Here is a 134,333-nt window from a genome sequence, read left to right on the forward strand (position 1 = left end):
CCACAGGTGGACATGGACAGTAGACAGAGGCAGCAACACGAAGTTTCTCTGGAAGGACACGCAGCAGAGGGGCCTGGAATGCCGGCTGTGCTCCAGGCCGCAGAGCGTTCTGACAACACGCAGCACTGAAGCCATCGCAGCTCCGTCTGGGAAGCCAAGCTGTTCTGTGGGGCCTAGAACCTGAGGAAGAGGCACCAGGAGAGGAGCATGCCCACCACAAGGGTCCTTTTGTGCCGTCGGATCTGTCCCACGGCCACTGGCGCCACCACCACGAAGGAAAGCAGATTGTAGGGATCCTGGGGACAGTGAAGGGACAGTTCTGCAAACAGCGCCAACGAGGACCTCAGAAGGCAGGAGCTGTAAGGTTAGAAGAAGTGTTGGGGGGACGGGAACATGATCCCACAGAGGTAGAGGAGGGCCAGCTCTCCCATCCTGGCTGGCCCTTGGCAATGAGGACCAGGGGGTGTGGATCGAGGGGGCGGACTAAGCAAGCAAGCAGGGTCACGCCCAGGTCTGAGGTCACAATCTGACCTGGGGTCACGTGTGGACCTGGGATCCATTGGACCTAGGGTCACACCCCAGTCTGGGGTTACACCTAAGATCTGTGGTCACACCAGACCTAGGGTCACACTGGACCTCAGGTCATGCCTGGACCTGGGGTCACACTGGACCCAGGGTCACACCCCAGGCCTAGTGTCACACCGGACCTGGGGTCACACCAGCTCATGGCCTCACTTTCTTTCTGGTTGCAGCCCAGGATGATAAAAGACAAGCTGTTCAAGAGAGCCTCAGACTTCTCTTTTCAAACTGGAAAGGGCATTACTTGTCAAATTTCCTATGAATTTGCACCAGCACACTCACCGCACTCGAAGAGCCTGGACAACTCTGCCTCTCACACCCCCACCCTCTGGGCAGAGGAGAGAGAGGCTGAGACAGAGGTTTCCACTCTTGGAAGGCTTATTATTGTCCGGAAAAGCCAGGGGAAGGGGCTGGGCCTGGCAGCTCCTGATGGCCACCAGGTGGGAGGAGCTCCAGCCTGGGCTGAGTGACCAGGCCAAAGAAGAGACACAGGGTTGCCAGCTTCCGGAATCTTCTATCCCCGCCAGGAGCCTGTGGGGCCTGAGGAACGGCCGCCCAGGTGTGTAGTGGTGAGCCTTGGCCAAGTGGCTGAGGGCTGCATGCACCCTCTGGCAGGAACAACGTCCTCCTTAGTCACTGCGACATCACTAGATGCCAGGTTGGGGCTCAGGGAGAGGAGCCCTCCAGAAGACAGCAGGGGACCCCAGGCTCCCATTCCTAATCGGAATGAACCACGTTGATGTCACATCCCGGAGCTTGGAGAGGCGCTTGGATGAAAAGTTAACTTCTGAGGGCTGGTTTCTGAGCGGTCCACACCTTATTTAAGGCTCTGAAATTTGGAAGGCTCCAGGTTTTTCTCCCAAGGTTTCTGGGGTTGCCTCTCTGGAAGGCTTCCTGTTGGTGGCCTGGCAGCCTTCCTTTCTCTGGGCCAGATCAGAAATGAACATGCTAGAAGGGGCGTGGGCTGGGAGCTATCTCCACCTGAGTTGTCACCAAACTTGTGAAAAACGTTCATCTCTCTTCTAAATGGGGAAGCTCGGCTCAGTTCCCACCTCACTGGCCCAGCATATGTGCTAAGGCAAACCTGACAACGTCTGGACTCTGTAAATAAGGAACTCTGACCTAAAATTTTTTATAGGCTTAAAAGTTTTAGTGAAAATACTTGGGCAGTAACATTTCTCAAGAAGCAGGGTGTAAGAAAAGAGCGTTTATTTTGCTTAAACGGAAGCAGGGCCTCCTAGGCTATTTGTGTTGGTCTGTGCTTTGTGAGCCTCAAACCCAGTGACTTGGGCTATTGAGAAGCCTTTCAATGGAACAGAAATGGTCTGCGATGCCTCCCTCCCCGAAGAAGAGAGGGCTCTTGTCTGAGAGGGCTGGCATGCCCTCCGTTCAGTCGGAGGCAGGGCCCCTGGAGCCTGAGTCGGCCCAGGGGCAGGTGCCCACGCAGAGGTCCTGGCAGCCTGGAGACTTTTCCACAGTCTGAATGGGAGGAAAAAGCCTTGCCACCAGAGCGGGCTTTATTGGACTGAAAAAAAAAAGTGACATCCACTTAAAGTATGTCATAAACTCCTTTCACAGGATGGATGGAATGTGGTCGGCCACACCACCAGGAGTCAGAAGACAGAAAAGGGCCACGAGGAAGCAGCGCCCACGCGTGTCCATGGGCCATGTGCAGCACGTGCACAGTTTTTTCAGGGGCCTGTATGCGGCCAGAAGCGTCGGACAGCTTGGCGGCAGGACACCCCCAAGGAGTGGCTGTGTTTCCACTGTGCCTGAGCGCGCTCCCTCGGCACAGTGACCCTTAGAACACACTGCCGTCAGCCTCCTGAGACTCTGGAACTCCTCCTTGCCATTTAAAACAAGAATCAAAACAAAACCCACACATTTTGTCTCTCTGACTGTGGAGCATCAAAGCGCCTCAGGAGAAACTGAGGGCCCTTCAGAAGAGTCCTACACAGTCCCTGAGACCCGCACGCCCGGGTCCCCTCACTTTAAAGATAGTCACGGTGAAACGTCCAGGATTCCCAAATAGCATCAATGCAGAGTGAGTCCTTCCCGGATGGTGAACTCCTTCACTGTATTTTTTAAATTGTGATAAAATTTGCCATCTTAACCAGTTTTAAGTGGACAGTTCAGTGTATTGAGTCCATTCACATTGTTGAGCAACCATCCCCACCATCTGTCTCCAGAACTTTCTCACCTTCCCAAACTGAAATTCTGTCCCCATTAAGCACCAACTCCCCATCCCCATCCCCATCCCCTGGCACCCACGATCTACTCTCTGTCTCTACGAATTGACTGCTCCAGGGACCTCGTACAAGTGGAATCACACAGTATTTGTCCTGTTGTGACAGGCTCACTTCACTCAGCATAAGGCCCTCCAGGTTCATCCATGTTGTGCCAGAATTTCCTTCCTTTTTAAGGATAAATACTCCATTGCATGGATAGACTACATTTTGCTCATCCATTCATCTGTCAGTGGAGACTGGGGCTGTGAATATGCTGCTATGGACATGGGTGCAAATCTCTCTTCAAGATCCTGCTTTCAGTTCTTCCGGGTGTAGACACAGCCTGCACTGTATTTTAATGCACGATTCTATCTTTCTCTAAGCCACTTTTTACACGTTTGTAAAATTTAACTCTTCATTTAATTGAGATATACCTGTAATTACTCTTTTTTACATTGATAACCAGTGTCATCTCCAAGTAAGTTTTCCGCTGACAAACTATCTGTGATTGGAAAGAGAGAGAAAAGAAAGCAAAGCTCTGAAAATCTTCTCAGCCTCCCAGGCCCAGGCTGCCACTCGGTTTTGCTCAGCCTCAGCTGAGTCCCAGCCTGGTGACAGTCCCTCAGGGCAACACTTTCCACAAGACCCCTCTCAGCCGCCCGCCCGCCACTGCAGCAGGAATTGTCCCCTCCGTGGCCTGCAGACCCTGTTCTTGAGTCTCTCTGGTGCCACTTGAGCTTGGGTCAGGCTCTTCTTCAGTAATGACTGATAACCTCATAAGACTTCATAGGTGCTTAACTCAGGGGTTCTTGTCATCGCAGGGGTGGCTATATCCCTTTGGGGTGCCTTCTTAAATCTTCACCCCATGCCTCCCAGCTCTGCTGTCACCCCAGGCCCCACCACCTTCGGTTTTGGTGGTTTGCCCACTTCTCACCCATGTGACTGACCTCGATTAGGCCACTGAGATTCTCACCTGCAGGCCTCCTGCCCTCCACGTGTCCCACCTCAGACCCTTGCGCTTTCTTAGAACCAGGGGGGCTTATGAGTTCTGTCTAAACCAGGGCACTTTGGGGGTGAGAGGGGCACTGATCCTAATCACACGGGCAATGGGCGTAGGTCCAGACAGCAGCGAGTCAGCCCACTGCAGGTCCTGCCGTGGCCCCTCTCCCCACTTCTGCCACACTCGTCGTCATTCTGATTCCCGTCCCCTTAAAGGACACCTGGTCTTCACACTTCTACACACTCTGCACCTTCCAGCTCTTTTTTAAACCCCTTTCCACTTTCATTCTTTGGATAAGATGGCAGCACACCTCTCTCGTTAAAGCTGACCCCTTTCTTTCCCTGTTTACTAAACAGGGTTTTGCCGTTTTTGTTTGAAGGATGCTATAAATATGGAAAAATAAATTTCATCCTGCACATATAATTTTTAAAGGTCCAATTGTGCCCCAGTGTGGTGACAGAAAAGAATGCAGACTAGAGAACCTCATATCGACGTGCGAGTCTGACACGCTTGCTCAGGATCTTACAGCAGTTCCAGGAACTGGAAAGAATTAGAGTGACAGTCATGCCACACCAGCTTCTCTGTAGAACTCTGGTCTTTGTAACGCTTGATAGAAGATTTTATTAGCTTGTTAATTCTTTAAGACCTGGTACTATGTCTATTACCTAATTTATTCATTTATTTATTTTCTCAACAAATATTTCTTAACGCCTTTTATATTCTCCCAAGCATTTTAAGCAGATGCTTAATAACAGGAAACAAACACCCCTTTTATGCAATATGATTATACAACACCACAATTTGTCCTCACAAAGTCAATTGCTTAGTACATGAATTCCCTTCCAAAAAATGCAACACTTCATGACATGAAGAAATCCTATGTCTAGGGTTTCTTCATTCCAATTTTTTTACCCACGAAAAAGCTGGCAGTTACCATGATAGAAGAAGGCTAAGTGTACGTATTTGCGCAAGCAAGTGCGTTATCTTGCTGGGGTGAAAATAATTCTGAGAAAGCATAACATGTTGAAAGAAAATCTGGATTTAGAAGACCAAAATTCAAATGCCACCTCCAGTAACCAGTTAAGTTGCTCAGCTGCTCTAATGCCAGTTTCCTCATCTAGAAAACGGGGATCATAAGACCTCTGACCTCAGGGGCTGTGACTAAGATAAGATACGAGGTGAGGATAGACAGTGGGAGGGCAGGGGCTCACTACAGGGGAGATGCAATGGAGAGGAAGAGCTGGAGAGCACTGAGCGACCCCAGCTACCAACGTTTGTTTCCAAAATCCTTGTCTCTGGGTTTCAAAATTGTCAGCTAAGCCCCACTAACCGCTATTTGCCCACAAAGAGCCTTCCTGTCCCTGCTCTCTCTCTGTCCCTACTGTGCACAAGGCGAGAGACCTAACTCCAAGCTCGCACGCGTGGACCTCTAATTCTCTAAGGCCCCACTTCCTGATTGCATTATCAGCCTGAGCAAGGCCCCAGCTCCGGAGGGGCGGCTCTCCCCACGCTCGGCTCTCCAACAGCGTAAAATAAATCCAGGCCTCTTCTTCAGAGGCCTGGGAGAGCAAAGGAGTTGGAATTATTCCCTGCTAATCAGCAGGTGGAGGACTCCCAAACCATATGTGGCACAATAGTTTCTATCTGCTTCTGGAAATGGAATTTTCCCTTCTCACCAAGGTTAAGGGATTTATACTGAAGCCTCCTGCAATCACTCTTCCAGCACTGCTCCCAAACACAGACACTTGAGCACCCCACACAACTTCTGCCATATCCACATCACTTGTACTATTAGTCACTCAATATTTTTAATTTTAAACATAATCTTTTTTTTTTTCACTTGGCCTTGTCCTAAGTAAAACAAACAACACACGGGCTTAATGTAGTTGTTATATTTCTTCTATTACACATTCAAATGAATATATAATAATTATTTAACGGGTAAAATAAAAAATATTTTTCCATATGCTACCTAACAAGCCTCTCCTGTACCAAAGGATTTAGTGCAGCAAATTCAGGAAACTGGCTTGAAAAAGCAATGTTAGCCTTTGGAGAAGGCCCCTCCCGTCCCCGTTTGCTCAAGGCGCCCACACCTGGCACAACTCAGGACAAAGCTTGTGCAGGAATTTGCTGAAGGACTACCTCCATCTAGTGGCCATGACCTCTCACGACACTGAGAAGCAAGCTCCCAGGGTGATGGGCACCGGGCTTCCACTTGGGGATGAAAGTGGTCTGGAATTAGATAGTGGTGATGGTTACATGACTTTGTGAATATACTAAAAACCACTGAATCGTACACTTTAAAGGGATGAATCGCATGGTGGAATTTATACCTCAATTTTAGAAAAAGAACTATTATGAAAGGATTCAATATGAAGAGAGAAAACACTGCCTTGCCCTCTTAGGGGAAATTAAATTATGTAGAGCAGACGTCTGTCTGTCTGTTCCATCTTGGGGACATGAAGTTTACATCCAGAGGCCAAAAGTCTTAAAAGTAGAAATCGAGAGCCAGCCCTGATGGCCTAGTGGTTACAGTTCAGTGTGCTTCGCTTCCGTGACCCAGGTTCAGTTGCTGGGCGCAGAACCACACCACTTTTCTGTCAGTAGCCACGCTGTGCCAGCGGCTTACATAGAAGAACTAGCAGGACTTGTAACTATGTACTGGAGCTTTGGAGAGGGAAAAAAAAAGAGAGAGAGAGGAAGATTGGCAACAGATGTTAGCTCAGGGCAAATCTTTTCCGGCAAAAAAAAAAAAGAAATCGATTCTTTCATTTGGGTGTTTGCAAACCACAGCTACAGTTCCTATTAAACACCATTTTCCCAGGATTCCTTTATCTGATATCCTAAAAAACTGTTTCTTTTTAAGGCCATTTCTCCCTAAAAAGTGCTTTCAAGCTGCAATTACACAGATCTGAGATGTGCAGCGTATGCCTTCGCTCCTGCTTTGCAGTGGAGTTTGTAGGCGTGGTTAAATTATGATGTTTTATCTTAGGGGGCTAAGAAACATCTGCTGCCTGACAGAAACCATGTGTTATTACAAGACGCTACGTCAGGCACCCTAACACGATATATGCCTTACAATTACACTTACCACACAGAATACCATTACAGAATTCCCACTAATGTTCCCATCACACACCAACTCAAGAATCTCCCTCTGTAACTCACAGGAGATTGATCAGTGCAATTATTTTGTAAAGGTCTTTGTCAGTGGATGCAAAATAACCAGAAACAGTAATTATTATTCTTTAGGATTCAAGTGTTAATTTTCCAGCTGAGATGCAGCCTCAGCCTCACACAGCTACACGTGTGGATCAAGTGGAAAACAAAGCCAACTGTGCACAGCCGATTTTGTAGGAGGGAGAACACTGAGTGGTTTCTCGTCCTGCGAGGAGCGTGCTCCACTAAAGCGTGTTGGAAGTACGGCCCTGAGATCTCCAGAGAACCCAGTGTGACCCTCAGGTCTGCCACTGCCACAGCTCGAGTCTTCAGAGCCCTAAACTCACCTTCCTCCTCTGTAAGCTTCAGAGAGAAAGGGCCTTCTTGGGGTAAGCAGAAGCACCAGGCCACCGGCCCCCAGCAAGAGCAGGGTGTGCCCCCGGCCTCAGGGCCTCAGCTGCAGACAGCCACTCTGGGGCCTGGCAGGGCAGGAGGAAAAGCCTGAGCAGCATTCGGGACAGCAATGGTGGCCACACTCCCTCTGGAGCTCTGGTCCGGGCAGCACGGCCAGTGGGGCCAGCACTGCGGTCAACTCGTCCCTCTGCCCATCCTGCTGCCAGTCCTCGCCTCTCACATTTTGGGCTGTTGGCCCAAAATACATCTCACACCTCCAAGTCCACCTGCATGTCAGCCTTGGTCTACAACACGCTGGACAGCCCTCCACACCACAGAATTACTCAGCCCGAAACGCCAACAGTCTGAGGTTCAGAGAGCCTGAGCCAGACGGACCAAGAAAAAGGAGAGGAGACACGGTTAGCAAAACGGACAGTGAGAGAGGGAATATCACCCCAACCACACAGAGAAGAAAAGGATTACAAGGGAATATTATGAACAACTTGATGGCAATGAAGACAAAATGGACAAACTCCTAGAAAGATACAGATGATCAAAACTGACTCAGGAAGAAAGAGAAAATCCAATAGGACCTATAACGACTAAAGAATTTCAGTCAGTGATTAAAAATCTTCCCACAAAGAAGAGCCCCGTCCCAGACGGCTTCACTGGTGAATTCTATCGAATATTTAAAGAAAAAATCATACCAATCCAAACAACTCTTTCAGAAAAAAAGAGGAGGTAACACTTCCCACCTCATTCCATGAGGCCAGTCTCACCCTGATGTCCAAATCAGACAGAACATTATAAGAAAACTTCACACCAACGTCTTCCAGGAACAGTGACACAACCCTGACCAAAATATTAGCAAACCGAATCCAACAGCATATAAAAAGGATTATAAACCATGACCAACTGGAATGTATCCCAGGAACGTAGGTTGGATGAACATCTGAAAATAGATCAACCAAGAGATGTAGAAAATTATCACCGACAAAATCCAACAGCTATTCACGATAAAAACAAAAAAACCCTCTCAATATACAAGGAATAAAAAGGAACATCCTCAACCTGATAATGGACATGTAACAACCCACAGCTAAAGTCATAGTTAACAACGAAGGACTGAGTGCCCTCCCTCCTAAGACAGGGGACAAGCAAGGATGTCTGTTCTCACCACCCTACTCAACACTGTGCAGGAGGTTCTAGTCAGTGCAACACCACCCCCTCCCCCAAAAAAGGAAGGAAGGAAGAGAACGAGAGAAAGGAAAGGAAATTAAAGCCATAAATATTGAAAAGAAGAACTAAAACTCTATTTACAGACAACTTGATCCTGTATATAGAAAACTCTAACAAATCCACACACAAAAAAACTACTAGAACTAATAAACGAGCTTATCAAGGTCCCAGGATACAAAACCAACATGCAAAAATCAATTCTATTTCCATATACGATCAACAAACAACCGAAAATGAAATTAAGAAAACAATTCCACTTATAAAAGCATCAAAAAGAATAAAATACTTAGTATTAAATGTAACAAAAGAAGCGCAAGATTTGTTCACTGAAAACTACAAAACATCATGGAGAGAAATTATAGAAGATCTAAATAAATGGAGAGACATCCCATGCTTATAGTTTGGAAGATTCAATATTGTTTATATGTCAATTCTCTAAAAATTGCTACAGATTCAACACAATCTCAGCATGCTTTTATAGAGAATGACAAACTGATCCTATTATTTATATGGATGTGAAAAGAACCCAAATAGCCAAAACAATTTTGAAAAAGAACAAAGTTGGAGAATTTACACTATTGGATTTCAAACTCACTATAAAGCTGCAGTAATCCAGATCATCTGGTGTTAGCAGAAGGACAGACATAAAGATAGGTAGAATAGAACTTGAAATTCTAGGACGTTCAAAATCTGTCATAAAATGTGACACCAAATAACATTTTAAAGAGTCATTGCAGAGAGGTTTTCCTCTATTAAGGACTCTCTCACCCTATAGTATATGCCCATGTCTATCTTGTGCTGGATTCAGAACAGAGAAGGTTGACAGGCAATGACTCCAACCCACTCTGTTTTGAATTACACTAAGATGGTCATCTTGGGACCTGCTTTTTATAAACTCTCTCTCCAGTGGCTGTAATGGAAACTTGGCAGTTGTAAGACGAAAAGCAAATTAGAAGGTAATTTGTACATAAATTACACGTGGAATTTATATAGGAAGATTATTTCCTCTAACACATTAAAAATTTTTTTATTATGACAGGTTTCAAACACATGCAAAAATACTGATGTTCCTATTACCTTTCTCCAGCAATCATCAGTACAGAACCTGTCTTGTTTCAGTCATATCCACCATTCCCTAAACCAGGTTATTTAGAAATAAATCCCAGGTATCATATTACTTCAACTGTAAATATTTCAGCATACATCTCTAAATGATAAGGATTCTTCTTAAACCAACCTTCAAATAAATCATCCGTAATTTCCTACAGGAATTTTTAAAAAATAAACAGAAGAAATCCTCCCATAAGCTGCATGGACTATCTGCATTCAGCCTATAAAGCCTTTTAAAAGTCTATTTTACACCCATCTGATAATGTAAAATCAAATAAGTCATGCTCATTTTTCAAAACAAATATATTTTTTCCAGCTGCAAAGCATATGTTCCAGTACGCAACGGTCAATAGCCTGTTGCTTTGTTATGCCAGGGTAAATATGTTAGACAGAATAAATGTGTTAGAGTCCATTAATTTATTCACTCCCATGAGATGTACTGAGTGTATCTTAGGTGACAGCTAGTAATAGAAGGGCTGAAAGTTGCCTAGAAGCTCTCAGGCTAGGAGAAAGGCTTACTATCCAGTTCTAAACCTGAAAGACTGAATTTTTAAATAAAAACGTGTGGCTTAGAGATGTGAATAAGACTCACTCTAAAATACGTTTGCTTAATGCCTGACTTGAAATAATAATAAAAAAATTAAACCCAAGCTACGTAGGAAGGCTCAGAGAGTAAAACGTTTCAATGCCATCTCTGCCCTGCTGTAATTAACAACATACTGGTGAAAATTCTGAGACAAAATCGAATCCTAACTCCGTGTACTGTCACTAGAATCATAATCCCATAGGATATTCCAGTGGAATGAACCACAGACTTGATAGCGTCTCGCTTTACCAGAAGTGTAACAGTAAGAAGAACGAGCAGAAAAAATTAGTCTGTTTACTTCTTCTCTCATGACTACCTGGTTGCTTCAAAGTGCTGGGAAATGCTCCTGGAAAAGTCACTGTTAGCATAAAACGCATCCTAGAAGATTCTGACCCTGCGTGTGCACAGGTCCTAACGGAAACCCTCTATTCTGGTCGATTTGTGGGATTATTTAAAGGGAATGTTTCTGACTGATGGTTAGAAATCAGCATGCTCTATCCTTTATTCAAATCAGCCCCCACAGCACACCAGCTACTCTCATGAGCAACAAAATCACAGATGTTGTCTTCACTCCTTATGACTCTGCCTGCTCCTGCAGAGCATATGAGCCATTTAGTCTTCCCAGTAGTCTTTTCCTTTCCAAAATTCACAGAACCTGTACTACTGCCTCCTTTAAGGAAAAAAAAAAGGAAGTATGTTCCTTTTAACCAAGATACATTTGTTTCCATTATTCCTCCCTTCTCACAGCGCCATTTTTACTGAGAGCGCAGCGCTGTGTGGCCCAGCTCACCAGGTGGTAGAGCCAGTAAGCAGCTGATCCAGCAAGCACAGTCCTAGCACTCACACGCCCGACAGAACAGACTTAACTGGTATGTGTACTGTGTTCACAGTGCAATGCTCTAGGGGGAGTCCACCATGTCATGACATCTTGTATGCAAGTGCTCTGTTTGTGGACACCTTGTCCTATGGAGCTCTCTCAAGAGGACTCCACAGTCTTCTGTCCGAGTCTCTCCAGACACGTCCACAGTGCTTTTCCACCAGGAGGAACTTCCCGGTCTTCCCCTGCCCACTCATCCAAACAAAAGGACTACGAGCATGTGACTCCTCTCAGATCAGTGCTGCATCTTGAAACACAGGCCAAAAAGGAGGAGGAGGAGGAGGGGGAAAGGAGGAGGACGGGAGGAGAGGGAAGGAGAGGGAGGAGGAGGGAGGGGAGGAAGGAGGAGGGGGAGGAGGGGGAGGGAAGAAGAGGGAAGAGGAGGGGGAGGGGAGGAAGGAGGAGGAAGAGGAAGAGAAGGAGAATGTTTTCCCTTTTGGTCTATTTGATCCAGTTAAAAACAAACAGAAAAGAAAAATCAAAGAGAAGAATTTCCACTCCAGACAATATGGCATTCTAGCTACTCTGAAGGGCCCTCACACTATAAAACAATTAGATTCTGTCTAAGCCTTAATCTTCCATGCCAGAAGTGGGCTTGAAGGAAGTAAGGACATCTTGAAGGTTCCCTAACCAAGGAAATCCTTATGAGCTGAATCCAGGGGGGAGGGAGAATTCCAGTAAGAAAATAGAAAAAGCAGGGTTGGCCTCAGAGAACTTGCCAATATCAGAACCACTTAACGTTGTAGAGGCAGGGACAGTAAGCCTCAGGCTCCTGGTACAGCAGGAGAGGAGAACCCTAGACTCCTACTCTGGAAGGATTCAAAAGCGCCCCCACCTTGGGCCCTCTGGTCCTTGTCATAGCAACTGTCACCAGGATTCCCACAGATTAACATCAACCAAATACGGGCTCACAGTCAAAGAGCACCGACAATCAAAGGAGACACACTTCTATGAACAAGAGTCAGCAGAAACAACTACAAACACAACACAGATTTAGACCTACAAAGAATTCAATTATTCAAATGATCAGATTCAGAATCTGAAAAATTAGGTGTGAACTATTAAAGAAAAAAGATAAAGTTACAAAAAATGAGCAAGTAAAAAGAGACTATAAATGAACAGGCATATTTGAAAAATATCCAAATAGAACTTTCATAAATTAAAAATATAATTTTTGAAGTAAAGCCTCAAAAGATGAGTTAGCAAATTACACAGATGAAGAGAGATTAATAAACTAGAGGCTATATCGGAAGAAATTCCCCAGAATGCTGAAGAGAGAAATAAGAAGAGGAAAATATAAAAAAGATTAGGGATGAATCATAGAATAAGGAGGTTTAACAAATATCTATTCAGAGCTCCAGGGAGACTAAAAGGAAGAAGAAATATTTAAAGATATAATGCTTGAGAATTTTCAAGAACTAATGAAATTCATGAGTCCACAATATGTTCCAAACAGAATAAACAAAAAGAAATCCACCCTTAGGCACTGCAATGAAATTACAGAACCCCAAAGACAAAGAGAAGACAGATCACCGACAAAGCCATACAATCAGACTAACAGATTCTCAACAAAAAAATGGAAACCAGAGTTCAACGGAACAGTCTTCTAAATGAAAAAAAAAATCATTGTCACCCTACAGCTGTATGTCTACCAAACCACCTTTCCACAATGAGAGCAAAATAAAACATTCTCAGATAAACAGAAACTACGCGTTGTACTCCAACAGGACTTTTCTCAAGGAGTTCTAAAGAATGTGCTCCAAAAAGGCTAATCCCTGGAAGGATGATTTACTTACATACAACATATTATACATAAATATATACTATATACTACTTCCCTCCTCTTTTTCTTATTGCTTTTGTCATCTTAAATTGGATGTTAAAGCATTAATTTTAGCCTGTCTTATTTTTAAGTAAAACTTCAATGCATAAATGTCCTACTAAGTATTGCTTTTGTTTCATCTCACTAGTTTTGATATGTAGGCTCTTCATTATCAATCATTCAATTATTCTTTTATATCCATTATGATCTTTTTTTGACAAATGAGTTATTTAGAAGTACATTTTAAAATGTGCAAAAGCATGGGAATTTTTCTCCATCTTTTTATTGTTGATTTCTAAACTAATTGCATTCTGGTTTGATAACATAACCTGAATGATACTATTTCTTTGAAATTTAATGCAGTTAACATAATTCCAGTATATGGTTAATATATGCTTCAAAAGAATGCGTATTTTTTCCTTATTTGATTCAGGATTCTATATCTACCCAATAAATTAAGCTTGTTGACTGTGTTACTCAGATTTCCTATGTTTACTTTTCTTTTTCTGATTGAACAAGCAATGATTGAGAGGCAGATGCTGACATCTCTCACTATGATAGTGGATTTGCCAATTTCTCCTTGTAGTTTTATTTATTTTGTGTGTGTACACACACACACACACACACAAAATGTAAACATATATATACACCAATAGAGAAAAAGAGGGGGGCTGTTATTAAAAGCATACACATTTAGAATTTTTATATCCTTGATGAATTGAACCGCTCATCAAGCCGTGCTGTGGCAGCGTCCCATACAAAGTAGATGAAGATGGGCTCAGATGTTAGCCCAGGGCCAATCTTCCTCAGCAAAAAGAGGAGGACTGGCAACAGAAGTTAGGTCAGGGCTAATCTTCCTCACCAAAAAAAAGAACTAGAAATACAAAGGAGGGAAAGCTCCCCAACCCATCCCATAACTCAGTATGGCCTTGATGCCAAATTAAGCACGGGTGACACAGGAAAGTAGATTTAGGGACTATTCTCACTAATAAACAGGGATGTAAGAATAATACAAAATGTGTTAGTAAATTAAAACCTAGTGACTGAATTGGGTTTATCCCAGAAATGCATAACTTAATTTAGCTATATGAATGGAATTCGAATATATGTATGTGTGTAGATACATATTTTTCACTATTTTAACAAAAGAGAAAAACCATATGATCACCTCAATAGATGTAAACATTTGAGAATACTCTAAAATAGTCATAAATTCTTTTAAGAGCGTAATGATAGAGTGAAGTTTCTTTAACCTGATAAAGAACATACCAAAAAAAAAAAACCCTCAGCAAACATTTTTCCTAATGGGGAAATGTTAGAAACAGCCCCTTTAAAATCTGGAATAAGACAAGGATACCCACCACAACTGATCTGGTACATCAGTGCAGTGCAGGGATAAGCTAGCACAGCCAGGCAAGAGAAGAAAGAAAGCTATAAAACTTGGAAAGGAAGTAATAAAATAGTCATTATTTTAAAATCATATGATTTTCTACATAGAAAATGCCAAAGAAGCTACTGATACACTATTTAAAATTAAAGAACTTAGTAAGGTAAATGGGTATAAGACCAGCTCACAAAAATCGATTGCATTTTTATATACCAGCAACAATCAATTTGAAAAAGTTATTTTTTTAAAAAAGTATCATGTACCAACAAAACAATAAGGTAACTAGGAATAAATCTAACAAAAAAAGTGCAAGTCCTATACAGAGGAAATTATAAAAATCTTATTGGAAGACCTTAAAGAAGACCTAAATAAATGGAGTGATATACTGTGTTTACGGATGGAAAGATTCAAATAACAAAGATGTCACTTCTCCCCAAATTGCCTTATAGATTTCACACTGTTCTGATCAAACTCTAACAGATTTTATCAATAAACCTGACGCACTAATCCTAAAATTTATGAAACAACAAAGGCCAAGAATAGCCACTAAACTTCTAAAGACAGACTATTGTGGGACACTTGCTCTCCCAGGTATCACGACTTACTGTGAAGCTACAGCAGTTAACAAAAGAATAAACCAGAATGGAAAGTCCAAAATAGGCTCACACACTTATGGAGACTTACTGTGTATCAGAGACGGCCTCATACATCAGTGAGAAGAGGACGAGCTCTTCCACATACAGTGCTGGGACAACGGGTTACCCACGTGGCAAAGAAATCGGATCTCTGCCTCACACCATACACAAAACATCCATTTCTCATTATTTACAGACTTAGCTGTGAAAGACAAACTTCTACAAAGCCCAGGTTAGGGAAGGCATTCCTAAAATTGAGAACTTCTATTTATCAAAAGATCTCATAAAGAAAATGAAAAAGACAAGCCAAAAATGGGTAGACGATGTGGGTAACAGATAATAAAGGCTCTGTATTCAGAAACCATAAGGAACTGCCACAAATCCATAAGACAAAAGCCCAACAGAAAAATGAGTGACGAGCATGAACAGGGATTTCACAGAAAACACAAGGCAAATAAAAAATAGGAAAAGATACTAAGCCAAAATGCCTATTAGGAGAATTCAAAGTAAAACCACAACTTTTAATTTTAACACAGATTTCCACCTAGATTGGCAGAGATTAAGGAGTCTGATAATACCAAATTGTTGAGGATGTGGTGGGAGTATAAACTGAGACAACCATCTTCAAAACTAATTTGGTGTTCATTATCTCATAGATCTGAACATGTGAACATCCTACGACCCACGGTTGCACACTCAGGTCTACACCCTCAGGCATTAACTCCTGTGCCCCAGGAAACACGCAGGATGCTCACTGCAGCACTTCCCATAACACCACAAAGTGAAAACAATTCCAGTCTCCATCTACAAGAAAATGGACAAATACATCCTGCTACATTCATGCAACAGGCTATTACACAAGAGTCACAATAAATAAACTATAATCAAATAAAATAATAAGAACTTGGATACATAGTGATGAACAAAAAAAGCCATTCACAGATAAGAAACATACATACGATGCATTTTTATAAACGTGGAAAACAGGCGTAACTAAACGATAGCTTTGTGTGTACATAGACACACACACAGCAAAACCCCATATAGAATAATGGCAACCAGGAGACTGAAGCTGGCGGCCACGCTGGTGGGGAACTGAGAGGACAAGATGGGATGGTGAGGTAGTTATAACAACACTGGTAATGTTCTAAACTGTAGGTGGGCTGACGGGTTCATTCTAGGATCACAGTCTTTGGTATGTACACAGTTTACGTAGTTTTTAAAGTGGGGAGAGAAGAACACAGGGAGAGAGAGATCCGAGTAAAGCTATGAGACGTGACCACCGGGCAGAGATGTAACTGTAATCCTCACCCATGTCTTTCCCCCATCACTTCTGTTTCACAGAAACATTGCCCCTACTCCCTCAAGGACCAGCTTGCTCTTCACGTATTCCTGGCCCAGCCTGGACCTTCCAACACAGCCCCTCCCTACTGGAAAAGTCAGCCCTTGGTCTCACCTGAACGCTCCACAGTGGTTGACCCACTGACCACTCCCTGCTCGCTGCTCCTCCCCCTTCTCTGCCTATGACATTACTGTAGCCACCTCCCCACAAGAGAAGCTCCCCTCACTTAATGTCATGTACACTGTCCCCCCAGAACCCCCAGGAACCTGCTCACTGGCCCTGCTCTCCCACCAATGGCTGACTTGACTACATGCCCAGGCAACTCAGACATAACAGATTCCAAGGGGACTCATCTCTTCCCAATGTGTCCTGTCTCCCTTTTCACTAACCCATCCAACAAGTAATAAAACCCACTGGTTAACTCAGAAACTCTCCCTGCGACCCTCTCATCTACTGAGATAATCCCAGAACTGGGACATCTACTTCTGGGCTCTCTCTGCCCTTAGCTGCTAGCTTTGACTTAAGCACAGATTGGGTAAGCACATATGTCAGCTCAAAAATTTTTAATGACTACCCGCTGCCTACCAGGGTGGTTCTCAAACCTTGATACACATTAGAAGAACCCAGTGAGCAAAACTCCTGATGCTCCAGCCCCACCCAACACCAATTAAATTAGAATGAGGGATGGAACCGTGGTATCAGTAATTTTTCAAACATCCTAGGCCTGTTCCTCACATTTTTTCCACAAAGGACTCTATTAAGAGAACGCCCAGAACCTCAATCATGATGGATGGTCCTTATGCCTAGAATGCCCATCTCCTCTTCTCCTCATGCCAAGACCCCATCCACTTCTTCTTCCAGGTAGGATGACGTAGGTAGAAACCAGCTATGGCTCCTGCTGCAATAACTTGGGAAAAATAGATAAATGCAAATATCAAGACATCAGATAGGTCTGGAAAGTAACAGGACTGAAAGAAGATTCTAGAGGAAAGAACCATTCCTAGACAAACTTCTTTCTCTCAGTGGCCCTTTCCTTCTCTAAGGCATTTGATGAGTCTGAGCAGTCTGACCTTGAGCTTGACAAAGACGGGGAGACTGGACTAACATGAAGATAACTCCTCTGCTTGGGCTTGCGCGACAGACTGGAAACAGATGAGCCCCAGACACCCGGTGGCTTCCTCACAGGACATTTGCTTACTACTAGGGACACATGCAGGATTGGGGGTATCGCTGGGTTGGCAAAATGGTGTGAAATCTCCTGCAGTTGGAAGTGATTCAATTCCCACTAACAGGAAGGGCCCACAACAGCACACAGGAAGGCTCACTTCTGAGACATCTGAAACCAGGAGTGGACTGAGTCATACCTAAGACTTGAACACAGCCCTGCCCCTAATCAATTCTTGATGGAATGGAGGTGATTGGCCCTTCACCCTGTATGCCTACAGAAGAAAGGCTCAGGCATCCTGTTCCTACGCTTCTTCGGTACAGCGTCTGGCACACTAGTAAAAACAATCCCAACAGCTGCATCCCGTGTTTCTCTAGAAGTCCTGGGGAGAGCACCGGGCCTCATGGGCTAGTGCTGAAGGGAGCGAGCAGAACCAAGGAGTGAGTCCTGAGGATCTCACTGGGCAGCAGCTGGGAGGAGCCAAGAAGGCTCTCTGGAGCATTGCAGATCCGCCTCTTGAGGCTTCTAGACTGTTTGGGGTGACTTTAAGGAGGCGAGGAGCTGGAAAACTTGCAATAGCCAGTGAGCCTGAAAAAATTTGTTCTTTGTGACAGCTAGAGTGACCTGGGCGTGGTGAGAGGGACTGAGCTCCTTTTGTCAGCAAAAGGATTCAGGCAACAGAAAAAAACAAAACGCCAGCACCGCAAACAGGTCAAGATAAGGCCTATACAGCTAATGCGTGGCCTTCTGGCGTCCATTAGGATTGTGAAACACCAACCGCCCCCACGGCAACAATGTGAAAACTGTGTTGCTACTTCCTAGGGAGCAGGGTCCAAGTCACACTACTAGAAGATACATGCTTTCACTCAACAGCGCCAGACTGTGTTAACCCCAGAAAATGATGCTCCTTTGAGTGAGGGTACTTGCTTCCCGGACAACCAGAGGAAAAACCAGCGACAACTCTGTCTTGCTGGGCAGTGTGGCTTCCTTCAACACCCAGCGAGCCTGGACCTGGGCTTTGAAAAAAGCTTCTAGAGAAGGCTGTATGGAGGCTCAGAGGCGGGAGTAAGAAAGCGCTGACGAAGAAAATCCTCTTCGAAGGGTCCGGAGTCCACGAGGCCCCCATAACACCGAGATGAAATCATTTCTGTTTACCTGGTGTAGGTCTACTCCTATTTTCTACTTCCTCTTGAGTCAATTTCCGTATTTTGTCTTTCTAGGAGTTGTTCCCTTCACCGGTTACCTGATTTGTTGGCACACGGTCGCTCATGACGCCCTCGCGCTCCTTTCCACTCCTCTAAGGCCGGTAGTACTACTTCTCCGTCTTGCTATCCTGACTTTAGTCATCTGACGTCCCCTCTTCCTCCATCTAGCTCACGGTTTGTCAAACTTGCTCACGTTTTCAAAGCAGCACCTGCCGGCCTGCAGATTTGCTGTTTTCCGTCGCATCCACTCCTGCCGTGATCGTGACTCCTGCCTCTGCGCCGGGTCGTCCGCCGTTCCTTCCGACGCCGCAGGTCGCCGCGGACGCGCTCCTCGGGGCCCGCACCCGCGCGGCGCAGGCCGGGCGCGCCCGTCTCCCTCCCCCCACGGGCGCTCGCTCGCTCCTCGGCGACCGCGAGCCCTCCTCATCCCGAGCGCCGTCCGAGTGCCGCAAACCGGGATCCGGCGGCTCGCTTCCCGTTTCGCTGACCCGCCCCTCTCCCGCTCCGCGGGAACGGTCACCGGCAGCACACGGCCCGCCCGGAGAAGGCGCGCACACGGAGAGACGGGCGCCCCGGGCCCCCGCGCGTCCTCACTGACCCGCCCCTGAGAGCGCCGCCGTCGAAGCGCCACCCCCCCCCCCCGCCCGGCCGTTTCTCCGCGGCCTCCGGGCTCTGCCGTCGGGGCTCCGTCAGGATGCGCCTGCGCGTGAGGCTCCACAGGGGCCGCCCCGAAGGTGACCTTGAGGGCCCCGGGCGGCCCCGAGGGCACCTCTCCCCTGCGGGCCAAGGCGGGAGGCCGCCCCACGGGGGCACGTCGGCAAGGCGGCGAGGAGGAGGCCAGCGTCGGGGACCCCGAGACACTCGACCGCCGGGGCACATGAGCGACCCGGCGCCCTCCGCCCTCTGACCCTGGACGGCGCGCCGCATGCCGGGACCGCAGCTCCACGACGCCCGCGTTGTATGCCGGGACCAGCCGTCTAACGACACCGAATCTCAGCGCCTGACGAAGCCGTGGGACGGCGGCCCGCATTGCATGCCGGGCCTCGTAGTTCTCACGTCGCCGGGCCTGAGCTCGTGACGGGCGGGGCTGTGGGTCGGCGGCCCGGGTTGCATGCCGGGACCCGTAGTCCCAGGACGCCAGCGACCCTAGGGCAGATGGGGCGTGTGGTGACACTGTTCCTGCCGGGCCCACCCCGCACGGTGGTCCTAGGACGCTTCCGGTACTCGGGCCGGCGCAGCGCCTCTCGCGCCCGCGTGGGCGTGTGTTTACCCGCAGGCCCCTCGGCGTACGCGCACGTACGCGGCGTCACGTGACATCGCACGCCGTCCCGGAAGTCGGCGCGGGCCAGGGCGGCGGGTGGAAGCCGGTGCCGGAGCGGGAATCGCAGCGCCGCCGCCGCCGCTTGGGCCGGGTCGCCCGCCCGCGATGGGCGTCGGGCCCTGAACGCCCGCCCGCCGCCGCGTTTCCTCAGCGACCCGCCGGCCGCGATGGAGGCGCCGCTCGCCGGCCGCCTTCCCGCCGAGGGCGCCGCGCCGGCCGCCGTGGCTGAGGTGCGCTGCCCGGGCCCCGGGCCGCTGCGCCTGCTCGAGTGGAGGGTGGCGGCGGGCGCGGCCGTGCGCCTCGGCTCCGTGCTGGCAGTGTGCGAGGCCGCCGCGTCCGCGCAGCCCGCTGGGCCCGCCCCTGCCCGCGCCGGCGCCGGGGGTTGCGTGCGCGCCGAGCGCCGGTTGAGGTCGGAGCGCGCCGGCGTGGTGCGGGAGCTGTGCGCGCAGCCCGGCCAAGTGGTGGCCCCCGGGTGAGTGGGGCCCGGGGGAGGGGAAGGGAGGGGATGCCGGACCAGGAGAGGGGATGGGGCCGGGGTCTGGAGGGGGTTTCGGGCCAGGAGAGGGGAAGGGAGGGGGCCGGGGTCTGGAGGGGGTCTTGGTCCCGGCACTGGGCGGGAAAGGGTTCCCAGGACTGCAGCTGAAGGGGCTGTGCTCACTGTGCGTTTGCGGGTGTTTCTGAGGCTGGACGACAGTCACTGCTTGTGATTTTATCAAATGCAGGTGTTTGCCTTTAAAAGAATTCTTGAGCCGCCGAAGTTGCACTCTAGGAAACAGTGCGGTCGTTCCTCTTTTTCTGTAGTAGGTGCCTCCCTGTCTCTGAGATGCCGCGTTTGTAAGTTAAGAAAACTCGGGCAGCTCCACGCTTCTCGCGGTGTAAACTGGGGGGGGGGGAGTGCGTTTCTTTAGGTTTGAGTAAATCTTGTGAAGCGCGGTTGTGAAACCTGGCGCAGTTTTGCATCAGAGCTCGGGAAGGGGGTGCAGTCTCCCGCGAGTGGTTCAGGGCGACAGAATAGAAGCACACGCTCCCACCGTAGGGTCTAGCTCTCTGTACGTGCGTTTTAACCTCATAAAGGGCCTTTTTTCTTTTTTTGCAGTGTGTGAATCCGATAGTCTACCTGTCTGAATTTACCGGTGTTGTGCTCTGAGATTTGATTGATGTGTGGGCACAGGTGTGTGCCCGTGGCATGACTGTGGTTGTCATTGTCAGGAGCAGAAAGCCAGGGTAGGTGAGCGTTCCTGCGTGTAGTGATTGGTGCGCAGCTTTCCTCTGCGGAGCCACAGGGTGTCCTGGGTGTTCAGGCCCTTTCTGCCCACGTTGGCCCTCCTCTGGCGCACGGTGCCACTTGCTCTGGTCTTGGCTCCTCTCCCTGTGGCCTGCACTGATCCTCTGGCTGTTGAGCATCTGCCGCCTGCCCTCCACCCCCCAAGAAGCTGATGACCAGGATAGGATGGGAAAGGACTGGTCTTTATCTCAGCCCCAGAATCCTCATCCTGTGTTCCCTTTTCCTAGGTCATTGTTTGGAGACAGAGTCTGGGTCCTCAGCCTTCAGCTCAGGCACCCACGCCTACCCACGGAATGCAGGTGGGGTGGAAGGGGAGCTGCCTCGTGGCACCCTCCACCGGAGCCCCCTGCCTGGCTTCTCGGAAGACAGGGGCTCACTGTGCCGTACATGTGACACTCTGGTATGCTGCTGTTGTTATCTTGGAGTCAGATCTTACCTGACCATCGCTTGCGCCCTAATGAGCCCATAAACCCGTCAGTCCGTAAATTATGGAGGTGAAGCCCAATGCTGTGTGTCGCTGTGTAGAAAACCCTGAAGTGAAAAGCTCTTCTCCGTGTTGTTCTGTTTCTCTGGTGTAGAAGGCTACCAAGGCCCAGACAGGGCAGTGACAGGTCACAGCTGGTGAGAAACACCACATGCATGCTTTGACCCCATCAGCTGGTCTGGCCAATCGCAGGAGCCCAATGCATTGATCTCACCAATCAGCCAGTTCCCAGCTGTGAATAGTCTTTTTCTTTTTGTGTGTTTGGTGTTGAGATCCTGGGGTGTCTCACTGCGGTGGTCTGTCATGGGTTCCTTGAGAGCCTGTTGAGTGGCAGCGTTTCTCCTGGGATGCAGGTGTGAGTGAGTATGAGGAAGGCACCAGCACAGAGCCAGGCTTACCTGGCTGGAGCTGTTGTTGCCATCGTCATCGCTGTCATCAGCAGGATTCATCCTGACCGCATCGGGTTATTCTCTGGCAATGAACAGTTCTAGGAGCTTAGAAATGTTGCATCTGGGTGTAGTGGACATGATCACCCCATTACCGTTGCGACCTGTGGTAAGATTGTATGTGTTTGTAGTGCTTCATGCCATCAGGTAGAGGTAGGAACTATCCTTACTCCACAGACTGAGGAGGGGACTGAGGTCCCAGAGGTTTTGATGTGTGCAGCACCTTACCTTGCTGAGGCCTGCCTCGTTTTCTCCTCCGTGTTGCCCTCTCCTTAGGCCATTCTTCATCCGGAGAGTCTCAGTGGGGGCAAGTAGATAGAATGACGATTTATGTTTTTGTAATATTTGTGTGGGTTAAAATTATCTTGATTTGAAAATATCGTGACAGGGTACCATTTGTCAGAAACCAACTCTGTTAGTTATTAGTTTACCTAATGATGTCCGTCCTTGTTTGCTCTTTTGTCTGTCGTCATTGACTGGGAGATGCTGAAGTCCCCAAAAAAAAGGAAGATACGTAAAATAATCAGGGAATGAGTTACCATCGAGATGGGTAAGGAGGAGGCTGTGGGAGCGTCTTTGTTCTCAGTGGGCGTCTGACCAGCTTTGTCTGTGCCCCGTACCTGGTTTGTCTGCAGGAAGAAAGTCTGCCTCAGCCAGTCTGGGGTGAGCGCCGCCGGAGAGCAGGAAGGAGGATTGCTGGATAACGTGAAGGCCCAGCCGTCGCAGTATTGCTGTCTCCCTTGCTCTGTAGACTGAAGAATAAGGAAAACAACCTGCGATTAGTACCCGGTTTTAGGGTTCTAAAATTAGGTAGTGACGGTTTTTATTAAATTCTAAACACAGTTCAGTCAGTGCACTAAAGTAATCATGTAGAGAAGTCTTGCCTTGGAGTCAGGAAATTACTTTCTCATCCTGATCTCAAGAATCTTGAAGAATTAGTAGATTCTTTTAGTTAAATCATGTTATCCTTCCCTGTTGACGTGTGCACTATTTAAATATTAGTCAGTTAAAAAGACATTTTTGTCTAAAACTGGGGAAATTGTCACTTTGTTTACTTGAACCCATTAAACTTAATCTCTACTTCAAACGGATTCCTGTTTTGTTTTTCTCCAATTTTCACTTAACAGAAAACCATTGGCCTTTTTACTCCCTTAGTTCTCTGTACATGCGTGATTTATGTTTGCTGCAGTTGTTTTGATTTTTAGGTATCTTGCCTGATCTTTTAAATAAAGGCCTTTGAACCAATGGCCTTTGAAGCGTGTCTGCCTAAAAAATGATGTGTAGGTTTAAAGAAATTGTAGTGTGCGTTGTCAGATTTATCTCCATTTTCATGTTTTCTTTAAAATTAGTTTTAAACTGGGTCCACGAAATCAGATATCTGGTTAGAAGAATGGGTAAATCTTCAACTTTGTATGTGTTTTAAAAAACTGCACAAATATTGATATTAAAGCTGTAAATAACAACAACAAATAATGTACTATGTCAGTTGTCTCAGAAAAAATGATGCTTTTTATATTTGGGGAGTGAGCGAATCTAGAGAAAATACAGCAAATCAATTTCACAGTATTTGCATAATATCTTAAAAGACAGGTATACTTCGTAAAGATCGTAAATAGGTGTTAAATGTTACTCGTTGAGCATTTTATATTTACAGAATTCCTTATAATTTCCAGAAGAACTTGAGCTAAACTTTAACTTATTTAATCTTTGTATTTTGAAGTAGCTTTAAAAGAGGTTCATGGTTTTCGTGTAGTGCTTTCAGTTTTGGACGCTGCTGGCTCCATACTGTCTTGATGCATTTCGTGTGCTGGTTCTAAGGTGTGGGAATGACGGAGTTCAGTCCACCTTGTGCGTTAACTGATAGATGTGTGCTTAGCCCGCACTGCTTTTCACCTGAGCATGCCACGGGGATGGTGCTGCTTTTTAAGGCTGGAAGCATGTAAAATTGCTGGCATGTTATTTTGAAGAATTTCATGGCCCTCCAGAGTACGGGCTGGAGACACTACGGCTGTGAGGCTGTTGACCCAGCAGTCGGGGAGAGCCTGGGTGCATGTGGTTCTACCTGCTTTTGAAACATGTTAGGAAGATAGAGTTTGTCCAGTAAGTCACCCTGGAGCACACTGGAATTGTGTGCAGTTTTAAGAGGGCTCTGTAGGACTTCCTTTGTCGAGTCTCAGTAGCGGGCCTAGATTCCGACGCACTGGGAGTGGGTAGTCCCATCCTCGTTAGTCTCTTCTTCAGACGCTGTGGCCTTTCCTCTTAAAACCATGGATTCAGAGGCCAGGCCAGAGCGGGCCCAGGTTCTCTGCGGTGGCTTTGTCTTAGCTTGGGGTGGTGTCCAGCTGCGTGCCCAGCTTGAGTGATGATGGGGTGTTGATGGCCATGTCCCCCCCACCCCCACTGCCCGCAGTACTTGCAGACAAAACAAGTACGCCGTGAGCTCCTTTTGGACATAATTTCAGACTTAGTGGGACCCTGCAAGAATAGTACCAAGAATTCTGAAGAGCTTCACCCAGATTTCCCAAATGCTGACGTTTCACCATATTTATTTATCCTTCTCCCCCCTTGCACACGTTATTTTTTTCTAAAGGTGAGGTGTAAGTTGCAGGCGTGATGTCACTTTACCCCTGAATACTTTGATTTCCTAAAAACCGAGACATTCTCCTACCCGACCGCAGTGCGGTTCTCAGAACCAGGGTGACTGGTGCAGGGCTTTTCTGCTCTGCAGGTTCCCTGCTGGGCCCCAGCGTCCTTTGTAGCGCGAGAGACTTTGTCTGGGTCACGTGGTGTGGTCAGTGCCAGGCTCCCCAGTCTCCTCTGGCCTAGGGCAGCTCCTCTGTCTTCTCCCTTTATCTTTGCATTGTGGGCTGGTGGTTTTGCACAGTGGCCGTCAGTTAGGCCCTGGTGTGCATTGGCCAGGATGTCACCGGGGGGTCCGTGTGTGCTCTGAGCAGCCCTCCTGGCGGCACATGGTGTCAGTTTGTGCCATTCTGGTTTGTTTGCTGTTGATCCCTTGGTTAAGGTGGTGTCTGTGGTGGAAAATGACTAATTTTCCTGTTGTAAGTGTCAAGTATCTTGTGAGAGATACTTTATTACTCAGTGAGTATCTTAAATTTTCATCAAACTGTTACCCACCGTTTTTGGCATCTATTGATTCTTGTCTGACTCTGCTGGTTTTATCAGGATTGTCCAATGGTGATGTTCTTGATTCCATTCCTTCTGCATTTCTTGGTTGGCTTCCTACTGTAAAAACAGTTAATTTATCAGTGTGGACTCACAGATTCATATTTTATTCAAGGATTGTAGTCCATTGTTATTATTTGCCTTGATGCTCAGGTTATCCCAGATTTGGCCAGTGGGAGCCCCTTCAAGCTAGCTCCTCTGACAAGGCCCCTTCCGTCTTAGAGCGTGGCCCTGTTTCTGACACAAATGGCATTTAGCCTCCTCCTTTCCAGCTGTAGTCCTGGAATCAGCCATCTCGCCAAGAAATCCCGCTTCCTTTTAGTGGAGAAGGGCATTTAGCAACCAAGATCTGGAGCACGGCATAGTCTCTTCTTCCCCAGTATGTGTCCACACTCAGACATCAGGAGCCTACAAGGATTCTTGAGCTCTCCTAATCCGTAAGGGGAAGAGGGAAGGCTGGACCCATCCAGACCCAGTATTTAATAGCAATTGCTTGATGAGCATCGAGTTCAGGCGCTCAGCTCCTTAACACTTGGCTGATGTACCTCGTGCCCTCCGATCTTCCCATTAGAGCAGACCCAAAAGCTGATGAGTACAAAAAATTCAGGGGAGTTTGGTACTTGTATATTTTGGGAGAAATAGCTTGTTTAGAAATTGCATTTCATGATTTTCCTGTGGATTTTCTTCAGGGACAAACCAGAAAGTTCTCATTTGTTTGTGAATGGACGTTCTGGGGCTGGTATCTTTGGTGGAAGCGCTGTGTCAGAGTTCACGGCACGTCCGTCCCTTTACAATGTGGTGGCTGTTTTAGGGGTTAAGGGGAGAAACACTCAGATCCACTGAGTGCCTGTCACCCCTGGCTTGTGTCCGTGTCCTCAGAGGTGAAGAGAGGGAACATCTTGCACCAAAAAAGGACATTGCTGTTATGGTGTTTGTAATCCCTTTCCCTCTCCCATGGCCACTCCATCTCTGTCTTTGAGAGTTGTTTAGCTGTGCAAAGATGCGGAAGGGGTCTGCTGGGGTAGTGTTGTACCTAGCTCTGACCCTGAAAGGCAGCTCTGAACGATCTTTTAACTGAGACAGAATAAAGGCTGTTTCCCTTCCTTTTAACTTAGACTGCATGTTTCTGAGATGCTGCGCCCTGGGCCTCATGCAAGTGTAAGTGAGGCAGGCAAACAGCTGGTTGCCTCGGCCACACATCTGAGCCTTGTGTGAAGGTCACAGACCATCACGGGCTGCAGTCGGGCAGTGCTGTGTGTGTGTGTGTGTGTGTGTGTATGTGTGTGTCCCGCGGGGTCCAGTCCAGCAACAGCTCTGAGCCCCAGGCCTCTCCTGCCATCCTCCCCAAGCTGCAGAACTCCAGAAACTGGGCTTGCCAGGCAGTTGGGTGAGCAGACTATGCTGTGCAATATACAAGTACCAAACAGCCCTGAATTTTTTGTACTCATCAGCTTTTGGGTCTGCTCTCTCTACTGGGAAGATCGGAGGGCACAAGGTGCATCAGAAAGAGCCAAGTGTTAAGGAGCTGAGCGCCTGAATTCTATGCTCGTTGAGCGATCGCTATTAAATACTGGGTCTGGGTGGGTCCGGCTTTCCTTCTTCCCCTTATGGATTAGGAGACCTCAAGAATCCTTGTAGGCTCCTGATGTCTGAGTGTGGACATGTTCTGGGGAAGAAGCGACTGTGCTCGCCCCTGCCTGCCTTGGGTGCCTACTGGCCGGCCAGGCTTTGCCCAAGACTCAGAAACAAGTTAGGGCCAGTGCCTCCCTGCTCCCTCAAGGACTCTGCGTCTGGTGGGTCTTCTAGTTACAGCTTAGCGAGGAGGGCATGCCACCTGGGGCGGTGGGAGCAGACTTCCAGGAGGAAGTGCAGCACTGGGTGCAGGAAGGTGCTTGGGTTGTTCAGACAGAAAGATGAGGTGGGCGTAGTGAGTAGTAGGTGGGGATCTCCAACAGTGCTTGGAGGCACATTATTGGCCAAGCACATGCGTCACGGTGGCCGTGGAGTGGCGGAGGGGCTGCAGCACCAGCCCCCTGGGACTTGGCCCCCGCGCTCCTCTGTTCTTGCTGTGGTATTCTGTCAGAAGGCCTTTCTGGAAGGTCACCAACAACTCTCAACCGCCAAATCTGATGGCCTTGGCCTCTTTGTTGTAATAACTAGTGCAGTGCCCGAGTTTTAAGTGCACAGTTTGGTGAGTCTTGATGAACGTATGTGCCTTGGAACCAGCACCCACAGTCAGGATGCGGACGCCTCCCTCCCTGTCCAGGCATCTGGTTTCTCTTGGGGGCGTTGAACACTGACTCTTATTTCGTTTCTTAAAACGTCCCCTCCATGTGTCTGTCCTGGGCCTGGCTCTGCAGCCTCTGTGAGCACTGATTTTTTTTTTAATTGACATTCTTTTTTCTGCACATCCCTTAATTGTTGGGGTTCCCCAAAGGCCCATTGTTGTCTGTTTTCTCCTTGGTGGTTACGCCCTGGCCTGGCACTCGGGCGTGTCAGGCCTGCATCCCAGCCCTGGCCCATCCACGTCCGGCGTGCATTCAGCTGAGGCGCCTGCGCCTCCCTCGCTCTGTTTCCAGGCGAACTTGCTGGTCTTGTTTGTACCTCGCTCCTGTTTGTGTCCTCTCTCCTTCCGTGTGTCTGGTCAACCATCAGCCTGCAGGTTCATTCCAGGGGTGTGTGGGGATGTCTGCCTTCCTACTTGGTTCAGGCATCCCTTGGTGTCTCCTGCCGTCCCGGTGCAGTCAGCGTCTGTTCACCCCGCTCCCGCTGCCCAGGCCCTTCGGTGGAACCCTCCTGTGGGTCCTCTGTGCTGCCTTCAGGCTCGAGATCTCTGCTCTCAAATCCTCCGCTCCCTCACTCCTGTTCTCACGCCGGGAGGGAGGCCTGAAGCCCCTTGCACCTCGCCTGTGCTGCCCGGCCGCGGCTCTTCTTCTCTCCGTTGTGTGTCGAAACCCAGATATCACCTGTCTGTGAGGCTGTCCTAGGAGCTTCCTTCCACCTCAAGTAGAGTTAGTCATCTAGAATGAGTCGCCCCACCCACTCTGGGTTCCTGTTGAATCTTAGTGACCTGGGTAAGACACGGATTTCTTAATAAGGATACAGAAAACTTGATAAATTGGACTTTATCAAAATTAAAAACCTGGTCTTCAAAAAACACTGTTAAGAAAACGAAAAGGCAGACCACAGCCTGGAAACACGTACGTCACATATCTCCAACCTGGTTGTTGGTTGAGCTAGAGACACACCAAATTTTCCTTGAGGTTGATGTTTTTCGGGGAGATTGGTGAAATCCTCTTAGTACATTTTTGAGATTCCTGAGAAAATATCCCCAAAGCCATAAGTTTTAGTTTAAAAATAAGTGAAGTGAACGAATGCAAACTCTGTTAAGTCTCCCCCATCAGCTGTGCCCACAGAGGAGAAGCGGCATCTCAAGGCCCAGCCCCTAGGTCACACACACCTGAGCCTGGAGCCCACCCATCACGCATGCTCGTGCGGCCTGTGTGTGCTCATGTGGTGGGTGGGCAGCAGAGCCTGAAATTAGAGTGTCGTCAGCATCAGTGCTTTTAAGAACTTGTCAGTTGGTGGATGAACCAGTTTACTCTGTTTCTCATAAAACCTACCCCGGCATTCCAAGGGGCAAACAGCAGACTTTTACCAGGTTCCAGAGGACCCCGCAAGCACCCCTGATAGACCCTTTAAAAGACTGATTAGTGAATGATTGAAATACGCCTTTGATGACTGTCAGGAAAGTGCCTGGGGTCCTTTTGCGGCTCTGCCAGTGTAATCCCAGACAGTTTCGCGTCATCTTCCCCACGTGCGTTTGGGATAGCAGGACAGGCGAGGAAGGGGCCCCAGTATGAGGGAGTCTGAATTACAGGTGTTTTGAAGTGGGGTCTGGGCAGGTGGGTGGGACCCCATGGACAAGGGCGTGCCCTTACTGCGGCAGGAGCGGGGTGTCCTCGTGAGGGCTGGTTTGGAGGTCCTGTGAGTGGTGAACCGAGGGACCCAGACCGGGTGGCCTCTCGGGGGTGGGGGGGTGATTAGAAACAGGTGAGGGAGCTCCTGTCCGGGGACCCGGCGAGCCTAGATAACTGGAAGAGCGGTGTCTGAGTGAAGGCATTTCAGGGTGCCCAGGTGGTGGGCTGGGTTTTAGTGTGCGTGGGGTGCTTTGGAGCCAAGTGAGTAGAGAAGGCCAGCTGGGCCAGGGTCCCGAAGCCAGACCCGAACGCCCGCTCTGGAACCAGAGGCACAAGCCTCAGTGGGGAAGGGCTGAAGAAATGCAGGGTGCCCAGAGGAGGTGGACAGCAAGCCAGGGCAGAACTTCCCTTGGCACGTGGATCACCAGGGGCCACAGCTGGTGGAAGCCTGGAGCACGAAGACGTCCTTGACCAAGTGCTGTAGGGAAGGAAAGGTTGCCCTGAGGAGCCATGTGTGGTCTGGTGCAGGGGTTTATCCATTCCTCTTGTTTATTTAAGATTGGGGAAATTGAGGCAGATTTTTAGGTAGATGTTTAAGTGGCATTAAGGCAGGGGAGAGCACGCCCCAAGTAAAGGGTGTGGACTGATGGAGCACATCCCTGGAGAGCGAGCAGGGGAAGAGGTGCCCCGCCATGTGACCCAGCACCGTGGTGTGGGGCCGAGCACCCGGCCAGGCTGTGGATACACAGTGGATACTGAGGTCCCTGGCCGCATCCAGGGTGCCCTGAGCAGCTGGTTGTGAGTGCTAGGGACAGAAGGGAGGGGAAGAAAGAGGCTCCTGCAGGGAAGGAGTGTTGCTCCCTGGTTGGAGGTATATCCATTTGGTAGCTCTATCAGCCCTGACAATCAGTTGCAGCCGGGAGCCTCCAGGATGCACCTGGGCAAGGAGGGCGGGGGCATAGCCAATATCTGACTGTGAGGCCCTGGCTGGCCCTGACTCTTCAGACTTCAGAGAATGTCTCTGTCTTTCGTGGCCTGATTTTGTGAGGAAAGGGCCCGCTCCACAGACACTGGCCTGACACGTGGCCCCAGTGCCCTGGGTCTGAGCGAGGCTCAGCTGGGTCGGCAGTCCCCACGGTCCTGAGTCGTGGGGCCTCTGGGGCACTGACTCGACAGGTGCTCTGATCACACAGCCTTTAGGTTCACACGCCGATTGGCTGCCTTCTAGGAGTGCTGCCAGGTGACCAGTGTTTGATGTGAACATACAAAGAAAATAGTAATTTCTGTGTTTATAAAAACTAAAAGTATTACAATAGTTCTATCAAAAAAACGTAGATGAATCATAGCGTCTTTCTAGACTGGGAGGTAACAATCACTTGTTGCTCGGTATTAACAAAGTTGTTCCTTGTTGAGGTAACCAGAGTTTCAGTTTTTGTAAATTGTTTATCAGAAATAAGAGGATCGCATATAAATATTTAATACATTTTGAGACAGCTTTCATGTTATCCCCAAGTCTCTCCTGAAGGATGTCCTTAGTTCTTTCAGCTGTGTTGTACGCACTTTTGTTTTGTTTTACGTTAAGGGACTCCTGGGTGAAAAGGCCCTTCATTTTATAGCCTGAGAAGTGGAGCCCTGCAGCGTGATGCAACTTGCCTGAAGTCACACGGGGGTCCCTGGGGGGCTGGTGCAAGACTCCGGTGCCTGTTCCCGCTCCGGTGCTTCCCTTTCCAACTGTGGTTGTCTTCATCCCTGTTTCTAGGGCGGTGCTGGTGCGGTTAGAAGGATGTAGCCACCCAGTTGTCATGAAGGGCCTGTGCGCCGAGTGTGGCCAGGACCTAACCCAGTAAGTACTTGCAGCTGGAGCACGAGCACGCGGCGCCTCGCGGTGTTTGAGAGGAGGTGCCCTGGGGGTGCAAAGAGATGAGATGTCTGAGGGCCAGGGTGGAGGGCGAGGAGCCCCACCGCGATTGCAGACAGCAGACACCCCTCCCTTACCTGGCCGTGAAAAGTCAGTTAGCTTCTGGCTGTATTTCTTTAAGTTCTGAAAGCACTAAATTCTATCTGATGCTCATGCCAGGTATGGGAGGAAAGTGCTAGCAGGTTGAGCTTTGCTTCTCGCCCCAGCCGAAAAAGCTGCGCATCCCTTAATGTCTGGAGCAGCCATCCCTGAAGGTGGCCTGTACTTCACAACCCCCAGGCCCCGTCTCACACCTGGGGCTACTTTACCACCAGTGTCAAGGGGTTACCCTCAATTACACATGTTGAGCCTTGGACCGCTCTGTGTTTTCAGTTTGAGGGCCTCTGTGTTTTGGTGTGACCATCAGTTTATTTTCACAGAGAACTTTGTGAATGTGACTGTTACTTAATTTTTTACCAGTTTTCCTGTCTGTTTTCAGACAGTGGTGGATATTTTAGCTGTGGTCAACAGAGTAAAATTCTGCAGTTAGCTAGCACTATATGTCAACTAGAGTATGAATTGAAATCATGTCACCTACAATTCAGTGTGCTTCCTGATACAGGTACTCAGTTCCAGGCCTTCATCTCACACCCCTTCTCGCGTCCACAGGTTGCAGAGTAAGAACGGGAAGCAGCAGGTTCCGCTGTCCACGGCCACCGTGTCGATGGTACACAGTGTCCCGGAGCTGATGGTGAGCTCCGAGGTAAGCCCAAGTGCTCGAGAAGACATCTCCTGGGGACAGTGGAGCATCTGCGGGCCTCACCTACTCTGTAGAGGGATGTTTGGAGAAAATGTCAGATGTGTAATGGTTGTTATTTCTGAAATAACCACTGAGGGGACAGATAGTGCTTGTGGAATGTGTTGTCTTCCTGCAAAACCCAAGGCTGCACTTCTTCCTTTTTCTTTCCCAAACCACTGCTGCGCCTGCTCTGGAGGCATGGAGCTCTCCAGGGTGCTGCTGCTTTGCAGGGCTCAAATCCAGTGTGGTCAGGGAGGGTCAGGGAGGCTGACAGACGTGAGACGGGGAGCTGGAGCATGTCTGGGAGCCATAGGAGCACGTGAGCAGGGACAAGGGGAAGGTAGCGTGCAGGCTGCCACGTGGAGAACAGGTGGCAGGGCTGGGACCGAGTGGGCATAGGCCATGCGAGAGGTGAGAGTGTCAGAACTGAGAGGGGTTTGGCGGTGCCAGGCACGTGGATATGGGGTGGAGGGAGAGGGGCACCTCACTGCAGTGCTCCTGGGGGCGAGCCCCGCGCATCTGTGTACCAGCAGACACAGGCACACAGGAATTGAAAAGACAAGAAGCTTGGGGTTTTACCTTGAGTGTCTGTTACCTTTTATACATTCTAAGGGTCCCTAGGCAGTGTTGGTCGGAGGCATCCTGACAGCTCGTGTTTTCATGGGCTAAGGGTGTAAATGGCGTGAGGAGCAGGAGGCCAGCACCCTTCTCCCAGGGTCACATAAAAGCTGGGTTCTCGTCTTAGTTATAAAGCAGTGTTAGAGCTGCACATTTTTGTGCATAGGCAGGCAAAACGTTTTTCTGTGTTATAATTTTATTGGATTTGTGCTGTTAAATGGTATATACCTTGTTTGTTTTTTGTAGGAAAGACAAATGTGAGATGCATGATTCTAGTTTTTCTGACTTACTGAACTTTAAACAAATATAATACATGAGAGAGAGAGTGTGTGTGTGTGTATAAAACAAAACTAGGAAGTTTGGGATAAAAAGAGAGGAGAATGTTCCCCACTGTTTCTGCTATAACAGAGTAACTGTTGGCTTTTCTCCATAATCCCTTTCAGGAACAGGCAGAATTCTCCTGTGTAACCTAATCAGGAACAGGAGTCGGTCTGTTGATAGTAGTAGCTGAATATCGGTTACCATGAGAAATCGTAAAACGATACACACTGTGAGGCACTTGTCACTGTTATGTGTCTGGTCCCCTCTGTTGGCTGATGTGAGGTAGGGCCAGGGCCCCACCAAGAGGAGAGCTGGCGCTGGCCCGGTGTGGGTGACATCTGTGCTGCGCTGTCTCCAACCCACCCGGGTCTCTCCCGAGGTGACGAGACAGCGCTGAGCGTGCAGGAACCTGAGACTCGTGCTGCCTTTCTCCCGCCTGGCCCTTGTTTCCCATTGTCCACCCTTCTCCCAGCTCAGCTTCCTGCTGTCTTCATTGATTCTGCAGCTCTTTGTGTTGAGTTGCTCCGTAGCATTCAACTGAATGTTTATAGATACAACTACTCTATTTTCCCCTCATTTTTCATCGGTTTGTGTTTTTAATTAGATTACAGAATTAGGATCACAAGGGATTTGGGCCAGAGTGAGCTAGCTGTGGGCAACTGCGGTGTGGCCCCCTGGCCCCGTGGGATACATTAACTTGCAGCAGGTTTGGCTGGCCAGGAAGGCAGTGTGGAGGGTGGTGAAGGACATCTCTCAACTTCTTCTTGTTTTTCTTGATAAAATTGAACTTTATTTTGGATCCAAATATACTTACTTTGTCATTTTTCTTTTTTTCTTTTTAACTTTAGCAAGCTGAGCAGCTGGGAAGGGAAGACCAGCAACGACTGCATCGAAACAGAAAGCTGGTGCTCATGGTCGACTTGGACCAGACCTTGATCCACACGACAGAGCAGCACTGCCAGCAGATGTCAAACAAGGTGAGGGCTTGGCGACATCTGGAGGCTTCTTCGGGCCAGCAGATGCAGGAGCAGACACTGGCTCCCCGTCAGCCCTGCCCATCTGGGCCTCCTCCAAGGCCGGTGCTCTGGGGGTGTGTGGGGGTCCTCCGTGCTGGTCCTCGTCAGGAGGCACGGCCAGCTCATGCTCACCTCCTCGTTCATGCGCGCCTCTTGTGTGCCAGGTCCACACGTGGCCATGTTAGTTAGCAGGGTTTAGAATTCCGAGATCTGGAGTTTCTTGTTCCTGCCTCTCAAGGTGGAGTGGAGGGCAAAGGAGGAATGGTCTTGGTGGAGAAGATGAGCTGATTTTGGATGTTCTCCAGGAATATCTGGCATACTCAGGGGGAAGGGGGAGCAGGTGGGTACCTGGGTCTGTACTCGAGAGAGCTGGGCTGCAGAGAAAGGCTGGGCATCACCTTGCCTGGATTCTCCAGGGAGATACAGAGAGAAATGAAGGGGTCAAGGATGGAACCCTATTTAAGGACAGAAAACTTGCCCACGTTTTAACTCTGTCCTAAGTACAGAGCCCGAGAAGTTGAATTTCTGGACCCTTCAGAAGGCTTTGAATGCCTATTACAAATGGTTCTCCGAAGGGAAGGCTGGTGCCAGCTTATACTGTCATTAACTAGAGAGGCCTCACCAACACTGAGGTTATCATTTTTTAAGGTTCTTAGCTGTTAGACCATTGATGTGAGGATTCACGTTAGATCTTGGGTTTTCAGTGTCTACAGATCTCACCAATTCCTGATTATGACTGAGCACAGTGGGAAGGTGTTCTCTGACGAAAGAGGACTGACGCCAGGCTGGGCAGTGCAGCCCCGGGCCAGCAGGGCGCCTGCCCCAAACCCCATCAAGGGTGAGACCACTGGATGACAGTGTGATGGTAACAGGAGAGGTTTGATGGAAACAATTCAGTGACAGCCACGTGTCTTCAGAGTTTTGTTACAAACTTCACCTGAAAGAAGTTTGGTCAGTTTAGTTTGGCTTAGTCCATGAATCAGGCGATACAGATGTGCATGCAGATCCTCTGTGCAGTCCCTAATGCAGTAAAAATCACTTCTCTCGTAACTTGCGTCATTAGTGGTATGGAGAGAATTGAGTAGTTCTGTTGAGCGGTAAATTTTCTTCTTATGGCTAGAATTCATTCCTCGCCCACAAAACAGTTCACATTTTTTAGTTGTATTAGTCACTTTTATATATCATGGTGTCCTGTAGGGAATATTTGGTATTCTTTTGTGTAATGTAGGCTGGTAGTAAATACTTTCAGGTTGTTTCATTCATAACAACTACTCTGCTCATTCATTGTCTTAAAGAGTTCGAGGCCTTTATGCAATATATGTGACACGTATGTACCTGCATATATCACCACAGCTGTTTCTGGGTTTTATTGTGCCTTTGAAGTTGGGCATTTTTAGTTGGTTTATAAAACACTTTAAACAAGTTATAACATACCTGTTTCTCAGCTTGTGTGGTCTAGAGGGCAAAGGTGTCCTCATGTCTGCATGGATGGTCCTCAGCTATTCCTGCTGGCTTTAGTGGGCCTCTGCCCACACCCCGGCGGCCGGGCTCCTCTGCTGGACTCATTAACAGCGTAATTACAGGGCTCTGCCTGGTACAAGGAGGAGTGCCCACCCACACATCACAGCTCCTAAACCTGGACTCCTGCTGGCGGCATCTAGAAAGACATATTTAATTCTTAACTTTGAAGATCCAAACTTGTGTTTTTAAGGATGTTTATATTGCAACTTCTGGACTTTTTAACTGTGGACTAGGGTCAAATTGTTTATAAAATTTCACACTCCTGAATGTCTTAACAGGATGGTGTGACTGATTTAGAGCTGGTGAGAAATTCACTAGGCCTGGAGGGTTGTACCTTTCTTCTTCAGTTGTTGTTTAGAGTATTTTTACTGAGAAAATTAATGATACACAGGATGAAAAGGTTCAGAGTTTAACTTCCTAGGGAAAGTAAACTTCTTTACATATTAATCGTGTAAGCAGGTTGGTACAGGCGTACCTTGGGGATATTGGTTCCAGAGCACCACCGTCCAGCAGGAACTATGTAAAGCGAGTCACACGGAGTCTGGGTTTCCCAGTGTATGTGGAAGTTATGTTTATGCTAACCTACAGTCTGCTAAGTGTATAATAGCATTATATCTAAAAAACAACATACCTGCCTTAATTAAAAATACTTCATTGTTGGGCCGGCCCCGTGGCTTAGCGGTTAAGTGCGTGCGCTCCGCTGCTGGCGGCCCGGGTTCGGATCCCGGGCGTGCACCGACGCACTGCTTCTCCGGCCATGCTGAGGCCATGTCCCACATACAGCAACTAGAAAGATGTGCAGCTATGACACACAACTATCTACTGGGGTTTTGGGGGAAAAAAATAAATAAATAAAAATTATAAAAACAAAAATTAAAAAAAAATACTTCATTGCTAAAAAATGCTAACCATCATCTGAGCCTTCAGCGAGTCGTAATCTTTTTCCTGGTGGAGGGTCTTGTAAAAACTGCAGTATCTGCGAAGCACAATGAAGTGAGGTCTGCTGTGTTACTAATTTCATCCATCTACTAAAGATGATCTAGGATACTGTTTCAGCTTTTCTCTTGAGGGTGTGAGTTAATAAAGCTGTCTTAAAGGAGTCCCTGAGTTAGACCAAGTTATGTGGGAATATTTGGTTTCCTTTCATCAGTAACTCAGGAAGACACTGTGGGTAGATTACTGGAGATCTGTTCTAAGCAATCTGCTGTGGCTCTGCTACTTGACAATACTAGTGTTTGAAGAAACAAAGACGTGCGTGACATCACTCAGATCCTGCTTTATCCGTTATCAGACAGATAGGAAGGGTGAGGATCTGCTGCATAGCCCCTAGTGAAGCCCATAGCAGCTGGGCGGTTACCTTCATTTCGTTAGAGAGCTAAGATACCATAGTTATCATCGGTAGTTATCATGGGTAATTACCATAGGTAGTTATTGTGTTATCATAGGTAGTCATACTGTGGTTGGTTGTCATAGGGAGTTACCATAGTTATAATAGAAGTTACCATAGTTATCATAGGTAGTTGCCATAGTTATCATGGGTAGTTGCCATGGTTGTCATAGGTAGTTGCCATAGGTAGTTACCATAGGTAGTTGCCATGGCTGTCATTGGTAGTTACCATAGGTAGTTACCACAGCAGAGAAGGCTGCACTAACTCTCGTAGAGCGTGTGAAGGAAAGCATTTGTGCCACATGAGTTTAGCACACTAAATTGACTCCTTGTCCGTGACAGTAGAGCACATATGTGCAGCTCTGGGGGACGGTGTGGAAATGCTGTCTCGGGAGCTCCTTTCTTCTGACTGGACACCACCCATTCTTTTCAGGGCATATTTCACTTCCAGCTGGGCCGGGGCGAGCCGATGCTGCACACCCGTTTGCGTCCCCACTGCAAGGAGTTCCTGGAGAAGATCGCAAAGTTGTACGAGCTGCACGTCTTCACTTTTGGTAGCCGACTGTATGCGCACACCATCGCAGGTGAGTGGCTCCAGTGCCGTTCAGTTACCCTAACTGAACTGAGCATTGTGTGGATCTGAAACATGTGCGTATTGTTGACAGTGGGTTTGGTTTATTTCTTATTTTCAGTGGTGTTTTCTTGAAGATGAAGGAAAAAATCAAGAAGCTCTCCCAAACTAAATTTCAGTCTTACTTATAGCTGGCAGTTGGGGGTGGCAAGGCAAAGTTCAGTCCGTCTGGTAGACGAGAATGGCCCAGCCCCTTGTCTCCTGGGAGGGTGCCTCCCTACTCTGCCGGGACCCCACAGGCTGTTGCTGGACACACTCCAGCCCAGATGGGCAGGCTGCTGTCATTCTGGCCAGATGTGCACTGCAGACCGTTTTGGAAGTTGGCCAGGACCACAGATATGTGGAAAGGTGGAAACTTTCTATACAAGCGTACTTAAGATATTTTAGTAATTGGTTTGGAAAGAGTTCTGGAGCAGTGTCATGCTTGTTTGCACTTGCACTTGAAGTGCAGACAGAATGGGTAGCTCTTATCTGGGAGTGGGCGATGTCTGATTCAGCTTGACTTGCTATCTTGGTAGAGACTCTAAGCTGCTCTGCTGGCCATGCTCGAGCAGCGCTTGTACACAGGAATCCCTAGGCCGCACGGCATTGCCCACTGGTGGTAGCTCTGGCTGAGGATGGAGTGTAGGGCTAGGCTTCACCCTGCCTGAGGACAGCCGGGCTCTGGCCTCTCTGACCCACTGGTGGATGTTGGCACCTGCGTAATAATGTGGTCACAGCTCCTTAGTATTAGATACTGTGTGGTTAAATTTAAGTACTTTCAAATTCAGATGTCTTTACAGATTGATCTTGGTCTTTTCTTGTTGACAGCGAAATGAATTTTGAATCCCCTTTTAACATTTAGTACTTTTGTAGGAGATTTTAATCATGAACACGTAAGCAACGTATTAAAGTTAATTCATCTTGTAACTAAAATTCAGCATACCTGCCTTTAGTATATGGCTGCTGTGTGGCTGCCTGAGAGACATGATTTGAAGACCAGTGTAACTACTTTCTAGTATTCTTGTACCAGTGAATAAGCAGCGCCCCATGTGAAGGCTGCACATTAAGTCCTTCAGGTGCAGACCTCAGGGGTAGCCGTGTGGCCAAATGAGGGCTTCTGCCTTCCCCTCTGGAAGCTTGGTGTCTCTCTAGGAATCGATTAGTAATGCAGGTAGAGAAATAGTGAAGATAATACCACCTGAGATAGAAGTGCCCAGGGAGGTGTCCCTGGAGGGTTAGGAAGACATCCCAAGTAGAGCATGTCTGCACTGCCCAGCAGACCTGGGGAGGAGCGCTTCCTCCTGCCTGCAGTCAGTGTGAGCCTTCTCCATTCAGGCTGTGCTTTGTACCTTAGACTTCCCACGTTCCAGCATGTCTAGACAGATAGCACAGGGAAACTATAGGCTGGTATCCCCGTCAGGAGGGTGCAGAGACCCTCAGTAGAACAGCACCGTATTCAGCGGACCTGTGGCTGCTGTGTGGCTACCCCCCAGCACTGGCTGGGACGTCGAGACCGACAACATGTCACACCGGGGAGGACTTGGGAGGCAGTCATCACTCACAGGACGGATGCCCTGGGTGGCTCTGAGAGTGGTTGGGCCTTCAGAGGGCTGGGGGTGGGGATGGAGAAGTTCCCGTGCGTGCAGCAGGGGTTCACGGAGTTTGAGCTTGGCGTCTGCACGTGATCGTGGCGTTGGAAGGAGTCAGCAGATCATCTAGGTCCTGTGATTATTCACAGATGACAACCAGAGGCCCAGGCTTTCACTGATTCCTAACCGTGGTTTTGAACAGGCATGGTTTCTATAGCTTCCTCTTTCTATCAACTTTTAATTTTGGAAGTTACCATTTTCACAGAATTTGTGTGTTTAGTGTAATTGGGATAGAAATATTTTCATTCGGATAGAGCTGTTAAGAGCTTTGGGTGCTTTTCATGTATTTTATTGTAGAGACACTAATAATTCTATTAGTAAATTTTAGGTTTAGCTACTGAGTGGGTTCAGTGTTCATATAAAACTTACATTCTGTAAGAGCAAGCATTTTCTGTTCATGAAGTGCTCATGACTCAGTACCCCAAGGATTGAAGCATCTGGAGGTTACTGTATAGAGTGGTCCCCAGGGAGACCACGTGGACTCCAAGCGCAGTGCTCGTGACCAGGGAGACCATGTGGACTCCGAGTGCAGTGCTCATGGCACAGCGTGTGAGAGGACTTCGAGGTGCACAGACTTGTTTTAACCATGATGTGTGTATTGCAGCTGATAGTAGCAAACAATAAAACCTGTGTATCAGATTGGTGATTTCTGAGACAGACTGCGGCAGAGGGTGAGGCAGGGTGTGGATGGGCACAGGGAGTAGCTGACTGGACGCCAGTCTGAAGAACGTGGCGACTAAACACAGTGCATTGGGATGCACATCAGGTCAGGAAGGCATGCTTCCATGTCTGTGTTTGGGCAGTGCTGATGGGATTTAACCTAAAAATGTCTTGGGAAAGCACGGATTAGGGTGTGAGTTTAAAAGTGCTGCTGAGATGTCCAGCTCACCCCTCTGCTTCACAAGAAACTGAAGGTACAGGGTGACTGCACATGGTGGCACAGCCAGAACTCAGCTCCCATCTCGGGTCTGCCTCCTCGTGTCCAGTCTCTGGGCTCCTTTTGGATCCCAGCTCCTTGGACACAGTGTGTGGGTGGAAACTATGTGTTCCTGTGTTTGTTGTGGGTGGAAACTGTGTGTTCACTTGTCTGTTGTGGGTGGAAACTGTGTGTAGGTGTCTGTTGCCCCGCAGACTCTATTTCCTGGGGAGGTGACACTGAGGTTTGTTCATCCTGTATCTTCTGTTCTTAGCAAAATTCCAGGTAATGTTAAATCAGTAATTTTTAATGAGGATATGCCCTTAAACGCGTTAAAATAAGAGAAAAGGAACCGGAAGTGAGTGACAGTCTTACCTGAAAAGAGAAGCGTATTTGATGCCGATATGTGATGCTCCGAGTCTCTGATGTACAGACACTGTGAGAGGCCTGACCGTGTGCACAGGGGGATGGCAGTGGATCTTAGACACGTGACCTTGTCTGTTTTCTTTTCAAAGGCTTTTTAGATCCTGAGAAGAAGCTTTTTTCTCATCGAATATTGTCAAGGGACGAGTGTATTGACCCGTTTTCTAAAACAGGCAACCTTAGGTATGTACCTGGCACGTTCACTGCTGAAGCTCACTCTTCATTCTCACTCTAAAGACTGGCGTTTTGGGCCTCAGAGCATTAATCCTATACTTAGTCTCCTGGTTTCTTAGGAAGCCCGCTGTCTTCTAACCAGACCCCTTCCTCCCTGCCTCTCCCTCAATGTCCAGGCTCTGGGGGACTCAGGCCAGAGCCCAGGAGGACAAGGGCATGGGGAGAGGGAGCTGAGGGCAGGGCCGGGGTTGGGGACGTAGGAAATGGAAGGTGACGAGTGGAGAGCCGGTCTGGACAGAAGAGTACCCAGAGCTTCCCCCAGTGCAAGATGGGCTGTCTGGCAGAGTCGTGAGTTTGAGGAAGGTGTTTTTGGCATTAGTGTTGGCGTCTCAGGTTTATACTTCCTGGGGAGCTTGTATGTTAATCCTCATAGTAAGTCATGAAACCCTAAGTCATGGCGCCTTCTGCCCCACCCTGCCTGTTTCCACGTCCTTCTCATCACTGTGTGCCCCTTCCTGTCCTCTGCTTTTAGGAGGGGGCTCTCCCACCGCTGATCAAAAGGCTGTTTTACATTCTCGGAAATTTCTGGCTTGCTCTGTACAAGGGATTTCCCCATTTCTACCCAGAAGGGTAGGTCTGCCCGTTATGATACTATATCAGACGTGACTTGTTTTCATGGATGTTGATTCCTGACGACACTTGGACAATAACAGCTGTAGTCTCGGTGGCCTTTTGGCTGGTGTTGGCCACTCTCAGCTAACAGATTTAGGGTGTCCACGCAGACTAAGACCTATTCAAGTCCATATGAACTAAGAAGAGTGTCTGCAAGGACTTGTTTCAGAAAACGACCTTGTGTTTGCTAGTTAGCGTTGGAGTGAGCAGACTGACGATGACAAAGGAAAATGAAAGACGGTGTCAGTGATTTATAATGGGGACAGGCTACCCAAAAGTGAGAATGTCAGAGCAGAATGGGCCTCCTCCCCAATAGACACAGTGGTGGGTGCTGGGCTTGGTGGATATAGGCAGGCAGGTCTGCTTTCTCAGTCTGGATGTGGTGTGGTTTTTCTCTCTCTCATCTGGAATTAAATGTGCCAAAAGCACTAAATCTGTAAGTTATTTTAGCTACCTTATGTTTCGCCTATGGCAAACACACTCATAGAAAATCATGTTAATTTTGGACACACGAACATTTTTTTCTGGGTAGTTGTGGCCTTTATTAGCAGCTGGAGAACCTAAACATGCAGGCATTTCTCCTGGGTTTATTTCCTGATCCTTAAAGACAGGCGAGAAGCCTTTGTCACTCTCAGTTTTGAATGCTACGAGCTGACATCTCTGAATCTGAGTTGTGGACAGAAATTGAATTTCACAAGACACTTGAGGGTGGCAGCGCATGCCTGCGTCCATTAGGTTGCGTTTTTAGACCTTGTTAACATTTCTGCTCACCCCGTACATCCTAATAGCTGTTGGGAATAGAGCAGTCACTTTTTTGGACTTGAAAAGATGTCACGTAGGCACACTGCAGGAGATGGTGGTTTATTTCAAACTGCTCAAGTTTGAGTAAGGTCACAACCTCCTGCCTGTAACTGAAAGCCCTCACCTTCGGGAGCAGCCTGTGTTTGTAAATAAAGTTGCATTGGGACGTGGCCACACCCACTTGATTAGTACTGGCCATGCCACCCTGCTGGGACTGGGGCCTTGCTGGGACCGGGGCGGGGCCCCCAGACAGTAAACTCTTTATTTTGTGGCCTTTAAGGAGAGCGTGCTGACTGCTGCTTCAGGAATATCACAGACAGTGGAGAAGAGTTTGACTATTTTAATGTTCCTTTCTCTGGAAACTTTGAGAGTTTAAATGTGAGCTAAAGAAAAGCCCTTCAGAGTAGTTTGCATCTGTTTCTGATTAATTTGCTATTTACTAGTTACGTATAAAAAATCATGACTTTTAATTGATGATGATTTTTTGTAAATGGTATTAGTAGTTCTGATACATTTTTACTTCCAGAAATCTCTTTCCTTGTGGAGACTCAATGGTTTGCATTATTGATGACCGAGAAGATGTCTGGAAATTTGCCCCCAATCTGATCACCGTGAAGAAGTATGTGTACTTCCAGGGCATAGGAGACATCAATGCTCCGTCTGGGTGCCGGGAGTCTCAGGCGAGAAAGAAAGGTGGGTGACCTTCTTCTAGTTGTCAGAGAAGTATTAGCCTTTGCTTCACTGTTCACTCCTCTATTTCTTATCTCTCTTGTGGCTGCTGTAAATTCAAGATTCATTTTATTTATTTATATTTCAGTAGTTACAGGGGTTGTTGGGTTTATTTATGTTGTACTGAAAAGCATGATATTGTTTGGTTTCAGTTTGGATTTTTCTTTTTAAGTAGTACTAACCTAAACATTTTTCCAGTTGAGTAAAGATTAAAGAATACTGCTTAATTTAATAATCTGAGTACTACCTTTCATCCCAGTTTTCCTTAAAAGTCAAGCACGACGCTGGGAATTTGGCCGTAGGGTTCTTTGGAGGGAGCAGACGGGTGTAGTGGCTCCGGCATGTGGGTGGCAGACACCGTGGCCTGGAGCCTCGAACCACATGGTCTAACCTTTCAGGGAGCGCAAAGCCAAAGTTTGTCTGAAGAAAATTTAAAGTTTTGGTTTAGTGTTTCTGATGATCTTTAGTTTTTAAATAAAATATTTTGAGGTGTATACTTATTGTGCAGTCACTGATGTAGAACTTAGTGGTCTGGGCCGGGGAAGTGGGACCTGTCACCTCTGCAGAGGACGAGGCTCAATGGCCTGGCTGGAGCAGGGCAGGGCGGGCTGCTGCCCACAGGCCCGGTCTGACCCCAGCCTGTGAACTGAGAGTGCTGTGTACATTTTTAAATCGTTGTAGAAACCAAAGGTGAGTGACCATAAGTGGTCCGCAAACCTAAAGTACTTGCTCTCTGGCCCTTGCCAGCCAGAGTCTGCCCACCCCAGGTTTAGAGTGTGGTTAAAGCTGGTCATGGGGGCATGCTGCGTTCGCTGTCACCAGTAGTTTCATGTGTAACAGAAAATGACAGTGGCCTCTTCTTTTGTACACATGTGTAGTGAGTCATTCTTCTAAAGGTGCCGATGCCACAGAGCAAGCTCCATCTGTCAAGGACCCCGAAGAAGGAAGGCAGGTTCCTGGGGTCGAGCAGAGTAACGGGCTTGGGAAGCCCTCAAGGGAGCTCAATGGGGGCACTCCTCCACAGGGGGACTGGCCCTTGCCTTGTCAGGAGGAGGAGAGGGACACACGGCCTGCCACCCGTGCCCCCTTGGCCGATGGTAGGGGCCCCCCAGCGTGTGCTCCTCAGCATGGTCGGACATTGCCAGAAAAGCGGCCTGCTCAGGGCACGGCGGGTGCTGACCTGGACTTTGACTTATCCAGTGACAGCGAGAGCAGCAGCGAGTCAGACGGTCAGTCTTCCTCTCCTGCCTCTGATGGCGAAAGTGGGGAGAAGAGGGGCCGGAAAAAGCCTAAGGCCGTGCGAGATGCTGGGAAAGTCGTGCCGCAGGGTGGCCTCCCGGGCTCAGGAGGGGAGAAGCCTGCAGGAGCAAATCACTGCGGGGAGTCTGTGCCCGCTGTCCATGCGGACGTGCAGGAGGAGAGCGAGCGGGACGGCCTCTGCGGGCTTGGGGGCGGCTGTGCTGACAGGAAGGAGGCTGAGACGGAGTCCCAGAACAGCGAGCAGTCGGGCATCACGGTGGGCGAGTCACTGGACCAGAGCATGGAGGAGGAGGAGGAGGAGGAGGAGGACGCCGACGACGACGACCACCTGGTCTACCTGGAGGAGATCCTCGCCCGCGTGCACTCCGACTACTACGCCAAGTACGACCGCTTCCTCAGCGGGGAGATCCAGGAGGCCCCCGACATCCGGAAGATCGTCCCGGAGCTCAAGAGCAAGGTGTTGGCAGACGTCGCCATAATATTTAGTGGGCTGCACCCAACAAACTTCCCAATAGAGAAGACCCGGGAGCATTACCACGCCACGGCCCTTGGAGCAAAGATCCTCACTCAGCTGGTGCTGGACCCCGACGACCCCAACAGAGCCACCCACCTGATCGCGGCACGGGCGGGTAAGTCTCTGGCACCTTCCTGCCACCCTCCCTGCTCCCTCAGTCCTGCCTGCGGGTATAAAGATGACCTGCGGGCCTCCTGGTACAGAGCAGCGTGGCTGCTGATTTCATGTAGAGTTTTCAGAAGCATTTTCCAGAATCATTGCCTTTTAAGAGTTTATTGATAATTACGTTGTGGTAAGATTCTGATTTGACTGCTTTTGTGTGTGCCATATGGGCATTGTGTGTGCGAGTGTGTCCTCCTCGTATGTGTGCATTGCATGATGTCAATACGGCATCTTGAGTTACTCCGACAGCCACCGCTGTGTGCCATGTATGAAGTCAGGATCTTCTACCATGAGTAAGAGCCTGCGTGGGTGGGGAATGCACTGTCGTGAGTTTATAATGGAGTGACTATGGGCCAGTTACATAGTTGTCAGGACACTTAGTGGGGGAAAGATCGAGTTAGAAAATGGAATGCAAAGATTTCAGCTGGAACCACGTACAACAGAATTGAAGTTGGAAAAGTGAGGATGGGCCTGTTTTCTCATTACAGAAAAGTTCATCTCGGACACTCAGACTCGAGTGATTGCAGCCAAGTGAAGCAGCCCCTTGGTGACGGGCAAATCGTGAAGGAAGGCTTATGCCTGGTTGCTTGAAAAAAACAACCTAATGACTTTTTAAAAATGCTCTAATATTTCCCAACAAAGACTGCTCCAGCCCCTGCTCGTCCTTCCATGGCTTCCCCTCCTGAGCCAGGGCTCCCACATACCTGCCCCCACAGGGTGCAGGGCAGTGTCATCAGGGTGGGCTCCGAGACGGCTTGTGACATGCATGCGCTCAGAAAAGCATTTGCATGAAGGGATAACGGAAGGTTCTGTCTGTGTGAAATAGTGCAAGATCCTCACTGGGGTCAGGGGCAGGCTGGTCAACCCTAAAGCAGCCCTCGTGTATAGCAAGCTAGCTCTCCTGAGTAGTGGGGGACTCGGGAAAGAAGGCTCTGGGGTCAGTGAGCGTCCATCTGCTCCAGGACCGCTGCCCGGGTGCCTGCCCCGTAGTCTTCCCCTCAGATCCTGAAGCACTGCTCATTCGCCCCTAGACACGTGTTTGATGACAGTGACAACAGCTGGCCTGGCCTCTCTGCTCTCGTGGTCATGACGCAGCATGATCCTTTCTAAGCTCATGGTGGGCAGGACGGTGTCCTTGTCTGACACTGAAGGAGACTTTCCAGACACAGCCGCCTGCGTGTCAGGCACTGTGCCCAAGCCTCTGTTCCCATCCCACTTGGGCTGCTTGCATACCCGACGTGCCCGTGGGTCTGCCCTGCCTGGATTCCATCCCTGGCACTTGTCACTGGCCGGGAGACAGTGGGCTCTGCAGGTCCGGTAACAATGTGATCCTGGCAGAGGGGAGCTGGGGTGGGGACTTTGAACATCTAGCAGAGGAGCTCACACTCAGTGCAGCAAGAAAACGGCATTGTGGCGACTTTCTGAGCAGGTGGCAGTGGTAGCAGGAGCTTTCGAGAATGCCGACCACGTAGTCTTGGGGAGGACGGAGAAAAGAGGGCTCTCAGGCAGTTGGCGACAAGGGCGAGGAGGAGGCAAGGGTATGGCTCAGGTTTTTGTTGCTTTGCGCCAGGACGTGTGTGGATGCGCTGGGAAAATGTCCTGCAGAAACAGACGGGCACCACAGCTCACCTGTCAGAGTGTACCTGTGGCCAGAGTGCTTAGCTTTGGGGCCCAGGTTTTCTCTGTCGTCGCATCCCTCCCCTCCCTGCTTGCTGGCTAGTGCGTCTGGTGGGCGTCACCCTGCATCCAGTGAGAACGTAGCATCCCCCCATGCTTTGTGGGACATCCCAGGAGATGGGAGCTCGGGGCTTCAGGGGAGGAGTCTGGAGGCAGCCAAAGGCAGGCCGGTGGCAGCTGATGAGCAGTAAAGCCGGAGTTGAGGCTCTGGAGTAGACTCCGAGATACAGAAATTGTGCCGGTGGGGGTCAGTGCCCGTCCTGAGTGATTACACACTGCGCCCCTACGCACCTACCTCCCTGTCCTGCCCTGAGGCCACCCCTCCTGAGCCCCAGGTAGCCTCCTCCGCCCCGTCTGTCTCCCGGTCCATCTCTCGCCCTCCCTTACTGACAGGGCCCCGCGTGTAGGGTCCCCCCAAGAGCAGCGGAACTGAAAGCGGTTGTTTGATCGCAGGCACGGAGAAGGTGCGCCAGGCCCAGGAGTGCGGGCAGCTGCACGTGGTCAACCCCGACTGGCTGTGGAGCTGCCTGGAGCGGTGGGACAAGGTGGAGGAGCAGCTCTTCCCACTCCGGGACGACTGCAGCAGAGCGCAGAGGTGAGTGCCACGCCTGTGGTGGTGCCGCGGGGAGTCCGTGCTCTCGGGCCTGAGCAGGCCTGTCTCTCCCCGGGGAGCTGACCTGGACCACCAGCCTCCTTCCTGCTCATAGCTCTGCGCAGGTTCTCTTGTGTGATCACCGTGCCCGCCCCAGGCCAACATTGTCCCCATGTGCAGGCAAGAAGAGGGAGGCTCGGAGGGTCCAGGTCCATGCCAGTCCCCACAGGCTCGCTGCCTCCCTCTCCAGAAACCCCTCCCATGTCCCCCTTGCCACTCTCCCACTGGTTGTCTCCCACAAGCACGGGTTGTCTTTGAAAGTGCCTGTGTGATATCACCTCCTAGGGAAGAAATACCATTGCTTTTTCTTCTGGCAGTGCAGCTGGCTTTTAGCAGTGAATCAGTTTGCACGTTTCTCTCGGCTGGGAGGTGGTTACGTAAACTGCATGAAGGTTTTACAGAGGCTGACAGCGCACAAGGGAAACGATGCCGGGAGAGGGGTGGGTGGAGAGCAGGGCCCGGTGGCACGTCCTCTGGTGAATACTCGGAGGTGGGGTGTGGGGAAAGAGGTCCCATCTGCTGTGCATTTGTGGGGAGGGAGAGGCCCGTGTGTTGGGGAGAGTGGTGAGCAGTGAGAGTGCCTGTGTTTGTTGAGAAAGGCTTGCAAAATGCTTCCTTTTCTTTGTCAAAGTATGAATATTGTCTTCAGAGGTAACGTCCTGGACTAGACATCCGAGAAACAACAGATGCAGACTCTACGCTGAGGTTCTGGGCAGCCGCACTTGCGGTTCTCCACAGCACCTTGGGTCGCTTTCGCGCATGGGGTTGGGCCCTAGAATTTAAGAAAAATCACGTCTTTGCACAGGCTCTTGTCTCAGACTTGGAAAGAGCTCAGTTCATGGGCCTGGGTGGTGGTGGCTGGGCTTTAGTTCCCACGCTTTCTCACGGCCTCGTTCTCTTCCTGCAGGGAGGAAGGCCCGGCAGCCTTTCCCGACAGGCAGGGTGCACTTCCAACCGCCTTGTTCCATCCGACGCCTGTCCACCCCAGAGCCCAGGCCGGCCCTGAAGTTCGGATCTACGACGCCAAAACGGGCAAGCTCATTCGGAAGGGCGCTGTGGGCCCCGGGCCCCCCAGCTCCCTGCCAGTCCACGTGGAGCACTCCTCCTTCAGGTACATCCACCATGCTAGCAGGGCCTCCCTCTGAGGTTTAGGTTGCCGTCCTAGCCCCACCAGCTGAGGGAGCAAGGTGCTGCTAGGTGTGCTTGTGAAGTTAGGGGTTGCTTCTGCCCTGAGTTGGAGTTGCGCTGCCTGGCTGAGGGCTCTGACTTCCAGCTCATGGAGACTCCTCACCCACTTACACACCGGCCCTTTCTGCTTGTTCTCCTGTCTTGGGTCCCTAAACTGGGACAGACAGATCCGTGGTTCAGCCTGTAAAAGTCCTGCACCTGTGCCTGGCAGTGCACACGCTCACGTGCTAGCTCAGTGCCGTCCTCCACAAGCTGTTTCATTTGCAGACCAGACACGTGCGGTAAAGTCGGCCCGTCTCCTCCCAGTGGAGCCAGGGCCTGGGAGGGGCTGGATCTGACCCCTTTCTGCCTGGGTCCTCCAGGTCCATCCCTTCTGCAGGCCAGTCAGCAGTTGTGTGGGAGGAGGGACGAGCTTGGGGCCTATGCCCAGAGCCGGCTGCAGCTCTGGCAGACCCAGCCTTTCCAGCTGCCTTGTCCCACTTCCACACTGAGGTGGGCCTGAGGCGAGGCTGGCGGTGGCAGTTTGTAAGTAGGAATGTAAAGGAGAGAGACCTAATTTTAGGTTTAGGACTGATGCTGCCCTCATCGAGGCGCTGCCTGAGCGAGCCAGTCTCTGCACATCCTCTGTACGCGCACCTTCCCTTCCTTTGTCTGGACTGGGCATCACCTTCCGCCTGAAGCTGAGGACCATGCAGACCACTTTGTAAATAATATTAGGGCATTCTTTGAGAGTTAAATGAGGGATCTGAAGTTTTATTTCATATTGTTTTTTGAAAAATGGCCATGGCTTTGAAATTTCTGTGATAAGCTTATGGTCCTGCATCCATGTCCCCTTCTCCTTTCTGGAAAGCACTGAGGCCTTCCCCAAGGAGCCGCCCTTCGCCGTTAGCAGCCCATCCGAGGCAGTGGCCTCCCTTCTGCCCCGGCTCCCAGTGGGCCTGCGCTACATGCCATGGCTCCACCGGCGAGCTCTTCAGGGATGGGCAGTGACCGACCAGAATCCCTGCCCTCTAATCTTCCTCTGACCACGGCCACAATTCAGAGCCCGACACGAGCCAGGGTTGGCTCAGAAGGACGTGGATGAGCCCCAGGGTCGGCCTCAGGATGGAGCTACCCCCATGGGCCAGGTGGGGTCTCCATTGACCCTGGACTGGATTCCACATGCAAGCCAATAGGTGCCCCGGGTTCAGCCGGTTTGAATTGGGCTTTTGATTGGTTGGTGGTGGTTTTGTTATTTGTAACTGAAAGCATCATCACCAGTTAGACTTCCATTTTCTTCCAATAATGTAATCCTTAATTATTTAAGTCATTAGATTATGATCTCCATGTGCTGCTGGTTATGTTCCTGTGGAGTCACTTCCCAAAAGTGGTATTACTGTATCTTGAACTTGACTAAATGGTGTCAGTTACTTTGTCACAAATTTGTTGGGATTCACGGTCCCGCCAGTAGGGCGCAACCCCCTCCTCCCTGTCAGTGCTGGGGGCACAGCACATGGTGTGCCCGTCCGTCCATTTCCAGGGTGGTGGGTCAAGAAGCACGATCTCACTCTGACCGTCGTCGCTGGCTGCCTGAGGGTGACCTCTCACACCCTCGTATCACGTGTGCTGACAAGCCATTCGGATTTCACGTCAGCGGATTTCCCTTTACAGCCTGAATGCCCCCTTCTCCTTACGGGGTTTTGTCATCTTTTTCTTTGTCCCCTGTGGGAGATGTTTATTTAAGTTAGAGAGATGTTCTGAGGAAGAGGTTGCCCAGCAGGCGTAGGAGAGGACGGCGTGCGTTGCAGTGTTTCAGCAGTTCCTGCCCAGCCATACTAGACTCCGCGCCATTGAGGACAAGGGACCCCGGGTGTTGTTCGCTATGGTCAACGCTTCTAGTGCTTCGTGTTCTCTGTGGGAGCTTTCTTGCGTGGTTTCTCACAGTGGGTTCATTGTGCATTCCACTCTCTTTAAGATTCTTTGGTGAGGCCGGCCCTGTGGCTTGGTGGTTAAGTGCGCGAACTGCGATGCTGGCGGCCCGGGTTCGGATCCCGGGTGCGCATCGAGGCACCGCTTCTCCATCCATCCTGAGGCCGAGTCCCACATACAGCAACTAGAAGGGTGTGCAGCTATGACATACAACTATCTACTGGGGCTTTGGGGGGAAAAAATAAAATAAATAAAATTTAAAAAAAAAAAAAAAAAAGATTCTTTGGTGAGGTGATGTTGCTTCAGGTAGGTGTCGTTTAGGACACAAGGACAGGTGGACATTTGGGCATTTCCTGTCGCCGGAGAGCAGCCTGACTGAGAGTTCACCTTCCTAGTTGTGGAGGACGTGCAGTCGGAACAGAAATCCCTGCTTGTGTTTGAGAATAATTCATTCGCAGTGTGCTGCAAAAAACTCGAGTTTTAGATTGTAGCTCTATATTTTACTGTCCCAAAAAGTTTTAGAGGTAGGTTGTTTCTTTAAATCTAATCCTATCGTTCCCTTTTTCAGACTCTTAATGTGCATAGACTTTCAGTTCAGGGTGGGCTCTGTATTTGTTGACATGTAGTGTATATGTCGTGTCTGTTCATTTTTGTTGCTTAAAATAGTGAGATCATCCTCATTTCCGAGGTTCCTCCATTTAAAAGTAAATCCTGAGGGTGTGCAGAGTGCACCTCGAGAGGAGCCAGTCCCAGGCAGGATGCGAGGGGCCACCTGCAGGCCTTCAGGGAGGGGGCGGTAGCCATCCTGACCTTTCAGGTTCTGAGATGTGAGGTGTTGTGCCAGACCAGATGGCAGTGCCAGGGCCTGCCTTCCCGCACACAGCACCATGGGTGCAGATCTTACTGGCTTTGACTCCTGTTTATGGAGACAGCAGGTAGAGGAAACCAGTCCCTGTGGGGTCCGCTCATGAGTTGAATAGGGCTGGGTCTCGAGGACAGGGTCGGGTTGCAAGATTTTAAACAGAGAGTTAGACCGCGGCACCGGCTCAAAGCGAGGCTGACACCACGGCCCCAGAGCCGCTGTGTGTGCATGTGCTTCCTGTGGACCACAGAGCTGTCAGGGAGGCAGGAGGGGTCTCTGAGTAGTGGCAGGGACAACTGCCTTCTCTGGGGCCAGGACAGCATTAGGAGAGGCTCACCTCAACTCAGCACCTGGGCTGTGTTCCAGGTGGAGGGAGGGTATGAGTGGAGGCTCACCGGAGAGGAGCCCTCGGCCTCTGTCATCAGGGCGGTGTGGGTTAACGCAGTCTGCCGTTTCCCACGTGTTCAACAGCAGAATATTCAGAAGTGGTGATTCCCGTGCTGACCGTTCATTCATGGCACCAAGTGCCCTTCTGCTCTGCTCAAGGAGGGCGGATGGTACAGTGCACGGGGCTGAGAGCCCGAAATCCTCCTGACCCGGGGTCTCACTCTGGGACTCTGCCCCTCAAGTGAGTGCTCTGCCCTGACGTGACCTGTCCATGCGTGGAGGACTTGCACTTCCACGTGAGGGCACCGCTGCTATTGGACTAATCCTCCTGCTGCACATAGCCATCAGGGCTGTGGTCAAAATGCAGAAGACAGCTATGCGAGGGTGTTAGCGAGCATGCGACACCGCGGGACTTGAGCTGCAGCCTGGAGGAGGCGGGCAGAGCACCACACTTCCCACCTTTCCCTTAGGGTGTCTTCCCAGCATGTCTTGTGTGTTGGCCTGGGAGAGGGAGCCAAGTGGAAGGCCATGTCTCTCTGAGCTCCCGAGACAGGCTGGGGTCTGAAGCTGTGAGCGCAGCTGGGAAGTGGGGAGAACCCCAGGAGAAGGAGCCCAGGGCCACAGGCGCCCTCGAGTTCTCAGGCTGCACGGGATCCCCAGAGGCTGAGAGCCTTTAAAGTAATTGTGATCATTGGTGGATAAAGTAGAAGGACGGACAGGTGAAGTAGGTGGGAAGGTGGAGAATTTCAATGGAGAATTGCAATCTATAAAAAATAACCATGTGAACATTTTAGAAGTGAAAAATATAAAATCTGGAGTTAACTGAAAGATAGTCAATAGAAAATGTGCAAACTGGAAGCACACAGAGTGGACACAGATGCGAGGGCTGGTGTGGAGGGCCACAAGGCGCCTGCATGCGTGGTCCCTAGAAGAGGAGGGTGGGCGGCCAGCCAGGGTGAAGCCTGGCTCTAGAAACCCAAAACCCAAAACAAATCTGTACATTCTGTAACTCAGTGAACCACAGCTGGATGGTGGAGAAAATCAGAATGAGCTCATCATAGTCCAGCTCTTTAAAGCCAAAGATGAGCAGGGCCGGCCCAGTGGTGTAGCAGTTAAGTTCGCGCGCTCCGCTTCGGCGGCCTGGGGTTTGCAGGTTCGGATCCCAGGTGCAGACCTGTACACTGCTTATCAGAGCATGCTGTGTCGGTGTCCCATATAAAGTAGAGGAAGATGGGCACAGACATTAGCCCAGGGCCAGTCTTCCTGAGGAAAAAGAGGATTGGCAACAAATGTTAGCTCAGGGCTAATCTTCCTCACCAAAAAAAAAAAAAAAAAAAAAACAACAACCAGAGAGGAGAAAATCTATTCTGTATGTGTGTGCCCGTATGTGATAGGATGTTACATGCTATTAATTACCAATGTTAACACTGACGTTAATGATGTATTAATATACTATTAAATCACAATACAATTATGCTATATTATATAATATATATATTTATCTAATAGATCAATTTTTACCTATTAAATCTTTATTTCTACATAGCAAAAAAGTTTAAAGCAAGTTATTTTTTTAATTGCCACAAGTGAATATAACATTACATAAGAAAGTAAGGAAAAGTAGGTGTTCAGTACTCCTGGGGCTGTGGAGAGGAGAGTAATAACGTGAAGCAGTAGTGAATGCTGTGAGGCCATATGGAATGCTGAGTTGTCTGGGTGCTGTGCATACACTGGAGGAATTGGGAGGAGAGGGGGTCGTTGGTGGGATCCAGTTCTCCTTGGGTGCGGACGTGAGCCGAGCCTGAAAGGTTGAGAAGAGCGAGACAGGGAAGAGCGTCCCATCAGGCCTGCAGGCGGCGCTTCCGCTTGAGAGCAGAATCTGTCCGTGCGCCCCCAGCCTCACGGGGTGCAAGCGGACTCGCTGGGACAGCCGCTTCCTGAGGACGGTGGCCTGCATGCCCGAGCACAGAGGAAGCTACCAGCAGCCGCAGGACGATGCAGAATGGACAGGAGGATGCAGAAGGCACGGTGCAGGGCAGGGAGACGGGGACAAGGTACCGAGTGAGGCAGAAGCTGGGTGTGTGGCTTGATGTCATGGTGGTGTTTATGCAGTGGGCCCGCACTTTTCTCCAGTATTGTGGGCTGCTGGTGCTGGGAGACGCCTTTGAGACTTGAAAGAGTTAGTTGATTTATAAGCAGAAGAAAATTTGGCTCCGTTAGTGGTGTCCTGGGAGGAGCCTCTGTGACGTTAACACACCAGGTAATAAATTTGCGAAATGCCTGGTGTGCGTGTGGGGATGCTGCTAAGCACCCTCTGAATTTTAACTCCAGGAGGCTTCCAACAAGGGGAAATACCACATGTTCTGTTTATTCATAGCACACGAGATGCTGGAATAAAATACTACAGTTAACAGAAAGATGGGAGTTGGTGACTTTGTATTTTGAGCCCCTTCCAAGTGTCTGGCTCTGTGCTTTGCACTGGGATATGGGATATGGGATCCTGCGCTTTGCAGGCTTATGGTTCAGGGAGAGAAGAATGTTTAAACCGTCAGAGGGAGATGGGGGCGATTGAGGATGGGCGTCGCTGGGAGAGGCTTCCCCAGCAGCGCAGACGAGGTGGGGGACACCAGAAAGGAGCCTTGGCCACAACCAGTGCAGGAAACAGTTGTTCCTGCAGGAAATGTATTCTGATTCTCCTGATTTCTTCTGTTTCATGTCCTGTACTTCCATAAGAACAGTGGTGTGACCCTCTCTGTTGATTTCACCACTGTCTGGAGCAGACAGCTAGAGCCCGGTGGCCGTGATGGCCGAGCCCCTGAGGGTGGCAGGTGGTGGTGAGAGGTGCTCCTGGCTCCTCTTCGGCGTCCCCTGGACCCAGTGGGGATGTCGTGACACCATGAGGTTGGTGGTCCTGAGTAAGAGAGGAGAATCAAGCCTCAGCTGGGTAGCTGGGCTGTGGGACCGAAGAGGGGAAGGGCCTGAGGTGAATCTGGGGTTTCCGATTCTGATAACAAGAATGGTGACACAGCCACAAAGGTGAGAGTGTTTCCAGTTTTTAGGAAGTTGTCCTATTATGGACTTAACCTTTCAGTGTTAACATATTTCTTCTTTTGACTCAATCAGTTCCAGCCTTATAGCAGAATTGACAGACCCCTAGACCACCTTGAGATGGTCACTGCCTAGATTAACTTAAATGACTATTAATGTGTCATGTCGAGTAAAACAATCTTATGATCCATAACATTTAAAAATGGGGGAATACAAAAAGGACTTATGCCAGCAGTGAGTAGAATTCCCCTCTCGGAGCCTTGCATTTCGCTGGCATCTCAGTGGTTATGGGGTTCAGATTTCTGTCCTAGGTTGTGTTCTATAGCATATTATGACTTGAATTAGTGGAAGTGTGAGGACAGGAAAGATCTGTGCATTACAGTTATAATACAGAAATGTAGTTCTTAAATTGCAGTTTTACACTGATGCTTACATAATTTAAAACAGTCACAAAATCAGTACTGTACTGACGTTTACATGAGCAATTCCTCTGTATTAGAGTCTGCTTTTCATATTGTGAAATAAAATCACAAACCTTTGGCGTGTTTCTCTTAAATGTGAAGAACAAAGGCATGTTGTCTTAAACTGTTTGTTTTAAAATGTTTAAAAATTAGGTACAGAAATGGTTTTGGGATTATTCAGCCTTGCTCAAAATAAGTAGCAGTAGGCTAGGAATTTCTAAGATAAGTGAGAAGAAGTAAGTGTTGTCTGCAAACAGACTTGCAGATGGTAAGTTAAACTTGAATAAAGTTGCACACCACTTTTTTACTTGTATAACACTAATAATCAGGCAACAGATAACCACATATTTTTTCTGAAATGTGTATAATTTATGTGAACAGCAGTGATTCTATTTCAGATGACACCATAAAGAAACAAATGTTTCAGCTCTGCCTGTCTTCTGAAGAAAACACACATGTGGCTGTAGTTTTTTCTAATGAGTTGACTTTTGATGAAATTTTTCTTTTTTGCACTTGAAAGTGTGATTTCCACCAAAATATTAATTTTCTTGTTATTGCCAGCCCATTTAGGTGTATGAAAGGATATTAATATACTTCATTGAATCATGAGTCACATAAACTGCGTAATAGAAAGCAGCATTGCGATACCCAAACCCTCGTGTTATCTCAGTGTTGTTTATCATGTGACAGGCTTCTTCTAAATAACCTTTGTCACGTTAATTATGCTCTGTTTCTCTCCTCGCTTGTATATACAGGAAACTGTACGTTCTCCTAAAATGAATATTGGTACAGCTTGTTGATAGTTCTGTTTTTAAAATCGATGAGATAACCAGTTTTATAGAAAAAAGGGATCCCTCTCTTAGCACCCCACAGTCTGAGCAGCAGTAGAACTCTGAGAAGATAGGGACATGTAGACCGGGGGCATGTTCTCCTGGGCTTTCTGCATCTATGTGGATGTGGAAACATCCCTGGTAGAATCCTGGTGAAAGCCAGGGCCAAGGTAGACTTGACCTTTTCTGAAGGGTGAGGTGATCCCATGTGGTTCATCTTAACAGCTTTCAGTAAACGTTTGCTTTTCATTTAAATCTAGAGCCTTCCACCATTTATTTGATTTCATGTTTTACCCGGACACATCCATGTCCTTAGTCCATCTGTCCACACGGGCCTACCCAACATCTGCAGGACATCTCCATCTGTACGATCAGCAGCCTCAAAGGCAAGGTGTCCAAATTGCCATGTCCTTGGAACTGTGGGCTGCGAGCCCCGCCAGCCACTGCCTCAGGGCGCTTGTCAGCCCTTTGCTCCTGCTGGTCCTACAGCCAGAAGTGGCCCCACACCTGTGTGTCAAGGGCTGCAGGAGTGGGAGCCCCATTCTCCTCGGCCCTGTTCTGTGCCTTGAACCCCACACAGACCCTATCATGACAGGGTACCTGGAGCTGTAAGGTGGTTACTTCATTCCCATGTGCTCCTCTGACTGAAGGTTCTGAAAATTGTAAATTTCTGTGACTCTTTCTTTGGTGTTTTTGGGTCTGGGCTAGGGTGCTGGCTCATCTGGGGGATTTGGAATCAGAGGTCCTTGGTGAGTGTGTAATGGAACTCTTGCTTGCTGGTGTCAGCATGCGTAAGAACGTTCCCTCTTCCACAAGAATTCTGTGTACAGAACGCTTAGGGCGACATTGGAAGTAAGCAGGCTTCATCTGGTTGGCGGGTGCAGTCTATCTCAGCAACATCAGTTCAGAGCTCACCCTGTGTTAAGGCCAGGGTAAGAGCTGCCTACCTGATGGGCGAAGCTCCCAGGGGTGGTCACTGCGCCTAAACCTTGACTTGTCGCAGGCGACAACGCCAGGGAGGCGTCTGAGGTGAAGATGAGAGGTCCTGGTTTGAGGGCATTCTGCATGGGACACCAGGACCATGGCGGAGCCCTGGGGCTCGCAGCATTGTCAGGATGTTTCCCTGCATGGACAGCATGTGAAATGCTGAGTTCCTTTTTATTTATCCATCATTACTCTATGCTACTATGAACATTTGATTTTTTTTTAATTAACGGTTTTATTTTGAGACAATTGTAGATTCACAGGCAGTTGTGAGAGATAACACAGAGACATCCCGTGTGCCCTTTACCCACTTCCCCCAATGGTAGCATCTTGCAAAACTGCAGCCCAGTCTCACAGCCAGGATGCTGACTCTGATACGGTCCAGACACGGGGCATCCTTCACCCCCAGGGCCTCCTGCTGCTATTTTATAGCCACAGCCATCTGCATCTCGGCCAGCTCCACCCCCAGACCTCATCCTTAACCACGAATCTGTTCTCCATCCCTATACTGCCATCGTTCCAAGAACGGTTTATAAATGGAATCATGCGGTGTGTCACGCTCACTCAGCACAGTCCCTGGAGGTTCATCCATGTCCTACTGATAGTCGTCTTTCCTTTTCACTGCTGAGTAGTAGTTCCTGGTAAGGCTGTACCCCAAACTGTTCACCCCTTGAAGGACATCTGGGTTGTGTCCAGCTTTGGGCTCTTACGAGTGGCTGCTTATAATCATTTGTGTAAGTCTCCGTGTCTGCAGGATGAGTGCCCCGGGGTGTGGTTGCTGAGTTGTGTCGCGAGTGTGTGTTCAGTGTCCTGAGAAGCTGCCCAGCTTCTTTGTACAGTGAGGGTACCATTTGACGCTCCCCCCGCAGTGTAGAACTGTTTCTGCACCCTTGTCAGCATTTGGTGTTCGCCGTTTTTTATCTTCGCCGCTCTGATGGGTGCGTGGCCGTGTGCTTTCAGCCTGTGTGAGCCATGTTGGACGTTTCTCGTGGGCTGCTCTGCCCACAGGGGTCCCTTCAGTGAGACGTCTTCTGCCCGTTTTTGCATGGAATTGTTTGTTTTTACTGGTGAGTTTGAGAATTCTTTATATATTTTAGATACTAGTCCTGTGTCAATTATGTGGCTTACAAATATTTTCTCCCACTCCACAGCTTATCTTCTTATCCTCTTAGCAGATCTCTGGCAGAGCAGAAGTTTTTCATTTTAGTGAGGTTCTGTTTATCCATTTTCTTTTCATGAGTTATGCGTTTGCCATCAAGTTTAACTCTCTGCCTAGTCCTAGATCCTAAAGATTTTCTCTTATGTTTTATTCTGAAGTTTTATGGTTTTATGTTTTATATTTAGTCCGTGATCCATTTTGAGTCAGTTCTGTACGAGGTGTGCAACTTTAGGTCGGGGTCTTTCTTTTGCTCCAGCACCATTTGTTGAAAAGGCTGTCTCTCCTCCATTGTCTTGTTTTTGCACTTTTGTCAAAACTCAGTTGAGTATATTTATGGGTCTGTTTCTGGGTTCTCTGTCCGTTCCATTGATCTCTGGGCATTTCTGCCTTTAAATCCTAATCTTACGAGGAAAACATTCAGTCTTGCACCTTTAAGTACGATGTCAGCTGTAGGTTTCCTGTAGATGGTCTTGATCAGGTTGAGGAAGTTCCCGTCTGCCTATTTTTCTGTGAGTTTTCATCGTGAGTGGGTGTTGAATTTACACGTGCCTTATCTGTGTTGGTAGGCTCGTGGGCTGTCCTTTCGAGGTGTATTTCCCTTGTAGGTAGAGGAACGTCTCTCACTGCTTTCCAGACTTTGTCCTTGTCTTGAAGTTTGATTATGATGTCTCTTACTGTGGATTTGGGGGGTTTATCCTGTTTTGGATTCACTCAGCGTCTTGAATCTGAAGGTCTGCTGCCAAATTTGGGGCGTTTCCAGGTATTATTCTTCAAGTACTCTTTCAGCTCTGCCATGTTTCTCCTCTTCTGCTGGGATGCCAGTGACACGGATGTTGACTCTTGTTACCGTCTCACGTGTCCCCAAAGCTGTGTTTGTTGTTTCCTTTTCAGCCTCTGTCCTCTCTGTCGTTCAGACGGAGTGATTTTTCCCAGTTCATGGCGTTGTTGCCTCCGTTGTGATGTTGAGTCCATCCACTGAGTGTTTTGTTTTGGTTTTTATGTTTTTCTTTATATATTCTTGTACATTCTTCTTTGTATCTTCTGTTTCTTTGCTGAGGCTTCCTATTTGTTCATTTACTTCAAGTGTGCTGTAATTGCTTGTTGAAGCCGTTTATCGTGATGCTTTAAAATCTGTCAGATAATTCTGTCATCTCAGAGTCGGCATTTACTGATGGTCTTTTTCATTCGGTTTGAGATCTTCCTGGTCTTAGTATGACGAGTGCTTTTCACTTGAAACCCGGACAGTTGCACATCTCCTTATGAGAGGGTGGACCTAATGTAAACCTTCTGTTTAGCTGGCTTTCTCTGGCTCTGCTCCAGCAGCAGAGGTGGAGGCACCACCTCATTATTCCTGGGTGGGGTGGGGGGGAGTCCAAGTCCCACTCGGCCTCTGCTGACACCCAAGATGGGGGTCATTGTTACTGCTGGGCTGCCGTTGGAGTTCCAGCTCCCCCCCGTGGTCACTGCTGACATGGGGCCAGGCGGGTGTCCACGTTACCACTGGGTGATGGTGAAATCTCCCAGTCACTGCAGGGTGGGGGTGGACGTCCAGGCTGCCCCCGCCACGGTCTCCACTGACACTGCGTTGGTGATTGGGGGGCTCATTACTGGCTGGCTTGGAGGAAGGTCCTAGATCCCCACTCGGCATCTCTTGAGACCACTGGCAGGGTTTGGGCCTTGCCAGTGGGTGGGGGTCCTGGTTTCTGTAGTGTCGGCCGGAAGTGGAACAGTTATTGTCTGAAGGTTTTCTGTCCTCTCCTGGAGAGAGCAGGCTGCTCTTGGGGCTTTGTGTCTACCTGTTGTGTTTCTGGGTTGCCAGCCCCTGGGATGTCTGAGCAGAAGGGAACCAGAGAATCACTGCTGTGCTGCCCCTGGCCCAGGGGTCCAGCCAGGCTGCCTTCTCTCCACCTTTCTCATCTGCCATGTTTATCTGTGAAGGGTCTCTGGTTGTGTTTGTGGGAGGATGGGGAGAAGCACATCGACTCCTTTCCAGAAGTGAAAGGCCAACTTCTGATTTCAGAAACGACAATGAATCTTTTGTTTTTTTATTTCCTCTCACATGTACGTTCCTGTTTTTCAGGAGACGTGAGAGCAGCATGGTGTAGAGGGATAGAGCTGGCCCTCCAGGTGTCAGAAGCCATGAGCTTTTCCTCCTGTGGTTTTGTCTACCAGTGTTTACCATATTAGAAATTAAAACTGACACATCTTTTAAATACTCATTTATTTATTCATTCATTTTAGAATAACAATAAAACATTACATGTTAACACAATAACACTTTTTTAATGAAAAATAACTATTTCCAAAGCAAAAAGATGTATAATGGAAAAGTGTGGCTTACTTTGCATTTTGGGGAATCTCTTTGGCTTAGTGGAGGACAGTGGTGCCCCTGCCTCTGCGTCAGCCTGTTATGATCTGTTGTCTGGCCTCCCCTACTGTGTCGCTGGAAAAGGGAGCATCTCATAGATGCCCTGAGGGGGTCTCGCAAACCCTCGATTTGGTGACTCACATGTCGTACAAGTTGAAGAGAATGTGCCTTTGCTTGTGCACGTGAAATCGGCACCCCTGTGGACGCTGGTACGGGGGCCGCCCCCGGGCCTGCAGATCAGGTTCAGCCCCAGGCTGGAGATCAGCAGGCTCCTGGTCAGCTTCCAGAGAGGGGTGTACTTGTGTTCTCACATTTCGTGTTTTGGCTAAAACTATGAAACCACTTTTCTGAAGAGAGACGGTCATACATTTGTTTTTAGTAAAAAGATAGTTTTGCCATTTTTCCATATTTATAATAGGAGCTTTCAGTGTTTGGAGCTGACGGTAAGTGGGTGTGAACTGAAGTGTACCCCAGTGTCCACTTCGGAAGATGGGATGTGAAGCACTGGAGCTGTGTTAATACTTCGTGGTGGGTGGGTCAGCGACGAGGCTAGGAACATAGTCTGACTTTTGAATAAGCAGAGATCAGCATTTTTTTAGGTAGTCTTTGTATTCCTGGGTGAAAAAAATCTTACCTTCATTAGATGACATGGGGTTAGCCTAATACAATTGCTTCTTTCTAATTCTGTAGTTTGGACTTTAATACCCCCATTTTCTTCACAGCGTTTCAGTACGTTGTCTTTAGTGTCTTGGCGAGTGAGCATGTGGTTGGTGATGGCAGTGAGGTGCTAGAGGCTTCCTCGTCTGGTTCCCAACCCCACAGAGCAACTGACTCTAGAAACTGCCACTCCAAGGAGAGCGTGACTGCAGCTTTCACGGAGAATCCCGTTAAATTATGCAGCACGCTCATGAGACCTGACATGAGGAGATAAAGTGTGTCTGTGGAGGGAAGCTTTAAGAGACTTGGAGATGGAACTATAATTGTGATGTCATAGAAGAGTCACTGTGACGTGAGCGTGGTGTTGGCCCTAGGACAGAGGCATCCTTGAAATGAAAGGTCGCTCTTTCTTGCAGTGACATTTACTAGTTCCTCTGCAGACATCGTCTTGAATTCTCTGTCCCTGTCCTTCGTGGGCATATGACTGACTTCAGCCCAGTGCATCCATTTCTTAAATTCACAATCACATTTTTTTTCTGTTTTTTTGTAGCCTGGATAGTATAGAAATGGTTTGTTTGGTTTTTGCTTTTTTTTTTTTAAATCTTATAGCTTGCTTGACCTTATTTTGAGGATAAATAACATTTCCCGCTAGTTTCTAGGAAACTGTTCATCATCATCTCTCTTCACATTTTGCCCTTTGTTCTAAAATGAGCAGAGCCAAATGGATGCTCTCTGTGAACAGTGGTGGTTTTGTTGACAAAAGAAGGTAGGTGTTAGCTTTCAGCAGGAGGAAACGTAAGCATGATTGGTCACGCAGCCTGGCTCAACTAGCAGAGATTTGATTTAGTAAACAAACTCTGAAAAAGCATAAGGAGCTTGACAAGACATGATGTTTTTTCATAAGTAAAATATTCTCTGTTTGTATTTATTTGTTTACCTATTCCAAGAGTCAGGAATCTGATTCAGTGCTGAAAAGGTGAATTCAAACTGACTTTCCTCATGTGGGACCTATAAAATTCATTTCAGAGTTGTTCAGCCACATCAACAGCAGATGTTTGGTGAAGAGTTGCCAGATAATCAAGATGGAGAGCAGCCTGGTCCTTCTAGAAGAAAGCGACAGCCCAGCATGTCAGAGACAATGCCGCTGTACACACTGTGTAAGGAGGATTTAGAGAGTATGGACAAAGAGGTGAGACACCCGACATGCCAGGACCCCGTGCCCGCAGGCAGCGGCCGTCATCCTGGTGGCCAGCACCGCTAGAACCTTACGCACCCGCATGTCCCAGGTAGAGCTGAAGTTCTGTGCTCACACTCTTGTGTGTGGTTCTGGACTAGCACTTTTGTTTTCACTAAAATTGATTTACAACCATAGTAAGTGATGTCTCGGCAACATTTGGCAATAAGTACACTTTAAAAGGCAGGTTTTTGATTCTATTGGTGGGGCTGACTGAGTGGTTTTGTACCTCCCTCTCCATTCCCTCCCCAACCCCAAGGGCACATGGCAACATCTGGAGTTGTCATTAATAAGGGGTGCTCCTGACATCGAATGGGTGGGCTAGGGATGCTGCTGAGCAGTCCACAGTGTCCAGGACAGCCCCCCACAATGTCAGTGGTGCCAAGGGGGAGACACCCTAGATCACTGCCCTCTCAGGTGAACATAGATTTTTAAAACACACACAAATTATGACTGTCAATTTATTGTGGTATCTTGTTACGCCATTAGATAGTTTTAGGCAATACAGGTGGAATTTGTTTTTTTTCAAATGCTCAATTGTGGGACTAATGATAATAGGACCCCAAATCTGTTTTGAATTGGAGATTAAATACAGTGGGGATTTTCATTAGGACCAAAACCCAGCTAAACTACAAATAACCTTGTAAAGTCGGTATTGTCATCTGTCTCCTGGTTCGTCTTTAAAGATGACAGAAGCTTACCCGTCAGCCTGTCCTTAGTCCCACTTGCCCTCTGTCCTGTGGGGCCCTCTCCCTAGGCCCTGTACGCCCCTCATCTCCCATCACCAGCCAGGCCCCTTGAGAGAAGGGGCAAGCCTGTTGGGTCTGTGTGTGTGGGCGGTTTGTACCTCCTTCTTGGGCTGGCCGTTCTCTGCAAGGACCGTTGTAGAAAAGTGCATCACTCACCCTGAGTCATCGCAGCTCCTCCTGGAGCCCCAGCCAGGCCCCTGCTCAGGACGGAAGCTGTCCTTCTCCCCTCACATCTTCATCCCAGAGGCAGATAACCAGCCAAAGCTCCTCACCCATTTGGTGCTGTGCTGCTGTGTGGGTAGAAATTGTTCTTGGTTTTCATGGGGAATGCTGGAGAAAGCGCTTAAGTAAGAAAACAGCATTTCAGCTTATTTTCAACAGCAGCAGAAAAATGTAAATGGTTATATTCAGTGTAGAATCTTACCAGCAACTCATATTTTCATCTTCAGGCGACAGTTTGTCTTGTGAGGATTAAACCCTGTTTTCAGATGTGCCAAATTCCTCTGTTTGCCATTTTGTCTTTTTGAACACTCAGCTGGTCCACATGCTGTTTTTTGTTTCATAAAAATGTTTTCTCTAAATTTTCTCAATGCTACTTCTTTATCTCCAAGTCCAGACTACTTGATGTAGGATATTTCTTCCTCCTCATAAGGGAAGCTGTCTGCTTAGGGGGCGCTGGGAGGAGACAACAGCAGTACCCTCACTTCTCTCCTCCTGGCCACCCCTCCAGTCCTCCCGGTGGGTCAGGGGTTGTTGTGTTTACTGCTGCAACCCGTGCAGAGATACAGTCCAGTTTGTCAGGCAGAAAGTCAACTTAAAAGCAAATTCACCCATTTTATTCTCAAAATGAGTTTATTCAGGAATAGCCAAAAGAATTGCAATTCGGGATGTGCATGCTACAGCAAACCATAGGCAAATCCAGACAACAAAGGAGGGGGGCTGCTTTTATAGAGAAAAGGAGGAGTGAGGAGGGACTGCTGTAAAGAAAGGCCACTGGGGGAGAGTGACAGTTCAGGGCAGCAATGGTTTCTCATTGGCTGAGCTGTGGCATCTCTGATTGGCTGGGCTGTTGCTGGGTGGGGCGAGGAATCTTTCTTCAGTGGTAAAGTGAGTTGTACTTCCTGCTAGAGATGCAAGTGATGATAGAGCATGAGAGCTCCCCCTACCGGCCTTCTCAACTCCAGTTTAGTTAAAGATTTCTCTTATTAATTTCCATATTTTCCTCTTTTGGTCAAGATTTTTCTCTGAAAGCATCGCTGATCAACAGTCACATTCTCTGCATGTAATGGTCTTGTACCTCAGAGCCAGAAGGGACCTTTCCTCGTTGTTGTGTACCATGTTGGAGGGAAGGTGCACAGTGGTTAGAAACCGTTTACGCCACATTTGAGTAACAAGGAAGGTTAGGAGGGAGAATTCGCAGGCGTTTCTTATTCGAAGTCTATATTTCTCCAAGGTTGTAGACATTGGAGATCATCTGGAAGTGCTGAGTCAGCATCACCTTATTGGGCACGTCATTTTTACAGAGGTTGAAGGCAATAGGTACAGAAGCTCACACAAGTATACGGAGTAAGATTAAGAGCAGTACTTATAAGCCCAGTGTGCAGGATGGTTCTAGACCAGGAGCCCAGACCTGAAGGTAACCAGCCGAATAAATTGCCTGGATTATTAGGTGTAATTTGTTGTAGCCAGTGTGCTTGCCCTCTAATCTTACGTAATTGGGTTTCCACTTCCCCAGAGGCATCTGTCCACGTGCGGCAGGAGGTGTTCACCATTGCACAGACACCTTCCTACTCAGCAAGTAGGTAATCAAGGGCTATATGATTATCCAAAACTACCTTGGCCAATGAGTTAAGCTGCCATTGCTGAGCTGTGGAGTTGGCCAGCTCTTCTCGTGTCGGGGACAGGTTCCTGACCGTTTGTTCATTGGCACTCACTGCAATCCACGAGATGAAGGCTCTTCCCGCAGAGGCAAACCCAGAGTCATGTCCGCGTCCTGGAAGTTCTCATTGAGGGCAACCATGGAGATTCAGTGCGAGAGACCAATGAGAAGTCTCTGGTTATGCAGAGAACAGAACAGTGAAGACAGCAAGGGCACACTGTCTTTGTATTCTCCAGCTGTCAAGGAAATGAGTTGCCCAAGGATAGAGGCCATTACTAAAACCTCCACAGATGAAGACATAACCAGGGGGTGTGCCTAAGACCCCTGCGTAAGTGATATCATCTGTAGACTTGTTTATCAGCATAGAGGCGTTAGCATTATATCGCCAAGGCTGAGATACTACGTTGTTACACACCGAGAGGTTGCATATATACGTGGGTATATCAAGAAATTTACAAATGGCCTGGGTTACATTGGTGGCCCCACAGAATTTTTCTTACAAATATTCAAAAGATCTTGTTTCCCCCCCACCCCCAAGTCTGGATCAAATTAAAGCAAGGAACGAGTTTAGCTGGGCTTAGCACCCTGACTCAGTAAAATGGGGAGGCAAATCAATTTAGACAGAGAACAACATCTGGAATCCCAGTGAAATTACTTATAGGGTGAACTAAGGGGTCATTACTGTTGGGTCATTGGGCAGACTGAGGTTTCTGACGGCAAATTCAGCAATCAGAGAGGTTTCCCCCTTTCACAAGGGGTTGGGTAATGCAAACAAGGACATCATCCTTCCGGGAAAGACAGGGAGAAAGCAAAATAAGAAACAACAGTGGGAAGAGGGAATACAGGCCTGGTCCAGTCGTTGGGGAAAGCTGGCTGCCTCAGATGCTGGCTGCTTCTCTTCCTAGCCAGTGCGATCTGGATTCTCCAGTGTTTGTTCAGGACCAGGTGTCAGGTGGAGCCTTCTTCAGCTCTGAGATGTGCACCCAAGGCTAGAGTCCCTGAGGTTTGGCTGCCGTCTGGGTAGTGAGAAGGGCCTACTATAGTCCCTTCCAAGGAGATTTCAAGGGCAGTAAAATTGAAAACGTCAGTTTGGAGTATTGTAGCCAGACATTTAAGGAAACTAGAAGAATTTAGGATCCAGTCCAGCTTACAGGTATAACAAAACCTTGAAGACGATTAATAGGATTAGAATTTAATATCTACAAAAGTGCAAACAATTTCTCTCTCCGCAGTAACCCCCATTTTTAAAATAATTATAGTAAAAGTAATCTGTATTACACTTGGCCTGATTATATGTAAATGCAGCAAAAATAGTGATTCACCGTATAAGCTCTTTTTTAAGATTGCTTTGCTGAAACTGTGTAAGCAAGGTACTAGGCTGGTTTTTCAGTTTCTTAAAGCTGTCAGTCATATCTGAGTCTGTGTACATCTTTCTTGAATATAACATTCTAGTCAATGCCTTGGTAATGTAGCCAATATTTCCAATTGTGTTTTGTTACAAGAACAGACCTTCACTGAGCCCATGCAAATACATCCATTGTCATGAAAAGAGTACTCAAGAGTTTCCAAATTCAGGAGGGATCAGGCAGAGAGAAAAAGATAAATGGTTTCAACCCTTGTTGCAAAGATACACTTTACCAATTGCTTTAAGTTGTAAATAGCTTAAAGGAGAGGAGAAAAGGGGTCCTTTACATCTGGAAAACAAAACATTAAAGCAGTCAGCCTTTCACTTGAGTTCCAGAAACTCACACCCAGTTTGGTGTTCGGGTCTTAAAGTTATCAACACCTGCACTCCGAGTACTTGTCAAAGTTGCCCAAGAATCTCTGTGAAAATGAAACATTTGTAAAAGCCTCAGAGTTAAATGGTAACTGTCTGTAACTGACAAAAGGCCTTTTTTAAAAAAGGCAATGGGTAAATACAATTGACAAGAAAATTTGGGTATTTTTGTGACATACATTTTAGATAGTAACTAGAATTACAGGTAATAACATTATATTAGGACATATCAGATTTTTAGGAATTCTATACAATGACTAGAACATTTCTTAGTAACGTTCGCTCGTACAGTATAACCTAAAAAGGTTTATTATCGCTTACTTGACCATGCTTCTATGTAATTTGACATATCAAATAAGGCTAATTAGTGTAATCTCTCTCTTTTTATAAGGAGAGGGAATAAATCTTTTGAGATGTCCCAGGTGCCCCTTGCAAAATGTGAAAGTAACATCCTGGTTGAAAAAATGTCATTTAGAATTTGAATATTTTGGGAAGTTTGTCAAAAATATTAAACGTTTAGACACTTGACCGAAGCAGATCACAGATCATTATGAAATAATACTTAAGTATCTATTTGACCAACGTAACAATAACAAGTTTCAAAGGCAAATGCAAAAGGTTATATAGTTGTAAGCAAAACTTAACTCTTTTAATGTTAAGAAGACTCAGTTTTCTTAAGTAATTAAAGACCTGATAAAAACCACGGGAAATTATTTTGATAAAACACAAAATCTGTTTTCTAGGCATATTGCTTAAAGATAAAGAAGCTTTCAGAATCTGTTACACCAGCAGACTCATAGCCCTGGAAACCTTGTCCTTTAAACAGAAAAGAAAGCCAAATTTTAATTATGCATCAGCTTATTTTGATATTAAAATTCATTCACGCCAATCTTAGCCAGTCCTCACTACTCATAAAATTCTTTTCCCTCAACAGAATGCATTTTCATTCCTCTTTTTTTGTTGAGGAAGATTAGCCCTGAGCTAACATCTGTTGCCAATCCTCCTCTTTTTGCTGAGGAAGATTAGCTCTGGGCTAACATCCCTGTCCATCATCCTCTACTTTACATGGGATGCCTCCACAGCATGGCTTGACAAGCGGTGCATCCATTTGTGCTCAGGATCTGAACCTGCGAACTCTGGGCCTCTGAACCGAAACATGCAAACTTAACCCCTGCACCACCAGGCCAGCCCCCTTTATATTTTCTTTTAATGAAATACACATCCTACTTTCCTTGCATACAGAGATGTTTCCCTTTTATTTCTAGTAGCTTTAGTTACATATATTAGACTTTTTAACTCTTAGAATTTCCAATTCCGGGTAAAAACTAAGAAGTAAGCGCTCGTGAACTATATTAACATTTGCGGCTTGGTGAACTTCAGATACCTTTTATAAAGTTCTCGAAACACGCCTTCTTCTTTCATAGAAGATTTCGCAGTGTGGCATGAAACATGTTCAGTAATAGATTCAAATATGTTTAGTTTCTCTGCCATAGGAAGCCAAAAGTAGATAAACCTATATTCAATAATTAATGTTTTAGTATTATATCTTGTTTGGAAAATGATTTGGGTATTCAGTTATTTAGTTTAACTTAGTATAAACTTTGATCTTATTTACATTTATTTTAATTACTTTTAACAATCATGCTTAGATTAGACATTAAATAGCCAACCATCATCTTAAGTTACTTTCTTGCTGACAAATTCTGAAACGGAGACAGCATGAGCCCACTTGACTAGTAAACCCAGGCAGAGAATAAAGTTGCACATTTACATTTGCTTTACACCAATACTAACAACTCTGAAGACAAGCCTGTTGTTATTTACACCGACAACCTTAAGCTAGCTTTTACTTACTAAAGGTTAATCCTAGATCACATGAACCTGAAAAGCATTTAAGTTAGTTTCTATTACATTTTTGGGATTTAGGAATGCTTAATTTATAAGTGCTTAATTTCAAGCAAATTAAATAGATCTTTTTACAAATCAGTTCTACCAATACAATCCAAAGGTAGAAAAATACCACATCTCTGTAACGTAAATACATATGCACATAAACACACATAAACAGAAGTCTCCTAGCTTTCGCTTTAAAACATTTAGCAGTGTCTCAGGTACAGAACTCAAGAATGGCTGGATCCAGACTGTGTTTCTGACGGATGGACTCAGGTGAGGGTACTTGTTCAGGTGGCCAAAGTCTTTACTCAGGATTTCCTTGTGTGTGCTGTTCTGATCCCTTTCGAGCTGTTTGGAGTCGTTTTGTCTATTATCAGAAGTCTAGGGTAATTGCTATTTAAATTTTTCCTTCTAGTTGTTTCTTTGCTCCAGTTGACATAGAGTAGTAATTAGGGGTTTGAATCCTCAGGGGGTCTGATTTTAAAGGGGCAGGTTTTCCCAGAGGGGAGGAGAGGAAGGTGGCACTGGGAGCAGAGCCTGGGGACAAAGTGGCTGCCAGGGCAGAACCTGAGACAAGGAGTCTGGGAGACAACAAGATGGCGCCCGAGACAGAGGAATGGGGGGAGCAGCAGGCTTCAGAAGCCATTTTGTTCTCCCTCAGTGTTTTTGGTTGTTTTGGCTAATTTAGATTAGACAAGGTATGTTGTTGTGAGTCGATTTTAGAGCTTTGTGTGCGTCTGAAAGCCTCCAGGTACCAGTGAAAATAGACATACCGTTTATTTTGCTTAATTTTAGAGCTGCGGTCTTTCAATTTGGTTTTAAGAAAAGAGAGTTTGGGGAGATCGAAAGTTCCCCATAATGGCCATTGCAATTCCGGGCTGCTTTTGATCTGTATGGCCCACTTAGTTGAAAACGCACATGTAAGGGGCCCAGAGTTCTTAAACGTAAACCCTACCAGGGTCCCTGAAAGAGAGGTTTCCCTCAGAACATTTAGATGACTAGGATCCCATTTCTGAAATTTCCTCTGAAAACCCAAGAAAGTTGCTAGTGTCCTAGCGCTATTCTCAAAGGGAATCTGAAAACAAAAGAAAAACTGGATTTTCAGCAGCCCAAGCCCTGAAAGGAGCAGTGCTACCCTCAGAAAACTACCGACTACTCACCAAGGATAATGCCTTGAACCTGTAGGACAGAGCCTCTCACCATCCCGAATACAGTCTGCGAGCTCAGAACACAGAGGGAGTGGAGCTCGAAACCCGAGAGGAGACTCACTACACTGAAAGCAGGTGGCAACTCACAGACGCAGTGAGCACAGGGGGCTCCGTGCAGGCACCTCTCTTGATCCCGGGGGTCACCGTCCCTCAGGAGTCACCTCCTTTGGATCCCACTTTTCTGACACCAAATAAGTCAACTTAAAAAGCAAATTCGTCAGTTATTTTATCCTCAGAATGAGTTTATTCGGGAATAACCAAAAGAATTGCAATTCGGGATGTGCATGCTATGGCAAACCATAGGCAAATCCAGACAACAAGGAGGGGGGACTGCTTTTTTAGAGAGGAGGAGGAGTGGGAAGGGGCTGCTCTGAAGAAAGTCCACGGGGGAGAGTGCCAGTTCAGGGCGGCAACGGCTTCTCATTGGCTGAGCTGCGGCGTTTCTCGTTGGCCGGGCTGCGGCGTTTCTCGTTGGCCGGGCTGCAGCTTTTCTCGTTGGCTGGGCTGTTGCCAGGTGGGGAGAGAAATCTTCCCACAGTAGGAAAGTAGTTGTACTTCCTGTGGGAGATGCTGGCGTTCTCTCTTCCCATTTGGTGTCATTGATGATGTGATGGAGGTGAGAGCCCCCCCCACACAGGTTTTCCTGACTCCAGTTTAGTTCAGGTTTCTTTTATTAATTTCCGCAAGTGATAATTTCAACTCTTGTTTGAGCCATATCAAAGGGGATGAAATCTTAATGTAAAATAAAACTGTTAAATGCAACTTCCGGTCACTCTGAAACCTGATCTTTTTTTCAGAAATAAGAATCAGCCTTAAGATGTTAGATTTGTCTCTTCAGGAACAAGAGATATTGACAGAGAGAGGCCTGGACTGTGGAGTCCAGTGAGCACTGGGGCTGCTTTGTAAACGGGAGGGAGAATAGGGGGTTTTGTATTGAGTGATGTTCAGGGAGTTCCGCTTGATTCCCAGTGGCCTTGGGGCCCAGAGAGAAACTGCGCTCTCCGGCACTGACAGCGCGGGTGTCAGGTGACCTGAGAAGTGGAAGGGTGTGGTCAGCGCTTCTGCCAGAACTGGAGCTGACCCTCCACCCCCGCTTCTCTTCAGGGGCTCCTGGTTCTTGGGGCGCTATGGACATCCCCATCTTCCCTGTGCGGGGTGAGGGCTGCGGGGGGTTAGAATTCAGAAGCTGTTGGAATTCAGAGAAGAGAGGGGAGGGGGACGTGCCTGGGAGGGGCAGTCGATGCTGGCCATGTCCCCTTGTCTGCAGCTGTGCCTGGAGCAGACCTGGGCTGTCATCCCCAAGGCCGCATCAGGTAGGGAACTGTCCCCAAGGAGTCGCAGCGGGCTGTGGAGGCCAGAGAGGCTTTAGCTCTTCTTTAAAATTTAGTAAAACAGGATGATTCCGTGCATCCTGGCTGCTGGGTGTGGGCCGCGCCAGGGCTCTGAGCCTCCGGGCAGCCCCCTCAAAGAGGACGCTCTGCTGGCTCGTGATGCAGCGGCAGCAGGTGGTTTCAGAGCAGCTTCCTCGGCTACCCAGTCGTGCCAGGTTTAAACAAGGGACATCCTGTACCGACTGCAAGCCAGCAGCCTCATCGTAGGAGGGCCCAGCTCTGTCCTTCACACAGTCTGCGCCCGAGAGGAGCAGGAGCGCTGTAGGCGTGCGACGGGCACCTTTGCAATTTGTCACTGTTGGTCAGCGTCACGGGCATGTGTGCCCCTTCTGAAAGGCCCCAGTGCCCAGAGAGTCTTAGAGAACCTCCAGAGCAGAGTCTCACCTAACCGGCCAACAGACCCACATGGGCCCAGTGGAGAGCTGTTGTACACCAGGTTGGGACTTCTCCTGTGTCATGTTGTTTCAGCAAATGCTGATCTGGAGCCCCTGCTCTGTGAGATCTTAAAAGTGAAGTTTGAATTCTTCCTTCCACTTCCTTGAGGCCCATGAGGGCTTCTGCACTCACACTAAGAGCTTTGGGCAGGGAGGAGAGGATTAATAAAAATCATCATAAAATAGAGGAAATGTGTAAAGATCAAATGTTCACTCCACGTGCAGCTTTCAAAGTGTGTCTTGATCTACAAGGCAGTGATTCCGAGTTCTGCTGGCACACCTCTTTCACTGAGAATAGAAGAAAAGAAGGTTTAAGCTCATAGGTAAACATTGAAATAAGTTTTAGGAGAGAATCCCAAGAGGCATCTTGAAGACTGGAATAGGTCATAATAGAAAACTGCTGTGTCTCCACTAGAGTGTCAAGTTTCTTTTTCTAAAGAGATTCTTGTTCTTTTGAGATAATTCAGGATAGATTGCTTTTTCAGCTTCATTCTGATTTCTGTGGAAATTTGTATACGGTGGAGACTTAACTTAGATGGCCTACTTTTTGTGTATTCTATCTTGATTTGAAATTCAGTTATCTTTCAGTTGGCAAATTATCTTTCAGTTGAATGACAAAGCTTTTTTGCATGAGTTCCTTCAGTGGACTGTCTGCTGACAACATTTATTTTAAATACAGTTAACTTCTAGGAATCCTGAAATCTACCTTAGGTCACCTGGCGTGGTTTTGTACAATTATCAGGCAGTGTTACTTGTTTCAGTAAATGGGGCATCTGGGGGATCCTGGGAAATGTGATTGAGAAACCTGAGGTCCCCTTGCCCACCGTGCCCTGTCCTGAGGCCCCTGCACTCACCTGTGGTATGTCCTGAGGTCCCCGCACTCACCTGTGCCATGTCCTGAGGTCCCCGCACTCACCTGTGCCATGTCCTGAGGTCCTCGCACTCACCTGTGGTCTGTGTGACGTCCCCACGCTCCTCTGTGGGATAACTCCCAGCCTGTTGTAGTTGTGTCTTAGTCCACCAGAGGGGGCACTTCAGACAGGCTGTGATCAGCGTTGACAGGTCACAGGTTTACAGAGTGCTTGCTCGGGGTAAACTGAGACCACGTCTGGTGGCTCCACGGCCAGGGTGTCCCGAAGCACGTGAGTCCCGCCTTCCAGGCCCAGGCACCTCTCCCGGCCCCCTGGCAGCCGTAGTCCCTTTCATTTCTGTCCTCACTTTGTTCTGCTGCCAGAGTTCTCTTAACGCAGCTCTGCCCCTCATCAGAAAGCACATCTCGCCTGTAACAAGGTATTGCAGGTGTTCCACAGCCTGCCCCCAGCTGTTTGTTTATTAAGACGGCCATCGTCCTGGCAGCGCACAAGGCAGTCTGCTGGCCTTGTAGATCAGCGTCTTTGCTGACCCGGGGTCTGAGACAGAGTCTTCTCTTTACTGGTTCACAGAATTATGGAAGTATGTGCATGTCTCGTGTGATTATCTGTTTGTTCTTAGTCGTGTTGGTGCCACATGGTTATCCTTTGTGTATTGTGGTTCACGCAAAAAAGAGCTTTTTGCCAAGCGAAGGCTCAGTAACGTGGGCGTTGGCAGTGGTTCAGGGGGAGCGTGAGGGCACCCACCCTGCCCACGTGCTTCGGCCTCACGTGTTGTTATGAGAGGTTTGGGGGATTCGACCGGAGACGTAAAAGAAACTTTCCACTCCAAACAAATGGGCTGAAGGTATATTTTATTATATAGAGGACAGTAAAGGCGATAGTCTGCAAACAGATCCAAATAGGTCAGATATTAAGAGGGAAAAACATCAGCTCGACTGGAAAGGGAAAACATCCACATTGACTGAGATAGCAGGAGATTCGAATAGATCATATAAGGAGAGGGAAAAACATCAGCTCGACTGGAAAGGGAAAACATCCGTATTGACTGAGATAGCAGCAGATTGGAATAGATCATATAATGAGAGAGAAAAACATCAGATCGACTGGAAAGGGAAAACATCCACATCGACTGAATGGAAATGACACAAATCAACCGGAAAGAGAAACACCAGGTTAACCAAAAAGAGAACACATCAGATCAATTATTCACAACAAATCAGTTACTTCACAACAAATCAATTACTCACAACATCCACGCCCCACTGCCGGGAGAGTCCTTTCAATCGACACGGCTGGGCGGGGATCACACGTCCTGGGCAAGGTGTCCCTTCCACAGGTGGACCTCTCACCAGACCTCGGTGTCCAGCAGTTTTTTATAGCATCAGTAATTCCCAAAGTAAGCAGTTACAGAGTTTTTTTCAGAGCAAGCATTCAGTGTTCCCAGGCACAAAATGCTTATCACTGGCATACGTGCGCTGAGTCTCCTGGCTATCGTCCCAGCCTGGCAGTTGTGTACGTGCATTGTTTACCCTGGTTATTGTCTCAGCCCGGCACAGATGGCCAGTCTGCCTCAGGCTGCGGCACCCAAAGGGCCTTGAAATTTTTACACGCTGCAACCATCTCCATGGGAGAAGGGCCGGTTCCCACCACGCAGAAAGCAGCTTTTATATTTCTTTTTGTGCTGGTGGCTGTAGGTCAATGGAGCGGCCAAACATGGCTGTACTCATGTCAAGACACGTGTTCACGCTGCAGCTAGTGTTCTAGCACCGTGGCAGCTTCTGTCATGCGTAAGATTGTGAACTTTGTTTTATAGTATGGACGCTTCGTTTTTATTGAATTTGTAGGTTTATTTCGCATCAGTAAGTGCTGTCTGTAAGCAGAGCGAGCTCGTGCCTCGTTTTCTGTGTGTAGACGTTAATGTGTGTCACCAGAGGGAGCGAGGCCTCAGACCTAGGTTGCTGCATGCCGAGGTCAAGGGCGGTTTGGTGCCCACTAACCAATGCCCTGGGGCAGTCACGTGAGCCCGGGTGGTCAGAAGGCCTGCGCACCAGCATCTGTCCCTGTGAAGAGTCTCGCTGGTTTGATTTGTGCTCTGAGACTTCCCGCGGTCCTGGGGGAGTGATTTCAGCGGAGGCCGTCACCCCGCACGTTCTCCTTTTGGCTTCGAAGCTGCACTGGGCATGGGGCGGGGGCGTTGGGAAAGCTTCACAGAGTTGCTTTTCACACCCCTGCCAGTGGGTCTTCCCTGTGCTGGGCAGATCCTGTTTTGTAATTATCATAGTCTGAATAGAATAGGCACATTTTCCATTGACTTCAAAATGTTGAGAGGAAGCGAATTTATTCCAGAAGTACTGAGGGACCCGGGTTTGGGAAGGGTGGGAGGCGAGTGCAGGCGTGGGGGCTGCGATATTTTAGTTTGCGTTCACAAGTCAGGATTGTTAATAATGCATTCGTGATTCTTTGCCAAAATCATGGTTCTTCTTAGGATTAACGTAGTCTTCCATTATAGGTGTGATTTTTTGAAGGCTAGCATTTCCCGAGGTTGTATGTCCTATTGTAACATTGTATCACTGGTGATCAGGTTTATTGGCGTGTGTTCACATTGTTAGGTGGACGCGTAAGAAGTGTAGGAAGGAGTGCTCACAGCATTTGCTCAGCAGTGTTTGCTCAGAGGCTGGTGAGCAGTTGTGTGGTGGGACGTGTGGGTTGGGTGGGAGGGCAGCTGGCGGGGCTTGTGCCCCCAGGCTGCGCGGAGTTGCCTGCTTGGCCCGCTCAGTGCCGGGGAACAAAACAGCAGAAGGTGTCTGCCCTGGGAAGCAAACTCCTGCAGTGGGAGGGGTGAGGGGAGACGGGCACTTGACGGGACGAACAAGCAGCGTGCTGTGGTGGGGGCAGCGGGTGTTGGGGAGTAGGAGAGAGGTGGAGTGGACGCGTGGCCCCACCACAGCAAGTGCAGCAGTTGGTGGTTGTCTGTGGTGCTCACTGGGCAGCAGCCTCGTGTTGTAGTTCCGGGAGTGTGGAGCGCTGTGTCTGTCCCCCAGCATGCTGAGCCTGAGGACGACATCCACAGCTGTGGGACTCTCCCTCCTCCACCCGGCCACCTTTCTCTGCATCCGGCATCATGGTCTGTTTGCGTGGACGCCCTTGTGTGTGTGCTTGTCTTAATTCACCCTCTCCTCTCCTCCCCCTTTGTTTTCCTTCTTAATCTAAGGAACTGGCTGTTCCTTAGAAATCAAGGCCATTGTTGCTCCTTCTGATCGATTTGTTAGTTGATTCATCTTTAACTGGCCACAAGCTGGGACTTGATTGTTCATGTTTATCATTTTTTGAGGTTGATAAGAAGTTTTTGTGGTGGGATGTCGGGGTTTTGGCTCCAAAATAGAAGAAAAGTTCCACCCTTCAAGTAGAAATATACAACAACCTATTCTAAAAGTTAAAAGTTTAATGTCATATTAAAACATAAAATTTGCTTTAGGGTCAGATAACTAAGTGAAGTATTGGCCCTAAATAATGAAAGAACCAGTTGGTGCTCCTAAGAAACGCGTTGTGATAAGTGAACAGAAAATGTCCGGTTGTTGGGAGGAAAAGGGAAGCGGTGCTGGTCTGGGCTGGCCACAGTGGGGTGAGCCCACGCTGGCAGCTGGCAGGTGGAGTGGGCAGGGAGGGCAGGGCCCTGGAAAGTCAGCACAGCAGTGGAGTGGGGTGCAGCCATAAGCACCAGCATTGGTGGTGGCTTCCTGGCGTTTTTCCTCCGTCCCTGGCTCTGACGCCCATTTTTTGCTTTGGGGCGGGTTTTTCTCTTTCTGCCCTGGTTCTGCTCTGAGCCAGCCCGTCATGGAGCTGTACTGCCGAAGAGTATGGGCCCTTGTCTTTTGTTTCTCTTGCCTCTTTGCTGCATGGGCAGCCCCAACCACACAGAACTGTGCAGCAGCTCGGGAGCTCCGTCTGAGAGAAGGGCACCCCTAATTCTGCATATGAGCCAACCCACACCCCTGGCTCACCCCTGAGAGCACAGATATGGAACAGACCCAAAGAAGCAAGTAAGAGGCCATCAGACCTGACCTGTGATGGAAACCTGAGGGCGTGGGACAGACAGCATGGCAAATGTGTAAAACTCACATCACAGTCCACACAAGGCAGGACAGAACTCTCCATCTTAACCTAACCAGCTGGGGCGCCTGCTGAAACACGAACTGGTGTTCTGCAGAGGCTCTAACAGGATGTAATAGTCGAGATGTCCAGGGCACAATCCAGAAGTTACTGGAATACAGAAAACAGGAAACTGGCAGATACCCAAGAGAATGACAGCAGATGCAGCTGGGGACAGCCCAGACAGCGGTATTATCAGGCCAGCTCCCTGGCTGTGCTCCGTGGGGAGAGGTAAACAGCCCTGGAGTGAGTGGAAACTATGAAGAAGAATCAAGTGGAAATTTTAGAACTGAAAAATACACTCAATCAAGCAAATTCAAATCAAATCAAATCAAATCAAGAAATTCGCCAGAAGGACCCCCAGTAGGATGGAGGTGGCGAGCAAAAACTCGTTGAAGACAGAGTTACAGAAATTACCATGAAGAACAGCAGGAAAGCACTGAGGGGAAATGATCAGCCTCCAGGACATGTGAGTCGATATCAGAAGTCTGACCTTTGTGCCACTGGAGCCCCAGAAGAGAGGGGAGAGAGGTTGGTGCGGAAAAAGTACTTGGAGACGTAACAACTGAAGACCTCCAGAATTTGATAAAAGACATATATTTACTGCCTTCTGATGCTACAGGCTGGTGTGGTCAGTTTTGGAATTTCGTCGGAGCAGAGTCACGTTGTATGTGCTGTCTCACTCCTCCTGGTCCCCTTTGCCACTGGGATCAGAGCAGACTGTGTAGACAAGGCCACACCTGAGGAGGCCCTGAGGCATGGTGGAACTCCTTTTTCGTGTATTTGGAGAGGAAGTATGCCATGTAAGCCAGAGGAGTGCAGACTCAGTCACAGCTGCGGGTGTGGAGGCAAGGCTCCGTTTTCATGGGCGTGCGACTGCGCAGAGGAGCGACTGGAAGGTATCTGAGAGTTAATTTGAGGCTGGATCACACGAGTCTCTAATACGAGGTGTTTCTGTGCCGTATGTACAAGTGGTAAGTATTTGCCAAGGTTAACTGTTTTCGTGGCATCCTGAGTATTTTTTTTCATGTGTTACCTCCAGCCTTTTTATGGCTAGGCTCGCCGTGATCCCGTGTACGTTTGCGTAGCCTGAGCAGCCTCGGGGTCCATGTTAGCTTTCTCCTAGGATTGTAATCGACACCCAGGCTGGGCAGGGATGCCACGGTGACTTGCCAAGTGGTTCGTCCTTTTACACACTGCTGTGTGGGCCAGGCGCTCATGGACCCACTAATAGAATTATGAGATTTAGGGATTTATGTGGTTAAGCAGGCTTCCTAAAATTATGCCTCACAAAAAAATCAGTGTGAGAGAATTCTGTGTCTTAACACGGTATTGTGTTGCATTTTAGGAGGTAGGTAGTTCTGCAACTGCTGTCATGACCTTCCAGATACCTTGAGATAATTAACACATGTTGGCCTTTAGAAAAAAAATTGAGATTGAAGATAATATGTGAAAATCACATGTTAAGATGATGGTAGTGAAATAGGGAGGCCTGTCATAATTTACGTCTCATTTCTCAGAGTGCCTGTCCTGTAGGCTCTGCCAGTCTGCAGTCAGTCATCAGTACCGCAGCCCCCATTGTCCAGGGTGAAGGAATCGTCAAGAGCAAGCAGCTTCACTGAAACCAGGCACCAAGACTGTTCCCGACAGGAAGCTCGGGGCTCCAGGGAACGGGAGGGGAGCGATTTCTCCATTGCCGGCTTCCAGGCCTGCTGCGGCTGCATGAAGAGCAGACCTTGCTTGGCATTGTCTGCTTGGATTTGAAAACCTTAGATGAACTTAGGCAGACCACACCGTGGTTAACTTCAGTGCAGAAAGTTTACTGTGTCTGTAAACGCTGTCGGTTCCATTACGAGAGTATGTGGCACATTGAAGAGGATGGCTGGGATGTTTGTTCTCTGGCCAAGGAGACACATACATTTACATTGGTTCCAAATACCTTTTAGGTGGCATCATTTCAGGCTTAATAGAAATTTATTTTTTTCAGCTAGAGATTAAAATTCTTGTCGTCAATCATTTGAGTGGTGGTCTTTTTAAAGGAGGTGCTGCATCCAGTCATTTAGAATAATTGGCTCATAGGTGTTTCTGCACATCCCTCGCTCTTCATCCGACTCATGGTTCTTCTGGCGCGACCGAGGTTCAGTTTCTCCGTCTCTGATCTCAACCAGCTCTTACAATATACTCATTTCTGCAAGGCCCAGATGGGTCAGAGTCCTCTCTTCACAGGTCCTTATAAAAGAGCAGAAGGGTGGGAAGAGGAAAGTGCCCGCCGCAGGGCTGGAGTGAGGCCTGAGGCCTGTGTGTTGTGTCCCTGGACCCGACAGGGCAGCCAGGTGGGCAGTCCTACAGCTGCTCCGCTCCCTCTGCCGCCAGGCTCATTCCATAGCTCGGGCTGTGATGAGTGGTAGTGTTGTTCATGATCCTGCATCTTCCCGGTACATTGACAGGAACGTTTCCAGTAGCATTTGATGTTATCCACATTTGCCCTTAATCTGAGAGATTTCAGTAGTTAATTCAGTATAAGATGAATTTTATTTTTCTCTTCGCATGATTTTCAAATATTTACCTTAGAGTCTTTTAAATAATATTTATAAAGTAAATAGTTCATTCCAGATTATTCTGTTTCAGGAAGTGCAAAGTTACTTTTTATAAAAGAAAGCCCTGGAAAGGTATCTGTCACTCTCAAACAGACACTTTTATATGAGTAACGCAGAATGAGGGAGAGCAAACGTAAGCATAATGTAGGTAAGGTCAGATTTTAGTGAGTATCCATGATTTTAGTTTGGCTGTACAAAATATTTCTCTGCATCTTCCAAACAGCCGGCAGAGTGAGCACACACATTTGTTAGCTGCCCGCCAGGCGCTAGGTGCTGAGGCAAGGATTAAGCCCATGTAGGTTGGGGTGCACGCGCTGCCACAGTAGCCCCCGTGGAGGTCACTTTGCCATCTCTGAGCTGCTGTGATTGTGTGCTTTGGCAATCAAATTTAAACTAACTGATTTTTTAAATCCTTTGTTTTCTCTCAAAAAGGTATGATGCAGAGTTAAAGGCCTTAAGTATTTTCAGGGCAGAATTTAATGAAATATTCTAATAGGGGTTTGCTTCTCGAAATAGAGTGAGTACAGCCAATTAAATAGACCTGTGAAATACAAATGCAATATCTTCTTAGAATTAACTAGATGCTTTGTATTAAATGCTGTTAGCTTAAGAGCAAACCCGGTAAGGCACGTTACATTTAAAAATCTTGTAATGACCTAATGTTAAAGCTACCACTTTATTTAACTGTCGGTTAAAGTGTTTCCATATTTTAATATGTAGGGTTACTGTGCTCTTGTTGTTTCTTAAACTACGTGTTGATATGTTTGAAATTGGAGACTGAGTGATTAGAGGAATTGACATTGACATGAGCTCTTTGGGTGTGACTGATGGTTTCTGGTCAAAGCTGCACTGTACTGGGTGCTCTCTTTAATTTAATCAGAGATTTTACAAGAGCTAGCTGGTCCTGTTTCCATACTTTACTCGTGACGTCCTGCGTCCTTGCATTCTCTTGTCCACGTCACTCACAGAGAAGCTCATCGGTCCTCTCACAGGCCCCAAAGAGGATGAAATGTGGAGGGTGCCCACTGTGGAGACGGGTCCGAGAGCACCACAGGCAGCTGTGCAGGGCACACGTGCACTGGGAGGGGTGTGCGGGCCTGGGCCAGCGAGAACTCAGCAGCTGAGGGGCAGGCAGAGGATGAGTGGGGGGTGTACTTGACCCTTTGTGAGAGGGGGCTGCAGCGAGTCCACTCTTGCTGGAGGTTCCTGGGATCCCCTCGAGCAGGCAGTGTCCTGGCTTCTGACCCCACAGGAGCCTCCCTGACGCGGGGCCTTGTTGGAAATGGGTGAGTCCGTCGGAAGAAGGCCAGGTTCTCATGAGTTAAATACATCCTCTGACAGCCTTCCTTCCTCTCTGTTTTCTGGAATAAGCTGAAAACCTGGTCTTTCTCAACTTAATGTAGTTTTTAAATTTCACATTTAAATAGCCATTACATTCCTGTGGTTCAAAATTGAAAAAACGTAAAACATCAGCCTCTGTCCTGTGCTTCCTTCATCCTCCTCTCTCTCCTGTTGCTGGTTTCTTGCTTTCCTCAGTCCCTGTGCTTGGTCGTTGACCTCAGTGTGTGGCCCAAGGGACTGCCCCTCCTGTCCCACGACTTTTGTTCCCTTCGCCCTCACGTGGCGTGTCCATAAATATTTCAGCCCGGGGTCTCTTGGAGAAAACACTAGTTTTCCCTCTAGTGCGCCTCCCCAGACGCGGCTGGGACTCCCCCGGCAGCACTGCCCTTCCCAGACTCCAGGGCTCCTCCTGGAAAGCAGTTGTCCTACACCTCTCATTGATCATGAGCTTATTAAGAGAATGCCGTCATCATTCACCATGAAATCAGTTAGTGTGCTAGAAATAAAATCCCTGTTAGGACCATGCAGCTGGGAAGTGACTGACAGGCTCTCTGCGTGGCTTGCACTGGGGTCACACTCAGGGTTGCAGGACTCGACAGAGGAAAGGACAACCTGGGCCTTCTCTGCTCCCCATGGTCCATCCTGTGTGCCTCATTTATGTTCCTCAGTGCTGTCTGTAAGGCTCAGTCTAACTGCACACCCCAGTGTTGGGGCGTGAAGTAGGAGTAAACACGTAGCCCGTGCAGAAGTTGTGAGGGAAGCATGTCTCGTGTGGTTAGTAACAGGAAACAGAGTCTGTGCATTCAGTCTGCTGCGGTGTTGCCATTCGCCTGGGGGAGGGGACATGTCACACGGATTCTTGAGGAAGTTGATCTGTAAGCATGTTGACTCTTGGCCCTTTGTCAGGTGGATGACATCCTAGGAGAAGGCAGCGATGACAGCGACAGTGAGAAGAAGAAGCCAGAGGAGCAAGAGGAGGAGGAACAGGAGGGGGCACCTCAGCCCCAGGAGCCTGAGGCCCTGGGGGCCCACATGGGGCCCACGCTCAAGTCAGCATCATCCAGCGAGAGGAGTGCAGCCGACGGCCGGGGGCCCAGGTGAGGGTGGGCGGGCCCAGGTGCGGGTGGGTCCAGGTGCAGGCCATCCCAGGTGAGGGTGGGCAGGCCCAGGTGAGGGTGGGTCCAGGGGCAGGCCGTCCCAGATGAGGGTGGGCGGGCCCAGGTGAGGGTGGGTCCAGGTGCAGGCCGTCCCAGATGAGGGTGGACGGCCCTGGGTGCGGGCAGGCAGTCTAGTTCCCGGGTGAGAGGGCCCTGGTGAGGGCAGGCCCAGGTGAGAGCTCTGCAGGTGTGAGGGCCCCAGGCCCGCACGCTGCCCCTGGGGGTGCCCGACACCTTGTATTTTCATCAGCACACTACTGCTGTCACGTTGGGTCTTCCAGCCAGCCTTCCACGTGTGGATGTAGACTAACATTGAGTGTTCGTTGTCACAAGCAGCAGTGAGTGGGAAGAGAAACCTGAAGACATCTGTCTGGGTTGTCCTGAGAGGGCAAAGGGCACTCTCTTCTGCTTAATGAAACATTTAAATCACATAGCAGATTCTTCAAGCTTTAACATGTTCAGAATATTACATTCATGCTGACATGGATTTTTTTTTTTTTTTTTTTGGTAAGGAAGATCAGCCCTGAGCTAACATCTATGCTAATCCTCCTCTTTTTGCTGAGGAAGACCGGCTCTGAGCTAACATCTATTGCCAATCCTCCCCTTTTTTTTTTTCCCCCAAAGCCCCAGTAGATAGTTGTATGTGATAGTTGCACATCCTTCTAGTTGCTGTATGTGGGACGTGGCCTCAGCATGGCCGGAGAAGTGGTGCATTGGTGTGCGCCCAGGATCAGAACCCGGGCCGCCAGTAGCAGAGCGTGCGCACTTAACCACTAAGCCACGGGGCCGGCCCCCTGACATGGATTTTTATTAAATTTTTTATGATTTCAGTTATTACTCAGGCGGGTTTAATTTTTCTCCTTCGCAAAGTGCTTTGTATCTCTTACAAGTGTAATGTGTGTACAGGTGTGAGCCAGACAGCCCACCCAGCCGCGCAGTGAGTCTCCTGGCCCTCATCCCAGCTCACATCAGGAGGGCTCCTGGGCTCCTGTGTATAACAGCGGGGACCCAGGCCCCTAGGCCCTGGTGGAACAAGAGCAGCGTGCTGTCTGCCTCTGGGCACCTCGTCCACTGCCAGCAGACCTGGGGCAGTGCTGTCTCCGCACGTCATGATCACCACCGGCTTCTCCATGTGTGTTCAGTGGCCTCTGGTGGTGGGCGTTTGGTCGTCTCGGGACTTCGAGTCTCTGGATCCCGAGTCTTCTCACGCACGTGCCGGTGTGTGGACAGGTGTGCAGTGATGTCAGCGCTGTTAACCTCTTCCTGTCCTCCCTCAGTGCTGACAGCGTGGTTGTGTTGGTTCTGGAATTATTCAGCATTTATCATGACTGTAAATTCTTTTACTGAATCAAATAGGACGCCACGGCGATGCTTCCTTTCTTAAACATTTTTTTGTTTTACTTGGATTTGGTAATTACCCCAGTGTTTGTTTGCTTAGTTTTCTTCCTCTCCGCCTCTTTGTAAGTCTCCCCACCGCCAGTCCCTCAGTTCAGTCCTCCTGGAAGTTACAGCCGCCGTCTCAGCCCCATGTCCCCTAAGCCTCCTCCTCAGGGTCCCCCGGCTCCTTGGCATCCCTTCACCGTCTTGCTGGCCTGCGTCCCATTTCCTGGCTCCGGCGTCTTTGTTCTCTCATTTTGGTGGAGTGGTCTTCCAGAAGCATCCTGAGAAAATGCATGGAAGGCAAAAAAAAAATCCCTTGCCCTTCATTAAATCTTTCACTTTATCCACATTTGGGTGATAGCAGGAAGAACAGTTCTCGGATGGGAGCCTTTCCCTCAGAATTCCAAAGGCGCTGCTCCACTGGCATCCGGCTTCCCAGGACAAGACCTGCGCTGTCTTGGGTGCCTCTCCTTGGTGACGTGGGGAATCTTTGTCTCATCCTTGGTGTTGTGAAGTGTTTGGGCACCAGGCCATGGGGTTGTTCCACGGTGGTCCAGTTGTCGTCATCTTGCCCTCTCACCAGGTCTGCCCCTAACCCAGCCAAACCTCTGGTGTGAAGAAGCCTCATCAGCGCAGGCTGACGGGACCACCTTTGGGAGAAGCAGGTAGAAACACCAACTCCATCTCCAGAGCCTTCTCAAGCGCATGGCCGTGAGGAAGTCATTGAGCTTCCAGTGTCTGTTTCCTCCTCTTGACACGAGCGTGACAGCGATGCTGCCTCGAGGCGGGTGCGGGAGGGCACCCTGTGAACTGGTGCCAGCACAGACAGCACACGCTGGGGGTGCTCACCCTGTACCCTGATTTCACCTGGGGGCTCTTTTCTTTACCCGCTGAGTCCATTAACAGCCTGTGTATTCTGACTCACAAGCCGTTCTGTAGGTGAATAAACAACGTTTTTAAAAAGAGTATAGCTTACTCAGACAGTCCAATTTACAAAACAAGATTGGGCCAGAAATTGCAGCAACAAATGGAGACAGAACAGACAGTCATTGTTCCGTTTGTAGGAATTACTCAGAGAAAATAGATTGATGAGCAGCTGTGTAGTTTGGCAAGAAAGCATGCACAGTCCCTTACCAGTTATGAAGCATGACTTTCCAGCTTTGAAATGCTGGTAAATTGCTTTAGGAGAGAACTTTAAATCTGTGTTGTGTGATGAGAAGCCTTACATGGTCACTTTACTCCGTTGTGTCTTCCTCTCTGTGCAGGTCCTTTTGGGGTCTGGTGATGCTCTGAGGAAGGGACATGAGGAGTGAGGCCCTTCAAGGGGTCCAACCGCCCATGCACTCTGAACCCCTGGGTTAAAGTGCTGGCTGGTGCCAGTAACATAGAAGGTCTTCTCATTGATTTGTCGCGTGCTCTGGTTATGAATTTTTTTATCTGACAGTGTTTTCTCTATGAAGTGAAAGGAAAGAAACTCAAAGCGTTTTTCACTAAGACTCAGAAAGGTCTGGCCAGAGCCCACAGGGTCTGTCTCTCCTCGTGGGGCGTGGTGGATGTGGGGCACCCAGTGGACTGAGACTGAGCGCACCGCAGAGCACGAGAGTTAACGTCTTCCTTTGTCTCTTTGTTTTTACTAAATTATCTGCCCACAAATGAAACAAATCAGGACATCTCTGGAGAAGAACCTCGGCTTTGACATGGTTTGGGTGCTGCCCTTCTGACCGGGCAGGTGGAGGCGGCGCCCTGTGGTTTTAGTCCCAAATCGCAGGGTCATCCTACACCTTTGTTTTCAGCTCTGCATGGCGAAGGGGTCCAGCTTCCAGTTCAGAAGTTTTACCCAGTGTTTGGGGGATGTTCTTGTGGCACCAGGAAGCTTTTATGGGGTCGTACTGGGCTCTTGAAATCCTCCAACATGTGACAGTGGAGGTGGGGAGGAAGTTGGGGCCCCAGCAAGACCCAGGTGCCCGGCCGAGCGCTCGTGGCGAGCGTTGTAAGGGCCTCTCCTTGCTGGCTTCTTGTCATCCCCACGTGGCACTGTTTCACCTCGTGTTTGTGGGTTTGACTTGGGTGATTTTAGAATTTGAGGTCAGAAGGAGGGAGCACCCTCAGTTTGCTCAGACTCCGTCATTTACCTCCCGCAAAGCTTCCTTCCGCCTGTCACCAAGACCAGCATGATTCATGGTGCTCGTTAGGCAGAGCCGCCGTCCCGTTCCTCCCTGCCCTTCTCTGCCTCGCTGTGTTGGCGTGCACGTGCCACCAGGCCGGAAGCTGTCGTGTTTCTGTGGGTGCCCTGTGGCTCAGACCCTCGATCTGGGGTTGGAAGGATGGGACACAGCAGATGGTCAGTGGTCTCCCCTCAGCTCAGTGAGGTGATTCAGGTTTGGGCATCTCATTCCTTTCTTTAGCAGAAAACTTGGAGAATTTGGTTTCTGGTTATATTTTACTGTTGTTTACGGGTACTAGAACTAGAAGTGTGGATTTTCTGAAATTTTTCACATAATGGTATTTTTATTTAAAATTAAGTAAAACGTGTTTTGGGTTTTTGGGTTTTGTTTTTGATTTTGGCACGTAAACATTTCAGTTTCATAGTGAGTTTTTCCATGTACAGTGACACGTTCCACACTGAAACACGGGTTTGGCTTCTCACGTGTCAGGTTGGCAGCGCATCTTGCTGATTCTGCAGGGCCAAGCTGTTCTACAGAATCTTAATGTCAGTTGAACTTGGAAGTGGTTCTCAAAGGAAGGAGTAAGATGGTGTTTCTTACTTGTCTACCAAGAATTGACTCATTCTTTTTTCAAATCAACAGCCATCAAATGCCCAATTTACACACAGCAGCTCGCAGGGTTCCTTGTGGTAAATCCCCAAGGTGAAAGTCAAGTGTATATTTGAAAAGCATTTGCCCAAAGAAGCTATCTCCAGAATGTTTACAACGCCACACAAACACATCACCATCACCACCACTTGCGGGTCGTGAGATGGGCAGCACGGAGACGGCATCCCTGCGGTCTCGTGTTGGGTCCCTGTCCAGCGAGTGCTTGCTCTGGGCCTGGATGTGGGCATTTGACCCACAGGGGCTCCAGAGGAGACCTTGTAATGTGACATAAGACTCTTCCTTCACGTTCTTTCTAGAGTTAGTGGACAAGTGAGAACGACAGTATTTCACTAACTGCCAAAAATATGGGACAGTATATCTGGTAGCTTTACATTAGAGAAGATCAGAAAGGGGGCAGGAGCCGTTTTCCACTCTCTGTTGTCAGTGATAGCAGCCGGCTTTTTCTGCACCGAAGGCTCTGTTCTCTGAGTGCTGGGAAGTTGTCGTCTTGGCAGGCGACCCTCCCGTCTGGTACCATGGTGAACCCGGAAGGCCATGGCTCCAGTTTTAAAGCCTTCCTTCCTGTCATCCCAGGCCCCCAGCACCTGGTCCCTCCGGCCCTCCCCCCTTCTCCCAGCAGGAGCTGGTTAGCGTGGGCTGCAGAGTCGTAGACAGCCAGGAGATCTCTCCCCAGGGCCTGTGCTCCTCTTTTCCTTCTAGGAAGGTTCCCACTCTTACAGACAGGCAGACAGCACTAAAACGCTCAGAGGCACCCATGCATGAAAGTAGTTTTCACGTTGTGTGATTAATCCAGGCAAGATTTTCTTTAATACATTGGGGAAATTTGTCATTTCTAAAAATAGAGGCAACATAAAGCTTTGTAATGTTTATTGCCAGAAAACAAACACGCGTATGTCGCCAGGATGGAAATTTGTGGCACTCGTTTCTTCTGTAGTTCTCCGCCTTCACCCCAGTAGATAGTTCACTGTTAAAACTGGAAAGGAGAAGGTTAAACATCTTCCTTCTGCCCCAACAACTGGTGACTGTGGGACTCCAGGTGCTTAGCTCAGGAGCGTCAACTCCTCTTTTCATTCCCAAGGATACGTGTATACTGTGCGTCCTGTGCACCTGGGTCGGTGCCTTGCTTCCTACTCTGCACTCGAGGAGCTGCCTCCTTCTTTCTCATGGACATGTGGTGTCTCGTCATATTTGTTTATCACAACTTGTTTAACCTTTTTTTTTTTTTTTTTTTTTTTTTGTGAGGAGATCAGCCCTGAGCTAACATCCGCCAATTCTCCTCTTTTTTTGCTGAGGAAGACGGCCCTGGGCTAACATCTGTGCCTATCTTCCTCCACTTTATATGGGACGCCGCCACAGCATGGCTTACCAAGCAGTGCGTCGGTGCGCGCCCGGGATCCGAACCAGCGAACCCCGGGCCGCTGCAGCGGAGCGCGCGCACTTAACCGCTTGCGCCACCGGGCCGGCCCCTGTTTAACCTTCTTTTAACATGTGTTCGGTCTCTTGCTGTTACAGAGGACGCCGTGGTGAATATCCTTGTGCATTGATTGTTCGCACATGCCTGAGTTTATCACTCAGATAAATTTCTAAAAGCAGAATTGCCAGGTCAGAGGTACTTGCTTTTTTAACCTGACAGTTGCCCTCCATAGAAGGTTGTACCAACTTACACTCCCCTCAGAACAGGTGAGAATGCTTGTTTTTTCACACCTTCCACAACACAGTGTTTTATGACCACTTTTGGCCATTGCCAATATGATAGACAAAAAGTGGTATCATTGTAGCTTTAACGTGTGTTTCTCTTTTTATGGGCTGTGCCCATGCCCAAGGCTGGACCTTCAGAAGCTTCATGCTGCAGGGGAGGCAACTTCACCAACACGGCCCCGGCAGTCGCTAGACATGTAACAGCAGTCACAAGCCCTGGAGGGGAGCCCAGGACCTAGAGCTGCTGCAGCATAGTGACTAAAATGTCCAGTTTCCCGCAGAACATACTATGAGACACGCAAAGAGACAGAAGAGTCTGACCCACAGACGTGAAAAAAGCAGGTGAGAGGAGCTGCCTGTGAGGGCGGCCGGGTGTCAGAGTTAGCAGACCGACTTCCAGGTGGCCGTGACAGGTGTGCACACAGAGCTGAGGGAACCCTGCTGTAAGAGTGGAGGACGTGTGTGGACGGTCTCGTCAGGTGAAGTTCTGGAGCTGAGCAGAACGATGACCACGTGAAAGTTCCCCGAGGGCCCAGAAGTGGACCTGAACCAGCAGAGGAAAGGCTGGCAAGCCTGGGGACAGCTTGTGGAGATGATGTAATCAGAAGAATGGAGAGAAAAGGAGCAGAGTCTTAGAGATGTGGGCGCCGTTGAACACACCAGCACATGATGGTGGGAGCGCCAGAGGGAAGGAGAGAGGAAAAGGGGCAGAAAAATATTCGAAGAAGTAATGGCTGAAAACCTCCCAAATTTGATGGAAAACATTAATCTAACACATCCCGGAAGCACAACAAACTTCAAGTAGGGTAAGCACAGAGATCTGCACTGAGACATATCAGAGTAAAAATGCTGAAAGCAAAGACAAGGAGAAAATCTTGAAAGCAGCAGGAGAAAAACGGTGCATTTCCTAAAGAGCGTCATAGGACTAACAGTTGGCCTCTCGTCAGGAACAGTGCAGGCCAGAAGGCAGTGGGGCGGCCCACTCAAAATGTCCAAGAGAAAAACCATCAACCAGGAGCCCTACATTCTGCAAAACCGTCTGTCAAAATGAAGGTGCAAGGGGCTGGCCCGGTGGCATAGTGGTTAAATTTGTGTGCTCCGCTTTGGCGGCCTGGGGTGTGTGGGTTGGGATCCCAGGCACAGACCTACACGCCGCTCATCAAGCCATGCTGTGGAGGCATCCCATACAAAGTAGAGGAAGATGGGTACAGATGTTAGCTCAGGGCCAGTCTTCCTCACCAAAAAAATAATAAAAAAGTTGTAAAAAAAAAAAAAATTATTAAAAAAGAGAAAAAAAATGAAGGCTTGTGAAAGACATTACCAGGTAAAAACTGAGAATTTGTTGCTAGCTAACTCGCTTTATGAGAAATACTAAGGGAGGCTCCTCAGTCTGAAAGCAAGTGACCCCAGACAGAAATGAGAATCCACAGGGACAAGGAGGAGCGCCAGTATGGGTGACTGTGTCAACAGTACCAACTCATGGTTGGCTTCCTTCTTCACTTAACTGATGTAAAAACAACTGTAAAATCACACATATGTAGTTGTAGAAGTGTAATATGTTTGCCAGCGATCACACAGAGGAGGGAGGAGGAACAAGATGTTTTGGACAAAACGGTAAATGAGGAGGTTAATACAACAAATGCTGTAAGTACACGCTTGTCTCCTTTCTTCCCTCTGCTTCTCTTTGAAAGACAATTATAAAGTAACACTTATAATGTGGGTTTATAACATAGGTAGGTAGAATACGTGTAACAAGAATAGCACGAAAGGGGAAAGCGACCAGAGCTGTGGGGGCGGGACATCTCTGTCTCCACCTGGCCTGGGCTTGTGTAGACCTGAAGTCAATTCTGATGGTGTGAGATCTGCGTGATGAGCCCAGATGAGAACAGCCGCCACAGAGAGAATTCAGAAAAAGTCGTTCCTGGAACTACAGCGTCGCGTTAGAATGTGCTCACTGGACGCGGAAGGAACCAGTGAGGGATGGGCGGAGGAACAAAACTGAGACGGAAGCTGAGGTGAAGTGGCGTACGTGAATTCCAGTGTGTCAGTGACATAAGGGAACGGACTAGACAATCGATGAAAAGACAGACAGTGTTGGACTAAAGAAACACGATCCACCTGTATGCTGTGTACAGCAGACAGTGTCAGTTCAGATAGAAGTAGATTAAAGTGATGACGTGACACCATGCGAGCAGCAGCCACAGGGCAGCTGGGACGGTTCCGCGAACGTCAAATCAGAAGAGCCTGACTCGGTGAAGTGGAAGATGCCGCAGGGGTAAGTGTTTGTGTGCTGTGAGTGAGAGAGCACCGGGACACACGAAGCAAAAGCTGACAGGGAGGGAGGAGTAGACGGTTGAAGGACCACAACCGGAGACTTCGACGCCCTGCTGTCAGTCGAGGAGGGAACAGCGTGGTCGACAGCTCGACCCACCAGACGTCGGGAGCACGCTCCCCCAGGAAGACCAACAGGCTGGCCTGGAGTCACATGGAAACACATGGGAGTCGGAATAGCCGCAGCCGCCCTGAAAGGAGCACAGGCAGGAGTCACACTTGGGATTCAGAACTTCTGTGAATCTCAGTAGTCGATAGTGTGGTCTGGCGTCAGGACACGCAGAGGGCGCAGAGTCGAGTCCAGAGTCCAGGCACCCATACGTCTGTGCTCAGCAGGTGTCCTCCCGGTGCCAGACCTCTGGGGGAAAGCACTGACCAGCGGAGGCTGGACGTGTGTGTGGATGGTCTTCCTCCTCTCCCCCCCGGGCGATCAGAAAACGCCTTTGCTGTTAGACGTGGTCTCGCAACATGTGAACTTTGTGTGAGTTTTCACGCTTTTCAAAAACAGTTGCAGTAATGTCCGAATAACTTTTTGGAAACGTTTCTCACCACTCACACATTGACTACAAATCGTGCATCCCCTGGTTCAAGTATGCTGATACTGCAGCCCGCTTAGGTTTTGCCACAAGAATGTATTTCAAAAGGTGGGGAATTCCCTGCACGCAATGCTGTTTTCGTTTGTGGAGATTCACCTCTTAGTGATATAAACACGCATCTCTTTTGAAAAAGCAGCAGAGCCTTTTGCTGACCATCATGCCTGGACGAGTCAGGAGCCCACCACCCACTTGCTCTCTGCCTCTAGACCTCAGGTGGTGTTCTGTCCACCCAGCAAAACTCCGTGCATCCCTTGAACTCAGATGTGCTCAACTTAGGTATGCCCCGGTCAGAATTCAGCAAAAACTGCTGAATCAAATCAAGTATTTTCTCTTTTTTTAATAATTGCCCATTTTTCAATGTGAGACATTGCTTTTTTTCAGGTCTTTTCATATCCTAATAATATTAGGCAGCAGTTCTTATCCTGATTGAGTGTTAATAACACACTGACCTTCCTGCCCCAAAGCCGCCGCTCACGCTGAGAGCCAGGCTCTGCGGACACACTCTGTGCAGCCCATGTGCCTAGGGAGCCCTCCTCTCGGCCACGGCCCTTCCTCCTCGAGGGTCTCTACACCACCCAGCCTGGCGCTCTGCCTCGTCAGAGGTGTCTCTTTTTCCACTCGGATTTGAGTGTGACACCCATCGAACACGTACACAGAGTCATTCTGCTGCTGGGAAGTGGCTGGGGGGAAACTGGCCTCTGAGCCCAGAGCTGCTGCTGCTCCGGGGACCTTGGCTGGTCTGAGGGTCGGGGCCGTCCGCCTCTTCTACAAACGCAGTCGTGCCCCGTGAGATGACTCGGGTGGGGTTGGCCGCTGTCCTTGGTGACAGAAGTGCTCTGGCTGTCTTGGCCCAGCCTAACCTGTGTTCCAGGGGCCCAGATCACACGGCGGGTGGCGGGTTCCCCTGTGGTTCTCCCCGAGACACGGCTCCCTGAGCTGACCAGCACTGAGCCTCTGCTGCATCTCCGTCCTCAGTGAGGAGGAGAATCCTGCTGCACCCATATGCGCTCTGCTCATCTCCACTGTCAGTGTGTCTGAGAAATGACCCGTTGTGCTCAGCATTCTACGACGCTGTTCCAACAGAATACACACCTGTCCCTGCACACATACACTCATCCCCTGAAAAAAGTTTATTGGTAAAACAGTAACCTTACCGTGTGCAATGCTGCTATTTTCTTTTTCTTTCTGCCAAAAAAAACAAGCTGGTTGTAACCAGCAATTTGAAAAATATATGCTTTATGGATTCTGTTTGAGAAATTGGTTAGGTGCTGGTATAAAATAATAATGTGTGTATTTGCCATAGTTACTAAAATAATTGTATATCTGACTGGATGGCAAACTTCAGGCACTGGTCCGCGTGTGTGGTGATGACAGTGTGTTCAGAAACGGGCATATCAAGGATGAGATTCACATATATATTATGTTTACATTCATGTTCTTGTTTTATTCCATGTTGAATTCAAGGTGATTTTTCCAGCTTTAAATTTTCCCCAAATTAAATCGGTTAGCATTTCTCTACAGAACTGTGTGGTTGGTTGTAAAAACAAAATCTAAATATTGCATGTTATGCTAAGAGGAAATGGAGCTGGTATCAATTACAGACATTTATGAACCATGACCTGCAGCCGTCTGTTTCCAATTTTTGAGGTAATTCTTAATTACTAAAATCCAATCATGTTGTTTATAAAAATGTCATGCTCCAAACATTAACCAAGGGTCAGTTTTTGCCCATTGTTAGGCTCTTTCTTGCTTTATTACAGGAAGGCTGAGATGGCCGTCTCAGCACCACGTGTTGCTGCCGAGGGCCGCCGGCTGCCCTCTTGCCCTAATCTTGATCCCGTGCTGCCCCTGTGGGAAACGGGAACGTGGGAATGAGGCACGGCCGCCTGGGGAGGGGCCGCAGGTCTGTGTTGTCTTGCTCCCTTGGTCGAGTCCGTGGGAACTGGTGTCTCAGAGGATGGCCCCCCGTTTCAGGGAAGTTGTTCATTTGTGAAATGCACAGTCATTTCTCTGAGCATAAGCTGCCACCTGCATGTGACGCTGGGTGGGGTCTGGCCTGGCCCCGAGGACTGGCTGTTAACTAGTCTCTCTCTCGGGCTCTCTTCTCCTCGGTGGAAGTAATGATGCCCACCTAATGGGGTTTTGGGGGTTTTTTTGTGAGGAAGATTGTCCCTGAGCTAACATCTGTGCCCATCCTCCTCTATTTTGTGTGTGGGACGTCACCCCAGCATGGCTTGATGAGCGGTATGTTGGTCAGCACCCAGGATCCCAACCTGCAAACCCCGGGCCGCCGAAGCAGAGCGTGCAAATTTAACCGCTATGGGCCGGCCCCTAATGGGTTGCTTGTGAAATTTAAAGGAAATACCGCCCCATGCAACTAGTACTCAAAAAACAGTCTTATCAGCATAGAGGTGAGCTCAGGGTGAATCTTCCTCAGTGGGAAAAAAAAAAAGCATTATTAGCATTGTTTGTACAGAGGCCTGTGTGCGGTGAGTCCTGCCCTGTGTGGGCTGCATGTAAGCAACAGAACTGGCTGTCTGTCTCAGACATTCTCCAAATGGAATTGAAAAGGCCTTCAAGAAAGATTTTATCAACAATGTGTCGGGATAAGTTGGCCATTGTGAAAGATAACTCAGGAACCCTAACTCCTCCTCCTCCTCCTCCCCCCCCCCCCGTCCTGCTAAGCGGCTGTCTTGCCTCTCGGGGTGCCTCATCTTCCTCCCCGCCCCCACCTCTGCCGCCAAGGCCCCAGCCAGCAAGCTCGCCCTCCCTCTCCCTGAGGCCTGTGCTCCTCGCATGGCGGCCACCCTGAGCGTGACCACGTAGTTCAGAAGGTGCTTTTCATTCACTTGGCCGCAGCTTTCTTCTTAAACCCCTGAGGTCATGCCTGAGGTGCTTGGGTCTGTTCCTGCAACGCCTGGGCGTCCATACAACAGCAGGTCCGGCTTTTTCCTGGACTTGGGGACATTCCTCATTGACCACAAGAACTGTCTCCCCTTAGTCTTTTTTTTCCTTCAAGTTCTCGAAGAAAAGAAATGGAGGGAAACCTGAATGGGAGCCGGGTTTTGTTGAAAAGCAAACGCGATCTGTATTAGGAAGTCAGAAATTACTAATGTTTGTTAATTACTGAAACCTTGTTGCCGTGTAACCAGACGACAGACTGAAATAGCTTTGACAGCGTTCACAGGCATCAGAGTTGTTTCAGCGGCTCACCGATAGTGAAAGCTGAGAACACTGAACACGTCTTGACAGCAAGTAGCTGAGGGAGTGAGGAGACGAGAATAGACCTCACGTTCCCACTGCGTTCTTGCCTGGGGCCGGGCTGGGGGCCGTATACACACGAGGTACCCGGAAGACGGGGCACACCTGATGTTTTCCCGAGTTTCTTAAGTAAGGACCAGAAAACTTGAGTTCGGCCAGTCAAGATCGCTGATTTTTGATAAACCTCTGCCCACTCACAGCGATTGAGCGGCTAAGATGTATTCCCACTTGCAGGTCTGGGGCCTGGGGAGGACAGGCTGCACACACGCACGCGACCCCCAGTTCTGTCCTGGGAGCATTCTCTCTCCTGCATGTATGTGTACACACGTGTTACTGCACACACGTGACCCCCAGTTGTGTCGCTGGGAAACCTGGGAGCTGACCCTTTGCTGGGCAGTGCCCATGGATGTAGTTTTTATTGGGGTTACTTGCAGTAGTATGAAGAATAAAAATACCCTTTTATGTGGCCACTTGACATTCTTACATGAAGCATCTTTTTTACCTGATCCGTCTACGTGTCATTTCTAAATACATCTTTATTTTTGTCACCACTCAACAAAGGGAAAATCACGTAAGTGGTTTCAGATTAATTATGTTAATAGTGTCTTTTGTTTTGTTTTAGAACATCTTGCAAATCCAGAATGAACTTTGCTGAGTTATCTGACAGTGCATGGGGGGTTAGGCCCTTAGGTGCATGCCTGCTCTGGTTTTGGCTTGAGCAGGAATTCCAGTCGTGATTTAGGAGAGAAAGCCTGGCAGGTGGGCACCTGGCACCTGCGTGCAGCCCACGTGCCGCATCCAAATGCAGCATCAGTGCGCCGGCCGTGGGCATGCTCTGGTGACTGGGTGGGTCGGTCTGTGTTTCTCCCAGAAGTGGGGCACGTGGAGCACGGCCTCCTTCCTTTCTGCGTGCCCAAACCCTTTGTGCCTTTCGAGCTGGCACCTGCCACTGTCCGCTCCACTCCTCTGTGCTCTGCCCCTTCTCGGTGGCCCTGGAGCTCCAGTACTGGTGCCGTCTCTCCCGAGGGCAGGGCCGGGACCCCGGCTTCCTGGTAGTGCAGACCGTGGGGCGCCTCGCCGGAACCAGGTTCATGCCGCCTGCCCACACAGAGTTTAAGGGGAGGCTTTTTCAGGGTTTATTTTCCCTTTTTCTCCTCTTCTCCTCCAGGGCTGTGCAGAGCCACGACCTGATGCCACACAGGGCTGCTCCCTCGGCTCTCGGGCCAAGCCAGTGGCTGTTTCCTCCTTGGGGACTTAGCGCTCAGCACCCAGCCCCAAGATGACGTCACAATTCGGGGAAATGGAAAAGCAGTCTGCTGGCTCCTGAGTACTATTGGAAAGTAGTGCCACGAGCCAGGCAGTGGCAGCCGGGCAGTGGGAGCCGGGTGTTGGCAGCGTATGCCAGCTGTTTGGCTCAGACACTCCCCGCTGGAGAAGCGTGTCTGGGCTTGTATTTTAATTCTGTTGTCGTGAAGTAAGAAGAGGGCAGAACAGCCCCCTCACTTGAGTGGAAATGCAGCCCGCTTGCTAAAGTTGACGTCGTCTTTCTCATTCCTCTCTGAGGGATGTGGATGCTGTGCTCTTGTTTTTAGAATGAGGAGGGGGGCCAGCCCCGTTGCTTAGCGGTTAAGTGCGCGCGCTCCGCTACTGGCTGCCGGGGCTCGGATCCCGGGTGCGCACCGACACACAGCTTGTCGGACCATGCTGAGGCAGCGTCTCACATAGAGCAACTAGAAGGATGTGCAGCTGTGACATACAACTATCTACTGGGGCTTTGGGGAGAAACGGGGGAAAAGAAAACGGAGAAAGATTGGCAACAGATATTAGCTCAGGGCCAGCCCCTTCAGCAAAAAAAAAAAAAGGATTGGCATGGATGATAGCTCAGGGCTGATCTTCCTCAAAAAAAAAAAAAAAAGAATAGAATGAGGAGGGACGCCCTCCCACGTTTAATGGCAGAGGAGCCGCGTTGGCAAACGGCCTCCTCCCAGTCGGCGGGGCTCGGGGGAGCTGGGTAGAGCAGGGCACTGGGGTCTTGGGAAACGTTGATGAGTTCTGTTCTGTCATCCTGCCTCTTCATAGTCTTCTGTTCCTGTGACTCGGGATAAAGTAGAACAGGGTTTGAATGGAGATGTGTTCGTATACCCAAGGCAGGCCCGGTTTTTCACATAAGAGCTCCGTTGTCCCCTGACATCCCCACCTGAAATTCTTCAATAACCATCCTTAACAAGAAAGCTTGAGAGAAACCTTCACCTACCTCCATCCCGGATGAAAGTGACTTAAACTCATCTCTGTCATGTACCCGTCACAGAGGCCCTTGCTCCTCTGCAGGACTGGCCCCTCTGGGATGGGGCGGCAGAACCAGGGAGCAGGACGCAGCAGTCACCTGTCCAGTCTTGGCTCTGTTCACTGGCTCAGTGTGGTGGAAGATGCTGTGGGAGGAGCAAGCATAAACATGAGAAGGGACGTTTTTGAGGGGACAGAGGACATTTATTTGTAGTTCTGTAAGCACGTGTCGAGTGGTTGCTAGGCGCCAAAGCACATGTTAAAAATACATTTGAAATCAACTCGTGTGTCGTCCCAGCACTTGCCCTGTGTCCAGTTCCGCCCCAGTCCCCAGACCGAGGTTATGCGGTCTGCCTGTGGTCAGCGTCCTTGGACATGCGTCCTCACGCAGGGGCTGGCAGATCCGAGGAAGCGTGTGTTTTAAGTGTTAGGGGTGTGTTAGCCTGGCTTCCAGAGCCCCTCTTGGCCACATGCTCCAGCCCTGCGTCTTGTCCCCCGTCCCCCCCCGCTGGGCCCTCTCGGCCTGCCCTGTGCCAGCCTGGGGTGTGTGAGCTGATCGTTACCCCAGTTGGCATTTCCCTAGGGTCTTTTTCAGTGTTTCGTGTCCATTTTGAACTTATTGTTCTGTCAATTGCTTTTTGCCAGTTTGAGGACATTTCTCACAATTAGGTTGTTTATTGTTTTACCAGTTTGTAAAAGTTTTTTATGTATTACAGTCTGAGATTATGTGTGTGGTGCTCTGCAAGTAGTCTTCCCAGCCTCGTGTCTGTCTGTGGCTGTGCTTGTTGTATCTTTTGCCAGACAAAGACTTGCACGTCTCTAAATACATCTTTTTTGGGGTTTCTTCTCTGCTTCAAAATTCAAAAGGTTTCCCCAAACCATGGGTTTATATACATATTTCTATATACTTTCTTAAATTTTGTTTTCAAGAAATGGTACTACAAGAGTTACATGTCCAAATGCCAAAAAATTAGTGTCAACCCACACCTCAGAAATTAACTCAAAATAGATTGTAGACCTAAATATAAAACGTAAAACCAAAGCCTGCAGAGGAAACATAGGACGGAGTTTTGTGACCTTAAGTTACACAGTGAATTTTCTTTTTCTTTTTCTTTTTTTTTTTTTGGCCTTGAGCTAACATCTGTGCCCATCTTCCTCTATTTTGTATATGGGACGCTACCACAGTATGGCTTGATGAGCGGTGTGCAGATCCGCACCCAGGACCTGAACCTGCAAACCCCAGGCCACCGAAGCGGAGAACGCAAACTCAACCACCATGCCACCGGGCCAGCCCCTTTCATTTATGGCCTGGCCCATTTCTTTTATGGATGATACTAATAGTACCATCCATAAAATAACAAATAACTGTGTCTTGCAAAAGTCATGTTAAGTGAAAAGCACAAATATGTACCAGCATACACCAAAAATAACGTGTCCACAGTGTGTAAAGAGCTCTCAGAAGTGAACGTGAGAACAAGCTGGCAAATGAAAACACGGGCAAAAGATCTGCACAGACACGCTAGCAGAGAAGATTTGCGGGGGCAAACAAGCACATGGAAAGATGCTCAACGTTGTCAGTCACCAGGAAACGCAAACCAAGACCACAGCAGGTAGAATGGCTGAGGTCATTGGCTAAAACACCAGGCTGGCAAGGGCGGGTGCTGGCAAGGATGAGAGCAGCTGACAGGAGCGTCGGTGCGGCCACTTGGGAAGACAGTTGGGCGGTCTCCTAGAGAGGTAGCTGGCCCAGCCGTGGGGAGCAGTCCCGGGACGTGTTTCTCTCGGCAGCTGTGGGGTGGGGGCTGCGGTGCGCTCGGCTGCACGTGAACACAGGAGAGTTCGAGTCACATTCATGTTCCTGTGTCTGTGTGTGTCAACACTTCTCAGGGATCGCACATTCGTTTACCTTGCAAAGGCGTAAAGCTGAGAACAGATGCCCTGAGCATCGTGGAGCGTCATGGGTCCTGAACCCTGGGTGCCGGGCCCGCTCGCAGCAGGTGTACCTTCAAGCCAAACCGACACCAGGATGAAGATCCAGGATGCCCCCGATGGCTCAAGTGTTGTTCACCCGGGAAAGGCCAAGCCGAGGGCAGCGCCTTGGAGCAGAGCCCTCCACGCGGGTCCAAATCCTGCCTCCATTTGCCACCAGGAGGTTGGCTGGGGACGAGTTGGCCTTACAGATGGGGAGGCAGCACAGTGACAGCTCACGTGACTGGACACTGGCTATGTGACTGTGTCCCTGGTGTTTGTGGTGATTCTATGAAAAGTCCCTGTGCTCAGAAACCCCTTTATGCTGTTTTTCTAGTGGGGAAATTAAATTCTACTTCCATTGTTTTTACTTTATGTTTTCCAGAGATGTCATAATCAAGCGTTCCTTAAATCTTGATTTTCAGTCACTTGTGAGAAATCCCACTTTTCACATTTTGAGCCCAACCCATCACTTTTCTACAACCATTAAAACTAAACCTTTTTCCTTGGTAGACCCTATTATTCATTCCCACTAACTTGAAAATGGTATGTTTGTTTAACATTGAGGCTGTCAGAACACAGCGCTTTATAAAGGCTCTCCTTGGTCCCGGGTCCCCGCCTGCAGTCAGGAGGCGGCCGTTCCTCCTGGACAGAGTGTGGATGGAGGCGGCTGTTGTCACAGGCCTGAACTGTGGTTCTCCTATTACCAGCGCTGATGGTTTCAGGTTATTGGTGTGCTCTAGTGTGTGTGAGCTTGTGCTGTGTGTGTATGCACACGTTACAAACATACACTGTATACACGTAGTTCACACATGCATAAATCTGTATGTTATGTGTATAGTTCACACATGGATAGGTCTATGTGTGTTACACCGTTGTATGTTATGTGTCTTCGTGTGTTGCAGGTGCAGTGACACATGTACATGTGCTATATGTGCCTAGATACGTATACTTACATGTCACAAGCACATGTATGTGTTCGCTGTATTGTTTGCACATTAGCCAAAACAATGTTTTGAGTATTTGCATAGAATGACCGCCATCACAGCAGGTTCTCTCCAGGAGGTTTTCCCGGATTGTGGCGTGAGGCTGGTGCTGCCCGGTACCTTTGTGTTACCGGGATCGGGCGTCCGCTGTCAAGGCTGTGGGACGTCTCCGCCTGTGAGGGCCCGTGGGGGAGGGGTGTGTGCGATTCTCTGCTTAGAAACTCCATCGAGTGTTCTGGTCCAGTGTGCGGATAGCGTCCCTGGGACCAAGTAACCTTCAGTGGCTGGTGATAAAGTGTGATGCGTCTGCTGGAGGTCACCGTGCTGTGTTCCCCGTGGTTCATCACTTACCAGAGTGACCGGTGCTGACACCTGCCCGAGGAAGAGGCTCTGTGAAAGGACGTGAGGCCCAGCATGGTCACTTGGACGTGCCTCCGTCCACGCGTCTGATGAGCGCGTGAACAGACGCCTCTGTCCGCCGTGGGGCTTTTGACTGTTGGTGTTGTGTTCCTCTCTGGAGCTTTGGGCAGATGTGTCAGCTCTTCAGGTAGAAGAAGAGGTGCGGAGCACGCTGGGGCACAGGCGACACCACGTGTCGGCAGGGACTCCTCGTGAGGAAGTAGGGGGGAGCGCTTCCACGTGGCTCGGAGCAAACCAGTCCCTTCCTCTTGGTCCGTTGCTGGGCATTCTTCTCTCGCTCACCTGACGTCCACTTTCCGTTTGCAGTCAGCCCTGCCCCACGGGGCACTTTGAGGCCTGAAGCTGCCTAGGGTGACTCCGAGGCCCTCTGCAACGTGAGCTCCTGCGAGGAGCCGTTAGCCCGCGCTCACCTGGGTGGATTCCTGGCCTCCCCTGGCAGCTGTCCCCGCCTCCCGGTTGCTCCAGCTCCAGCCATGGCCCAGGAGCTCACAGCGTGCCACTGGGCCTCCTGCTCTGCCCTTCTCCTTTAAGTTCTCTGGTAGTACGGGTGTTTTATTATCTGCCTAAACCAGTTCCTTTGTTGCGGCGATTTCATGATATCCTAGTGTGTGACTGACAGTGTGATTTTTTTCGGCAATGGACCTCTGTAGCCCACCTACATCTTCTCTGTCTTTTGAAATATAGATTCTGGCAGTGAAAGGAACAGTGGGAACATGTGTGCTGTGATCCCGGGTCTGGTGGCCCCACCTGTGTCCCCTACCTGTGGACGCGGTCCCAGGTCTGGTGGCCCCGCCTGTGTCCTCTACCTGTGGACGCGGTCCTGGATCTGGTGGCCCCGCATGTGTCTGACCACAGAATCACGTTCTGTTCTTGCACTGAAACTGCAGAAGCTCCTTTGCAAATGCAAGTCAGCAGATGACGGGGACGCGCCGTGTGTGTGCATGCCGTGAGCATTTCACAGTAAGCATGCTTCTCTTTCAGAGGCCACAAGAGGAAGCTGAATGAAGGGGAAGCTGCCAGCGAGTCCAGTGGGGAGTCCAGCTGTGAGGACGAGGAGGGGAGCAGCTCGGAGGCAGACGAGATGGCCGCGGCGCTTGAGGCAGAACTCAACGACCTCATGTGATCTGCGGGCCACAGGGGCCAACACATGCATGTCCTTCCCTCCCTGCCCGTACTGGCCTGCAGATGGGGTTTCCTTTTCTCCAGAAAAACATGTATATTTTGCAGAGCTCCACATACAGAAACATTATTTTGCAGAAATAGGTGTTTTTAGAAGTTTTAGTACAGGAAAGTCTACTTTTTTAGGTGACGGGGTGTCCCGGGGAAGCGGTGTGCCATGCCAGAGATCCTTGTTGCACACAGCAGAGCCACGCAGCAAGACTGGGGTTGTGGTTTGGTGTCGTGTCATACGGGGTTCTTTAGGGGGCGGGGTGTTTTTCCCTTGAAATCTCGCAGCATGTTGGGGGGTGAGCACTGGGGGATCTGACAAGGCGTAAAGAATGGTGTAGCAGGAGCCTGGCGTCTTGTCTTGCCTGTTCACAGCTAAGGCCGCCAGAACGTGAAAGGATGTTTAAACGGGGCAGAGCTCTCACGTGTGTACAAACCCTGAGAAGAGGGCAGACAGGCTTGGGGAGCCTGCAGAGGGCTCCTGGGGAGCACATGGCCTGCTTCTGAGCGACTCGGTGACAGCCACGTCCCTGGACCTGTGTGACCTGGGTTTCCAGCATAGGGTCCACTCTGCACAGCCTGGACCATCTCCTCCCTCCCGTGGGCATCACGACAGAAGGGGCACTGCCTTCCCCGAGCAGCCTTCTCCTCCTCTGAGAGATCTGGTGTAAAGTTTTGTATATCTATTTCATATTTGACCCACCAAACAGATTTTTCTTTCATTTAATAAAAGTCCTTTTTGTAAGCTCTCTTGTCTGGTGCGTTGTGGCAACAAGCCGGCCTGCCTCCATCCATCCTCAGCACCCAGCTCGTGTATTGGGCTTGGGAGGGTGAGCCGCTTGTGGAGCGTGAAGGAGCTCCACAGAGCACAGGAGGCACGTGTCGGAAGATTCCCCGGTGAATTAGCAGGACCTCGGAAGTTTAAACAGAAGAACGGATGATCTGACTTACTCTCTTAAGCCATTCCAGGGCTGCTCATCTTCTCGTTATTTGGGGGGGATTTTTCAGAAGCTTGCACCAAAGCATTAAAAATGCAAAGGATCAGTTATTTATAATTATTAGATTTATGAAAATTAGATCTAAGACATCTAGGGAAACAAGGCAGCTCCCATCGAAGGAGCTCAGTGCTATAAGTAGGAGGCCAGGGTCCGTCACACAGGGTGCATCAGCCAAGCCGCTGAGTCGTGCGTTGTCCCCATCGCTGGGCTCCCTGGGCTGACCCACAGGCCTTGTGCGCTCAGGGCCCGTCAGACTTGATCCAGTGTGCGGTGGCCACGGTCTTCACATCCTGTTGTGCTCAGGTCTCTGGGCGCTAGCCTTGGTCAGTGGCGCCCGGGGGGGTGGGGAACAGTGGTGAAGTCACCTTCACACCCCGTTTGAGACAGCCCCTTCGCATCCTTCCTGTGTGAAGTCCAGGGTTCAGGATGTGTCCCTGCCACTGCAGTCAATGCCCCACTCTGTCTTGTGGAGAAGAAACACCAGGACTGAGACTCAGACGCACTGTGTTATTTAAACAGTGGTTTGAGGCATTAATTGAAGACTTCCTTGTTGAATTTCTGTAAGAATTTAAAGGTGTACCTTCTACTTCAACTCGAGGTCAGCAGAACAAACCTCTTTGTTTCTATTTTCTGGGTTAATTACCAAATTAAAAGTGAAGTTTTAGGCTGAGGCTATGGACTATTCATACTCTTTCCAGTTATAAGCAACAGAGTCACAGCTCCACTGGGCTTATCTTCCTATATTGACTGACTTGTCTGAGAGGTTGTAGACGGAGCTTCAGGTACAGCTGGATCCAGGTGTTCACCAGATGCTCAGGCGTCACTGGGAACCTGAATCATCCTCCCACAGTTTGGCCTTTTTTTTGCTGTCTGCACTCTTGGTAGGCCTTCTGCTCCTCATGGCATGATGTACAAATTCCATCCACACTCCTGATGACGTGGATGGTGTGGGGGGGGTGGATGTAGGGGACAGGTGTGGGCAGGCAGGCGTCCAAGAACCAAAGCACAGTCCTTGCCTGGTTCTCCTCACCAAGGTGAGTGTCTGTAGGTACAATGATTTTCCACTCCCTACGATACGATGACAATAAAAATCTCTAAGATTTCCAGTCAAAATCTTTCCTGTGGTACAGAAAAGGGGAAAACCCTCTTTTTGATGGGTCTGTGTTAGCACAGAAATGGAGACAATAGAATTGTGAATCTGAATAATGTCACGATTTCCTCTTTAAACACAAAACAGCCTCTTAGGCCGGTATTTCTGAGAAGATTCAGTATTAAACGTCTTGCAGTATTGTTCTCTCGGTAGGAAGAGTTTATTTGGGATCTAACGTGGTGGGAACCAACGCTGTGCTGTCGTCAGCTGTCACGTCTGTGAGACGGTGCTGCTCATGCGCGCTCCTGCCTTTTGTGTCTGTGGCAGGTGGGGCCCCACCCCGTGGTCACCATCCTCTACTCCTGCTGGACCCTCCTCTGGCCACGGCGCCCGGGAGGGTGGTGACAGAAGCCGTCCCCATCTCAGCGTGCAGCCTGGCAGGCTGGCGGCTCAGGTTGCCCGTGGTGGGCTTGGCCTTTTCCTGTGGGGTCCCTGGAGGGAGACGGGTGAGGAGGCTCCTCACTGCTCAGAGGCCCGTGTCCCCAGGGCTCCATCAGGTCACGGCAAAGCGACGGCAATAGAACTTGCGGAAAGACTGACCCCAGGACCTGGTCTCCCAGTGAAGACAGGACGGCGCCCCGGAAGCCAGAGGCTGCCTGGAGCTGCCGTCTGCAGAGGGACTGTGCTTTCCAGCGCCGCCCTGTGAGCGGCTCCTGCCAGCCCAGGCTGAGTGTGAGGTGAACTGAGCAGGAAAACACAGATAGATTCACAAATTGGTACCCCAGAGGAAGCAGAAGTCTCCTCCAGTTTGGTTGACCGAGACACAAAATATGCCAGGGGTCGTGACTGGTGCGCTGGGAGGGGAGGAAGGGGACGAGCACTCGACTCTCAGGCACATCCTGGGAGCAGACGTCAGCAGAGGAGCAGGGGTCTGGACGTTGGCCTGGGCCAGCTCTGGGCTGTCACTTCAGACACAGGTGACAGCTTGGCTCGCAGCATGTCTGCTCTGACTTCATAGAAGGTTCAGCTGTACTCTGGGGGCTCTTAAACCTAAAGAGCCAATACACATGGGGAGACCTGGGTGCAGCCACCACGCAGCCACCATGGGGGGTCTCTGGCCAGGCCCCCGGCCCCTCAGTGTCCACCTGCCTCCTCATCTGGCCACTGGTGTTTTTGTCAATGGTAACAACGCATTTGTGCCCCAAATGAGCAAAAAACGCCTTTCAACCCAGAGGACTCAACCCTCCTCCACCAGCCCCCACCCACCTCCCTAGGAACGTGAGGGACAGGGCAGCTGTCGGGGGAGCGAGGGGCCCCAGGGCGGTGGGGGCAGTGGCTCTCCCCTGCCCTCTCCTTCCTCGATTAAAGCACACACGTCTGGGGTGGGTCCTGACACCAGAGCAAACCAGATAGTTGCTTAAAATGCAGCTTTTCCAGAGTCGGGGCCAGTGCCGTGGGAGAGTAGGCTTGGGGCCCCATCGCATCCTCGAGCCCTCCAAAGAGGTGGTCACACCACCCTCAGGAGGGGCTGCCTGGGCGGGACCCACAGCCTTGATGTTGGTGCAGAGAAGTGTTTACTGTGTGCTCGGGTCAGAGAAAATACCAGCACTGAGTAATTTGTGCAACTGTTCCAAATGACATCTTTTAAAGAAATTGTAATAGGAAACCATAACCCTAACCCTGTTTAATAGGAAACCCTAACCCTAACCCTAACCGGCTGTCCTGAACTTTTAAACATCAGGTTTTATGCTTAAAATGGCTATAAGGAATTTGTGATCAAGAATTTGGAGAGAGAACACCTTAAGTCCACAAGAAGCTTTGCACAAGTAGATGATAAATTTTAGGCCGTTTATTTACAAACATTCAAAAATCTGTAATAATGGAAATTTAATGAAGTTTGCCTAACTTCCTGGAGAAATGGAATGTTGACATTTTGGGTAAACATGAGTGGATCTCATGTCCCCTCTGAGTTTTTCACGTTGAGGTTTCAAACAACGGTGAAGCTCTGACGTGGGGGCAAACCTGCTGTTAGCGCGGAGGCCCTGCGGTGGTGCCCACGTGCACGGCCAGCCAGGTCCTACCCAGTCTGCACCGATCCACCATGGGAACCTGGAGTCGGGGCCAGAGGGCTGCTGAGGTGTCCGGCGGGGACCCCAACACGCCCAATCCCCTGTGCTCTCTGGACGACCCGAAAAGCCAGGGTAGGCTCTGGCCTGGAGAGCCTAGGGGACATTTTCACTGAATGCACCAAAAATCACCCAGTTGTATGCCAGAAGGGCCAGCGTCACAGTGTGTGAATTGTATCTCAATAAAGCTGTTATTTTTTTTTTTATTTTTTTTTCCCCCCAAAGCCCCAGCAGATGGTTGCATGCCACAGCTGCACATCCTTCTAGCTGCTGCATGTGGGATGCGGCCCCAGCATGGCCGGAGAAGCAGCGCGTCTGTGTGCGCCCAGGACCCGAACCCGGGCCGCCAGCAGCGAAGCGTGCCCGCTCAACCGCTAAGCCACGGGGCGGCCCCAAAAGCTGTTATTTTTTAAATGAGATTTAATCCAGCAGTCCAGCGCTTGACTGCTGTGTGCCACCCTGTGCGTGCGTGTGGGCACACGTGCACGCTCATGTTCAGGGGTACAGCCTGGGTTTTAAATAAAGCTTTTCCATTTTGAAAGGGCCACCCGGGTAGAAACCTTCCAAGTTCAGAAAAGGAGACAGAAGAAGACAGCTCGTCCCCACCCAGAGGTGACCATCACGTCCGGCATCCGCTGTACTGTCCTGCAATCATTTGTCATTTAAAAATTAATCTAGGGGGCCGGCCCCCGTGGCATAGCGGTTAAGTGCGCACTCTCCGCCGCTGGCAGTCTGGGTTCGGATCCCGGGCGCACATCGACGCACCGCTTGTCAGGCCATGCTATGGCGGCGTCCCACATAAAGTGGAGGAAGTCTGGCGCGAATGTTAACTCCGGGCCAATGTTCCTCAGCAAAAAGAGGAGGATTGGCATGGATGTTAGCTCAGGGCTGATCTTCGTCACAAAAAAAGAAAGAAAAAAATTAACGACATTTTGACATGTCAAATGTCAAAGACGAAGGAGAAAAGTGCTGTAATCCTGCCACCAAATGGAACTATGGTAACGTCTCAGTGTGTCGTTTGGGTCTTTTATGTGTATTGTGTTTGTAGACTATTTTCTAGAGCAGTCTTAGGTTCACAGCCAAACTGAGTGGAAGGTACAGAGAGTTCCCACTTACCCCCTGCCCCCCACACACAGCCTCCCTGTTGTCAACATCCCTACCAGATGGGGCATCTGGTGGACCGGCACAGACACAGCATCATCACCCACAGTCCGTGGTTCACAGCAGGGCTCTGGAGGCCGTACATCCTGGGTTTGGACAGATGTGTAAGGACACATCTCCATCATTCTAGTGTCACACGGAGTCTTTCCAACACCCTGGAGATCCTCTGTGCTCCCCCAGCCTCCCTCCCTCCCCACCCCCGGCCACCGCCAGTCTTTTCACTGTTCCGTAGTTTTGCCTTTCCAGAACGTTAACAGAGCTGGGATCACACACGTGTGGCCCATTCAGTATGTGGCTTCTTGCATTTAGTAACGTGCATTTAAGGTTCCTCCGTGTCTTTTCATCATCAATATCCAACATGCAAAATCCAGACTGTTGGAAACTCCTACAGGTGAACAACCTAGTTTCTTCAAAAGATGATTTGCAAGAAGAAAAAAAGATGGGGAGAACCTATTGACTAAAGAAGCTTGTTAGCCGATGCTGGCGCGTGGTCTTGTTTGAATCCTGACTCAAACAAACTGGAAGTACACAGACACAGCATGACACCATTGGAATTTTAAATGGACAGTAGATATTTGACATTAATGGATTATTGTTCACTTAGGTGAAGTTGTGCTTTTTTAAGATTCCCAATTTTTTAGAGAACGTACTGAAATATTTGTGGACAAGATGATATGGTGTCTGGGATTTGCATCAAAATAATTCAAGGTGAGTGGAGTGGGTTGAGGTGTTGGTGAGAACAGTCAGCCGCGATTTTTCACTAATCAAGCTGGAGTTCTGCCTACTTTTGTATGTTTGAAATTTTCCATAATAAAAGATGAGGACAATGAATACAGTCGCTCAGTGTGCGTTGTGAAGATGCACAGAACAGCCTGGTTCTTTGTAATAAAAGGACGGTCATGTTGGTCCCTGCGACCCCGCAGGAGGTGAGAGAGACACCCTCAGGCACGAGGCATGGCGTCACAGCCTCTCTTTTGAAAGTATCTGGGATCCTTTGTAGCAATCATGAGAGAGAAATAGCACCAGTTTTAGGAGGTTATTTGGAAAGAAAAAGTTCTACACAAATTTGGGGGAGAATCCCTTTCCCACTCGGGAACAGACAGGAGTGAGCATGGTGGCTGCCCCACCTGGTAGAATTCACCCCGGTTGGCACCAGACTAAGACCCTCTGGTATTTTAACCACAGCTTCACGATTCCTGAGATGCCAGTCTGGTTTGACTATTGCTTGTCTTAGGAAGGTAAGTTGATATGGCTTCTGAGCCCCTGGTGGTCTTGTCCCACGAAGGACCACTTAGGTGGAGTACTTCCCCGTCCGTCCCGGAGACCATGCCCCACCGTCTGGCAGCACAAATGGCCACAAGAAGAGTAGAGCCCTGCTGCGTTTGTGTTCCAGCTCTTCCCTCCAGAACACTTTCAGGATTTTATCTTCATAATTTTGTTTCATTTCAGGATTTCCTTGGATAGCGTGTCTTTTTGGAGATTTTTGTTTAGGAACTGGTCTGCATGCATGAATATTTTTACCTTAAATTATCTTTGATTGTTGCTTTCGTCCTAGTTATTCTGGGTTTTCTGGGAGAAACTCTTTGTTCTCCATTATCTGTCACTTCTCATCACTTATCCCTTTGTCCTCCGTCCTGGATTCTGGCGGAACTTTCCTGGGGTGCCAGCCTCCTCGTCTCCACGCTGGTCCTCTTGCTCCCTTCACGGTGGAACTCGGTCATGGGCTGCAGAGGGGCTTCCCTGCGCATTCCCTCTCGTCGCCTCTCCCCTCCTCGCGTCCACCTGGCAGTCTAGTCCTGGGCTGCAGATGCTTCTGCATGTTCTGTTGCATCCTGTTGGGAGCACGCAACTCTTCTAAAGTTACCTTCAGGTTCTCGAACTTTATAACTCTTTAAAGGATGGTTTCTCTTATTCCATGTTTTTTAAAGGCTTCCACATTGAGATTTTTAAAACTTATTCGTCCTGGGCCAGCCCGGTGGTGTAGCGGTTACGTTCGTGTGCTTCACTTTGGCGGCCCGGGGTTCGCAAGTTCGGATCCCTGGTGAAGACTTATGCGCACCGCTTATCAAGCCGTGCTGTGGAGGCGTCCCACATATAAAGTAGAGGAAGACGGGCATGGATGTTAGCCCAGGGCCAGTCTTCCTCAGCAAAAAGAGGAGGATTGGCAACAGATGTTAGCTCAGGGCTCATCTTCCTCACACACACACAAAAAAAACTTAACTCATCCTCAAAGGAAGAGAGGTCTGCTGGTGCTCAGAGTGGAGTGGACTGGAGCGGTGCAGTCTCCCAATGAGCACCAGGGCCCTTCTCGATTACGCGTCACTACTCACTGCCTCTAAGACAAGACCATGCTCCTGGTCGACCAGCACGCAGGGCCTCTGACCCTCCGCGGCCTCCTGGCCAGCTCCTCTTCTCAGTACTTGGAGCAGGCCCGCTGCTTCCCTGCTCTGGGGCTTCGCACGTGCCCTGAGGCACCCCCCTGCTCTCCCGTCGGGTTCAGCGTAAGCCTCGCCCTGGAGAGGGCTCCCTGGCCGCCCTGTCTGCGCAGGATCCCACGTCCTCTCCCACCTTGTCTCGTCCGTGCGAACTCTTGCCTCGTTGTTGGTTGTTTTCGTGGCTGACCCCTCACTACCCTCCGTGTCGCCAGGAGTGCTGTTTGGTTGACTGTCACGGCTTCTACTCCACACAGAACCTGGCTCAGAACACATGTGTCCAAGAGAGGTGCTCAACTCCCAGCGTCTTGCAGGCATCGTCCGGCATGGCTCGAATACCCTCCGGGATTACACGTCTTCCTTCAGTTCGCTTCCCACACCACGCGGCCCACTGTTCTCTTTCTCCACCTCCAGGGGCAACTTTTATTCACCAGGATCACACCTGCCCAGGGGTTGTCAATGCCAAGGGGAGAGGGCAGGTTTCAGGTGCTGGCAGCAAGGTGGCCTTTGGTCCAGTATTGCTCTGACCTTCCTCCTGTGCCTGCGTCTCCAGAACCACTGTGGGGATGGGAGACTGGAGAGGCTGCAGTGGGACTGTTAGCCAGAAACCTTTCAAAAAATGCTTACCTTCCTTTTAACTTCTTTTAAGGTAAAATATAATAATACATGCAAAAGAGTGTATATGTGAAGTGTGTGTGCTCTTTAAAGAATAAAATTAAATAAAATAGGGCAGTTAGTCAAGAAAAAGAAATAAAAGGCATCCAGAATGGAAGGAAGAAGAAAAGCCACCTTCACAGATGCCGTGGTCTCGTACATAAAAAATCCTGACAGTCCACTGACAACTATTAGAGCTGATAGACACGTTCAGTAAGGCTACAGGATACAAGATCAATAGGCAAAAGCTATTTTGTTTCTATAACTAGCAATGAGCAACCCCAAAATGAAATTAAGAAAGTAATTCCTCCTCCAATGACATCAAAGGAATAGAGCACAGAGGAGGGCATTTAACTGAAAGCCACGTCGCTGACAGAAAGGAGACCCGAACAAGCAGGAGGACGGCTGTGCCCCTGGATCAGAACACCTGGTGGTGTCAGTGGTTAGCATTGCTGTTGCTCCCCAAACTGACCTAAGAGTCAAGGCGACCCCGTCAGAATCCCAGCTGCCTTGTTTGCAGAAATTGACAAGCTGATCCTAAAATTCATATGAAAATGCAAGGGACCCAGATTAGCCACACATTCTTGAAAATTATTTCAATAATCTTGAAAACAAGAACTAATTTGGAGGACTCACACTTCTGATTTTAAAACACATTACCAAGCTGTCGTGACAAGACAGCGTGCTACGGCGTGAGGATAGACAAACAGATGAATGGAGAGGAATCCAGAGCCCAGAAATGAACCCTTACATTATGGCCAACTGATTTTTGGCAAGGGCACCAGGACGGTTCAGAGGAGAAGGGTCTCCACGTAGTGGTGCCAGGACAGCTGGGATCTACACGCAAGAGGTGAAGCTGACCCTGCCTCACACAATGCTCAAAAATTAACTCAGAATGAATCAGAGAACTAAATGAAGAGGGAAACATCGATGTGAGTCTTGTGCCTCCGATCGTGCAAGGTTTCTTAGCTCTGACAACTGAAGCACAGGGACCAAAGAAAAGCAGTACTTGGACTTCATCAAAATGAAAAGTGTTTGTGTCTCAAAGGACACGACCAAGAAAATGAAAAGACCACCCACAGAATGGGAGAAAACATTTGCAAATTATATATCTGGTCAAGGTCTAGTGTCTGGAATATGTAAAGAACTCTTACAACTTGACAGTAAAAAGACAACTGAGTTTTTAAATAGGCGAGAGGTCTGAATCGACATTTCTCCAAAGTGATACGCACATGTCCAGTAAACACATGAAAAGAGCTCATCATCTTTAGTCATCGGGGAAATGCAAATTAAAACCACGCCCACTATAGTGAAATAGGTTTATTATAACATGATCATGACTATTATAATTGCATTTATTTAAAGTACTTGAATTATGTTTTTAACAATTATATAATTATATTTATTATAAATATAATAAGATAATAATAAGTGTTGGTGGCATGAGCCAATTCCTCATAGTAAATATATACATATATATTTCCTATTGGTTCTGTTTCTCTGGAGAACCCAGACTAACACAATATCTTAAGTGATGTATTTTTCAGTTTTGCCTGGTTTTGAACTTTAAGAGAGAATCTTTTTTTTTCCATTTAATGTTATATTTTTGAAATTCGTCCACGTCAAGGCACATAGCTGTAGTTCATTGATGTCCTCTGCTCTCTAATGTTCCATTGTAGGAATATTCCAGATCGTGTTTTTTTATTCTTCCTTTGCTAGATGTTCAGGTTGCCTCCAGCTCTTGCTGTACAAATGGGGCTGCTCAGAACATGGTGTATTTCTCTCCAGGGTTATTACCACGGGTGGAATCACTGGGGTTTGGGTGTACACCAGTTCATTTCCAAAACAAAGCTGAGTTACTTTCCTAACTAGTTACACCAGCTCCCGCTCCCTCCAGTACTGCCTGATGGTTCCCACCACATGCAGCCTCCTAGGGGCGAAGCGGAGCCAGAAGTCCCCACTGCGCCCTCACCTGTCAGCCAGCTCTGAGGAACGCGGAGGGTAACTCATGGTGAGCAGTGGGGGCAGAATTCTCTCTGGTGGAGAGAACATTCTACACACCCTGAAGGTCTGCTACCAAAAAGTCTTTGTTGGGCATGGTCACCAGCCTTCCCTAACGGGCTGGGGACTGATTTCTGCGGTTGATGATGGACATTTCAATTCCTCTCTCCCTGTGAAAGTGCCCGGCTCGCATGGAGCCATCCTCGTGCACAAGGAGACTGGGTCATGTTCACAGACAGGCTCTGATGGCCAGGACGACTCTGGGTGGGTGAGCAATGCCACCTCCCCTCCTCCTGTGGACGGAGCCCATTCGGCTTTGTCACACTCCAGGTCATCACCGTTCCCAGAGCACTGGCGGATGTGTCGGCTGGGCCTTCTGCCTCCCTAGAGAGCTCTTTCACCTGGGGATCATTTGCCTGTTTTCCAAAGACAAACCCTTTTGGCAACGTGGATGGTCATCAAGTGACCAGAGGCGCCAGCACTTAGAGGTGCCTCATCCCCAGAGGGACACACTGGCAGTGTAGCCCCTAATGTCCTCCCCGTTTGAGGGTGTGGTTACTGTCCTGGACCCAAGACGCCCATCCCCACGCACATGTTGGGGAGGAATGGACCCTGGAGTCTCTGAATGGGAGCTGCCCCAATGACCGCAGACCCTGCTTCTGATGAACCGCAGTCATAAATCAGAGGGCTGAGCGAGCAGAGGACACATCCACCTTCATCCAGAGCATCGGTGGCACTCCCACATCTGGGCTTCTGAAGGTCGGGGACAGGAAAACCAGGCACTGGATTATTTTTGTTGATGTTGTTATAACTAGTTTCTAAAAATTGATTTTTTAAATGTGGCAGTGAAGAAAGCAAGGTTGTCAGTGAGCACTCCGTGAACAGTCATCTGGTGACATTTGCAGCATGATAACAAAGACAGCGTCAGAAGCCTTTTGCCTTGAAATGTCACCGCAGAGCTCCAAGTCAGAGGCTGGAAGGCTGAGCGCAGAGCAGCAAAGGCTTTTACTGGAGTCAGGGAGGGTTAGGTCTGAAAGTGAGAAAGACGCTCAGCCAAGCAGATGTCATGGCTGAAGGACAGACAGCCGTAGAGCTGGGACGTGAATTTGTCAAGGGCATTAACAGGCACTTTCTTTAAAAAGCACACTTCTCCAAAAATATTTGCAAAACATATATCTGACAAGGGGTTAATCTCCATAATATACAAAGAACTCACACAACTGAACAACAAAAAAACAAACAACCCGATCAAAAAATGGACAGAGGAAATGAACAGACACTTCTCCAAAGAAGATATACAGATGGCCAATAGGCACATGAAAAGATGCTCAACATCACTAATCATCAGGGAAATGCAAATCAAAACAACACTAAGATATCACCTCACGCTGATTAGAATGGCTATAAGCACCAAGACAAAAACAACAAATGTTGGAGAGGTTGTGGAGAAATGGGAACCCTCATACAACAGCTGGTGGGAATGCAAATTGGTGCAGCCTCTATGGAAAACGGTATGGAGATTCCTCAAAGAATTAAAAATAGAAATACCCTATAGTCCAGCTATCCCATTACTGGGAATCTATCCAACGAACCTGAAATCAACAATCCAAAGAGGCTTATGCACCCCTATGTTCATTGCAGCATTATTCACTATAGCCAAGAAGTGGAAGCAACCTCAGTGTCCCTTGACTGACAATTAGATCAAGAAGATGTGGTATATATATACACAATGGAATACTACTCAGCCATAAAAAAAAAACAAAATCGTCCCATTTGCAACAACATGGATGGGCCTGGAGGGTATTATGTTAAGCGACATAAGCCAGAAGGAGAAAGACAAACACTGTATGATCTCACTCATATGTGGAATATAAACCAACACATGGACAGAGAAAACTGTATTGTGGTTACCAGGGGCAATGGGGGTAGGGAGTGGGCACAAGGGGTAAAGGGAGACATGTATATGGTGATGGACAAACAAAAATGTACAACCAAAATTTCACAATGTTATACACTATTAAAACATCAATAAAAAATTTAAAAAAAAAAAAAGCACACTTCTCCAGAAAACTTCAGATCTTTTGAAAGAGTCAGGAAAGAAAGGAAAGAAAGTGGTAACTCCCACCTTGCGCCCTGAGATGGAAGAAGACACGACAGAGAGAAATGCTCTGAGGTTGCTCGGATGTCGTTTCAAACCTCCCTTCATTCCTCGCGCTTCCTGGGAAGGTGCATTTTGATCATCTGAAAGTACCGATCCATGTACAAGACACCTCAACACTCACACACCTCCACACGTTGTTCTTTGCTGGTGTGTGCCCAATTAGGCTGAAATGCCGTGCCAACCTGCTCTGCATCTCCTAGACCTACAACAACACATGCCTGCAGTAGGGGCTCAATAGTTGAAGGAGAGCGGGTTCAGGAAATGAGCGACATCCTGTCCAGACTCCTGGGTGCCCCTCCCAGGGCCAGGACAAGTGGCTGCCAGAGGGGGCGCATGTTTATCACAAGCCCCAGTGCTCACTCTTTGGGGATAAACAAACGGAGTGCGTGCAGCCTCTGGTTCCGTCTCTAAGTCAGCAGGGAAATAGGATTTGTCTCCTATCCCAGCACAGTGTGGGGCTAAAAACAGCTTTCTCACCCTCATCCCTCCCAGTGCTGTTACTATTTGTCACAGGGCAGATTCAGCTTAGAGAGGACACGTCCTTCAACTTCTCTTCTCTTTTCTGCTTCCATCGTGCCCCATGCCCAGAAAGAGCTCACACAAGCCTTTCTTCTCCCTCAGAGCCTCCTTCTATCCACACCTCCTTCCACAAAGCCCCTTCCTCTGGTTGAGTCACCTTTTCACCCCAGCTGGAAAGCTCTGCTCGTGATACAGGACCGATGCCTGGAACACTTCTCCCAAAGTCCCTAACTTTCAACCTTAATTCCATCTCACTTTTTCCATTTGTTTAAAAAATGCTGATGGACATCGGAATGGCTCACTAGACACTCCCAGGTACCCTCTGGCATAAAACAGCCAGCCTCATGGAATAATACTTTTAAATGAAGGGTTTGCTCCCAAGGGTGCCTGTCCAGGCCCTGGCTACCTGAGGCTTTCATTCTGACAGCTTTGTGGGGCAAGAGATAAGCCTAGGAAACCCCACATGGATTTGGAACCCCAGAGGGCTCTACTCAGTGCAAGACAATGAGAAATATGTTCTCCGTGCTGAGGACAAAAATGAGGAAAACCACCTGATTTGACCTCAGCTTGAATGAAGGGAGGAAAAATAATTCCCCTGAGAATTAGTAACCACTGGCTGGTCCTTAAGCAAGTCTCAGCCAGAATGTATGCTCCTTGTGGAACCTGACGAACCTCAGGTGGACAGCATAAAGTATAGTGGTCCCAGATTGACAGGTCCCCAGACAGCTTGCAGAAATGAGCACAGATCCTTGCAGGAGAACACAACTTCAACTTAGATCTCAAACAATCCCCACGGACAAAATTATAGACAGCATGGAACAATAATCATAAATCATCTGGCACACCAACAACTGGACAGCCAGCAAAGCAGCAGACAGCAGAGTCAGACTTCCAATACTGAATCCTCGTAGAGCCTGAAATGAGCATGTTAACATCTCTAACAAAATAAAGGAAAGCTGTGTAGGTGTAAAAAAGACTATCAAAATATCAAGCAGATAGATTTTAAAAGATAATTTTTTACTTTAAAAATCATATTTAGGGTTTCACTGAAATTTAAACTTAGTGGACAGATTGAACAGCACATTAGACACAGCTGAAGAGAAAACTAGTGAAGTGGAAGGCAAACCCAAAGAAATTATTCAGTAATCAATGCAAGAGGAGATGAAAATATTAAAGAGAAGTTGAGACACATGGCAGTCAGAATGAGAAGGTGCAGGGTGCATCTAATCCAGATTTCAAGAGGAAAGTCTACAGAAAATGATGGAGAGGCAATTTTTGCAGAGATAAAGGCTTAGAATTTTCCAGAATTGTTTAAAGACTTCAAGGCTTATATTCTAGAATCTCAAGAATTCAAAGAAATATAATTAAAATGAAATCCACACCTAACTTTCTATAGTGAAATACAGAACAAAATCTAAGAGAAATCCTAAAAGCAGCCAGAGATAAATAGATATTACCTAAAGTTAGCCTGACAGCTAAATTTTCAACTGAAACAATGAAACACAGAGGCCAGTGGAATAATATCTTCAAAGTACTCAGAGAAAATAACTATCAAACTAGAACTGCGTAATCATCTTTCAAGATCAAAGGTAAAGTAAAAATACTTTCAGACAAAACCAGTGCGTTTGCCACCAACAGCCCCTCACTGAAGGAGATTCTAAAGGAGGTTGCATTAGCCAGCCTCCCTGTCTTCAACAACCCTCGCCTCCTAGTACTCATGGCCGTTCATAGTCCCCTCTCCAGGTGTTGGTGATACACACATACACATATATTTAACACAAGTAAGATCTAATAACATAGATCTAAAAATAAAAAATATACGTGTTTTAGAGCTATGCTATTATAAGCAAAATCTGACAAAACTATAAGGTGAAATTGACAAATTCAGCATCATTTTTGGATATTTCAACACCTCTTTCAATAATTGGTATGACACATAAATCAATAAGAATACAGAAAAATGAACAGGATGATTAACAAGTTTGATGTAAGGAACATATACAGAGTGTTGTAACCGTTCTCCAACTACAACACAATAATTTAGAAATCAACAACAAAATGATAACTAGAAAAACCTCAGGTATTTGGAAATTTTAAAACACAGTATTAAACACCTCATGGGCCAAAAATGAATGATAATGAAAATTAAAACATATTTAGATCTGAATGAACCACATATCAAACCTTGTGCAATACAGCATAAATGATAGTAAACTATTTATTTTTCTATTTGATAAAATTTAACATCCATTCCTGATTTTAAAAGAAGTCTCTGAACTTACCGGGAATAGAAACTTCTTTAACCTAATAAAGGGCAGCCTCATAAAAATCTACTCCAAACTTTGTAATTAACCCTAAAACATTACAATGTCTCCTGTTATGTTCAAGAAAATTTAACTTTGTTTTAGATTATATGATTGCCTCTTTAGAAAATTCCAAAAAAATTATAAGTTATTAGAATTAAAAAGAGGGTTTATTTGGTAGCTGGATATAAAATCAGTTTACATATGTCAGTTCCATTTCTAGTAACTAACTAAAACAAAGTATAATTTTTTAAAATATTATTTATAATAGCAACAAAAAATAGAAAGTTCTTTTTTTGAGAGAATTATTCAACTTTATTGAAAATATTAAACAAAATCTTAATAATTGGCGAGTTATACCATGGTTATGGATAGAAAGACTCCATATCTGAAAGATGTCAGTTCTCTTTAATCTATAGTGTCAATACAAACATCAACAGAGTGTTTAATGAAAATTGACCAAATAACTCCAAAATTTGCATGGGAGAGCAAAGAGCCTAGGAGAGCTGAGATACTCATGAGGAAGATGAGGTGGGGGGATGTTCCCATCAGTCAGAGTAATATTGGCACAGGGATGTACAAATGGAGTGATGAGACAGAATGCGGAGTCCAGGGAAGACCAGGCACATGTGGGAATGATGCATGAAGGAGCTGGCATGCAGACCTGCAGGAAAGTGAGGGACTACTCAGTAAGTGGTGTGGGGACAATTAGCTCTCTATAGCAGAAAATATAAAATTGGATTCTAAGTGAACTCTAGTTAATGATATGCAAATAGAAGTATTTGGGAAGAAGTATATTGATATCTGCAACTTCCTCTGAAATGCATAAAAAATAAGATGAATGGATAGACGGGTGGAGGGAGAGACGGATGGAGGGAGGGAGGGACAGATATGTAATAAAGAAAGTGTAGTAAAATGTTAATTATAAAGTGTAGGTTGTGGGTATATGTTGTTTACTATAAAATTCACTCAGTTTTCCTGTATGTTTGAAAATTGCCATCATAAGATGTTGGGAAAAACTGAATCTCTACCTCACCTTGTATGAGTCAGCTTTTGCTAAGCTACGCTGCAGTAACAAATGACCCCAAAGTCTCAATGGCTTAAACAAAGTTTTTTTTCCTGCTAAAGACACATCGTTTGAAGGCCAGCTACAACTTTGCTCCCTCTTCTCTGTCCTAAACAAACAGCCCCCACTTGGGGAGTGTTGGCTCCCATGCACAGCAGAACCCTGGTTGATCTCAAAGCTCCTACCAGAAGGTGACAGGTCATGTTCACTCACATTTGCTCAAAGCAAGTCACTGACCCAACCTGACATCAGTCAGTGGGCAAGTACCCCGCACCCCAGGGAGGCACTCCTGGCCCAGGAAAACCGGCAGGAACCCTCTAACCAAGACGGTGGCTGAAATGCTGGGAATAACAACACAGTGTACTGATCCTTTGTTCAGATTTCTGCCTGTTCAGTCTGAAGCGTGTGAGGAAACTGAGTACTACAGGGAGGAACTTCCCACAGAACTTTGGGAATCATAGCGGCACCGTTTCCTGAGAATCGGGCGCTCTCCCGCTATTCCAACCACCGACGAGGGGCTCTTTCCATTTCACGGGTGAGGAAGTGAGGTTCTGTGAGGTGACTGACTTGCCCAACCACACACGGGGGACAGAGCCAGGATCACAGCTGGCGCCACGCCTGGGTCCCCCCCACGCCAGCTCGGTGGAGGCGCAGAGCTGGGGCAGAGGGCGCATCCTCTGGAGAGGAGAGCGAGGAGGATCCAGGGCCCATGGCGAGAAGCCCGCAGTTATGGGTCGGAGGAGGAAGAAGGTACAGCTGGGGATGGGCGACTGGGAAGAATCAAGCTAGAGTGCAGGATGGAGGGGTGCTAGAGCCGCCCCCAATCCGGAGGGTCCTCAGGCAGGCCTGTGGGTGTAGAGCCGCCCCCCAATATAGAGGGTCCCCAGGCAGGCCTGTGGGTTTGGTCCTGGGACACAGGCCCTGTGGGAGGGGAGAGAGTGAGGGGCGTGCTGGGAGGAGCCTCGAGGAGGTGGAGAAGAGTGGGGAGCGTGTTGTGGGGTGACACCAGGGCGGGTCACCATCCTTCCAGCCTGTGTCCCTGCCCACTGCCCAGCATGTCCCTGCGCACCCTCGACTGTGAGGTTTTCTCCTTGGCCGGCACTTCTCCCTCAGTGACCTGCAGGATGCTGTCAGTCCCTCGAGGGCTTCCTCCCGTGTGTCATGAGCCCCAGGGTGGACGCTCCCCCCTTGGGGCCTCCCTTGGGGCCTCTCCACAGCCGGTGCCCTGTCAGTATTTACCAGATGGATGAACAACAAATGAGCTGCTCGGGGCTGAGCAAATGCACACAAAGCTAGCAACCCAAGAACACCTCTTATCTCCGCCGTTTCTCCATTAGGAGACATCAACTCTTCACTGGCAGGGATCTTGAGTAAAGGAACGGGAATCCTTTCCCAGGAGAGAGGAGTGGGTGTCGCCTCCGCATGCCTTCCCGTGGTGGCATCCATACCCGCGGAGCACGGCCCCTGGCCGTCATCCCAGCCCTCCTGGGGACCGGCCACCCCGCCGGCCTTGCACCATACAGGATGCCTGCCACTTTCAAACAGAGGAGACGACCTGGTTCCCCCAGGGCCATCTGTGCCACAAACATCCCCCAAGAACACTGAGGTGCGCTCACGTTTAATCAGCGCATCGCAGAGCTGACAGGCACTGTCTGTGAGGTCGTCAGCAGCCGTGTGACAGGGCAAGGCAACCGGTAGGTGTGGGGTCCCAGAGATGCATGCAGAATAATTACCAAGAGTCGCACTTCTGATGTAAAAGCCCTGGGGGGTCCCTTCCTGGGAACGGGTGTGGGCCTCTCTCCTTCCCCAGCTGCATTTATCTCTACACGGCTGCTCCATGGCACCCGGAGACTAAGGAGGAGGAGAGCATCTCCTTTTGATCATTGAGACCATAAAGGCTTCCAGAACGTTGTGTTAAGATGAATTCCTCTGACCTTGGCACAATAGTCATTTCTTCCCTTAAACGCAGGGGAGGGAGCGGTGGCTACCCTCGTGGTGACTTTGAACACATCTCTGTATGAGAGTTCCTGCACCTTCCCGCGGGGCTGTGCGGGGCTGCAAGCTCCAGGGTCCTCGTGGACCTCAAAGTGTGGGTCTCATTGTGACACAGTTTCCAGGCACCTTGTCCCAGCCCCTTCTGGGGAGTTTCCGGAGAAGGCCCCCTTCCTAAGAGGGGCTCAGGCAAACCCACCGGCATGCGAGAGTGGTCCACAATGAACACAGTGTGGTCACTTTGAGATGCTTTTAAGAAATATTCTGTGTTTAATTAAACCAACTCCCTTTAGAGCCTCAAATAGGAGTGGGAATCTGCAGCAGGCCTCGTGGAAGTTCATGCTCTTCTGAGAGTAATTTCTAATATGCACATTTTGCATTACTGACGCCTCTCCCCAACCTGCTGGGAAGGCTGTTTCATTTTTAGTTTGTGTTTGGGAAGGTAAACCCCAAGGTCACCAGCGAGGTGACAGCAGAGTCCCGCATCCCGGACTGAGTGACACTCATGGCGTGGATGCCTGTGCCCGAGTGAGGGGGGCTGCTGGGCCCGTCTTCCCTCGTCTGCTGTTCTGTCGCTCACCACAGGCTGCGAGGATTGCTCTGTGGGGTAGAGTTTTCAGTCACTGGAGGAGAGGGCACAGGTGTGGGTGCTCTGCGTGGAGGGCGTTGGCCCACGTGAGCACGAGCATAGGTGAAGCCGTGGAGAGGACAAAGGTGGAAGTCCCCACAGACACACAGGCCCCTGAGACCTAGCCCACCAGCCCCTCAACCCTCGGTTTCCCGAGCTCCCATCCAATCTCACATTTTCACGCTGTTGCCTGTGCTGCTGCCCGTGTTTGAAACGCGCTGACCTCCTTCTCTGCTTGGGAAAGTCGTCGCCCTTCTTTTAAGATCCGACTTAACCGCACCTCCTCTCTGAAGCCCTGTGCTGAGGATGCGGTGCCAATTCACTTACTTGTCATCTCATAATTATGTGCCTTTCTTCCCCAAATTATGAAGTCGTCGATGTGCTCAGCACAGTGCCTTAGAGGGTTTGGTTTTGATGAAGGAAGGAAGGAGGCCTCAAATGGTTTCCCTCAAACACAGGGAACGCAGTGCTAAGCACAGACCAGGTGTGAAAAGTGCCTGGCATGCGAGCTGCCGCCCCCTACCCCATGCCCCTGACAGGCATCACTAATCAATCAGGCACTGGTCATGCTGCCGGGAGCAAGCTCAGGCAGGCACTGTCATCTGGAGGAGAGCCGTGAAGTCAGCCTGCCCCCATGGAGGGTAGACAGCCCAGGGCGCCCACCTGTCTGTGAGTGCTCGCAGACACAGAGCGGGGAGGGTCAGAGGCCCAGGAGAGAGTCAAGCCTGCGTGGCCTGGTGGACACAGCTGGCTCACTTCCTGGTGTTGGCTGGACATTCTCTCTGCACCAGGCTCCTGCTGGTGAATGTGCTGCTATCCCCACAGCATGTACCACTTGGCTTCAGCCTGGGCAGGGCGGCTGAGAGACAGGCTGAGTGAGATGGGCTGGCAGGACGGGGGGCTCCACAGACAGCCCCCCGTTTGGTGGGGGTGCGGGCCCAGCTGTGGTGTTACAGCAGCATCCCCAGGCCCTGCGAGGACCCGATGTGTCACAGCAGCACAGAGTCAACGTCGAGCTCCTCCGCAAGGTCACCTTCCCCTTCAGTCTGCCGAGTCTCACAGTGCGAAGGAATGGATCCCACAGCTTGCCTCTCCAGCTTCAGTGTCCACACACCTCGGGGGCCTGGCTCAGTGGGCCTGGGGTGGGCCCTGGAGTGGCATTTCCATCAAGCTCCCAGGTGACCAGCTCAAGCTCCTGGCCACGGATGTGCACAGAGGAGCAAGGAAGGAAACCCGGAGGAGCAGAGCAGTTCTCAAGGCACTCCAGGATGGGCGCATCCGGTCCTTCCCTGAACGTCTGCTCTTGTTTTCAGTCGTGGTGACCAGTTCACGTGAGCAGGCCGAGCTGTTCTTCCACTCCCCGCGCAGGACGCTGTCTCTGCTGGCCGAGCTGCCTCAGCAGAAGAGACACGAGCACCCCCCCTGGACTGCGTGCCAGGCCCCCTGGGACACAGGCCTCGGAGAGGAGGTGGGAGGGAGCCTTTCCCGTTGCACACACATGCACACACACGTACGCACGTGACCTGCACACATGCATTACACAACACACACATGCATGCACATGCCCAGGTCCACACACACACAGATGCACAAACGCACACATGCGCACCTGCACACATGCATTACACAATGCACACATACATGCACATGTGTGCACGTGCCCAGGTCCACACACACACATGCACCCACACATACACACATGCACCTGCACACATGCATTACACAACGCAGACATGCATGCACATGTATGCACATGCCCAGGTCCACACACACAAATGCACAAACACGCACATATGAGCACCTGCACACATGCACTACACAATGCACACATACATGCACATGTGTGCATGTGCCCAGGTCCACCCACACATACACGCATGCACCTGCACACATGCATTACACAGTGCACACACACATGCGCATGTGTGCACGTGTGCAGATCCACCCACACGCGCACCCACGCATGCACCTACAGGGCAGCATGAGGTGCAGGCCATCCCTGCAGCTGCCCTGCCCGTGAGCCTCCACGGGAACCTGGAAACTCCACTAGCCATCACAGGCAAGCAGGAAATGCTTGTCCGAGGGGAGCTGTGCTCTCTATGGGTAAGTGCTGCTCTGGTACTTCCAGCAGACAGAGAGCTAAGACCACGGGATGGCACACGGCATGGGTGGGAGGCAGACGATGGCTCACGCTGGGAAGTCCAGCAGGCGTGGTGACCAGGACCAGAAGACACCAGGCCCGCCGTCGCCTCACCCAAGCTGCATCGTCCTGGCGTGTTGGGTGACAACATGCCATCTTTAGGTTGCCCCTGGCTGCTTCCCAAATCCTGGTCCCCAAGGTTGCTCTTCAGATACAAATGTCTCTACGCTGGTTGGTTGGAAGATGTCCAAGAGGACACTTTCCTAGAATCCAGCAGCACGTAACTCGTACTTTTCATGTCGTCTTCCCCGTCTTAGAGCAAGACTCCAAGGAGTAGCTGTCAAAGTACATAAAATAAAGTAAAAGGTAGGTGTACTCAGAACAAAGTAATCGAGCTCCGTGTCTCATCTCTGTCGGGGAGACCAGTTTACCTTCTCTTAATTTGCAGTCTGCTGCCAGCACGTGGCCCTCTGGCACGTGGTCCTCTGGCACGTGGCGGATTCGAGCCTGCATCATCTGCTGCTCACCAGGCGAGTCTGTCAGCATCCGCCGCCCACACCTGCCCAGCACGGCCCCAGCCATGTTCTGGGAAGCTGCTGCAAACCTGCCTAAGTGTTTTCTCCAAACGCCTGCTTCTCCATCGTGGGGCCGTGACGAAGGTCTGCAGACCACTCGTGGGGCAGCCCTGGCTCAGCCAAACTTGGCCCCTCCGCTCTCTGCACCCAGGGTGTGGTGCTAGCCACCGTCACACGTTCAGTTCACCCATTGTCTCCTGCCCTTGCTCTGCCTTCCCACCGTGCCTGCACTTCTGAGTGCAGAAACGTCTGTGACCTGTGCTGGACAGGATGCAGATACTTGCTTGTATGAATAACCCCCTGGACACACACACTCGCACACACACACAGGCACGTGCACACACATGCACACCCGCGTCCATCCACACACGTGTGAGCACGAACACAGCACACACGCTGCTACCCTGGAGCTGACTGGTTTCTATTCACACGAGAGCTGGTTCCCGCGTGCACTGACCTCCAACCCTGAGCTCCCGTGGTGCCCTGGGGCCAAGCCAGCAGAGCAACCCGTGGGAACCACAGCCCTCTCAGGACCAGCCTCTGGGTCTCAGCGACACCCGGCAGTGTGGGTTGACAAGGCTCATTCTCCCAAGTCGGACAAGGTTACAGTGAGACATGCCACTTTAGAGGTTGAACATGTTCCAGAACATTTTCGGGACAGCTGCTTCCTGACTCTCCTGTCTCCCCAGAGATGACGGTGTTCCAGAAAAGTCATTCTGGATGAGACTGAGGGCTCGGAAGGGGACGTCCTGGCTTCCTGTTTGCGCTGCGCGGAGGGTAGCACAGGGCTCAAGGTCAGGACTGACCGAGGCTCAGGACTCACCCCGCCAAGCCACATGGGACAGAGGGCCTTGGGAAGCCCGTCCTGGGGGTCACCCCAGTGGGCCCAGTCAGCTCTGCAGAGAGGGCTTGCTGCCACGGAAGTCTGAGCGCCCACCGGGTGCAGACCCTGCGCGAGGTGGGTGGGGGCGTCTGCAACTCCGAGCCCATGAGGACTCTCCTTGGCCTCTTCCTTTCTTCTCTGCAGGTGGTCTTGAGTCCAGACAAGGCGGCCCGCCTGGTAGGACGAATCCACCATGGTTCAATTCACCGCATGTTCACCAAGCACTAGGCCAGGCGTGGGGTCGCCAGGGGTGGGGGTGGGGTGGGGTGGTGGGACACACTCCTACACAGCCTGGGGGGAGACACAGCCCCACCCAGGTACACAGCCAGGGGGCAGACTCTGGCAGGCAGGTCCCCTCCCCTTGCATTTCTGTGGGGGGAGCGGAGCAGAGGCCTGCGACAGCTGCTGCCTGGCTCCCTGCCCACGAGCATCATCTTTGCTGAGAAGGCAAATGGAGAATCGAGGTCAATCGGTGCCGTCCTCCTGGGCAGGGGGGGCAGTAAGTGGCCTCCTGGTGGCAGATGACGTGCAGCTGGCCTGAGACCAGGAGGCTGTGCTGCCTGAGCCGTCCACCGACCAGCTTCCCAGGGCTCTGCACAGCTGGGCCTGGCCCTGCGGAAAGTCACGGGATGGGGAGTGTCCCCAGCAGGTCCCATGGGAAGCAAGGCAGTGGGGTTGGGGGGGCAGGAAGCCCTGCTGCCACAGGTTTGCGGAGCTGGAGAGGTCGCCACGGCCTCTGCACATGAGAAGCAATGCTTCCTGCTGTGCTTCTCCAAAGCCGTCCGTCCAGGCGACTCCACCAGGGCAGCTTGGCCTTATTGTTTTGACGGTGACCACAACCTCTGACCCTCTGGCGGGTCCCCCAGGTAAAGAGCTGCGGGCTGCGCGGCCGGGAAGTCCCTCCTCCAAACTCACAAGGGTTTCCCCCGTGGAGCCCACGCGGTGCTGAGTGAGACTGGTGGCTGCAAAGTCAGGGGCAGTCATTATCTTGGGGTCAGGCTGGTTCCCTCACCCAGGGCTGAGGATTACTGAGTGTCCTTGTTACTCACTCTGTCCCCACCACCACGACAATGGGAGCAACCCAGCCGCTGCCTCGAGGTATCGTAACAAAGCTGCGTTGTCGAACTGCAGCCTAAACAAATGAAACGCGGAATGAGACAGCCATAAACTGCACGGTTTCTGCTGCCAGTGTTTTTTTTCCTACTCCAAATGATCCCAAATGCACTTCCAAAACCCTCTTGTTTCCTTACCGGGGGTTAGAACCGTGGACGGTAACCCCAGAACACACGCTGGAACCTGAGACCTCCTCCCTGCTGCTCCTGCCCACACGGCACCAACACAACTCAGCCAAAACACCTCGAAGCAAAGCAACCCTGCGTGGCCATTCAGCATCACAAAAACCAAATACACGTAAACAATGGCTTAACTGCATTTTTCACAATTTTCTGTTTTTTCCCCAGGGGTCACCAGGAAGCAACTGCTTAACTTCTTTAAGTAATATTTTTCTTAGGCATTTGTGACAATGCAAATGAGCGTGCCGAGGGAGTGGTTTTAATCGGCTCATCCTGGTGTCGTGATGACCGAATTCCACCACGTGCCGATTCTGCTCAGAGAGTGAGAGTCATGACTCGTGGTCCTTTCGGTGGACTGCAAAAACAGGCAGGACACCAGCCCAGAAGCTGTCTTATTTGTTATAAATCATTCTCCCCAGTGGAGAGAGGTGATGGTTCTCATGTGTCAGTGTGCATAGCCCAGAAACTCGTATCTCCTGGAACAAACAGAGCGTGACCCCGTCTGTGTGCAGGTCACTCACCACACTGTCTCCTGTTTAGAAATTGGGACCCTGATTGTTTCGAGGGGTCGACCAGTTCTGATCTGCTGCTTTCGACTGTGTCAGGAGGGGGAAGAGCCATGAACCACGTGCTCCAGCCACAAGCATCTGCCAGTGCCACTCAGAGAAGGGACCTCAGCCCGAGTGTGCCACTTCCATCCTGCTTCCCAGTCCTGATGACAACAACCCTCCACTGAAGCCCATGGCGCCCCATCTATCCTCATTTATTCCTAACAAAACCTGAGTGTAGAATCCTACTGCTACATGTTAGAAAGCTGGGGCACAGAGAAAGCAACATTTACCCCAAGGCTGCACAGCCCGGCGGCCAAGCAGAGTTCATGCTCCCCCCAGACCCGCCCGCCTACGTGCCCTACAGGGCTACCTCAGCGGCTGTCACGCTGGAGACATCAGGGGAACCATGACTGTAATGGAGAGACGCTTGGGACTTGGTCGGGTCCTCCTCCAAAATTGGTGATAATTGTGTCTAATCTTGGGGAACAGGTGGGGAAAACATCCACACCCCACAAAAGGTGGGGTGTAAGTATTGCAAGCCGTGGGACCTCAGGGATAAAATGGACCCTTCAGCTTTTGGAAGCAACTCCATCGCATGCTCCCTTGATGGAGACGTAACGTGGGAGCCTCTGTTCCGAGCCCTGCAGTGTGTGTGGTGCCAGCTGTGCAGGCAGGCGCCTGGCCCTGGCGCCCCCAGGGAGAGCTCAGCGACTGCTCCTGCTCCAGATCCAGTAGGTCTACTGGAGGCAAAATTTTGTCTCTTTTGCAGCCACTGTCCTAAAACAGCGTCGGTTGTTCCCCCTTGGAAGTTCCCACGCCCACCTCCTCCAGCTCCTCAGGAGCTGTCCCGACCACCTTCCCCGAGCTCCAGTCCGGCCAGCACTCTGTCCAATCCCTGCACCTCCATCGCACAGGACCCGGCGTAAGGAGGCACTCAGTATGTAGTTGTTGGATGCGTGAACAACAGCAATGACAACAAGAATGGATGTGTCTGGCTTCAGGAGAGAACGGTGGGATTATCAGATGAGGATGTCGCCGGATTGATGCTGTCGGAGCTGCAGTCCTGGGTCCTGGAGATCCTGGTGGGGGGTGAGGAGGAGTCAGGGCCGGTGGTGGCCCCATTGGTGCCCGTCCTCAAGCTCCACTGCCCCTTCCCAGAAGGACCCACTCCACTTCTGTCTGTCACAGCTGGATCTCCACACAGGACCCAGTTTGAAGAAATGGTTTCCTGCTAAATAAACTAAGCAATACCAGCAATAATAGTAATAATAATGTCTGAAACATCACTGGCCGAGGTAACCTTGTCAGGTCCTTCAGGCCCCACACCCCCACTCAAAAAAAAAAACGTGATGACATCTTTTCCTTTGCTGAAAAAGTTACTTGATCTGAAAATGCGAGCCCGGGCAGCCCAGGGCTCCCACAACAGGTGCTCGCCCTGATGCGATGCCTTGGCAACGTTTGGAAGTGTTCCTGGTAAACAGTGTTGCTAAGTTAACTCATCCATTCAGGATGTCACAACAGGCACTTAATGAATGGGAAAGAAAACAGCCCCTCAGCACAGTCAGCACCCACGTCCCAGCGGCTTCTAAAAGGAGCGTCTCGGGAAGCAGACAAAACCTCCCACCTGGGCCAGTACGGAGCCGCTCTGGCCCGGGCAATCCCAGAGTTTAAACCAGGAGCTGGGTTTGTGCTTGATGAGCCTCCCAGGAGCCACCCTGAAGAGCCAGGCTCTCGGGGCCTTCATCTCCCAGGCAGCGGGGCCCATGGGCTGGGTCCCCCTTGCTGGCGTCCTGCCCCAGATGATGACCGCCTGCTCCCGTGTCTCTGCTCTGGAGCAGGGCCCACGTTTCCACGCTCCACACTGACCCGTGAGCGTTTGTCACCAGGGAGCAGTAAGAGGAGGAGCCTGTGCCAGGACAGGAGCCACTGCTTCTCCTCGGGAAGGCCTGGCTGAAATAAAAAGGCCACCGACGGGCACCGTGAGCTTGGAGACCTGTCCTTGTTAGTCGTCCCAGTGATGTCCCTTCCTGCTCCAGAATCCTGCCAGGCCCTTGTGTTGCATTCGGTCGTCATGACTCCCTCAGCTCCTAAATCTGCGACGGTTCCTCAGTCTTTCTTGTCATGACCGGGACTAAAACTAAAATGGACAGAAGATATTTAGGGAGATAAGATGAGATTAAAATTGGGGCCTTAGAGGCCAGGGCATGTGAGAGACTGAAAACCAGTAGCCCATGGTGGAGGCCCATCATTGGGGATGAAACCCCGTGGTGAGGCCCGTCATGGGGGATGAAATCCCGTGGTGAAGGCCCGTCATGGTGGATGAAGATGGCTGTGGTGGAGGCCCGTCATGGGGGATGAAGCCCCGTGGTGGAGGCCCGTCATGGGGGATGAAGCCCCGTGGTGGAGGCCCGTCATGGGGGATGAAGACCCGTGGTGGAGGCCCGTCATGGGGGATGAAGCCCCGTGGTGGAGGCCCGTCATGGGGGATGAAGCCCCGTGGTGGAGGCCCGTCATGGGGGATGAAGCCTCGTGGTGGAGGCCCGTCATGGGGGATGAAATCCCGTGGTGGAGGCCCGTCATGGGGGATGAAGATGGCTGTGGTGAGGCCCATCATGGGGGATGAAGCCCTGTGGTGGAGGCCGGTCATGGGGAAGGAATACAACAACCTTAATGTCTGGCCCCTACACAGCAGACAGTAGGCACAGGAAATAAGATCATCACAGGAGATACAACAGGGACCCGGAAACTTCCAGAAGGAGAGGAGCGTAGATGAGTGTCAGGGTTGGAATCAGTGCCCTGTGGTGAGCACCAAACTACATAACACTTTGTACTTGAGCTCAAATGCGTTTAGGGCTGTGTGGCCTGAGGAAACGAAAATGTTTAGTATTAAGACCAGAAAAAGACAAGCAAGTCCGCCCCCCAGAGGTCAGCTCTCACCTGATTGTGCCTCTGTCCTGACCCTTCCTGCCAGTTCCTGCTCCTCCTCCTACCTGGGTCCCACCCCCGGCCTGACCTCTACTCTGACTGCCTTTTCATCTCCTCCCTTCTCCACGGCCTCCACTAACCTCCCTGATTTATGGCTCCCGCCGCCCAGCCTCCATCAGGGTTGCGGTCCAGGCGGCGTTTCCCAGAGGGACGCAGGAGGCACGACGCGTGGAGCCCGCTGGGCCCAGACGGGCCGGTGGACGGTGAGCCCGACTTCTTCAGAAGGACGTGGAGCCTGTGCAGCCACTGGGACCACGGGGGCCTGCGCACAGAGCCTGGCGCGCTCTGGACGGAGCTGTTTGGAATCACCTCTCCTCCGCCACCCTGGGCCCTCCTCTGCACACCCTCCCTCTGAGCTCGCTGAGAAGTGACCATCCCAGGCTTCTAGGACGCCTTGTTTCATTGATTTCATGAACCTGAAATTAATTTCATTATTTTCCCCTGACAATTACCCTGCTGCCCTGTGGGCCCAGTGAACTTGCTCCTCATCACCTTGACGCGGAGTCTGAGTTTTCCTATTTAAGAGGCTTTTGTAGGGACAGTGGCTTTTATTAATCTCACCTTCTCCGCGGCTTCAGTCGGACAGAAGCCTCCGCTCTGTGCCCTGCAGGCTGGGGAGGAGCAGCCCCGAGGCCCCCGCGGGGACTCTGCCCGGCCGGGAGCAGCCTGGTGTCCGGAAGCAGGGACCGGCCGGCGGCGATGCTCAGGAGCCGTCTTTCTTTACACAGAGCATGCGGGAGAAAAGAAACTCTGACGACTGTTGCTGGAAGAGCGTGCACCAAGAAGAGCAGGAAGGGACTCTTGTCCAGTTTGTCACGTTTTAAAATCATTGTTACTTGAAGTATATTAAAGAGATAAACCGTAAATAAATACATGAAAGACAATAGAAATCAAATATACGATTTATATATGTGTATGTCTAACTATTTAGCAGTGGTTTTCCATTTCAGCAACAGAAAAAAGTATAAATACGAAACCCCACACATATGAACTTAAGTTCTGTTTGCACATATTGCACTATAAATACGTCTGTGCACCTGAAGAGACGCGGTGCCTGGACACAACCACGTAGGGCAGAGGCGAGTGGGCTCCCGCTAACTGATGCTGTTTGTTAGTCCCCCACCGCGGGCTTGAAGGAGATCTCGATCAGACGTTCTCAGCTGCTCTCGCCACTCCATGGGCCGCCTGAGCCGGGGAGAGGGAGGGCCTGAAACCGGGCCTGAGGCACTGTGTTCTCCCCTGAAATTCCCCCAATGCTGCAGGTTGAGCTAGCCCACGGAGCCCTCCGGGAACGCAGAGCAGCTCACGTCGCAGTAAGCTCTCTACCAAGACCGCGTTAGAAAGTCCCGAGTGAGCAAGCGGTGCTGAGCCATGGTGATGTGACAGGACACCCCCTCCCGCCAGACAGGAGGGCCCTCGCCCTGTCTGAACGTCTCCCCTCGCTCTGGCAGGCAGTGATCTTGCTGCAGCTAACAGGCCCCTGAGGAACACAGGCGCTAACCTCCGGGCCAGGACACCCCACTTCCAGGACACAGTCAGGACACACGGGGCGCGTGTCCTCCGGGCCGAGGCTCACTCTGCCCACGAGGCAGGAACACCGTGAATGTCGGAGAACACATGGGTCACAGAGGGAGGTTCTAGAGGATCAGAACCGGGCTGGCAGGGACCAGCCTAAGCACACGTGGGGCCCGACGGGCCAGTTTGTCCTGAAGAGTATAGCAGATAGGGGTCTTTTCCATGCGTTGGACTTGAACTCCAGCTGCCTGGGTGTCTGTAACCCGAAGCTGACACCCTGCAAAGACGCGGCTTCCTGGGGCTTTAATACCCCATGCCTCCACCCTCTTCAGGAAAGGCCCCAGGACCTCACCCAGCCAAACTGACCCCTAGGCCCCCTGGAGAGGGGGGAGCCCCGTTGATTGGGCTTCAGCGGAGAGAGCCAGAGTGGGAGACGCCAAGAGACAGGCCCACCGCTCAGGTGCCCTCCTCCCTGGCCCAGGGTGCTGGTGCTAGGGGAGCCTACCGGACGTGGCTCCTCTGTGGGAAAGTGGGCCGTGAGCCCTGGGGCAGCACGGCAGCACCAGCGATTTGGAACCAAGGCAGCAAAAATGGAGAGGCAGCTGCCTTGGGAAGAGGGAATGGGTTGGCTCTTCTACTATTTAAGTGGGGCAGAAACTGAGGGCCCCAAGGTGACTCAGCAGTCACACTCCTCTTCCCATTTGGGACATGGATCCACGGTCTATTTATAGGGAGATGTGCGTCTACACGAAGCTCACTCAGGCAGGAATCGCCTGCCAAGAATTCTATACATTCAGCTCCCCTCAGCAAATATTTATCAAATATCTTTTCTGAATCAGTCTCTACTAGGAGCTACGGAAACAAAGACAAGTCAGCCTCTGCCTTTAAAGAGATTACCCAGATACAGGAAGGGATTGTTTGACTACAACGTATTAAATGCTAATACTACAAATGTGCTCAGGGGGCTGTCAGGCCCAGAGGAAGGATGCCAAACTATTCACTGAAACCCAATTTTAACTAGTTTAGGCAAAGGGGGTTTAGTTAGCTCATAGCATCAAGGAAGTGCTGGAAATCCAAACTACAGAGGTTGAAGGTGAGCGTGAGCTTCATGAACAGCTGAATCCAGGTGCCCAAGTGCTGCCAGTGTTCCGTCTGCCTCTACACAGGACCTGCTTCTCTCCTCGCTATCCCAACTCCCTTCAGTCGTGGAATCAGAGCCCTAAGCCCACATGTCACACTTCCACCTGCTGGAGAAACCAGTCTGCTTCCTGGGCCGTGGTTAAAGAGCCTGTTGTCTGGGCTTTTGCCTGAAGCCCACTCATCCCTGAACTGATCTGAGTTCTCTGCCAGGTAGGACGCGGCGGCAGCTCCCACCAAACACATGGAGTCTAATGGGAGGAGAAGCGATTCCCAAAGGCAGGTGCCAGCCCGACAAGAAGGGGTGTTTGAGGAAGAAAGACAATTGATGTCTCCTCTAGGATGCAGGGGCCCAGATTTGGAGGTCAGAGGCACCCCAGGGGAGAAGAGACCTAAAGTTCTAGGTCTTTACCCAAGAACAGGAGTCACATGGAGAAGATGCAGCCTCATCACCTGCTCTGGGCACCCCATCCTGAACTCCGTGGTCACCTGGATGCCCAGGCACAGACACTGCTGCAGCACGGGTAGGGGCAGTCTGCAGCTCAGGTCGAAGTTGGAGGGCTGGAAGGGGGTGACTGTGTCCAGCCCAGGATGAGAAATACGCAGCAACACTGCGTGCTACAAACAACCACTGTTACAAGCTTCTAGCTTCGACTTTCAATTAGTTAATAAATTGAACGCCACTGTGGACAACCTTGAGCCCTCTAGCCAGGTGTGGCTGGGGAGCTGTCCACTCTGGTCTGGCCACGACTTTGCTTCCTGCGGCATTGGGTTCTGCTGACCCTCTCCTGCGAGCTCCTGCCATTTAACTCAGGTGGGGGGTGCTTCCTGTATCAGGACCCTCATTAGTCACTTAAAAATTCTAAGTCTCAGGGGCCAGCCCGGTGGCGCAAGCGGTTAAGTGTTTGAGCTCCGCTGTGGAGGCCCGGGGTTCACTGGTTTGGATCCCAGGTGTGCACTGACGCACTGCTTGTCGAGCCATGCTGTGGCGGCATCCCAAATAAAGTGGAGGAAGTTGGGCATGGATGTTAGCTCAGGGCCAATCTTCCTCAGCAAAAAGAGGAGGATTGGCATCAGATGTTAGCTCATGGCTGATCACAAAAAAAAAAAAAAAAATTCTAAGTCTCTGAAACTTCTGTAAATTCAGACTTTATACGGTGTGCTTTCGGCAATTAAAGGAGATTGCTGTCTTATTCATTCATACATTTAACAAATCCGTATTTGGTGCTGGTCCGTGTGCTCAGCACTGGACATACAGTCACGAGCCAGGCAGACCCGTCTCTCAAAAGTTGGTTCCACGGGAGAAACAGGCAGATAATTGGATGCGGAGGTGAGGAACAGCCGCTGGCGGAGGCAGCCAGCCTCACCACGCATGTTCTGTCTGCGTGGTGCCCTGGAGTGACCCTGCCTCGTGGCCCGTCTCCCTGCGCCTGTGGCCAGGGTCCTGCACCTGCTGCGGGGCAGGTCTAACCCTCTCTGGCTCCTCCAATCGCATCCAGTGAAGAGGCACCCCACGCACACAGAGCCGCTGGCTTCCTCCCGAGTAATGTTGATAAACGCTGTCTTTGGCTGTGACCCTGCCAGGGGTCACAGGCAGGCTGGGAGCTGGACGGTCAGTGACATTCGAGGATGGACCCGCATCATGGGCTTCATTTTGAGTCTGGTTTTAAATTGACTGCCGGGTGGAAGTGCTCGGAACAGAGACAGAAGCCCACAGGAGGGGCGTGGGGCGGGGCTGTCGTGGGCGGGGCTGTCGTGGGCGGGGCTGTCGTGGGGCGGGGCTGTCGTGGGGCGGGGCTGTCGTGGGCGGGGCTGTCGTGGGCGGGGCTGTCATGGGCGGGGCTGTCGTGGGCGGGGCTGTCGTGGGCGGGGCTGTCGTGGGGCGGGGCTGTCGTGGGCGGGGCTGTCGTGGGGCGGGGCTGTCCACTGTCTGCTGGACTCGGAGGGCGCCCTCCCTCGAGCATCAGGTGTGGAGACAGACGAACGCGCACCAGCACGTCCAGCGCACAGCGCGTGAGGAAAGGTCTGTTCAGGGCGTGGGGGGCAGACGGCCCAGGACCAGACGCCTTCTCATCGGGGGCCCCATTAGGCCTGCGGGAGGAGGGCCCCACCCACTCTCTGGCAGCCCAGGGGCCGCGCTGTGATCTGGGACCTTGGCGGGGCCAGCTGGCGTGGAGCTCTGGCCAGGCCCTCTCCGTGGCCTGGGAGCTGCCCTGGTTTCCGCCCCTGCTGCACCTCCCGGTGAACCTGTGAACTCTGGACGTCTTTCCAGAAAGTTCCATGTCGTCTAAAGCTTCCAACTTTCCAACCTGGAGCCGAGGTGGCGCTCGAGGGAGCTGGGAAAGGCTGTGCTGCGTGCTGCCTGGCGAGGCAGCTGAGCCGGCGGCACCCAGGCCGGCTCAGCTTCTTCCAGCCACCTCTCACCACACTCGCTCGAAGCAGGAACCTCTTCCACAGCCCATTCTCCAGCGAGACGTGTTTACAGGAGAGATTTGTGCTGGAAAATGTTTAACAGTCCCCAGGGGGGCTGGTTTGTAGCATCTGCTGATTTCTGTGGTGTAAATACTCCCGCCTGGGGGTGGTTCCAGATACGAAGTGAATAACAGAAAATGCATGACAACAATCCGGAATTGACGAGGTTGTTCCTTCATGCATTTATTTCACGGTAAGTTTATGAAGTTCACTGTTAATAAGAGCTGTCCTGCACTCGCCGCTGGTACAGCAGCCCCGGGACACGGCCCCATCCACCTGTGCATGCCCTGGACAGACATTCAATAAGCGAGGTTCTCCGTCAGCGAGGTGCTCTGTTGCCTGTTTCGACAGACTGGATTGCTCTGCTGGTCCCTTTACAGCCTCTGCAGAGCCTCCTTCTTTTCACAGAATCCAATAAATGTGGAGCTGGACAGGCTTCAAGGCACGGGGGAGGCAAAGCTTCTGGAGCTTCGACTGCACACAAATGAATCTCCTGGGGACCTGGTAAAATGGAGATTTGGCATTCCACAGGCTCCGGGTGCCAGCACTGCCCACGCGCAGACCACACCGTGGGCAGCAGCAGTCCCGTCCAACTCCCATCATTTGGTATAAGGGACTGGGGTCCCATGACTTCCCCCAAATCATGCTGCTAGTTAGTTAGACTAGACTAAGTAACCGTCCCTCCTCTTTTCTCATCTGCTTCTATCAGTCTGCCTTTCCTGCCTTTCTTCTTACTAAACTTATTACAGATTTTCAGCTATTTTCAGTACCCACACCTACTCACAGCCACATTAAGCAAACCACAGGGACAATAAGGAACCCCTCTGTAAACAGAATCCCCCAGGAATATTCAGCCCTGTAATCACATGGTACGAAATATGAAAAACCGGTCATGACGGGGCAGCCTTGGAGCTCTGAGCTTGCAGGTTCTGTTGTTTCTCCAGGTTTCATCTTCGGTGCAAGGATCCTAGGACACACGTAAACGCCACTGTGCTGCTGGGCACAGTTCAGCACGGCTGTAATGTGAC

At 49.7% G+C, this 134,333-nt stretch overlaps 1 protein-coding gene across 5 annotated transcripts; it reads left to right on the forward strand.

The window, feature by feature from the left end:
* Positions 1–20,103: 20,103 nt before the first annotated feature.
* On the forward strand, positions 20,104–101,369 carry CTDP1 (CTD phosphatase subunit 1). 5 transcript variants are annotated; one of them, XM_058557355.1, is made up of 13 exons: positions 20,104–20,520; positions 31,126–31,209; positions 31,933–32,026; positions 33,850–33,978; positions 37,359–37,509; positions 40,619–40,709; positions 42,700–42,866; positions 43,781–44,791; positions 46,969–47,110; positions 48,075–48,278; positions 62,046–62,208; positions 81,450–81,640; positions 100,439–101,369. In XM_058557355.1, the coding sequence occupies exons 1-13, from the start codon at positions 20,216–20,218 to the stop codon at positions 100,578–100,580; spliced, it is 2,874 nt and encodes a 957-aa protein (XP_058413338.1). In that variant the 5' UTR covers positions 20,104–20,215; the 3' UTR covers positions 100,581–101,369. The 5 variants fall into 5 exon arrangements, with proteins under 5 accessions (XP_058413338.1, XP_058413340.1, XP_058413339.1 ...); XM_058557357.1 differs by lacking the exon at positions 100,439–101,369 and adding an exon at positions 97,269–100,419; XM_058557356.1 differs by lacking the exon at positions 100,439–101,369 and adding an exon at positions 83,664–87,112.
* The last annotated feature ends 32,964 nt before the right edge of the window (positions 101,370–134,333 follow it).

Source organism: Diceros bicornis, chromosome 16 (assembly GCF_020826845.1).
Source record: "Diceros bicornis minor isolate mBicDic1 chromosome 16, mDicBic1.mat.cur, whole genome shotgun sequence".
NCBI lineage: Eukaryota > Metazoa > Chordata > Mammalia > Perissodactyla > Rhinocerotidae > Diceros > Diceros bicornis.

Bases quoted from the DNA above. Each gene is read 5' to 3' on its own strand.
- CTDP1 (XM_058557355.1), top strand. From the start codon at position 20,216: ATGGAGGCGCCGCTCGCCGGCCGCCTTCCCGCCGAGGGCGCCGCGCCG. The intron at 32,027-33,849 runs GTAAGCCCAAGT...TTTTAACTTTAG, and splicing joins AGCTGATGGTGAGCTCCGAG to CAAGCTGAGCAGCTGGGAAG. The intron at 37,510-40,618 runs GTGAGTGGCTCC...TTCTTTTCAAAG, and splicing joins GTATGCGCACACCATCGCAG to GCTTTTTAGATCCTGAGAAG.